Below are 144179 nucleotides of genomic sequence, written 5' to 3'. Positions count from 1 at the left end.
TGGTAGTGTGGTGGTGAACCAGCAGTGTATGGTGTGTTTCCTGCACTGTCTGCTAGTGCAGCAGTGAACCAGAAGGTGTGTGGTGTGGTTTCTGCACCGTTTGCTAGCTAGTGTGGCAGTGACACAGCAGTGTGTGGTATGGATCCTGCACTGTCTGCTAGTTAGCTGTGAATAGGCAGTGCATGGTGTGGTTTCTGTACTGTCTGGTAGTGGTGGTGAACCAGCAGTGTGTGGTGTAGTTTCTGCACTGTATGCTAGTGTGGTGGTGAACCAGCAGTGTGTGATGTGGTTTCTGCACTGTCTGATATTGGCTCAGTGAACCAGCAGTGCGTGTTGTGGTTTCTACACTGTTTGCTAGTATGGTGGTGAACCAGCAGTGTGTGATGTGGTGTCTGCACTGTCTGGCAATGTGGTGAACCAGCAATGTGTTGTGTGGTTCTTGTACTTTCTGGTAGTGGAGGTGAACCAGCAGTGCTTGGTCTGGTTTCTGCACTCTCTGGGAGCATGGTGATCCAGAAGCGTGTGGTGTGGTTTCTGAACTCTGTGGTAGTGTGGTGATCCAGAGGTGTATGGTGTGGTTTCTGAACTCGCTGGTAGTGGTGGTGACTCAACAGTGCATGGTTTGTTATCTGCACTGGCTCCTAGTGTGGCAGTGAACCAGCAGTGTATTATGTGATTTCTGGACTCTGGTAGTGTGTTGAACCAGAAGTGTGTGGTTTGGTTTCTGCACTGTCTGCTAGTGTGGCAGTGAACTAGCAGTGTGTGGTGTGGTTTCTACACTGTCTAGTAGTGGCAGTGAACTAGCGGTGTGTGGTGTGGTTTCCGCACTCTCTGGTAGTGTGTTCAACTAGAAGTGTGTGGTTTGGTTTCTGCACTCTCTGGTAGTGGTGGTGACTCAACAGTGCATGGTTTGTTTTCTGCACTGTTTGCTGGTGTGGCAGTGAACTGGCAGTGTGTGGTATGGTTTCTGCACTGTCTGCTAGTTGGCTGTGAATAGGCAGTGCATGGTGTGATTTCTGTACTGTCTGGTAGTGGTGGTGAACCAGCAGTATGTGGTGTAGTTTCTGCACTGTATGTAATGTGGTGGTGAACCGTCAGTGTGTGGTTTGGTTTCTGCACTGTCTGCTAGTGTGGTGGTGAACTAGCAATGTGTGGTGTGGTTTCTGCACTCTCTGGTAGTGGCAGTGAACTAGCAATGCATGGTGTGGTTTTTGCACTCTCTGCCTAGTGTGTTGAACCAGAAGTGTGTGGTTTGGTTTATGAACTGTCTGATAGTCTGGTGGTGAACCAGCAGTGTGTGGTGTGTTTTCTGCACTGCCTGCTAGTGCAGCAGTGAACCTGCAGGTGTGTGGTGTGGTTTCTGCACCATTTGTTAGCTAGTGTGGCAGTGACACAGCAGTGTGTGGTATGGTTTCTGCACTGTCTGCTAGTTAGTTGTGAATAGGCAGAGCATGGTATGGTTTCTGCAATGTCTGTGTGCCGGTGGACCGCCATTGTGTGATGTGGTTTCTGCACTGTCTGATATTGTCACAGTGAACCAGCAGTGCATGTTGTGGTTTCTGCACTGTTTGCTAGTATGGCGGCAAACCAGCACTGCATGATGTGATGTCTGCACTGTCTGGCAGTGTGGTAAACCAGCAACGTGTTGTGTGGTTCCTGTACTTTCTGGTAGTGGAGGTGAACCAGCAGTGCATGGTATGGTTTCTGCACTCTCTGGTAGCATGGTGAGCCAGAAGTGTGTGGTGTGGTTTCTGAACTCTGTGGTAGTGTGTTGATCCAGAGGTGTATGGTGTGGTTTCTGTACTCTCTGGTAGTGGTGGTGACTCAACAGTGCATGGTATGGTTTCTGCACTGTCTGGTAGTGGTGGTGAACCAGCAGTGTGTGGTGTACTTTCTGCACTGTATGTAATGTGGTGGTGAACCAGCAGTGTGTGATGTGGTTTCTGCACTGTCTGATAGTGTCGCAGTGAACCAGCAGTGGGTGTTGTGGTTTCTACACTGTTTGCTAGTATGGTGGCGAACCAGCACTGTGTGATGTGATGTCTGAACTGTCTGGCAGTGTGGTGAACCAGCAATGTGTTGTGTTGTTCCTGTACTTTCTGGTAGTGGAGGTGAACCAGCAGTGCATGGTCTGGTTTCTGCACTCTCTGGTAGCATGGTGATCCAGATGTGTGTTGTGGTTTCTGAACTCTGTGGTAGTGTGGTGATCTAGAGATATATGGTGTGGTTCTGCACTGTCTGCTAGTGTGGCAGTGAACCAGCAATGTACTGTGTGATTTCTGCACTCTCTGGTAGTGTGTTGAACCAGAAGTGTGTGGTTTGGTTTCTGCACTGTCTGCTAGTGTGGTGGTGAACCAGCAGTGTGTGGTGTGGTTTCTGCACTGTCTGGTAGTGTGTGGTGTGGTTTCTGCACTGTCTGGTAGTGGCAATGAACTAGCAATGTGTTGTGTGGTTTCTGCACTCTCTGGTAGTGTGTTGAACCAGAAGTGTGTGGTGTATGAACTGTCTGGTAGTGTGGTGGTGAACCAGCAGTGTATGGTGTGTTTCCTGCACTGTCTGCTAGTGCAGCAGTGAACCAGAAGGTGTGTGGTGTGGTTTCTGCACCGTTTGCTAGCTAGTGTGGCAGTGACACAGCAGTGTGTGGTATGGATCCTGCACTGTCTGCTAGTTAGCTGTGAATAGGCAGTGCATGGTGTGGTTTCTGTACTGTCTGGTAGTGGTGGTGAACCAGCAGTGTGTGGTGTAGTTTCTGCACTGTATGCTAGTGTGGTGGTGAACCAGCAGTGTGTGATGTGGTTTCTGCACTGTCTGATATTGGCTCAGTGAACCAGCAGTGCGTGTTGTGGTTTCTACACTGTTTGCTAGTATGGTGGTGAACCAGCAGTGTGTGATGTGGTGTCTGCACTGTCTGGCAATGTGGTGAACCAGCAATGTGTTGTGTGGTTCTTGTACTTTCTGGTAGTGGAGGTGAACCAGCAGTGCTTGGTCTGGTTTCTGCACTCTCTGGGAGCATGGTGATCCAGAAGCGTGTGGTGTGGTTTCTGAACTCTGTGGTAGTGTGGTGATCCAGAGGTGTATGGTGTGGTTTCTGAACTCGCTGGTAGTGGTGGTGACTCAACAGTGCATGGTTTGTTATCTGCACTGGCTCCTAGTGTGGCAGTGAACCAGCAGTGTATTATGTGATTTCTGGACTCTGGTAGTGTGTTGAACCAGAAGTGTGTGGTTTGGTTTCTGCACTGTCTGCTAGTGTGGCAGTGAACTAGCAGTGTGTGGTGTGGTTTCTACACTGTCTAGTAGTGGCAGTGAACTAGCGGTGTGTGGTGTGGTTTCCGCACTCTCTGGTAGTGTGTTCAACTAGAAGTGTGTGGTTTGGTTTCTGCACTCTCTGGTAGTGTATTGAGCCAGAAGCGTGTTTGGTTTGTGCACTGTCTGCTAGTGTTGCAGTGAACCAGCAGCGTGTGGTGTGGTTTCTGCACTGTATGCTAGTGTGGTGGTGAACCAGCATTGCACAATGTGTTTTATGCACTTTTTCCTAGTATGGTGGCGAACCAGGAGTGTGTGATGTGGTGTCTGCACTGTCTGGCAGTGTGGTGAACCAGCATTGTGTTGTGTGGTTCCTGTACTTTCTGGTAGTGGGGGTGAACCAGCAGTGCATGGTCAGGTTTCTGCACTCTCTGGTAGCATGGTAATCGAGAGGTGTATGGTGTGGTTTCTGCACTCTCTGGTCGTGGTGGTGACTCAACAGTGCATGGTTTGTTTTCTGCACTGGCTCCTAGTGTGGCAGTGAACCAGCAGTGTATTATGTGATTTCTGGACTCTCTGGTAGTGTGTTGAACCAGAAGTGTGTGGTTTGGTTTCTGCACTGTCTGCTAGTGTGGCAGTGAACTAGCAGTGTGTGGTGTGGTTTCTACACTGTCTAGTAGTGGCAGTGAACTAGCGGTGTGTGGTGTGGTTTCCGCACTCTCTGGTAGTGTGTTCAACTAGAAGTGTGTGGATGGTTTCTGCACTCTCTGGTAGTGTATTGAACCAGAAGCGTGTTTGGTTTGTGCGCTGTCTGCTAGTGTCGCAGTGAACCAGCAGCGTGTGGTGTGGTTTCTGCACTGTATGCTAGTGTGTTGGTGAACCAGCATTGCACAATGTGTTTTATGCACTTTTTCCTAGTATGGTGGCGAACCAGGAGTGTGTGATGTGGTGTCTGCACTGTCTGGCAGTGTGGTGAACCAGCAATGTGTTGTGTGGTTCCTGTACTTTCTGGTAGTGGAGGTGAACCAGCAGTGCATGGTCAGGTTTCTGCACTCTCTGGTAGCATGGTAATCGAGAGGTGTATGGTGTGGTTTCTGCACTCTCTGGTAGTGGTGGTGACTCAACAGTACATGGTTTGTTTTCTGCACTGTCTGCTAGTGTGGCAGTGAACCAGCAGTGTATGGTGTGATTTCTGCACTCTCTGCTGAACCAGAAGTGTGTGCTTTGGCTTCTGCACTGTCTGCTAGTGTGGTGGTGAACCGGCAGTGTGTGGTTTCTGCACTGTCTGGTAGTGGCAGTGAACTAGCGGTGTGTGGTGTGGTTTCTGGACTCTCTGGTAGTGTGTTGAACTAGAAGTGTGTGGTTTGGTTTCTGAACTCTCTGGTAGTGTGTTGAACCAGAAGTGTGGTTTGGTTTCTGCACTGTCTGCTAGTGTTGCAGTGAACCAGCAGCGTGTGGTGTGGTTTCTGAACTGTCTGCTAGTATGGCAGTGAATAAGCAGTGCATGTTGTGGTTTCTGCACTGTCTCATAGTATGGCAGTGAACCAGCAATTCATGGTGTAGTTTCTGCATTGTCTGCAAGTGGCAGTGAAACAGCAGTGCATGGTGGAGTTTTTGGACACTCTGGTAGTGTGGTGAACCAGAAATGTGTGGTATGATTTCTGCACTCTCTGACAGTGTAGCGGTGAACCAACAGTGTTTGGTGTGGTTTCTGCACTGCCTAGTGTGGTGGTGAACTAGCATTGTGTGGTGTGTTTTCTGCACTGTCTGCTAGTGTCGCCGTGAACAAGCAGGTGTGTGGGTGGTTTCTGGACAGTCTGTTAGTGTTGCAGTGAACCAGCAGTGCATGGTGTGTTTTCTGCAATGAATGCTAATGTGGGGTTGAATCAGCTATGCATGGTGTGGTTTCTGCACTGTCTGGTAGTGGCTGTAAACCAGCAGTGTGTGATGTGGTGTGGTTTCTGCACTCTCTCATAGTGTGTTGAATTAGAAGTGTGTGGTTTGGTTTCTGCACTCTCTGATAGTGTTGAACAAGAGGTGTGTGGTTTGGTTTCTCACTGTCTGCTAGTGTCACAGTGAACCAGCAGCATGTGGTGTGGTTTCTGCACTGTCTGCTGGTGTGGCGGTGAATTGGCAGTGCATTGTGTGGTTTCTGCACTGTCTGGTAGTATGGCAGTGAACCAGCAGCGTGTGGTGTGGTTTCTGCAATGTATGTTAGTGTGGTGGTGAACCAGCATTGTGCGATGTGGTTTCTGCACTGCCTGATAGTGTCGTAGTGAACCAGCAGTGCGTGTTGTGATTTCTACACTGTTTTCTAGTATGGTGGCGAACCAGGAGTGTGTGATGTGGTGTCTGCACTGTCTGGCAGTGTGGTGAACCAGCAATGGGTTGTGTGGTTCCTGTACTTACTGGTGGTGGAGGTGAACCAGCAGTGCTTGGTCTGGTTTCTGCACTATCTGGTAGTGGTTGTGACTCAACAGTGCATGATTTGTTATCTGCACTGTCTGCTAATGTGGCAGTGAACCAGCAGTGTATTATGTGACTTCTGCACTCTCTGGTAGTGTGTTGAACTAGAAGTGTGTGGTTTGGTTTCTGCCCTGTCTGCTAGTGTGGCAGTGAACTAGCAGTGTGTGGTGTGGTTTCTACACTGTCTAGTAGTGGCAGTGAACTAGCGGTGTGGGGTGTGGTTTCCGCACTCTCTGGTAGTGTGTTGAACTAGAAGTGTGTGGTTTGGTTTCTGCACTCTCTGGTAGTGTGTTGAACCAGAAGTGTGTTTGGTTTCTGCACTGTCTGCTAGGGTCGCAGTGAACCAGCAGCGTGTGGTGTGGTTTCTGCACTGTATGCTAGTGTGGTGGTGAACTAGCATTGCACGATGTGGTTTCTGCACTGTTTCCTAGTATGGTGGCGAACCAGGAGTGTGTGATGTGGTGTCTGCACTGTCTGGCAGTGTGGTGAACCAGCAATGTGTTGTGTGGTTCCTGTACTTTCTGGTAGTGGAGGTGAACCAGCAGTGCATGGTCTGGTTTCTGCACTCTCTGGTAGCATGGTGATCGAGAGGTGTATGGTGTGGTTTCTGCACTCTCTGGTAGTGGTGGTGACTCAACAGTGCATGGTTTGTTTTCTGCACTGTCTGCTAGTGTGGCAGTGAAACAGCAGTGTATGGTGTGATTTCTGCACTCTCTGGTAGTGTGTTGAACCAGAAGTGTGTGCTTTGGTTTCTGCACTGTCTGCTAGTGAGGTGGTGAACCAGCAGTGTGTGGTGTGGTTTCTGCACTGTCTGGTAGTGGCAGTGAACTAGCGGTGTGTGGTGTGGTTTCTGGACTCTCTGGTAGTGTGTTGAACTAGAAGTGTGTGGTTTGGTTTCTGCACTCTCTAGTAGTGTGTTGAACCAGAAGTGTGGTTTGGTTTCTGCACTGTCTGCTAGTGTTGCAGTGAACCAGCAGCGTGGGGTGTGGTTGCTGAGCTGACTGCTAGTATGGCAGTGAATTAGCAGTGCATGGTGTGGTTTCTGCACTGTCTCATAGTATGGCAGTGAACCAGCAATGCATGGTGTGATTTCTGCACTGTCTGCTAGTGGCAGTGAACCAACAGTGCATGGTGGAGTTTTCGGACACTCTGGTAGTGTGTTGAACCAGAAATGTGTGGTATGATTTCTGCACTCTCTGACAGTGTAGCGGTGAACCAACAGTGTTTGGTGTGGTTTCTGCACTGCCTAGTGTGGTGGTGAACTAGCATTGTGTGGTGTTTTTCTGCACTGTCTGCTAGTTTTGCAGTGAACAAGCAGGTGTGTGAAGTGGTTTCTGGACAGTCTGTTAGTGTTTCAGTGAACCAGCAGTGCATGGTGTGTTTTCTACAGTGAATACTAGTGTGGGGTTGAAACAGCTATGCATGGTGTGGTTTCTGCACTGCCTGGTAGTGGCTGTAAACCAGCAGTGTGTGCTCTGGTTTCTGCACTGTCTGGTAGTGGCAGTGAACTAGCAGTGTGTGATGTGGTGTGGTTTCTACACTCTGTGATAGTGTGTTGAACTAGAGGTGTGTGGTTTGGTTTCTGCACTCTCTGATAGTGTTGAGCAAGAAGTGTGTGGTTTGGTTTCTGTGCTGTCTGCTAGTGTCACAGTGAACCAGCAGCATGTGGTGTGGTTTCTGCACTGTCTGCTAGTGTGGTGGTGAATTGGCCGTGCATTGTGTGGTTTCTGCACTATCTGGTAGTATGGCAGTGAAGCAGCAGTGTGTGGTGTGGTTTCTGCAATGTATGCTAGTGTGGCGGTGAACCAGCATTGTGCGATGTGGTTTTTGCACTGTCTGATAGTGTCACAGTGAACCAGCAGTGCGTGTTGTGGTTTCTACACTGTTTCCGAGTATGGTGGCGAACCTGGAGTGTGTGATGTGGTGTCTGCACTGTCTGGCAGTGTGGTGAACCAGCAATGTGTTGTGTGGTTCCTGTACTTTCTGGTAGTGGAGGTGAACCAACAGTGCATGGTCCGGTTTCTGCACTCTCTGGTAGCATGGTGATCCGGAAGTGTATGGTGTGGTTTCTGCACTCTCTGGTAGTGGTTGTGACTCAACAGTGCATGGTTTGTTTTCTGCACTGTCTGCTAGTGTGGTAGTGAACCGGCAGTGTGATTTCTGCACTCTCTGGTAGTGTGTTGAACCAGAAGTGTGTGCTTTGGTTTCTGCACTGTCTGCTAGTGTGGTGGTGAACCAGCAGTGCGTGTTGTGGTTTCTACACTGTCTGCTAGTGTGGCGGTGAATTAACAGTGCATTGTGTGGTTTCTGAACTGTCTGGTAGTATGGCAGTGAACCAGCAGTGCATGGTGTGATTTCTGCACTGTCTGGTATTGGCAGTGAACCAGCAGTCCGTGGTGTGGTTTCTGGACTCTCTGATAGTGTGGTGAACCAGAAATGTGTGGTGTGATTTCTGCACTCTCTGATAATGTAGCTGTGAACCAACAGTGTTTGATATGATTTCTGTACTGCCTAGTGTGGTGGTGAACAAGCATTGTGTGGTGTGTTTTCTACACTGCATGCTAGTGTCGCAGTGAACAAGCAGGTTTGTGGTGTGGTTGCTGCACTGTATGCTAGTGTGGCGGTGAATTGGCAGTGCATTGTGTGGTTTATGCATTGTCTGGTAGTATTGCAGTGAACCAGCAGTGCATGGTGTGATTTCTGCACTCTCTGGTATTAGCAGTGACCCAGCAGTGCATGGTGTGGTTTCTGGACTCTTTGGTAGTGTGGTTAATCAGAAATGTGTGGTTTGGTTTCTGCACTGTCTACTAGTGTCACATTGAAGGGGCAGCATGTGGTGTGGTTTCTGCACTGTCGGTTAGTGTGGCGGTGAATTGGCAGTGCATTGTGTGGTTTCTGAACTGTCTGGTAGTATGGCAGTGAACCAGCAGTGCATGGTGTGATTTCTGCACTGTCTGGTATTGGCAGTGAACCAGCAGTGCGTGGTGTGGTTTCTGGACTCTCTGATAGTGTGGTGAACCAGAAATGTGTGGTGTGGTTTCTGCACTCTCTGATAGTGTAGCTGTGAACCAACAGAGTTTGATGTGATTTCTGCACTGCCTAGTGTGGTGATGAACGAGCATTGTGTGGTGTGTTTTCTACACTGCATTCTAGTGTTTCAGTGAACCAGCAGTTCATGGTGTGTTTTCTGCAATGAATGCTAGTGTGGGGTTGAATCAGCTGTGCATGGTGTGGTTTCTGCACTGTCTACTATTGTGGCAGCAAACCAGCAGTGCATGGTCTGGTTTCTGCACAGTCTGGTAGGGGCTGTGAACCAACAGTGCATTGTGTGGTGTCTGCACTGTCTGAAAGTGGCAGTGAACTAGTAGTGTGTGGTGTGGTTTCTGCACTGTCTGGTAGTATGGCAGTGAACCAGCAAAGCGTGGTGTGGTTTCTGCACTGTCTGCTAGTGGTGGTGAACCAGCAGTGCATGGTGTGGTTTCTGGACTCTCTGGTAGCCTGGTGAACTAGAAATGTGTGGTGTGATTTCTGCAGTCTCTGATAGTCTAACTGAACCAACAGTGTGTCATGTATCTTCTGCACTGTCTGCTAGAGTCATAGTGAATGAGCAGGTGTGTGGGGTGGTTTCTGGACTGTCGGCTAGTGTTCCAGTGAACCAGCAGTGTGTTGTGTGTTTTCTACAATGCCTGCTAGTGTGGCGGTCAATCAGCCAAGCATGGTGTGGTTTCTGCACTGCCTGGTAGTTCCAGTGAGCCAGCAGTGCATGATGTGGTTTCTGCACTGATTGCTAGTGTGCCGGTGTATCAGCAGTTCACAGAGTGGTTTCTGCACTGTCTGGTGGTGGCAGGGGACTAGCAGTGTGAGGTGTGGTTTCTGCACTCTCTGTTAGTGTGTTGAACCAGATGTGTGTGGTTTGGTTTCTGTATTGTCTGGTAGTATGATGGCAAACCAGCAGTGCGTGGTGTGGTTTCTGCACTGTCTGCTAGTGTGGCAGTGAACCAGCAGTGCATGTTGTGCTTTCGGCAGTCTCTGGTAGTGTGGTGAACCAGAAATGTGTGGTGTTGTTTCTGCACTGTCTTCTAGTGCGGCAGTGAACCAGCAGTGTGTTGTGTGGTTTCTGCACTGTCTGCTAGTGTGGCGGTGAACCAGCATTGCAAAGTGTGGTTTCTGCAGTGCCTGTTGTGGTGGTGAACTAGCAGTGTGTGCAGTGCTTTCTGCACTGGCTGCTAGTGTTGCAGTGAATGAGCAGGTGTGTGGGGGGTTTGTGGACTGTCTGCTAGTGTCACAGTGAACCAGCAGTGCCTGGTGTGTTTTCTGCAATGCCTGCTAGTGTGGCGGTCTATCAGCTGTGCCCCATGTGGTTTCTGCACTTTCTGGTAGTGGCAGTGAACTAGCAGTGCGTGGTGTGGTTTCTGCATTCTCTGGTAGTGTGTTGAACTAGAAGTGCATGGTTTGGTTTATGCACTGTCTGCTATTGTGGCAGTGAATCGACAGTGCATGATGTGTTTTCTGCACTGTCTGGCAGTGGTGGTGAACCAGTACTGTGTGGTGTGGTTTCAGCAGTGTGTGCTAGTGTGGCAGTAAACCAGCAGTGTATGGTGTGGTTTCTGCACCCTATGGTATTGTGGTGAAACAGAACCGTGTGGGGTGGTTTTTGCACTGTCTGATAGTGTTGGTGTGAACCAGCAGTGTGTGATGTGGTTTCTGCATTGCCTGCTAGTGTGGCGCTGAAACAGCAATGTGTGGTGTGGTTTCTGCACTGTCTGCTGGTGTGGCAGTGAACCAGCAGTGCATGCTGTGCTTTCGGCAGTCTCTAGTAGTGTGGAGAACCAGAAATGTGTGGTGTGGTTTCTGCACTGTCTGCTAGTGTAGCAGTGAACCAGCAGGTGTTGGTGTGGTTTCTGCACTGTCTTCTAGTGTGGTAGTGAACCAGTAGTTTACGGTGTGGTTTCTGCACTGTCTGCTAGTGGGGCGGTGAAACAGCAGTACAAAGTGTGTTTTCTACAGTGCCTGTTGTGGTGATGAACCAGCAGTGTGTGGGGTGTTTTCTGCACTGGCTGCTAGTGTCTCAGTGAATGAGCAGGTATGTAAGGTGGTTTCTGGATTGTCTGCTAGTGTCATAGTGAACCAGCAGTGTCTGGTTTGTTTTCTGCAATGCCTGCTAGTGTGGCAGTTATTCAGCTGTGCATCATGTGGTTTCTGCACTGCCTGGTAGTTGCAGTGAGCCAGCAGTGCATGTTGTGGTTTCTGCACTGTCTTCTAGTGTGGCAGTGAACCAGCAGTGTGTGGTGTGGTTTCTGCACTGTCTGCTATTGTAGCAGCGAACCAGCAGTGCAAAGTGTGGTTTCTGCAGTGCCTGTTGTGGTGGTGAACTAGCAGTGTGTGTGGTGTTTTCTACACTGGCTGCTAGTGTCGCAGTGAATGAGCAGGCGTGTTTGGTGGTTTGTGGACTGTCTGCTAGTGCCACAGTGAACCAGCAGTGCCTGGTGTGTTTTCTGCAATGCCTACTAGTGTGGCAGTCTATCAGCTGTGCCTCATGTGGTTTATGCACTGTCTGGTAGTGGCAGTGAACTAGCAGTGTGTGGTATGGTGTCTGCATTCTCTGGTAGTGTGTTGAACCAGAAGTGCGTGGTATGGTTTATGCACTGTCTGCTATTGTGGCAGTGAATCGACAGTGCATGATGTGTTTTCCCTACTCACTGTCTGGCAGTGGTGGTGAACCAGTAGTGTGGTTTCAACAGTGTGTGCTAGTGTGGCAGTAAACCAGCAGTGTATGGTGTAGTTTCTGCACCCTATATCAGTGTGGTGAAACAGAAATGCGTGGTATGGTTTTTGCACTGTCTGATAGTGTTGGTGTGAACCAGCAGTGTGTGGTGTGGTTTCTGCACTGTCTGCTAGTGTGGCGGTGAAACAGCAGTACAAAGTCTGTTTTCTAAAATGCCTGTTTTGGTGGTGAACTAGCAGTGTGTGGGGTGTTTTCTGCACTGGCTGCTAGTGTCGCAGTGAATGAGCAGGTATGTGGGGTGGTTTGTGGACTGTCTGCTAGTGTCACAGTGAACCAGCAGTGTTTGGTGTTTTTCTGCAATGCCTGCTAGTGTGGCGGTCAATCAGCCATGCATCGTGTGGTTTCTGCACTGTCTGGTAGTCACGGTGCGCCAGCAGTTCATGATGTGATTTCTGCACCGTCTGCTAGTGTCACAGTGAACTAGCAGTGTGTGGTGTTGTTTCTGCGCTCTCTGGTAGTGTGTTGAACCAGAAGTGTGTGGTTTGGTTTATGCACTGTCTGCTATTGTGGCAGTGAATCGACAGTGCATGATGTGTTTTCTGCACTGTCTGGTAGTGCTGGTGAACCAGTAGTGTGTGGTGGGATATCAGGAGTGTCTGCTAGCGTGGCAGTAAACCAGCAGTTTATGGTGTGGTTTCTGCACCCTGTGGTAGTGTGGTGAAACAGAAACTCGTGGTGTGGTTGTTGCACTGTCTGATAGTGTTGTGTGAACCAGCAGTGTGTGATGTGGTTTCTGCATTGCCTGCTAGAGTGGCACTGAACCAGCAGTGTGTGGTCTGGTTTCTGCACTGTCTGGTAGTATTTTGGCAAACCACCAGTGTGTGGTGTGGTTTCTGCACTGTCTGCTGGTGTGGCAGGGAACCAGCAGTATATGTTGTGGTTTCAGCAGTCTCTGGTATTGTGGTGAACCCGAAATGTGTGCTGTGGCTTCTGCACTGTCTGATAGTGTTGCTGTGAGCCAGAAGTGTGTTATCTGATTTCTGCATTGCCTGCTAGTGTTGTGCTGACCACCAGTGGATTGTTTTCTGCACTGTCTGCAAGTGTGGCAGTGAAACAGCAGTGCAAGGTGTGGTTTCTGCCGTGCCTGTTGTGGTGGTGAACTAGCAACGTGTGGGGTGTTTTCTGCACTGGCTGCTAGTTTTGCAGTGAATTAGCAGGTGTGTAGGGTGGTTTCTGGACTGTCTCCTAGTGTCACAGTGAACCAGCAGTGTGTGGTATGTTTGTTTTCTGCAATACCTGCTAGTGTGGCAGTTAATCAGCCATGCATCGTGTGGTTTCTGCACTGTCTGGCAGTCACGGTGAGCCATCAGTGCATGATGTGGTTTCTGCACTGTCTGCTAGTGTGGTGGTGTATCATCAGTGAAATGTGTGTTTTTTGCTCTGTCTGGTAGTGGCAGTGAACTAGCAGTGTGTGGTGTGGTTTCTGCACTCTCTGGTAGTGTGTTGAACCAGAGGTGTGTGGTTTGGTTTATGCACTGTCTGCTATTGTGGCAGTGAATTGACAGTGCATGTTGTGTTTTCTGCACTGTCTGGTTGTGGTGGTGAAACAGTAGTTTGTGGTGTGGTTTCTGCACTGTCTGCTAGTGTGGCAGTGAACCAGCCATGTATTGTGTGGTTTCTGCACCCTGTGGTAGTGTGGTGAACCAGAAACGTGTGGTGTGGTTTCTGCACTGTCTGATAGTGTTGCTGAGAGCCAGCAGTGTCTGATATGGTTTCTCCATTGCCTGCTAGTGTGGTGCTGAACCAGCAGTGTCTGGTTTGTTTTCTGCACTGCTGGTGTTGCAGTGAACCTGCAGGTGTTGGTGCGGTTTCTGCACTGTCTTCTATTGTGGAAATGAACAAGCAGTGTGTAGTTTGGTCTCTGCACTGTCTGCTAGTGTGGTAGTGAATCAGCAGTCCATGGTGTGGTTTCTGCACTCTCTGGTAGTGTGGTGAACCAGAAGTGTGTTGTGTGATTTCTGCACCGTCGAAGTGTGGTGGTGAACTAGCAGTGTATAATGTGTTTTCTCAAATGTCTGCTAGTGTAGCAGTAAGCAATTAGATTTGCGGGGTGGTTTCTGCACTGTCTGCTAGTGTGGTAGCGAACCAGCACTGCATGGTGTGGTTTCTGCACACTCTGTTAGTGTGTGAACCAGTAGTGTGTAGGTGGTTATTTTTCTTTTACCTTTGATTTTTCAAATGTGCTTTCGTCATTAATGTGAGAATGTACACTGTTTGATTTTCTTCTTTTCCATTTGCAACCTTCCTTCCAGACGTTGAATGCCCGGTATGTTGAAAAGCCTTGCCATTTGAAAAAACAAAGATAAAAGAAAAATAAAGTGCCCTTCGAAAGCCTGTGGGGAGCATTTGGAAGAGTTGTCCTCAAGCTCCTTGAAAGACTTAGGGGGTAATTCATAGAATTCGGCGCACAGGTGGCGCACGTGGCTGGCGCACAGTGTGCGCGTGCGGCAGTCTGCGCTATCCGCGTGCGCCAAAACCTATTTCAGCGCACAGCGTATTCATGGATTTCAACATCCATAACCAGCTGTGGCACAGAATGGCGCAGTGACCCTGCAGCAGCGCCAGTTACGCCCCCAACACCGCCCCATGCGCCATAAACATCGCACAAATCCAGTAAATGGTGCAAAGGCCAGTGGACCAACATGCAGACCCCCAAACACGAAAATGCATATAAAACTCCCCATGCACCCCTCTCGCGCTAGCGACAACACGTGTAAAACTCCCTGCGCACCCCTCAGAACACACGTACCCCTTTAGAGCTAGCGAAAATGCGTGTGAAACTCCCCGCGCACCCTTCAGAATACACGCACCCCTCTCACGCTAGCGAGAAAGTGTTTGAAAAGTCCCCCCTGTGGTGTGGGCTGCCTGTGGGGCATGCATTGGGGTGATGGGCTGCCTGTGGGGCATGAGGAGGGTGGATGGGCTGCATGTGTGCATTCGGAGGGTTTCGCGTGCAGTTTTACACGTGTTTTCGCTAGCGCGAGAGGGGTACTTGTGTTCTGAGGAGTGCGCGGGGAGTTACACATGCGATTTGGCAGTGTGGGCCCTCCCTGGTGTGTCCCTACCCTCCTCCCCATGTCCCGCAGGCAGCCCACACCACAGGGAAGCACCCTACACCCAACTACGAAGGCTTGTCCTTCCCTTAACATTTGTCAATCTTTTCGCCTAGCCAAATTCTTCTAATCTCTGTGGCAAAGACTTAACCGTTATATACCAGAACTGTGCTATCCTATCCAAGACACTGATCCATTGACTTTGGCCCGGGCCTATTTAGAAGAATTGCTGGTTGTATTTAACTGAAACCCTTTGCCCTGCCTATGAATGTATTTGGGCTGTCTATTCTTATAACCTTGTCTTTTCCTTCCTTTATTAAGTATCTCAAGTGCCATTTTGCTCCCACCTCATTTTGGAGAAAAACTTGTTCATTTACTTTCCGGTTGGATTTTTGTGGTTTATTAGTATGTGATATTGAGCTGCTTATGCTAGTGTAATGTTTCCTAACTGATAAATGTATATTGTTTTACCAAGAAACCTTGAGTAAGTGTTTACTTGAATCACTGTATTGGTTGGTCCTTTGTGTAACTTGTTCTACTGCTCACTTAAACTCTTGAGATAAGTCTGGCTGCTCAGCCATCACTACCACTTTACTGTGTAGTACAGGCTTGTACCAAAGGTGAAATTGTGCTTACACTTGTAGTCTTAATTGCCTGTAGTGTTCCCGAGGGGTACTGCAGGTGACTGCCTAACACACAGAGAAAGCTCTGCCTCCCGCACGAGCATGTCAGAAGCAGGGGACAGACAACAGAAACTGGTTGGATGAGCAGAGAGATCTCTTAGGATGGTAAAGAGAGATCTTGAAGGATTTCTGCTCCAGCAGAGTGAATTGTGCAGTGAACCGTGCATAAAATCTTAAAGTTCACCTGGCTCTTAACAGGAAGCCAATGCAGCCGCTCACCACCTAACACACTAACTCTGGTAGTGAGTGTGTTAAGTGGTTTCTACACTGCCTGGTGGTGTGGTGAACCAGCAGTGCATGGTGTGGTTTATGGACTCTCTGGTAGTGCAGGGAACCAGCAGTGCTTTATGTTGGTTCTACACTGTTTGGTAGTGTGTTGAATCAGCACTGCCTGGTGGGTTTTCTGGACTCTGGTAGTGTGGTGAACTGGCAATTTGTGATGTAGTCTCTGCACTCTCTGCCAGTGATGGGGAAACAGCAGTGTGTGGTGTGGTTTCCGCACTGTATGTAAGTGTGGTGGTGAACCAGCAGTGCGTGATGTGGTTTCTACACTGTCTGGTAGTGTGTAGTACCAGCAGTGTGTGGTGTGGTTTCTGCACACTCGTCTAGTGGTGGTAAACCAGCAGTGCATGGTGTGGATTCTGCACTGTCTGCTAGTGTGGTGGTGAACCAGCAGCCAGTGAGGTTGCTTCTGGGTGCTCTGGTTGTGTGGGGAACCAGATGTGTGTGGTGTGGTTTCTGCACTATCTGGTAGTGCGGGAACCAGCAGTGTCCACTGTAGTGTTTGCACTCTCTGCTAGTGGCAGTCAACCAGCAGTGCGTGGTGTCAAGACACTCTGGTAGTATGGTGAACCAGCAGTGCATAGTGTATCATCTACATTCTTTGCTAGTGATGGCGAACCAGCCATGTGTGGTGTGGATTCTGCACTGTCTGCTAGTCTGGGGAACCAGCAGTGTGTGGTGTGTTTTTAAAACTCTCTGGTAGTGTGGTGAACCATGTGTGCGTGGTGTGGTTTCTGCACTGTCTGCTAGTGTGGGGAACCAGCAGTGCATGGTGTCTTTTTTGCACACACTGGTAGGTTGGTAAACCAGCAGTCTGTGTTGTAGTTTCTGCACACTCTGGTAATGTGGCTTTGACCAGCAGTGCGTAGTGGAGTGTCTGCACTCTCTGCTAGTGGCGGTGAACTGGCAGTGTGTGGTGTGGATTCTGCACTGTCTGCTAATGTTGGGGTGAACCAACAGTGTGTGATGTGGTTTCTGGACTCTCTCATAGTATGGGGAACCAGCAGTGTGTGGTGTGGTTTCTCCACACTCTAATAGTGATGGTGCACCAGCAGTGCGTGGTGTGGATTCTGCACTGTCTGCTAGTGTGGCAGTGAACCAGCAGTGTGTGATGTGGTTTGTGGACTCTCTGGTAGTATGGGGAACCAGCAGTGTGTGGTGTGGTTTCTCCACACTCTAATAGTGATGGTGCACCAGCAGTGCGTGGTGTGGATTCTGCACTGTCTGCTAGTGTGGCAGTGAACCAACAGTGTGTGATGTGGTTTCTGGACTCTCTCATAGTATGGGGAACCAGCAGTGTGTGGTGTGGTTTCTCCACACTCTAATAGTGATGGTGCACCAGCAGTGCGTGGTGTGGATTCTGCACTGTCTGCTAGTGTGGCAGTGAACCAGCAGTGTGTGATGTGGTTTCTGGACTCTCTGGTAGTATGGGGAACCAGCAGTGTGTGGTGTGGTTTCTCCACACTCTAATAGTGATGGTGCACCAGCAGTGCGTGGTGTGGATTCTGCACTGTCTGCTAGTGTGGCAGTGAACCAACAGTGTGTGATGTGGTTTCTGGACTCTCTCATAGTATGGGGAACCAGCAGTGTGTGGTGTGGTTTCTCCACACTCTAATAGTGATGGTGCACCAGCAGTGCGTGGTGTGGATTCTGCACTGTCTGCTAGTGTGGCAGTGAACCAGCAGTGTGTGATGTGGTTTCTGGACTCTCTGGTAGTATGGGGAACCAGCAGTGTGTGGTGTGGTTTCTCCACACTCTAATAGTGATGGTGCACCAGCAGTGCGTGGTGTGGATTCTGCACTGTCTGCTAGTGTGGCAGTGAACCAACAGTGTGTGATGTGGTTTCTGGACTCTCTCATAGTATGGGGAACCAGCAGTGTGTGGTGTGGTTTCTCCACACTCTAATAGTGATGGTGCACCAGCAGTGCGTGGTGTGGATTCTGCACTGTCTGCTAGTGTGGCAGTGAACCAGCAGTGTGTGATGTGGTTTCTGGACTCTCTGGAAGTGTGGGGAACCAGCAGTGCATGGTGTTGTTTCTGCACACCCTGGTTTTGCGGTGAACCAGCATTGTGTGTGGTGTGGTGTGGTTTCTGCACACTCTGGTAGTGGGGCAGTGAACCAGCAGTGTCTGCAGTCTCTGCCAGTGGCGGTGAACCGGCAGTGCGTGGTTTGGATTCTGGAATCTCTCATAGTGCGGGAACCAGCAGTGAGTAGTGTGGTTTCTACACACTCTGGTGGTGTGGTGAACCAGCATTGCATGGTGTGGTTTCTGGACTCTCTGCTAGTGATAGTGAACCAGCAGTGCGTGGTGTGGATTCTGCACTATCTGCTAGTATGGTGGTTAACGAGCAGTTGGTGGTGTGGTTTCTGGATGCTCTGGTAGTGAGGCGAACTAGCAGTGCATAAGGTGGTTTCTACACTGTCTGGTCGTGTGGCAGACCAGCAGTGTGTGTTGTGGCTTCAACACTGTCTGGTAAAGTAGAGAACCAGCACTTCCTGGTGTGGTTTCTGGACTCTCTGGTAGTGTGGTGTACCAGCGGTGCATGGTGTAGTGCCTTCACTAGCAGCTACTGATGGTGAACCAGCAGGGTGTGGTGTGGCTTCTGCGCTGTCTGCTAGTATGGTAGTGAAGCAGCAGTGTTTGATGTGGTTTCTACACTGTCTGGTAATGTGGTTAACCAGCAGTGCATGATGTGGTTTCTAGACTCTCTTGTAGTGACCATGAGTGTGTGGTGTGATTTCTGACGTTCTTTTAGTGGTGGTGAACCAGCAGTGTGTGGTGTGGATTCTGGATGCTCTGGTAGTGTGGGGAAGCAGATATGTGTGCTGTGGTTTCTGCACTAACTGGTAGTGTGGACCAGCAGTCTATTGTGTAGTGTCTGCAGTCTTTGCTAGTGATGGTGAACCTGCAGTGTGTGGTGTGGATTCTGCACTGTCTGCTAGAGGGACAGTGAACCAGCAGTGTGTGTTGTGGTTTCTGGAGTCCTCTCTGGTAGTGTGGGGAACCAGCAGTGTGTGGTGTGGTTTTTTGACTCTCTGGTACTGTGGGGAACAAGCAGTGCGTGGCATGGTTTCTGCACTAACTGGTAGTGTGGTCCAGCAGTCTATTGTGTAGTGTCTGCAGCCTTTGCTAGTGATGGTGAACCTGCAGTGTGTGGTGTGGATTCTGCACTGTCTGCTAGAGGGGCAGTGAACCTGCAGTGCGTGGCATGGTTTCTGGACTCTCTGTTAGTGTGAGGAACCAGCAGTGCATGGTGTCGTTTCTGCATACTCTGGTAGTGTGGTGCTGAAACAGCAGTGCATAGTGTAGTGTCTCCACTCTCTGCTTTTGGCAGTGAACCGGCAGTGCGTGGTGTTGATTCTGCACTCTCTCATAGTATGGTGAACCAGCAGTGTCTGTGCGGTTTCTACATGTGTGGTAGTGTGGGGAGGCAGCGGTGCACTGTGTGGTTTCTGGACTCTCTGCGTGGTGAATGGCGGAAGGCTGTAGTGCAATGGTTGCTTGGTTCCTGCAAGTGGCGCCGCCCTCACGCCCCTCCTGTGGGTGGCTCCATCTTACCCCAGTTCACTCCAGGATCCCGGTTTCCGCTTTCAAAGGATCTATTTTGGGGTTCTTGTCGCCTAGCAACGGGTCAGGTGACAGGCAGCGGCTCCCGCATGAATATGCATCATTCTTGCCAGTGCTGGGACTCCTGGGGGGGGGGGGGGGCAGTGCCCAGTGCATTGCTGTGAGCCTCACAGTGGCGTGAACGCTGCACTGTGTGTCACACTGCAAAGGGTACACCTCATGGGGGAGGGTGGGTCACAATGCACATACACGTTTGAGGGAGGGTCTGACTCCACAGGCGGGGGGGGTCTTTACGCTCAGAATCTAGGGCACTTGGTGGTGGGGTGGCAGAGGATGGCACTGCCATGTGTGCCTTGTGTGAGTGCACGAAGCATGGTAGGGAGGCGCGGTGCTGTTCACAAAGCCTACCACACATGGCTGCTATACTGCCCAGCAGGCATTGTGAGGTGAGAGAGTGAAACCGTGAGGGCACCGGTGAAGAGTGCGGGTGGTCGTGAGGGAATAGGGTGGAGGCGCCGACACTCAGACTCACAATTCCCGTGCACTGCCGGGGGTTGCCACTGGCGAGGGCACTGCACAGGTGACGGCTGGAGGGGGGCTTGCAACCCTAGGGCACTGCCGACCCCATGACAAGGGATAGACAAGAGGGGGCACACTGCCAGGGCCCTGCATGGGTCTGGGGAGGGGAGGGGAGTTCCCACTTCCAGGACACTGCATAGGGCATGGGTGGAGGACAGGGATTCTTGGACACTGCATAGATGTGGTGAGGCGGCAGTGGGGGGGAATCACACTGTCCGGGCACAGCATGCAGTGAGGAGGGGGGTGTCATACAGTCAGGACACTGGATGGGGTGTAGGTAGGGATGCCTGTGCTCTGCATGGGCTGGGGAGAGGATGTTCATACTGCCAGGGCACTGCATGCAGTGAGGAGGGAGAATGGGGCCACACTGCCAGGGCACTGCATGCAGGGAGGAGGGAGTAAGGGGTCACACATTCCCGGGCCATGGCATGTATTGAGGAGGGGGTCACGCTGCCAAGTCACTGCATACTACAATGAGGGCGGTAGGGCTCACACTACAAAGACACTGCATGCAGTGATGCGGGAGTCACACTGCCAGGTCAACCACATGCAGCAAGGCGGGAGGTAGGGAACACACTGCCAGGGCACTGCATACAGTGAGGAGGGAGGAAGGGGTCACAATGCCAAGGCACTGCGTGTGGTGAGTTAGGAGGAGGGGGCCACACTGCGAGGGCACTACATGCAGCTAGGAGAGAGGGGGTGGTTACGCTGCCAGTCCATGGCATGTGGTGAGGAGTGGGTCACACTGCCAGGTCACTGCATGCAGTGAGGACACTGGATGGGGTGTAGAGAGAGATGCCAGGGCACTGCATGCACCAGGGGGGACAAGGGGGTCACACAGCCAGGCTCGGGCATGCAGCGAGGAGGGAGGGGAACACACTGCCAGAGCACGGGATGCAGTGAGACGGGGGTAAGGGGTCACCTTGCCAGGGCACTGCATGCAGTAAAGAGGGAGGGGAGGTCACACAGCCAGGCTCGGGCATGCAGTGAGGAATGGGTCACACCGCCAGGGCACGGCATGCAGCGAGGAGGGAGACACACTGCCAGGTCACTGCATGCAGCAAGGAGGGAGGGAGGTCACACACTGCCAGGGCACTGCATGCAGTGAGGAGTGCGGGGTCATACGGTCAGGACACTAGATGGGGTGTCGTGAGGGATGCCTCGCACTGCATGGACTGGGCAGAGGGTGTTCATGCTGCCAGGAGACGGCATGCAGTGAAGAGGGAGGGGGGGGGGTCACACAGCCAGGCTCGGGCATGCAGTGAGGAATGGGTCACACTGCCAGGGCACGGCATGCAGCGAGGAGGGAGGAGGTCGGCACACTGCCAGGGCACTGCACGCGGTGGTCACGCTGCCTTCCACTGCCGCTCTGGCCAGAGGTCTCCTCAGTGTACTTCCAGGACACGTCAGCAATGGTTGGCAGAGGTCGATGTGGGTCATTCACTGCATGTCTTCTGTAGGGACACTGCTATGGTATGCTGCTCTGCTTTGCTATTGCGTCAAAGCAAGCACCGCCAACCTGCTAGTTTCAGAGCGCTTTTCATGATTGCAGCTCCTCGATTCAGGAAGTAGGCGCTGGAACTAGATAGCTCACGAGGTATGCACTCCCCACAGACATGGGACTAGAGTGTCAGGCTGGAATCAGGCCTTCGACTGTCGATCAATCGGATCACATTACAGTGTCCAATAACAACACTTGTTATTTACAGGTCGGAGAAGCTGGGGAAATCCCCAACACCACACTCGACCACTGACCTTTAACCCCGATCCATGAAATTCTAACCCACTTCCACCTCCCGTCCTACAGGCATGGCTGGGCTAGCCGGCGGTAGCTCAGCCTCGCCCTTAAAAGCCAGCCCTTCCATTGACACTGCGCTGCATTCTGGGAGCTGTAGTCCAGTATTGTCCCTTCCGAGGACGTTCTTCAGTCTGAGGTCCTGGTGCTTCTGTCCAGGACCCCGTCCCCGCGACCCCCGAGTGAGAGCGCTCGTTGGTAACCCCCCCCCCACACACACACACAGAAGCAGCACGGGGAAGAGGATGGCGAGGAGAGCGTGAGGACGAGGCCGGGAGGCGGTCCTTAGGACCTGCCAGCGCACCTGCTGCCTCTGCGCTCCCCATCACTGCAGACGCTCAGTGGATGCCCAGCCTGTAGCAACACAGAGAGGTACCCAGGGCCCGGCGGGCACCCCAGCATCCGAGAGTGGTACCCGGAACCCCCAGAACCCGACCTCAGCATCACAGAGCGGTGCCCAGGGCCCAGCAGCCGAGAGCGGTAACCAGGGCCCGGCGGGCACCCCAGCATCCGAGAGTGGTACCAGAACCCCCAAAACTCGACCTCAGCATCACAGAGCGGTGCCCAGGGCCCAGCAGCCGAGAGCGGTACCCAGGGCCCGGCGGGCACCCCAGCTTCCGAGAGTGGTACCCGGAACCCCCAGAACCCGACCTCAGCATCACAGAGCGGTGCCCAGGGCCCAGCAGCCGAGAGCGGTACCCAGGGCCCGGCGGGCACCCCAGCTTCCGAGAGTGGTACCCAGAACCCGACCTCAGCATCACATAGCGGTGCCCAGGGCCCAGCAGCCGAGAGCGGTACCCAGGGCCCGGCGGGCACCCCAGCTTCCAAGAGTGGTACCCGGAACCCCCAGAACCCGACCTCAGCATCACAGAGCGGTGCCCAGGGCCCAGCAGCCGAGAGCGGTACCCAGGGCCGGCGGGCACCCTAGCTTCCGAGAGTGGTACCCAGAACCTGACCTCAGCATCACAGAGCGGTGCCCAGGGCCCAGCAGCCGAGAGCGGTACCCAGGGCCCGGCGGGCACCCCAGCTTTCGAGAGTGGTACCCGGAACCTCCAGAACCCGACCTCAGCATCACAGAGCGGTGCCCAGGGCCCAGCAGCCGAGAGCGGTACCCAGGGCCGGCGGGCACCCCAGCATCCGAGAGTGGTACCCGGAACCCCAGAACCCGACCTCAGCATCACAGAGCGGTGCCCAGGGCCCAGCAGCCGAGAGCGGTACCCAGGGCCCGGCGGGCACCCCAGCTTCCGAGAGTGGTACCCGGAACCCCCAGAACCCGACCTCAGCATCACAGAGCGGTGCCCAGGGCCCAGCAGCCGAGAGCGGTACCCAGGGCCGGCGGGCACCCCAGCTTCCGAGAGTGGTACCCAGAACCCGACCTCAGCATCACAGAGCGGTGCCCAGGGTCCAGCAGCCTAGAGTGGCACCCAGGGCCCGACGGGCACCCCAGCATCCGAGAGTGGTACCCAGAACACGACCTCAGCATCACATAGCGGTGCCCGGGCCCAGCAGCCGAGAGCGGTACCCAGGGCCCGGCGGGCACCCCAGCTTCCGAGAGTGGTACCCAGAACCCGACCTCAGCATCACATAGCGGTGCCCGGGCCCAGCAGCCGAGAGCGGTACCCAGGGCCCGGCGGGCACCCCAGCTTCCGAGAGTGGTACCCAGAACCCGACCTCAGCATCACATAGCGGTGCCCGGGCCCAGCAGCCGAGAGCGGTACCCAGGGCCGAGAGTGCTACCCAGAACCCCCAGAACCCGACCTCAGCATCACAGAGCGGTGCCCAGGGCCCAGCAGCCGAGAGCGGTAACCAGGGCCCAGCGAGCATGGCAGCACCCGAGAGTGGTACCCAGGACCCGGTATTTGAGGGCGGTAACCAGGGTCCAGAAACGATTACAGAATCCAGGTAACAGTTAATCTCAGTATCCTATAGAGCTTCCCCAGCCATCCCCGCATCCAGGTACCCAGCCATCCCCGCATCCAGGTACCCAGCCATCCCCGCATCCAGGTACCCAGCCAACCCAGCATCCAGGTACCCAGGCATTCTGCAGCCCAGCATCAAGGTACCCAGCCACCCCTACTGTCCAGCATCCAAGTACCCAGGCATCCCTGCAGCCCAACATCCAGGTACCCAGCCATCCCAGCAGCCCAGCATCCAGGTACCCAGGCATCCCTGCAACCCAGCATCCAGGTACCCAGCCAACCCAGCATTCAGGTACCCAGGCATTCCTGCAGCCCAGCATCAAGGTACCCAACCATCCCTACTGTCCAGCATCCAAGTACCCTGGCATCCCTGCAACCCAGCATCCAGGTACCCAGCCAACCCAGCATGCAGGTACCCAGGCATTCCTGCAGCCCAGCATCAAGGTACCCAGCCATCCCTACTGTCCAGCACCCAAGTACCCAGGCATCCCTGCAGACCTGCATCCAGGTACCCAGCCATCCCTGCAACCCAGCACCCAGGCACCCAGCCACCACCCCAGCATCCAGGTACCCAGACATCCCTGCAGCCCAGCATCCAGCTACCCAGGGATCCCTGCATCTCAGCATCCAGGTACCCACGCATCCCTGCATCCACGTACCCAGCCATCCTGCAGCTCAGCATCCAGCAACCCAGGAATTCCTGCATCCAGGTATTCAGCCATCTCTGCAGCCCAGCATCCAGGTACCCAGACATTCCGGCAGCCCAGCATCCAGGTACCCAGACATCCCTGCATCTCAGCATCCAGGTACCCACGCATCCCTGCAACCAGCTACCCAGGCATCCCTGCATCTCAGCATCCCCCTAGTGCTTCCCCAGCCGCACCTTCCACACACAGGGACCAGGCACAGGGCCCAGCACCCACACCACGGCTCAGCGTCTGCGAGCATAACCTGGGGTCCAGCAAACACCCAGGCCAGGTGCCCAGCCATCCCTGCAACCCAGCATCCATGTACCCAGCCAACCCAACATCCAAGTACCACGCCATTCCTGCAGCCCAGCATTCAGCTACCCAGGCATCCCTGCATCCAGGTACCCAGGCATTCCTGCAGCCCAGCATCAAGGTAACCAGCCATCCCTGCAGTCCAGCATCCAAGTACCCAGGCATCCATGCAGCCCAGCATTGAAGTACCCAGGCATCCCTGCAGCCCAGCATCCAGGTACCCAGACATCCCTGCAGCCCAGCATCCAGGTACCCAAGCATCCCTGCAAACCAGTATCCAGGTACCCAGCCATCCCTGCATCTCAGCATCCCCCTAGTGCTTCCCCAGCCGCACCTTCCACACGCAGGGACCGGGCACAGGACCCAGCACCCACACCACGGCTCAGCGTCTGCGAGCATAACCTGGGGTCCAGCAAACATCCAGGCCAGGTGCCAGGCCATCCCTGCAACCCAGCATCCAGGTACCCAGCCAACCCAGCATCCAGGTACACAGGCATCCCTGCAGCCCAGAATCTAGGTACCCAGACATCCCTGCAGCCCAGCATCCAAGTACCCAGGTATCCCTGCAGCCCAGCATCCAGGTACCCAGCCATCACGGCAGCCCAGCATCCAAGTACCATAGCATCCCAGCCAACCCAGCATCCAGGTACCCAGGCATCCCGGCAGCCCAGCATCCAGGTACCCAGGCATCTCTGCATCTCAGCATCCAGGTACCCAGGCATCCCTGCAACCAGGTACCCAGGCATCCCTGCATCTCAGCATCCCCCTAGTGCTTCCCCAGCCGCACCTTCCACACACAGGGACCAGGCACAGGGCCCAGCACCCACACCACGTCTCAGCATCTGCAAGCATAACCTGGGGTCCAGCAAACATCCAGGCTAGGTGCCAAGCCATCCCTGCAACCCAGGATCCATGTACCCAGCCAACCCAGCATCCAAGTACCCAGCCATTCCTGCAGCCCAGCATTCAGATACCCAGGCATCCCTGCATCCAGGTACCCAGGCATTCCTGCAGCCCATCATCAAGGTACCCAGCCATCCCTACAGTCCAGCATCCAAGTACCCAGGCATCCATGCAGCCCATCATTCACATACCAAGCCATCCCTATAGTCCATCTTCCAGGTACCCAGACATCCCTGCAGCCCTGCATCCAGGTACCCAGGCATCCCTGCAACCCAGCATCCAGGTACCCAGCCATCCCTGCATCTCAGCATCCCCCTAGTGCTTCCCCAGCCGCACCTTCCACACGCAGGGACCGGGCACAGGACCCAGCACCCACACCACGGCTCAGCGTCTGCGAGCATAACCTGGGGTCCAGCAAACATCCAGGCCAGGTGCCCAGCCATCCCTGCAACCCAGCATCCAGGTACCCAGGCATCCCTGCAGCCCAGCATCTAGGTACCCAGCCTTCCCCATAGTCCAGCATCCAAGTACCCATTCATTCCTGCAGCCCAGCACCCAGGTACCCAGCCATCCCTGCAGCCCAGCATCCAGCAACCCAGGCATCCCTTCATCCAGGTACCCAGCCATCCTGGCAGCCCAGCATTCAAGTACTATAGCATCGCAGCAGCCCAGCAGCCAGGTACAAAGCCATTCCTGCAGGCCAGCATTCAGGCATCCAGCCACCCCTGCAGCCCAGCATCCAGGTACCCAGCCATCCCTGCAGCCCAGCATCCAAGTACCCAGACATCCCTGCAGCCCAGCACCCAGCTACCCAGGCATCTCTCCATCCAGGTGCCCAGGCAACCCTGCAGCCCTTCATCCAGGTAGCCAGCCATCCCTACAGTCCAGCTTCCAAGTACCCAGGCACACCTGCAGCCCAGCATCCAAGTACCCAGCCATCCCTGCAGCCCAGCACCTAGGTACCCAGGCATCCCTGCAACCCAGCATCAAGGTACCCAGCCATCCCTGCATCTCAGCATCCCCCTAGTGCTTCCCCAGCCACACCTTCCACACACAGGGACCGGGCACAAGACCCAGCACCCACACCGCGGCTCAGCATCTGCGAGCATAACCTGGGGTCCAGCAAACATCCAGGCCAGGTGCCCAGCCATCCCTGCAACCCAGCATCCAGGTACCCATCCAACCCAGCATCCAGGTACCCAGGCATCCCTGCAGCCCAGCATCTAGGTACCCAGCCTTCCCTACAGTCCAGCATCCAAGTACCCAGGCATCCCTGCAGCCCAGCATCCAGGTACCCAGCCATCCCTGCAGCCCAGCATCCAGCTACCCAGGCATCCCGGCATCCCAGCATCCAGCAACCCAGGCATCCCTGCATCCAGGTACCCAGCCTTCCCTGAAGCCCAGCATCCAGGTACCCAGCCCTCCCAGCAGCCCAGCATCCAAGTACCATAGCATTCCAGAAGCCCTGCATCCAGGTACCCAGCCATCCCTGCAGCCCAGCATCCAGCTACCCAGGCATCCCTGCATCCCAGCATCCAGCAACCCAGGCATCCCTGCATCCAGGTACCCAGCCATCCTGGCAGCCCAGCATCCAAGTACCATAGCATCGCAGCAGCCCAGCAGCCAGGTACAAAGCCATTCCTGCAGGCCAGCATTCAGGCATCCAGCCACCCCTGCAGCCCAGCATTCAGGTACCCAGCCATCCCTGCAGCCCAGTATCCAAGTACCCAGACATCCCTGCAGCCCAGCATCCAGCTACCCAGGCATCTCTCCATCCAGGTACCCAGGCAACCCTGCAGCCCAGCATCCAGGTAGCCAGCCATCCCTACAGTCCAGCTTCCAAGTACCCAGGCACCCCTGCAGCCCAGCATCCAGGTACCCAGCCATCCCTGCAGCCCAGCATCCAAGTACCCAGCCATCCCTGCAGCCTAGCACCCAGCTACCCAGGCATCTCTCCATCCAGGTACCCAGGCAACCCTGCAGCCCAGCATCCAGGTAGCCAGCCATCCCTACAGTCCAGCTTCCAAGTACCCAGGCATCCCTGCAGCCCAACATCCAGATACCTTGCCACCCATGCTGCCCAGCATCCAGGCACCCAGCCACCCCTGTAGCCCAGCATCCAAGTACCATAGCATCCCTGCAGCCCAGTATCCAGGTACCCAGCCATCCTGGCAGCCAGCATCCAAGAACCATAACATCCCTGCAACCCAGCATCCAGGTGCCCAGGCATCCCTGCAGCCCGGCATCCAGGTACCCAGGCATCCCTGCATCCAGGTACCCAAGCATCCCTGCAGCCCAGCATCCAGCTACCCAGCCATTCCTACAGTCCAGCATCCAACTACCCAGCCATCCCTACAGTCCAGCATGCAAGTACCCAGGCATCCCTGCAGTTGAGCATCCCGGTACCCAGACAGCACAGCAGCCCAGCATCCAAGTACCATAGCATCCCTACTGCCCAGGAGCCAGGTACAAAGCCATTCCTGCAGGCCAGCATCTAGCTACCCAGGCATCCCTGCATCCCAGCATCCAGCAACCAAGGCATCCCTGCATCCAGGTACCCAGCCATCCCGGCAGCCCAGCATCCAAGTACCATAGCATCACAGCAGCCCAGCAGCCAGGTACAAAGCCATGCCTGCAGGCCAGCATCCAGGCACCCAGCCATCCCTGCAGCCCAGCATCCAAGTACCCAGCCATCCCTGCAGCCCAGTACACAGCTACCCAGCCATCTCTCCATCCAGGTACCAAGGCAACCCTGCAGCCCAGCATCCAGGTACCCAGCCATCCCTACAGTCCAGCATCCAAGTACCCAGGCATCCCTGCAGCCCAGCATCCAGATACCCTGCCATCCATGCTGCCCAGCATCCAGGCACCCAGCCACCCCTGCAGCCCAGCATCCAAGTACCATAGCATCCCTGCAGCCCAGCATCCAGGTACCCAGCCATCCTGGCAGCCCAGCATCCAAGTACCATAACATCCCTGCAACCCAGCATCCAGGTACCCAGGCATCGCTGCAGCTCAGCATCCAGGTACCCAGGCATCCCTGCATCCAGGTACCCAGGCATCCCTGTAGCCCAGCATCCAGGTACCCAGCCATCCCTACAGTCCAGCATCCAACTACCCAGCCATCCCTACAGTCCAGCATCCAAGTACCCAGGCATCCCTGCAGTTCAGAATCCTGGTACCCAGACATCACGGCAGCCCAGCATCCAAGTACCATAGCATCCCTGCTGCCCAGCAGCCAGGTACAAAGCCATTCCTGCAGGCCAGCATCCAGGCACACATCCACCCCTGCAGTCCAGCATCCCGGTACCCAGACATCTCGGCAGCCCAGCATCCAAGTACCATAGCATCCCTGCTGCCCAGCAGCCAGGTACAAAGCCATTCCTGCAGGCCAGCATCCAGGCACCCAGCCACCCCTACAGCCGAACATCCAGGTACCCAGCATACCCAGCATCCAGGTACCCAGCCAACCCAGCATTCAGCTACCCCGGCATCCCTGCATCCAGGTACCCAGGCATCCCTGCAGCCCAGCATCTAGGTACACAGCCATCCCTACAGTCCAGCATCCAAGTACCCAGGCATCCCTGCAGCCCAGCATTCAAGTACCCAGCCATCCCGGCAGCCCAGCATCCAAGTACCATAGCATCGCAGCAGCCCAGCAGCCAGGTACAAAGCTATTCCTGCAGGCCAGCATCCAGGCACCCAGCCACCCCTGCAGCCCAACATCCAGGTACCCAGCCATCCCTGCAGCCCAGCATCCAAGTACCCAGCCATCCCTGTAGCCCAGCATCCAGCTACCCAGGCATCTCTCCATCCAGGTACCCAGGCAACCCTGCAGCCCAGCATCCGGGTACCCAGCCATCCCTACAGTCCAGCATCCAAGTACCCAGCCATCCCTGCATCCCAACATCCAGATACCCTGCCATCCATGCTGCCCAGCATCCAGGCACCCAGCTACCCCTGCAGCCCAGCATCCAAGTACCATAGCATCCCTGCAGCCCAGCATCCAGGTACCTAGACATCCTGGCAGCCCAGCATCCAAGTACGATAACATCCCTGCAACCCAGCATCCAGGTACCCATGCAACCCTGCATCCAGGCACCCAGCCACCCCTGCAGCCCAACATCCAGGTACCCAGCCATCCCTGCAGCCCAGCATCCAAGTACCCAGCCATCCCTGTAGCCCAGCATCCAGCTACCCAGGCATCTCTCCATCCAGGTACCCAGGCAACCCTGCAGCCCAGCATCCGGGTACCCAGCCATCCCTACAGTCCAGCATCCAAGTACCCAGCCATCCCTGCAGCCCAACATCCAGATACCCTGCCATCCATGCTGCCCAGCATCCAGGCACCCAGCTACCCCTGCAGCCCAGCATCCAAGTACCATAGCATCCCTGCAGCCCAGCATCCAGGTACCTAGACATCCTGGCAGCCCAGCATCCAAGTACGATAACATCCCTGCAACCCAGCATCCAGGTACCCATGCAACCCTGCATCCAGGTACCCAGGCATCCCTGCAGCCCAGCATCCAGGTACCCAGCCATCTCTACAGTCCAGCATCCAACTACCCAGCCATCCCTACAGTCCAGCATCCAAGTACCCAGACATCACGGCAGCCCAGCATCCAAGTACCATAGCATCCCTGCTGCCCAGCAGCCAGGTACCCAAGCATTCCTGTAGCCCAGCATACAGGTACCCAGCCAATTTTGCATCCCAGCTTCCAGCCAGATACCCTGCCATCCATGCTGCCCAGCACCCAGGTGCCCAGACTTCCATGCAGCCCAGCACCCAGGTACCCAAGCATCTGTAACAGTTTATTGAGAAGCCGCCCTCAACACAGGGAGTTCCTTCCCTCCCCACTCAAGTGGTGACACAACAAACAAACAGATCCTTTTTTTAGCCCTATCTCACATATCATGCCCTTTGGATCCCTCTCCCCTGAGCTAACAATGAGCCAAGAACCAGGCTGGTGTACGGGAAATATATTGGTATTTATTTAAATTAACAGTAATAGAAATTAGCACAAAAATATCAAAAACCACTTTATCCGTGGCATAACACAATCGACTTCTCTCAGCATATATACATCACAAAAGTGAGTTAAAAAGATCACAATCACAATTCTTAACTTTCTGCAAATTTCACTTCATGAAATAATTACACTGATCAATAACAAAGGCTCTTATGTAATGTGCGATTTTGATTTTCCTGCAGGCTTAAAAGGGTAAAAGGGTGCTCTTTTATGGGGGAAACTTTTTTCAATTATATGCAACAAATAAAAGGGTAGCAGTTGGATTTCATATGGCAATCATCATTTCGCCCACGCTTTTAGTTTAAAATAAACACAGGGTTTTTTAGCTGTTTGTATTTCAGATACCCCCCCTTGCTTTGGTCTATGTTGGGATGTCAGACAGAAAAATCGAATGCTTTGGGGAATTTTGGATTTCAGACCCCCCTCACTGAAAGGCCTGTGTTGGGGAAGCTGGATAAAAAGGTTGGACTGATTTAAGAACAAAGACACCACTCTTCCTTAAAGAAGTCAAGGTCAGCTGGACAACAAGGATTACCCAATTTATTTATAGGCTATAGTTATCAGCACACACTGGGAAGTGAGCTTTGTTAATTTAGAATTTTAACAAAATTCATCCTGTTGTGTTCTGCCAAATGGGGAACTAATTAAATTAATATTTTTGGTTAAATACACTAAGGACCTACACAGTTTTGCCCCCCCCCACTATAAAGGGAAAGTATTTACAGCAAGCAGACTCCCCCCCTACCTTTTGGTTTCCCAGGGTTCAGTTCTACTTACATAGCAAGCCTCTGTTTAAGGTTCAGGGAAGCCAGATGCATTTCAGGACACTCTGGCAAGAGAGGGCAGTGGTCTGGTCACTCCACTCTCAAAGATGGCCTCCCGCTCTCCACCACAGGACCCAGTGAGCTTTGAGGCCTTCCCAGGAATAGACATCTCCATCCAAATGCACTCTCAGTAATCTCCTCTGTTGTCTCCTTACAGCTGTCAGATGGTAAATTAGTTTCAGCAGCCGTCCTAATGGTCTCTTGTCTGTCTGTTCCTCTCCTTCTCCTTTTTCCTTTCTGTCAGTCCTAGTGCAGTCCCGCTTATATAGCAGCTATGACACCACCAATTTTACAATCTTGGGGAAGTACCCTGAAATAATCCATGCCACTAGGATTGGATAGTTACCCTTCTCTCTCCTCCCAAACCCAGCCTCCAAGTCAGGATTGGCTTAGGGGTCTGGAGCAACATATGGCAATTCCCATTTGTCATGATCCTTTGTTTTCCTTTCAACTTTTCGGCAAAAACTAGTTCTGTATCACAACTTCATAGTTTTAATAGCAGTTGCCAGACTAAACATATTTTCTGTGTCCACTAATCATGGGGAGTTATATAAGCCGATCACCAAATCTGTATCATGTAGCATGGCCATGTGGCACATTTCCTACATTTAAATAAAAAGCTAAACAGTTATGAATATGTAAGTTATTAAGCATATCCCTAATTTCAATTTACACCCGCTCACCAACTCTCACATTTGGAACATGTTCAGATCAGCCAGAAACCTAGTTTAACTGGCCCTTATAGTTTCCAGACTCACCGGAAGATGAATTTGATATTCCCAAATACCTCCCCTCTCGAGCTCTTCGCTCCTCTACCTCCAACTCACTCAGGGTCAGTCATTTTTCTAAGAAACGAGCTGGGGGTAGATCTCTGTCTTCGGCTGGGGCCTCCCTCTGGAACAGCCTCCCTGCCACTCTAAAACTTGAGGAGAACTATCTCCGGTTCCGGAAGCACCTCAAGACCTTCCTCTTTTCTTCTGCCTTCGCTCCCCCTCTCCCCTGCTGATCTGTTCCCTCTTGGCACTGTGCACCTGGCCATCCTCTGTCTTTTGGGCCCAGGTACCTGCTCATCCTGTCACCCTCCCGCACTGACTCCGGGCCACCCCTTGCACTGGAGTCTGTATCTGTACCCATACAGCCCCCCTTTTTCTTCTTGCACTTATCAGACCTACCCTGTCTGCTGCCTTAAATCTAGCACTTGCAAATTGCTGCCTGCATTACCACTGTTTGTTGCCTTTATTATTTATTTATTGTTATTTATCTGTTTCTCCTCTGCTTCGCACTTTCCACCTCTCCCCCCTTCCATGCACTTTTCCCCTCCCCTCTCTCCCATGCACTTGCCCTTTCTCAATGTCACTGGACCTAGTAAGATCGCTGTTTTGTTCTCCCCTGTTCCCCTCCCTTGCCTTGTCGCGCTCTGAAACACTTGTGTACGAGCGCGATAGAAATAAAATATCAATCAATCAATGAAACCTGGAAATTACATAAAAAATGTTACATAGATGAAATCCATCCGCCTTATGATGGCTGAGAAAAAGGCCTAAAGGTTAATTAATAGTCCTTTTAAATAAATTGTGAATCTTCATGTGGGACAAATGGTCCTGCTCCTGCTTCCGGCCGTTTGTTTTCACTGGGTCAGCCTGTACCTTTATCAGTCTCCCTTGTGTTGAAGCTTGCTCTTTCAAGTGGGTGCCCCCATTTACACACATATTAGTCATGCTCCAGCCAAGGGTGACTTTTATTGAAGTCCATGCTTTCAGAGTCAGCAGGTCTGGAGAACACTGAATTTCGATGCCTTTAGCAGGACATTTTTATTGCGGTTGATCATTAGATGGGAGATGTGACATCCAGGTTGGGAGTGGGAGTTTTCCATGTGAAGTTTTGCCCACAGCCAGTAAAAGGGTGTGCCTTGGGCTGACATTTCTTTCATGAAGACAAAATGGCTCTTGAAATGTCACTGGAGTTTTGTGGGTGAGACATAATATACATTGCTCTTTGTCAACCCACACATCATGTTTTGTTTTCCTGACATTTTTCTGTGAGCAGTGATATTTTTTTCACTTTTACTTCTGCAACCCGTTTTTATTTGCAAATCCTGTTTTCCATATCACAGGAATTCAGTTTCCTGCTACTTTTGTAAATTAAAATGCTGCTTGTCCATTGGTACCCAGTCATACCTGCAGCCCAGCATGCAGGTCCCCAGCCATCCATGCAGCCCAGCATCCAGGCATCTAACCATCCCATCAGCTCAACATCCAGGTACCCAGCCATCCCAGCATCCCAGCACCCAGGTACCCCGACCGCCCTGCAGCCCAGCATCCAGGTACCGAGCCACCCTGGCAGCCCAGCATCCAGGTACCGAGCCACCCTGGCAGCCCAACATTCAGGTACCTAGCCATCCCTGCAGCCCAGCATTCAGGTACCTCGACATCCCTGCAGCCCAGCATCCAGGTAGCCAGCCATCCCTGCAGCCCAGCATCCAGCCAGATACACAGCCATGCCTGCAGGCCAGAATCCAGAATCCAGGTACTAAGCCATCCCTGCAGCCCAGCATCCAGGCACCCAGCCATTCCTGCAGCCCAGCACCCAGTTACCCAGCCATTCCTGCTGCCCAGCATCCTGGTACAAGCATGGGATCTGCACAGAATCCATGTTCCCAGCCATCCCATCAGCCCAGCATCCAGGTACTCAGGCATTCCTGCAGCCCAGCAACCAGGTACCCAGCTGTCCCTGCAGGCCAGCATCCAGGTTCCCAGCCTTCCCTGCAGCCCAGCATCCAGGTACCCAGCCATCCCTGCAGCCCAGCATCCAGGTACCCAAGCATCCAATCAGCCCAGCATCCAGGACCCCAGCAGTCCCTGAATCTCAGCATCACTGCAGGTACCCAGCCATCCCTGCAGCCCAGCATCCAGGTACCCAAGCATCCAATCAGCCCAGCATCCAGGACCCCAGCAGTCCCTGCATCTCAGCATCCCTGCAGGTCCCCAGCAATCCCTGCAGCCCAGCATCCAGGTACCCAGCCATCCCTGCAGCGCAGCATTCCTGCAGGTACCCAGACATTCCTGTAGGCCAGGTACCCGGCCATCCCTGCAGCCCAGGTACCCGCCCATCCCTGCAGCCCAGCTTCCAGCATCCCTGCAGGTACCCAATGTTAAGTGGAAAACCTGTGCAGTTCCCTCTGGGACCACTGCAAAAGATTTAGGCTTACAGGTGTTGGCAGTAAACCCACTTGGTAGCTGTCTGTACCACACAGATTCACCTGGTAGCTGTGGCTGAGCAGTCAGACCTCTCACAAGAAAAGTTAGGCTGGATGTGGAGTATACAAAATAGGGCAATTTACACAGTAGAACAAGGAAACGCGGAACAGAGCTTGGGTGTAAAGATATATAGGTATTTATTTATAACAACACATCTATGAAAACACACTGGCACTAATACAGCAAACAACTTCAATTACAATTACTATAAGTAAATCAATCCCTCTAACAATAGTTCGACAAGTCTAGGTTCAACGGCACCGCTTATTTACAGACAGAGGTGAATGCTTTAACCTAGATGGCACTCTAATATTCGGTAGGATGGGAGAGAAAAGGCAGGGTATGAAATCAACTCGGTACCAACACTTTTACGAACAAATGCAAGGCAAGTAAGGCAGGGTCTACTGTAGATCGCAAAGTTCAGAGGCCAGGCCCACTCGGAGAGAGGCAAGGCGATATGTCCCAAAAAGTATCACAGTGGAAATGCACTTCTAGTCTTTGGCGCAAATTGTCACAGAAAGATTGGACCAGTTCAGAACAGAAAGTTAAGAAAGCTTGGAGGCAACCCAATGGAGAGGCGAGGATTAAGACACCTCACGCTAACCGCCACGAGGGAAGCCAGGCGGACACTGTACCTTGTATGTGGAGAGACAGCTTCGCGAGGGCAGTTGTTCCTGGTGGTGGACGCAAGTCGGGGCTTTGCCAAGAGAAGAGATGCTCTCGTCGTCGAAGGAAAGTTGAAGATCGTTGCACCACCAGGGAAGAGACCAGCCGCGGAGTGCTCCGGCACAAGGCACCACCTTTTGGTCGCGGTATGGGCTAGTGGCTATCCGGTTGCCGGGGTGCTCAGCACGGGCAATTCGACCACTAGGCCCTGGAAGCGAAGAAAAAGCAAAGGGGACTGGTTGTTCCCACCAGTCAGGGGAAGAAGACTCTCCAGCGGGGAGATCTCCTCTGTCGTCGGGAAGTGGTGAGTCAGTTCAGCAGGGCTCCACCGGAGGTGTCATCGTTGCAGGTCGGCTCAGCTTTACCCTCGTCAGATTCTTAGGTCCTGTGGCGACTTCTCAAGATCCAGTCCCAAAAGCCCTGCTTTTATGCAGAAACCCCCATTCATTCAGCCTAGCTGTCAATCAAAACATGCTAAGTGGTGAGCGGGGTGGCTCACCACTTGGGCCAATCACACCAGAGTGCGACTTGAGTTGGCAAGGCAACTCAGTCCAGGGTGCCTAAACCCCCTCCCACACCCCCTGTGGTACCCAGACAGAATGGCACCACTTTGGAGGGCCTCTGTGCAGAAGCCCGCCAAAAGTGGAACAAAGGGCTAAACCTTTGATTTAGGAGTCACAGAGACGAACACAGACGCCATTTTAAAAACCGAGTTCTGGCAGAAAATACCAACCGATAGATTTATTTAAGATAAATAAACCGGTGGTAGGTTAGAGATTAACAAGAAAGTGTATTAACCTCCAACAATAGGAAGAATCCCATAGAGTTATATTCGGGGTTAAATATAACGAGTAGTTTCCACTGCCACCAGCCAAAACTCGATGAGGGGGGACGGGACAGTGCCCCCCTCGAATAACAGACCCAGGAGTAATCGAATTACCCCTACTAGTACGTCCACAATAGGATGGTTTGTACTAGTTCTGTTAGTAAATTTAGGTCTAGTAAAGCCAATGGTGACTTTACATGCCCCGGGAGACAGTAGTCAGTCCCCGGGTATGGAGTCTATGACGGAGGTCCGCTAGGATGCCCCAGTGTTACGGCACGGAGGGTGCGGTGTAACACACATAGAAAAACATATGAGACCCTATGGAGTAAAAGACCCCATAGCCCATAGAACACATTGACATTCAAAGGAATTAACCACATTCATGTCCAAGAGTGGGAGAAAAGAGTCTCACTCTTGGCAGGATGGAAAAAACAAGCTCCAGAAATCCAGCAAAGCTGCTGGGAGACTCACTAGGTTAGGAAATTCAGCCTAAACAGAGAATTCTCCCTAACACTCGCCCCCCCCCCAGACTAAGGGACAGGAGGATTTAATCCACTCCTGGATGAATCTCATACCTCTAGTTGATGACATACATCCTAGAGAGACCATCAGCATTTTGGTGGTGACACCCTGACCTGTGCTCAATGGTGAAATCAAACCCTTGCAGGCAGATCAACAATCTCAGTAGTTTTGGGTTTTCCCCTTTCATTTGCATTAACCATCTCAAGGGTTGGTGGTCAGTCTGAATGACAAAAGTAGAACCATACAAGTATGGCCTAAACTTCTTCAGAGCCCACACGATAGCAAAGCATTCTCTTTCGCTTGTTGCCCACCTTGTTTCAGGATCCTTCAGCTTGCGGCTGATGAAGCAAACGGGGTGCTCCCTACCTTTCCCATCCAGTTGACTGAGTACCGCACCTATTCCTACATTTGAAGCATCTGTCTGCACAATGAAAGTTTGGTGGTAATCAGGAGCTCTGAGTACTGGGGCTTGGCAAAGAGCCTTTTCAGGTTTTCAAAAGCCTGATTGCACTCCTCGTTCCATCTAACCTTTTTAGGAAATTTGGGAGAGGAGATGACATTCAGAGGAGAAGCTATGGTCCCATAGTTCTCAATGAAATTCCTGTAATACCCAGTGAGGCCTAGGAAGGCTCTCACTTGGGTCTGAGTAGTAGGTGTTGTCCAATTTTGCACAGCTTCAATCTTACTGAGCAAAGGCCTTATTTCTCCACCTCCTACCTCATGTCCAAGATAGACTACCTTACTCTGTCCAATTTGGCCTTTACTCGCCTTTATGGTCAGATTGGCTCGTCCAAGAGCCTGCAAAACATCTCTTAGGTGGGTTACATGTTCTTCCCAGGAATTTGCATACACTGCTATTTTATCCAAGTATGCCATGCAGAAGGCCTCCATCCCATTCAGAACCTGGTTTACCATCCGTTGAAATGTAGCAGGTGCATTTTTCAATCTGAAGGGCATTACCTTAAACTGGTATAAGCCAACGGGGATAGAAAGTGCAGTTTTCTCCTTGGCATGGTCTGTCAGGGCTATTTGCCAATAGCCTGACGTCAAGTCAAATGTGCTGAGGAACTTGGCTGCGCCAAGTTTATCCACCAACTCATCTGTTCTTGGTAAAGGGTGGGCATCAGTCTTGGTGACTGCATTAAGAGCTCTATAATCCAGGCAGAATCTAAGTTCTTTAGATCCGGCCTTTGGTACTAACACAACTGGGCTAGACCATGGACTAGTAGAGGGCTCTATTACCCCGAGATCAAGAATCTTGCTGACCTCACCTTTGATGTGGGTTTGTACGTTTTCTGACATGCGTTATCCTCTGCTTTTGACTGGCAGACAGTCACCAGTGAGTATGTCATGCTGGCCCCAAGGGGTCAAGCCTGGTGAAAGCGAGAACAGAGAGGCAAACTGATTCAACATAGATTTGCACTCTTCTTGTTGCTCAGGTGTCAGATTTGAAGAGAGATTTACTCCTTCAATTTTTTCGTCTAAAGTTAAGCCTCTGAGGAGATCTGGAAGAGCTTCACTCTCTTCTTCTTCCTCTGATGATGCTAGAAGCAACGCTCCTACATCAGGTCTTGAGACATACGCTTTGAGTCGGTTGGTGTGAAAGACTGTCGGAGCCTCCTTGGGATTGCCCAAGTCCACCAGATAGTTGACCTCTCCGAGTTTACCCACAACTCTGAAGGGTCCCATCCATTTGTCTTGCAAGGCCCTCTGCTTTGTTGGGATCATAACGAGAACGAGCTGGTCTTGAGCGAACTCAACCATGTTAACCTTTTGATCATGCCAGTGCTTGACCAATGCTTGTCCAGCTTTCAAGTTATCGCTTGCTTCTGTCATCATGTGCGACATTCTCTTCCGGAGACCTATCACGTAGTCAGTCACTCTGACTGGCTTGGGGGAAGGAGGACTCTCCAACCCCTCCTTAATCAGGGCCAATGGACCTCTGACGGGATGACCATAGAGAAGCTCAAAGGGAGAATAACCTACTCCCTCCTGAGGGACTTCTCTATAAGCAAAGAGAAGGCATGGCAGTAGAAGGTCCCACTTACGCTTAAGGGGTTCCTCTAAAGCACCTATCATGCTCTTCATGGTTCGGCTGAACCGTTCTACCAGCCCATTGGTTTGGGGGTGGTAAGCTGTTGAGAACTTGTAAGTAACTCCACAGGTTTTCCACATGGCTTTCATGTAGTGGGACATAAAGTTTGACCCCCTGTCAGAGATTACTTCCTTAGGAAACCCAACCCTGGTAAAAATACCAAGGAGGGCCTTAGCCACAGTTGGAGCTGTAACAGTCCTCATAGGAATTGCCTCAGGATACCTAGTAGCATGGTCTACTACAACAAGTATAAACCTGTTGCCTGAGGAGGTTGGAGGATCAAGGGGACCAACAATGTCAATCCCTACTCTCTCAAATGGGACTCCCACAACTGGGAGAGGCACTAAAGGTGCCACATTCTTGGCGCCAACCTTACCAGAGGTCTGGCAGGTGTGGCAGCTCCTGCAGTGTTTTTCTACTTTGGCCCCCATCTTTGGCCAATAAAAGTAGAGAGAGAGCCTTTCCTTAGTCTTCTTGAAACTCAAGTGTCCAGCCAAAGGAATCTCGTGGGCTAACTGCAAGAACTGTGGTCTGTTCTCTTGGGGTACTACAAGCCGTTTGTAGTCTCCAGGTGCAGACTCGGTCGGTTCACTGTAGAAGAGGCCATCTTCCCAGTGCAACCTGTATTTCCCAGGCTCTTGCCCTTCAGCCTGAGCTTCTGCCTTGTGGCAAAGACCTTCCAGAGTTGGACATTCCCTCTGTCCCTTACTGAAGTCTGCCCTGTTGGGTCCACCTTCTGCCAGTAAAGACTGCAGCTCAGGATGGTCAACAGGATCCAGATCTCCAATGAGTTCCTGGCCTTCCATTAGCTCTTCTTCAGAGTCTAATTCTACCACACAGGGTTGTACCTCCCTCTCAGTCGCAACTGGAGGTGGACTGAAATGCTGGCTGCTGGTTTCGGTATCGAAGTCTTAGGTTTCCCTTTCGCTTCTGATTTCTTTGAGACAGCAGCTGACAATTCCAGTGGAGCAGGAGTAATTTCTTTCTTCATCATCTCCTGGAGAGTACCTCGCATGGTTCTCTCCCTGGCAGGTCTGGTTAGCTCCTGTAACCGTTTACTAGGAGGTCTGGGGGTATGCGACACAACTCCGAGAGTTTTCAAATCGTTACCCAACAGAACGTGTCCTGGTACCTCACTCTGTATGCTGACAGGTATCTTCACAGTCATGTTGTTACACTGGATGAGAACTGGTAATTGGGGAAGCATCTGCACAGGCCCTCCAGCTAACTTGGTGAGGCGTTTGGGTGCCTTAGCAACATCCTCAGCCTGAAAAAACGATTTATCCACCACAGTTATGCTGGCCCCAGTGTCCCTAATGGCAGGAGTCTCCTGACCATTCACCTGGACACTGTCCTTATAATACTCTTTAGTATTATCGGGGATATAATTATAGACGTCTACATTCTGTTGTTCCCACAACCCCAGAGACACTAAAGAAACACTGGCTGAGACTCCAATGGGTTCATCAGCCAGCAGTAGAAAGTTTCCACTTGCCATTTGGACTTCCTCCTCTGGAGCGAAGGCTAAGGAGACAAGCTGGACCCCTGAAGGTTTACCCTTACATCTGGGATCTCCTTTCACGTGGTCAGTCGAGCCACAAACAAAGCATTTACCGAATGCTTTCTGGAATGGTGGCTTGTTCTGGCCTCCTTCCGGTTTGGCACCAGAAGGCACACTATTCTGCTGCGGTTTTCCTTGTGGCTTACCCTTCTGGTTTTGTTTGGGGCCCTCTTTGGAATTTGAGTTATTCAAATTCTCTTTTGAGTCTTTCTTAGGCTGTTTTCCCTCATCCTTTTTCTGAGTTGCCCCAGAATCCTTATGCGTAGCCCTGTTGGCAACCCACAAGTCAGCAGCCTTAGCTAGCTTCCTGGAATCCAATTCCTTTGAATCAGCCAAGTGCTGTCTGAGCTCAGGAGAACAGGCATCATAAATAGACTCCAACATAAAAAGATTCTTCATACCCTCATAAGTGTTCACTTTGTAACCCTTAATCCATCCCTCTAAGTTTTTCAACCCTTCACTCACCCAGGTAGCCCAAGGGGTACCATCATGCTTTTTGAGGGTTCTAAACCTCTTAAGATACTGGGAAGGGGTCTTCCCGAATCTAGCTATCAAGGCTAGTTTCACACTTTCGTAATCCTTTTTATCCACCTCCCCCAACTCCATTACCACATCAGTCGCAACAGGGGGAAGCCTAGAGAACAACCAGGGAAGTAAATCATTCCCGGTGATGTCCTGGAGCCCATGATTGTACTCAAACAGTTTTAACCAATCCAAAACATCCAATCTCGGTTCATACATACCCACTAGTTCCTTCGGCATCCGGGGTCTTTTGGGACTGGAGCTTCTAGAGGAACCCGAGGAGAGAGAAGCATTTTCCACAGACAACTTTTTCATCTCTAACTCGTGATTAAGTTCTATTTCTCTGAGCCTTAACTCAGCTTGCTTCTGCTCAGCCTGGGCATTCATCCGTCTGAACTCTAGCTCTTGGTTTCTTTCAGATTGAGCCAAAAACCGTTTGTATTCTAATTTGAGCTTCATTTTTTCAAGTTCAAAATAAGCAGGGTTACTTGTGGGACCTGGTATGGGCCCCGTAGGTACAGCTGGCAAGGCAGGTAGAGGAGCAGGGGAGACAGTTTCGTTAGCCTCTCCTTCCTCTTCAGCCTCTTCATCACTATCATCAGAACTTTGATTTAGATCAACACCATTACTGTTATCTACATTTGCTGGAGAAGTTGGTTCCTCTGAACCAGTACCCAGACTTTGGTTTTCCAGCAATCTCGCTATCAGTTCTACTTTCTTGCCTCTTACAGAAAGATTCTCTTGTCTACAGAGAGCTCTCAAACTCTCAGTATTTTCACCTGACAAGGACTCTTGACTGTAAACTTCCATAGTAGACATGTTTTTGAAAGTTGCTTTTTAGTGCTAAGCTCTGTGGTTAGTTATCCTAAAGTGCTGAAAAGCACTCTAAACTGTATACTCGATACAAATCCCACCGCTGTACACCAGTGTTAAGCGGAAAACCTGTGCAGTTCCCTCTGGGACCACAGCAAAAGATTTAGGCTTACAGGTGTTGGCAGTAAACCCACTTGGTAGCTGTCTGTACCACACAGATTCACCTGGTAGCTGTGGCTGAGCAGTCAGACCTCTCTCAAGAAAAGTTAGGCAGTATGTGGAGTATACAAAATAGGGCAATCTACACCGTAGAACAAGCAAACACGGAACAGAGCTTGGGTGTAAAGATATATAGGTATTTATTTATAACAACACATATATGAAAACACTCTGGCACTAATACGGCAAACAACTTCAATTACAATTACTATAAGTAAATCAATCCCTCTAACAATAGTTCGACAAGTCTAGGTTCAACAGCACCACTTATATGCAGACAGAAGTGAATGCTTTAACCTAGATGGCACTCTAATATTTGTTAGGATGGGAGAGAAAAGGCAGGGTATGAAATCAACTCGGTACCAACACTTTTACGAACAAATGCAAGGCAAGTAAGGCAGGGTCTACTGTAGATCGCAAAGTTCAGAGGCCAGGCCCACTCGGAGAGAGGCAAGGCGATATGTCCCAAAAAGTATCACAGTGGAAATGCACTTCTAGTCTTTGGCCCAAATTGTCACAGAAAGATTGGACCAGTTCAGAACAGAAACTTAAGAAAGCTTGGAGGCGACCCAATGGAGAGGCGAGGATTAAGACACCTCACGCTAACTGTCACGAGGGAAGCCAGGTGTACACGGTACCTTGTATGTGGAGAGACAGCTCCGGCGAGGGCAGTTGTTCCTGGTGGTGGATGCAAGTCGGCGCTTTGCCAAGAGAAGAGATGGTCTCGTCGTCGAAGGAAAGTTGAAGATCGTTGCACCACCAGGGAAGAGACCAGCCGCGGAGTGCTCCGGCACAAGGCACCACCTTTTGGTCGCGGTATGGGCTAGTGGATATCCGGTTGCCGGGGTGCTCAGCATGGGCAATTCGACCACTACGCCCTGGAAGCGAAGAAAAAGCAAAGGGGACTGGTTGTTCAAACCAGTCAGGGGAAGAAGACTCTCCAGTGGGAAGATCTCCTCTGTCGTCGGGAAGTGGTGAGTCGGTTCAGCAGGGCTCCACCGGAGGTGTCGTCGTTGCAGGTCGGCTCAGCTTTTCCCTCGTCGGATTCTTAGGTCCTGTGGCGACTTCTCAAGATCCAGTCCCAAAAGCCCTGCTTTTATGCAGAAACCCCCATTCATTCAGCCTAGCTGTCAATCAAAACATGCTAAGTGGTGAGCGGGGTGGCTCACCACTTGGGCCAATCACACCAGAGTGTGACTTGAGTTGGCAAGGCAACTCAGTCCAGGGTGCCTAAACCCCCTCCCATACCCCCTGTGGTACCCAGACAGAATGGCACCACTTTGGAGGGCCTCTGTGCAGAAGCCCGCCAAAAGTGGAACAAAGGGCTCAACCTTTGGTTTAGGAGTCACAGAGACGAACACAGACGCCATTTTAAAAACCGAGTTCTGGCAGAAAATACCAACCGATAGATTTATTTAAGATAAATAAACCGGTGGTAGGTTAGAGATTAACAAGAAAGTGTATTAATCTCCAACAATGGGAAGAATCCCATAGAGTTATATTCGGGGTTAAATATAACGAGTAGTTTCCACTGTCACCAGCCAAAACTCGACGAGGGGGGACGGGACAGTGCCCTCTCAAATAACAGACCTAGGAGTAATCGAATTACCCCTACTAGTACGTCCACAATAGGATGGTTTGTACTAGTTCTGTTAGTAAATTTAGGTCTAGTAAAGCCAATGGTGACTTTACATGCCCTGGGAGACAGTAGTCAGTCCCCGGGTATGGAGTCTATGGTGGGGATCCTCTAGGACGCCCCAGTGTTACGGCACGGAGGGTGCGTTGTAACACACATAGCAAAACATATGAGACCCTATGGAGTAAAAGACCCCATAGCCCATAGAACACATTGACATTCAAAGGAATTAACCACATTCATGTCCAAGAGTGGGAGAAAAAGAGTCTCACTCTTGGCAGGATGGAAAAAACAAACTCCAGAAGTCCAGCAAAGCTACTGGGGGACTCACTAGGTTAGGAAATTCAGCCTAAACAGAGAATTCTCCCTAACACCCAACCATACCTGCCGCCCAAAATCCCTGCAGGTCCCCAGGATTCCCTGCGGCCCAGCATCCAGGTGCCCAGTCATCCCTGCAGCCCAACATTCCTGCAGGTTCCCAGCCATTCCTGCAGGCCAGGTACTCAGCCATCCCTGCAGCCCAGGTACCCAGCCATCCCTGCAGCCCAGCATTCAGCATTCCTGCAGGTACCCAAACATCCCTGCATGCCAGGTACCCAGTCATCCCTGCATAGCAGCATCCAGGTACCCAGACATCCTGGCAGGCCAGAATCCAGGTACCCAGCCATCCCTGCAGTCCAGCATTCAGGTATCCTAGCATCTCTGAAGCCCAGCATGCAGGTACTCTAGCATCCCTGCAGCCCAGCATCCAGGTACCTGCCCATCCCTGCATCCCAGCATCCAGCATTCCTGCAGGAACCCAGACATCCTTGCACACCAGGTACTCAGCCATCCCTGCAGCCAAAGTACCCAGCCGTCCCTGCAGCCCAGCAACCAGCATTCCTGCAGTTACCCAGACATCCCTGCCTGCCAGATACCCAGCCATCCCTGTAGCCCAGTACCCAGGTACCTAGACATCCCTGAATGCCAGGTACCCAGCCATCCCTGCAGCCCACCATCCAGGTACCCAGCCATCCATGCATAACAGCATCCAGGTACGCAGCCATCCGAGCAGCCCAAAATCCTTGCAGGTCCCCAGGATTCCCTGCAGCCCAGCATCCAGGTACCCAGCCATCCATGCATAACAGCATCCAGGTACGCAGCCATCCGAGCAGCCCAAAATCCTTGCAGGTCCCCAGGATTCCCTGCAGCCCAGCATCCAGGTACCCAGCCATCACTGCAGCCCAGAATTCCTGCAGGTACCCAGCCAACCCTGCAGGCCAGGTACTCAGCCATCCCTGCAGCCCAGGTACCCAGCCATCCCTGATGCTCAGCATCCAGCATTTCTGCAGGTACCAAGACATCCTTGCATGCCAGGTACCCAGCCAACCCTGCAGCCCAGCACCCAGTGAGGCTGGGAGAGTGGGATTGGCCATTAAATACCTTATCCCAAACAGGCCCACCACATTAGAAGCGAGTACACGGTTTTACATAAAGCAAGTGTATTGTACAAAGCTCTGGGGAGTGGTTAGATGGTGTTGCGGGACCAAACGTACCCAAGTATCAACAATACAACATTAGTTGGCATCTTATATACTTTTTGCAACAATGAAAACACTCCCAAATACTCTATTCCAATCCACCCGCCAAAAATGATTGGGCAACTACCTCTCCAAAGAAATCCCATCTTTTCCCAATTCTTCCATTTTCATTGGCCAGTTTTATCTTGATTGTCATCTATAGATTATATTCAGACCACACCTCTACTTAGGATTCGTCCGTAGTAGGCCATGACGTCAGTACATGGTTAAATATTGGTATTGAAAACATAATACATTGCTAGCAGTAACTTGCCTAAGGCCTTTAACCCTAAGTGTGATTGTGCATGGTCTGCTTACATATTTTAGCAAATAGAGGAAGGTCTGCATAAACAGGATCTTCTTTGAACTTCTGATTGCGATCTCAATCCCCCAGACTCCTGGTGCTTCTGAAGACCTCCTAATTTATGTGACCACAACTCTAGAACATACAGCCTCTGGTGACTTGTTAAAACAATTAACAGCTGGATACCTTGGCCTCTGGAATTATTTTTATTACCACCAAACAAATGACCAACCCACTCTAGCGACTTCAATACAATTAGCAAGAAAACATCTGTCCCCTTGCAGAACTGTTAAATCATAAACCGTGTCCGATTCATACACTGACCTTCTTACTAGGTGACTCATTCTTCTTTCCATCAAGAATGTCCCTGCTACTTAAAATGTATGTGCAGCAGCTAACCACAGAGAAAAAAATACTGATTTGCTCATTTTTCTGCCATCTGAAAACCTGAGAAAGTCAGTTTAAAAGTCCGACATGCATTTTGCAAGAGAGTCCCATGTTTATTGCAAAGCACCCCATTGTGGAGTGCGTTCATGTTGCATTTGCAGTTTTAATATTGTATCTTTCTACGTGCGTGAAGATCTAATATGTATACATTCTAATCAACTGTAACACTGAATGTAACATATCCCATCCATAATTAACTGCACTTGATACATATGGATTTCCAACATTGCACCCAGTTGGCTGCCATCCCCCTGTCATCAATATGGTGCATGAAACATGAATCCCTCATAATAATGGGGACCCTTCCTGAACACCCCAACATTCCCCTCTTTAGTTAATACTTTAACAAATCATAATAATCTCCCTGGGAACCATCCCTACAACCATCTCTCACCACAGTCTAAATATTGGCCTACTCCTTTACTGAATCAACCCAACTCGTCCCCCCATAATTTATACAATCTACCCGCTGATCCAGACAAGCATGCCAATTTGGTGGAGGAAACAAAACAGCTTCAGTTTGAGTACCCGTATGAAATGAAGTAGTGGTGGCCCTAGCCTTGGACAGGGTTACAGTCATCATGGCAGTAACTGCTGGTACCTGGGCAGAACAACAGCGTAGGATCAGTTGGCAGGAACACCAAAAATAAGTAAAAAGCAGAAAATAGGCATCAGAATCTTCACACCAAGGCTCAACCAGGGAGGTGCACATGAGAATACAGAATCAATCCATGAGGCGTTGGTGATCTCAGCCTTAGTTTTCATGATCACTTGTAGTTTATGCAGGTGAGCAATAGTTCTGCTGAGTGCCATTTTCAGTATGAGCCTTCCTTAATGGCAGTAAACACTAACTCGGGAGCATTCATGAAGAGCAATAGCTCATACCTGCTCGCCTGAGGCCATTTGGCATTAGACCCTGCTTGGACGCCAGGTGCCAGGAGGCAGGCAAAGAAGGTCTTGTAGGGCTAAACAGCCGATATTGATCAGGAATGACTTGGACCTGTGATGGTGCTGCTGAGAGGTATTTGGACCTTTTCCTACATTGTAATTTTCCAAGATTTCCGTCATCAAACAAAGTCTCTGATTGTCTACATACAGTGATGAAGCAGATACAAGGGGCGTGGGACAAAGGGTGCGCAGATGTAATTTCAGGCATTGGAAGGGCCAAAATCGGGTGCTCTTCAGCGATCATGAGGACGGCGACATGAACGGTAGAGAGGCTGCACACACCTCACCAAGCTGGAGGCAACTGCATGTGCGCATTCTGTCCACAGGTCCAAAAGTTGTCGCAAAGAGCAACAGTACCTTCTGGTAAATCTGTAATGCATGGCATGTGAGTGCAGTTCCCATTCGTGCCAACGGGCACGGTACCATCGCCCTTGAAACATAGAGAAAAATGGGTAAGTGTCTGTATCTTAACAGGTTTTTCTGGCTCGTTGAGCCATGTCAGGTACTGCAAATGATTTCTCCATACTTTCCCACACTCTTTGTTTATTTTTGCCACACCGTCTTCTGAAAATCCCCTCATTCCTCCAGCTGTGCAACTCTTCACCCTTTGCTCCCATCAATTATTAGAGAAAATAGCTCCTTCCAAGATCAATTTTACTCTTTGAATACGCCTAATATTTTTGTGTTCTGCACGCTCGGCCATTGAACTATCATTGTCACTTGGTATTATTGATGCTATAATTGACTGCCCTTTAAACTGCCCTTGAATCCTGCACAAGGCTACGTGCACTACACATAGTGCATCTGTAAACTTCTACCTCAGTCAATATAAATACCCTAGGAATTCCAGAAGCATGGGGGATGAGACAGCAGATGTAGCAAGATCCTACAGATCTCGCTCTCTCCACCTTCCTCATATGGCTACACCATACGTTGTCAGCTTCAAACCATGTGCATTCATTATGGGATTTAATGTATCATGGCCTCTGCCTCAACGTTGAGCAGACCAAACTTCTCCTTGTCGGGCCCTCATCTGTGCTAAAAGAACTTGACTCAGAATACTCAGCCTTCAACATCGATGGCACCTTGATCTCAGTCTCAACAGCGGTGAACACCTTAGGGGTCTACCTTGATGCAACACCTTCGTTGACCTATCAAGTAAATGCAATCTCCTCAGCGGCATACTCAACCAAATTGCTAAACGCTGCCAGACCCTTGCTCTCCACAGACAGCTGCCTAACAATCACAAGAGCAGTGGTAGCCGCTAGGTTGGACTGCTCTAATGCGCTCTTAGCCAATACCTCTGCTCACAACATACACAAACCCCAGACCATCAGAAATAACGGCTTGCATGCTGCCCTGAACATTCTTACATCTGAACACATCTTGGCCACCAGAAGAGCAACGCACTTGCTCCCCATCCAAGAAAGAATCACATTCATGACACTCACAATCACTCATAGGTGCATTTTCAAATCTCTCCTGCCCAATCTGTCCCAAAAAATCACTCAGAACAACTCGTCCAACCCTACCAGAACTCCATACACCCAGAGACTGGAGCAACCCAAGTTTAAACGCGCCAAAGCGGGAGGGACAAGTTTTCCAGTCATTGCTGCTAAACAATGGAATTTTCTTACACATACGCTAAGGGTGGAGGAATCCTTCTGGGCCTTTTACAGAGCCCTCAAAATCTGGCTGTTTGCCTAAACTTTGCTCTCCATGTCATTTGTCCCTTCGGGGTTTAATGTTTTGTACATTCTGTAGGTAACTGTCTATGCACTTGATTATACTGCACACTTCCTCCCGGCTACTTGTAACTGGTTTACCTCTAACAGTGCCTAGATGCCTTTGAGTTTGTGTGCGCTATCCAAATGAAAAAATAAATAAATACATTATCAATATTGAAAAATTGTTATCAACATTTATTCTCCCTCTTAACATTTTCTCCTCAGACTTCATTAGATTAGACAATGTTGAGTTGCTTATATTCATAATGCTTGTCATCCTCAGACATGATGACCCAAGGACCAAAGAAAACAAAAAACATTCATTTTTTCATAACTGACAATCTTAAACATTCCTTTTCCTATACAACAATTATTTAAACTCCAGATCTCCATTCGCACCCCCTTTGCACTAAAATGAACGGTGAATCCTTCGGGCGTACTTAACTTCTTTGCTTGCTCCTGCTCCTGTGCAGGTGGAGGGCTGCCAGTATCCCTTCACGTGTCTTTCAGGTGGATCCAACTCTTGTTCTCCTCCACCTTCGCGTTAGTCAGAGTCACATAGATCACCATATTCAGCCTATGGAAATGCTGCTCATTCCAGCAATGCACGAAGGTGCAAATGTAGACTCTGTTCCTGAGGAAAGGCTGTGTTTTGTGCTGATCATCTGTAGTCTATACGCTTTCTCCTGTCGTCTGTTGGTGAGAACACACAACCTGTGATGATATAATCTTACCATTTTTCCTAATGCTAAAAGGTATTCCTTAAATAACTCTCCTAAAATCGCTGTGGTCTTGTGTGCATCTTATATCATACGTGTAGGTGAGATAGGTGTATGTAGCCTACGCCCAGTCATAATTTCATGAGGGCTCAAACGGTGGTCCTTCCCTGGCTGGTTTTATATTTAAAAGAAAGCCAGTGGAAGGCAAACAAACCATGATTTATTTAACTATGAACACAATTTGGCCAACCAGGCCTTAAAGACAACATTAAGCCTCTCTACAATCACATTGGCCTGCGGGTGGTAAACCGAGCACTACCAATGCTTTATCCTTAGCAGCATAGAGATTTCTGCGAACAAGGCATTAAAGAAGTGTGTTCTGCTGTCGGATTTTAGAATTTCCAAAATTCCCCACCTTGGAAATACCTCTCTCACCAGAAATATTACTGCAAATTTAGCATCAGGATGTACACAGGGACCAACCTTAAGCCTCCAGGAGAATGGACAAGCCACAACAATAATATTTCTGAATTTACTGTTCACAAAATCGATGTGGAGATCCTTTAATGGACCAGAGGGCCTGGGCAAGTCCTCCCTCACTGACCTCATGGCATTTCCGGGATTGAACTCCTTGCACACTACACAATTCCCTACAAATCGACTTACCTGTTCTTGCAAGTTAGGGATAAACCAGTCCTCCTGGAGCTCTGCTGTGATTTGTCATTGAGAAGTATGTGACAAGTAATGTAGTTGCTCTAGAGCCAAAAAAAAGCAGCTCTACAGGAATTACTGCCTTCCCTGTCACTTCCTGTTTCTAAAGCAACTCTGTGAGTGAGAGAACACATCCTCAATTTTTCTAGAACTCCCGTTCTTCTCTATTCGGCTTTCCATTGTAATTCTATTATCTGAAGCACCGGGACTGCAGTTCTATGGGTCTGGTAACTGTACCTGTTGGGACACGGTTTCCTTTTTCTGAGAATCTGTTAAAGGAAAATACACCACTTCCTTCACTGCCTTGTCTGCGGTGTCATTTCCAATAGCTATTGAATTAGTGCAGTTAGTATGGGTAGCACACTTCACTAGACCTATCTCTGCTGGCAAGGTTAACACTTCAATTAGCTGGGATAGCAGCACAGCATGCTGGACAGGGGACCTGTCGGACCACCCAAATCCTCTTCTCTGCCATCTTGATAACCCAGAATGGACAGTGGAAGTGATGTACATGGAGTCAGAATAAACAGTGACTGCCTTCCCCTTACACATTGCTAGCACCTCTACAAGTGCCACCGGTTTCGCTGCTTGTACAGAGTAATGAGAAGGCAATCTTCTCTTTAGTATGGCTCAGTACTCCCCATCCACAAGACCCATGACAGCTGCACCCCTATACCTGTCACTCATCTCTTGGTTGATGGAACCCCTCCACGGCATCCTTTTTCATATTCACCCTCTCTTCCTCTTCTCCCTCCTACATGGAAGAATCGTGAACAATATCCTCAGGCTGTACTAGCTTGGCTACAAATTTACTAGGTTACATCACACAGGATGAATTGATGAATTTGATAAAATGACCTCGTACCCTGACATTCTCTGAGTCATCAATGTGAATTTAGATTTTTCTAGAATCGCAAAGACTACATGCTTTACATACAATGTGACCGGGCAAACCATAGTAATGGTTGAAGACTTTTGAATTGCAAAATCCGCTGCCGCCAGAGCTTGTTCACAGGGGAACTGTCTCTGCATTACTGGGTCAGGAGTCCACTGTAATATACTAAAGGATTATGGCTTAGCGAAGTTTGCTGGGTCAGGACCGCTGCCATCACCTGCCCATTTGAATGGGAAACAGAATGGCCTTGTGTAATTTGGGGCTGCTAGGACCAGAGCATTGCTGATCGCACTCTTGAGTTCCCAAAAGCAAGTCCCCATTTCCTCAGAACACTCTATCAGACCATTCGCCTTCTGTGCTTCCTTTAGTCCCTGCAATAAGGGATTCACATAATTAGAGTAATCAAAAATCCATGATCTACAATAGTTACAGAGCCCCAAACACTGCAGCAGTTTCTCACTGTGACTGGTTGAGGTGTATTTTGAACTGCAGCTGCTCACACTGACATTGCCTTCTTCATCCGGGCAATATTACTTGCCCCAATTAAACTACCTCTGACAGTATTGCAATTTCTCTTTGTCCACTTTGTACCCATTCTCCCCAAGCAGGGTGAGGCGCGTTATTGAGTCTCTGAGACACTGCTCCTCTGAAGTGCTGCAGACTAATAAATCATCCACGTACTGAATTACGGTACTGGAAACATGTAAATTCCCCAAATCCATCTGAACCATGCTGTTAAAAACCAGTGATTCGCAGTACCCCTGGGTCAACCTCATGTGTTAGAATCTCTGACCACGATATATAAATGCTGTGAGGTACTGAGAATCGGGGTGTAAGGAACAGAGATTTTTTTTTTTAAAATCAATTAGCATTAAGTAGGTTGACCCAGTAGGGCTGTTACAGAGAATGGTGGCATGATTTGGTATTACTGGAAATTCTGCCTCAACAATATTATTGAGGGGGCACATATCCTGGACCATTCTCCAACTAGGCCCCTTCACTTTCTACACAGGGTAGATGGCCGTATTGCATGGGGACACAGAGGATTGTATTGTCCCCTGCTTCAATAATGCAATAATGATCTCATAAATCCCTTCATCTGCTTCTTTGGACATGAGGTACTGCTTAACCAGTGGTAATATTGCACGGGGTTCCAATTTTATCCTCACTGCTTCAACACTCTTTAGCAGCCGCACATCATGAGGATTGCTGGTCCACAATTGCCCAGCACTTTTCCCAAATCCTCCTTCCAAAATGATGGTGTATTCTTAACAATGAGCATAGTCTGTGATACTTCCCATTGCTCTATTGTTATTTGGCAATGCAGCGCAATTTCAAAGACCATCTCACCTGTGTCTTCAAACAATTGCTTGTCAGACACGTCCCTTAGCGATATGGTTGGATTGATGCACAGCGCTGTGCGACACTCTCTGCCTTCCTCATCTGTGCCTGAAAGAACTACCTTGTTCTTCTTAATCACTACAGCCTCTAAGAGGCCTGATTTCTGATCCTTGGGACTCAACACTACAAAACCATCACCCCATAGAGAAACAATACTGTATGCAGGGGAACCCCCCCTAATTATGCTGTCGCTACAATAGATCTGAAAATGTGCTGCTTCCCTTACCAGATACAACCCTGGGATCGAGCATAGAATACCTTCCTCTGTCAAGGCAATTGACATCCGCAACTTGCTCAGGATGTCCCTTCCCAAAATATTTGCTGGGGTATCCGTACAATACAAAAAAGTGGTTGATACATTTTGATTATCCACCTTGATATGAAGATCTTCAGTATAAGGATCCAACAGGACAGCCCCAGAGAATCCCTGTGTGTCCATCATTTTGCCTGACATGGGGAACTCACCTTCCTTGATACAAGACTTGGTATCTCCTGTGTCAATCATGAATAAAATGTTTGGTCACCTACCTGCACACCTATCCAGTGTTCCTCTTCTGGATCGATGGTAATGGACAGGACTGGATATATCAGAGATCACTGTGGGCTGTTCTACTCCTGGTACATATTAGCACCTGGGAGAGAAAAGGGATTCCTCCCTCTTGCTCCAGTGTAGTGTGCAACTGTTCCTTGGGGTAAAGGATTCTTGTCCCATGTCTGCACTGATGCTTGTGCTGGCATGGTCGGTGGGATCCCAATGGTCTGTGCCTCCCCAGTTGCTGGGTTCTGTTCAATCCGTGCCCGCTGCAATTGCACAGAACCTGGGGTATATGGCAGGGTCAGGGTCTGCATGTGTTGAGTTCCCATGTTAAAGTACTGTGGCCATTTACGACAATCCTGTGACACGTGTCCCAACCTTCCATGCGACCAACACTGAATCCCATGAAATCCTACATAATTATTTCCTGTTGGCCCATTAAACCGGGGACCTATTCCTCCGACCCTGCCAAAAACCCTGGAAATCATCCTCTGCCCCTCAAAAACCCTCTCATTGGCCTCGGACCAGGAACATACCCGTCCACCCAACCTTGCATCATGCCCGGTTCACTGTGTCCCTGTTGTCCCGGTTGCCCCTGCTGTCCCTCCATAGAATGTGTAATTACTGCCCCTTCTAGACAAATCTTTGTCAATTTCTCTTGAACAAGCTTAGCCTCTACTTTTTGTGCCTGCTCTACATTCACCCTCTATTTGTCCTGTCTTCTCTTGCAAAAATGCACAATGTGTGCCTGAATTTCTGGCCAACTCTTGGACTACATCCCCACTACTTTATCTAAATTGTGCTGGAATTCTTTCAGAAGTCCCTTCTTCAGCATGTGGTAAAAAAGTGCCACATTCTTGTGCCATGATTCTCCCGTTTCTGCCCTCCACATCTCCTGAATTAACTGTATGTATGCAGCAGGATTCTTATCCAATGTCATCGTTTTAGCTAAAATTGAATTGATATCAGGCGTATCAGAATACATGATCCGCACGGCCCCCCATACCCGTGGCCTAAGATTATTAAAAGCGGCTCCATCATGGGTATCTGTATCCAACTGGACTCCTGGATACTGAAATCTCCTCCAAAGCTCATCTTACTGCTCCCCCATTAGGGCAGCAAATAAGCTCTTCATGTCCCCTATGGCCAACATGACACCGGCAGTGTGCTTCTCTAATGCATACATCCACTTCTCCACCCCGGCAGTGAGTAAAGTGAGTGTCTTTATCAAGTTATTCCAGTCCATGTATGACCATGGGACATAAAACCCTTCCCAGACCCGTCTGAAGCTACGGAAACTGAGTTATACCTGTTTTTACTGGGGCTTCCCCCATCTCTCCCCTCCCACTTACTACAGCCATGCGAGTACCCTGGCGCTTCCTATTGCTCAATGATGTGCTCTCTATCCCTGCTACTGGAGCAGAAGGTAGGGTGGCTACGCCCTGCTCTCCCTGCTCAACATCCAATTCCTCTCCTTCTTCGTCATCTACTCTGGCTACACATCCCCTAACCCTTGTACAGGCATGGAAGCATAACCAGCACTACCATAGGGTGCCATCTCCCATCCCCCCTGCTTGGCCCCTGTAACCATGGCAGCATCCCATGTTCTCTATGATCTCTCTAATTTTCAATCCTTCTCCTGCCATTCTAACTATTGGCCTCACTCTTTCTGGCTCCCCCACACTTAATCTATCTGCTAACCTAGCCGTCGGGGGATTTATCCCCTTCCCACTCTCTGTTTTCAACCTCTCTGTAGTCCTAACCATTGAGGGAGTTACCCTTCCACTTTCCTCAAAATTCAAGTTCTTAGAAATCGTAATTGATGGAGGCGTTAACTGTGTCTGTCTTGCAACCACTGGAGTAGCTGCTGGGAAAAATGGTGGTACGAACTCAGGGTCTGTGTACCCCTATGTGGGCGATAAAGATAGCACCAATATGGGGGTGGTGCAGAAGAAATTACTGCACCCTCCTTTTTCGACCTTCCCTCCACAATTTCAGCATTATGGCCCTTCCTGCTGTTTTCATACATCCTCCAAAATTCCAAGATGTTTAACCACTTCTCCAACTTCGAGCCCTTGTGCTTTGTAGTTAAAAAGGTATGCAGGTTCCCCAATAACCTGTATCATAGAATCCCTCAATAGGCCAAGAATGTATCATTTTCCCCTTACTCTCCCACAACCATTCTCTATATTTTAAAATGTTCACCTTATAGCCGGGCAACACATGGCACAAATGATTCAACAGAGTATCCATACTCCAACCCAAGTTATCAAAAAGTAGTTTCACAAAAATACAATTCCGAGCCGAACCAAGTTATCAAAAAGTAGTTTCACAAAAATACAATACCGAGCCGAACTTGCTGCATGAAATAATGTTCACCCAAGAGCTCCCTTTTTACCCTTAACTAATATCTTAGTCGCACTTCACACTCATTCACTATTCTCGTCTATACTGCAATTACCTAACTTCACTATTTACTCAAATTCTACTTCTCAGTCATACACAGAAGACAGCATATTATCAAACACCCTCGCCAGCCAATATTTGGGAGATCTCCCCACCACTTCAGCCTAGGAGGGGGGGGCAATGCGTTCCACTGCAGCCCCGATGCTCTCGCAGTCTTCACCACTAGTACGATTTTCTCTACTACAAACTGTCTTTTCCCTTCACTAATTCACTTAACCAAGAAAATCGAGGCGAGTGGCTCTGCCCGCACAGAAAATACAAAAGAATGTCAAGGCTTGCTTTAGAAAGGTATCTATGGTTGGACTTACCCTAAGATACCACCCCACCTTCAGGTGAGGGCTCCAGGCAAGCAAACTAAAGGGTACCAGGACAAGCTTCACACTGGGCATGCAGGATAAGGTACACCCGCACACCTCTAAAACACCCAACTAGGTAAAAAATATATACAAAGGACTTACAACACAAAACAGTCCAACCACTATCAAAACTCATCCACTTTTCCAAACCCTGCAACCTCAACTACTTTCACACCCACACTCCAAGTCTATCCTTACTCCAAAGAATGACTCTTAAATCAAAGAAGCAACTAATTTTAAACCTCTATTTGCTCCTTGCTTTACAACCCCAAACGTGTACTCACGTGAAAATGAGGTGCTCCGATTCGGTGCTTCTTCAAATCGCTCCACTCAGCTAGGCCACAGCACCGCACATCCAGGGAACAGACAGACCTTTAACCAATATGGAGTCCGCCGGCCTCCTTTTCACTGTGCATGGAAGACTGGTCCCCGTCATGAGATGCCACAGCTGAAAGGTGTGGACAGAAGACCCCCATCATCTCGGAATGCCTGGACTCCTACCGGGCTCACCAAATGAGCAGATGGGCCTTTAAATACCTTAACCCAAACAGGCCCACCCCTTAGGTAGCAAGTCCACGGTTGTACATAAAGCTAGTTTATAGTACAAAGCGCCAGGGAGCGGTTAGATCAGTGGTCTTCAAACTTTTTTGGCCGGGGCGCCCCTGAGCAAAATTTGGGCAGGTTGGGACCCCCCAGAAATGCCAAATGGACAGTATATATTGTGCACCGTCACCTGCTCCCATCACAGTCACTGGGCTCCCTCATCCCACTCCTACCCAGTCCCTGGTCTCTCCCCACCCCATCACACACCCCGGACTCTCCCCACTCTGATCCCACCACTATCCCATGGTTCCCGCCCATTGTGCTCCCACCATAGTCCCTGGGTTCCCTCCATCCCGTTCCCAACACAGTCTGAGGGCCAGTGGCGGCTGGTGATTTTTTTAAGTGGAGGGGCATAACTATTTTCCCCAAAAATGCTATAGCGACCGAGCATAGTGAGGGAGCCCGAACCAATAAAAGGGGTTTCGGGGGGGTTTCCCCTGTGATTATTTTTTAATAATGGGTTCAAATGTTGCATTGTAGAGCATACATTTAACAAAAAAATGGGTAAATAGCCAAACAGTTTGCAATATGTGCTGGGGGGCCCAGGGGGCAGGCATGACATTTTCTACTGGACATCTATGATAGATGTCCAGTAAAAAGATACCATCCCTGTCCCCTGGGCCCCACTGGGCCCCACTGGGCCTAACACAATCTACATGATTATGTGTGTATGCAAGGTGCTGCACATTCATACAGCAATCACTCTATCATTCACACGAGCATCCATCACCATACACTCACTCATAACATAAGCATGCACGCATCCATACACATGTTTAAATAAAAACAATGAACATAAACGTACCTTCTGCATTGGCCTGAGTGTGGGTGCTGAAACGCCCTGCTCCAGGCTGCTCTGTCCATATGCACGAGGAGGCGCAGGAGCTCCCCCTCAGACATACAGACATGCAGTGCCCCATGCTGTATTTCCAATGAGCTATGCAAGGCTGGCGAAGCAAAACATCCCACCACTTGCATGGCTAAGTGAGCATGTGCGGCTGGGGAACTAAACTGAACTGTCAAAGGGAAACAGTGTTTCCCTTTGACAGTTCAGCCAGCCCAGGAGCACTCCATCAGCTAGAAAAAGCAGCTGAGGGAGTGCTCATTGTTTTACTGGGCTGGCGCCTTACCACCTCCATAATGGGGGAGGGGCAACTGGGTGGGCGCCCCCTCGCCATTATGGATGAGCCACCAGGTTCGGACTGGCCTATGGGGCAATGCATGTACAAAAATGTAAAATGCTAGTGTGGGCCAGTCAAAATGGGCCACCATTTTGGCCAACGTGGACCAGTTTGATGAGTTACTCAACTATGCAGTTAGTAATTTTGATCATTGTTGCTGAATATATCACAATTTACTTAAATTTTAACACAAAGCACCCCTCATTACAACCCTGGCGTGGGCCTCATTACAACCCTGGCGTTAGCTGTGCCGGTAAAACCGGCACGGCTGCTGCCGGAGTTGCATCCGGGTCTGGCACCCAAGAATGGGCAATTACCAGGTCATGCCGAGTTAGGCGGACCTGATAATTGGCCTTTCGCGGGTGCCGGTACCGGTAGATCCCCAGTCCCATTTGAGCCCCGTAGGGCTCAATGGGAATGGGGAGCTCGGATGCACCGGCACCGTTAATAATGATGCAGGTGCATCCGACGAACTGTGCTCGCGGATGCCGCATGGCCTGCCAGGTCAGACCTGGCGGGCTGTCAGGCACCCGCAAGCACAACTCTTACTATGGCGGTACGGTATCAACGGTGCCGGTAGCTTACCGGCACCGTTGTTACCGTACCGCCATAGTTGTAATGAGGCCCAGTCTGTGACTAAAGGAATGAATATCCATTGACAACTGTGGGCCACTTTTTCATTGTTGCCTGAGACAGTTTCATGCTTCAGCCCAACCATGTGAGCCACCCCTGGCCATTTCTTCCAATCTAAAAAAAAAAAAAATCTTTTATTTTTTTTTATATTTCATGCTGAGCTCTCAGGGCCCCCAGGGATGCACCCACTGACCCCTGGGGGATTGCGCCCCACAGTTTGAATACCACTGGGTTTGATGGTATTGCAGGACCAAACCAACCCAAGTCTCAACAATACATCAGTTGGCATTTTATATACTTTTTGCAACAATTAAAACACTCCCAAATACTCTATTCCAATCCACACCCCAAATATGATTGGACAAAAACCTCTTGAAAGAAATCTCATCTTTTCCCAATACTTCCATTTCCATTGGCCAGTCTTATCTTGATTGTCCTCTTCTGATAATTTTCAGAGCACACCTCTTCTTATTGCTAAGAATAACTGGCCTAAGGACTTTAACTTTAAGTGTGATTGCACATGGTCCGCTTTCTTATTCTAGCCAAGAGAGGAAGGCCTGAATAAACAGGATCTTCTTTGAACTACTGATTGCCATCTCAATCGCCCAGACTCCTGGTGCTTCTGAAGACCTACTAATTCATGCGACAGCAACTGCAGAGCATACAGCCTCTGATGACCTGTAAAAACAAATAACCGCTGGATACCCAGGCCGCAGGCCTCATTTGTAATTCCACCAAACAAATGACCAAACCCCTCCAGTGACTTCAATGAGCAAGAGAACATTGGTTCCCTTGCAGGACTGGTAAATCATGAACTGTGTCCTTTTCGTACGCTGACCTTCATACTGCGTTGCTCATTCTTCTTTCCATCAAGAATGTCCGAACCACGGAGATTACAATGACTCATTTACTCATTTTTCTGCCGTCTGAAAACCTGAGAAAGTCAGTTTAAAAGTCAAACATGCCTTTTACAATAGAACCCCAACTCCCATGTTTTTTGTAAAGCCCCCCATTGTGTGGATGTGTTCATGTTGCATTTGCAGTTTTAATATTGCATCTTTCTACATGCGTGAAGATAAGTAACATCCCATCCATAATTAACTGCACTCGATACATATGAATTTGCAACCTTGCGCCCAGTTCCCTGCCCCCCCCCCGCCAGCCATCATCAATACGGCACATGACATGAATCCCTGGTAATAATGGGGACCCTTCCTGACCACCCGCCAGGGGTCATGTGCGTCTGCAGGAAGTCCCAGAGTGGCCTGGAAGGAAGCAGCAGATCACAGCTGAGATCGCAGTGGCTGATGTGTCCGGCGTAAACATAATCCTGGTAGGCGATTCAAATTCTGATCGCTCAGGGAAATCCAGCATTTGTGCTGGTAACTTGGGCTAATGATATGATAGGTTATTTATAACACGCTTAATACCCAGAGGTTTCTAAGCGTGGACCCAGGGATCGAACCTGTGTTGCTACGGTGTCGTCTTGCTTCCAAGGCGAGCACGTTGCCCCTGAGCTATCCTCCCAAGACAATGGAATGACATGGTTGGAATGATTTAAAGTGGGGACTAATCACTGCAAATGGCAACATTGAAGGCGATGTGCCTGGTAAACCCACGTGGGAACGCCATCATTCTCCCTCTCACCTTGACCACTTGGTTCTTTCTAGAGCCCTCTTTGACCTTCGCTTAACCTTTGATGCCAGGGACCACAGCACACTGTGGACCTCTTCTGCCACATCAATAGTTACCCCATGTCAAGGGCCTTGCACTGACCTTACCCAGAGCATTGCACACACTCCTGGCAGCAAGGCCCGCTTCGTGGGCAGGGAGCATCGCCGCCACGGAAGTAAAGTACACAGTGCGTGCGTGCTCTGTCAGCGCCGGATGCCCGCGCTCATCACATTAATAAGCGCAGGCGTGATTCCACGCGCGACGTCTGGCCGATGCTGAATGAGAAATGCGCATCGAAGCTGCTACATCAAGGAGCGGCGCCGGAAGCCCAGGGCCCTCTGCATTGGAGTCCCGGGTGAGGCGCTCGGCTCTGCCGCCCCTGCCCGCAGTGCCCTCCATTACGAGACGCGGAAACCCAGCCCGGAGATTGCGCACGGGCGTCTGATGCGCGCTTTTCAGGAATGTTCTGGACAGAGCGGTGCCTGCTCCTGTGTATGGAAGAGGGGCCCGCGCAGATCCGCTCAGCTGTCGCCCGATAGCTGGACTGCACCCGGACAGCAAAGTCCTGGCACCACTCATCCTTCGCAAGGGCACGGTCTCGGGTGGAGGTGCCAGGACCCGCGGGTCACAGGGGTCGACGCTGGGGTCTTGCCACTGGGGGGTCAGCACTTCACTAGGGTGGAGCTTAGAGGCCCCGGAACTCCCCGGCAGCTCAGTGAGTGCAGGCGCATGGGTGATAAGGAGCGACAGTGCTTTCCAGGCGCCTTTGGTCATCTTGCTGGCGGGAGGGGGCAAGGGGTAGAGTTACTTTATAATTCAGCCACACTAGTAAAAGGCGCACACAGGCTCTGTCTACAAAACAGCACATGATACAAACATAAGCAGGGCTGGCAATGGGACCCTGAGACGATGTCGCGCCTGGAAACCACGACATTAGAAAATAAAAAAGCGCCCCTGATCAGCAGTGACGGGGTTAATGTAACCTATCTGGGCGGGCAACGCTGTAAATGGGGTTTCATCGGACTCTGGTGCAGGGCAGCTTCTAGGCAATGTTGCGCTCAGGGTGAAACCCCAATCCACCTGCCCCCCATGCCCACAGGGCTCTCCTCTACTAGTACCCCCCTCCCCCCCAAATACACAAATGTTACAAACAGGACTTCATTTCCCTCACCCGTCCATCAGCTACAAAAGTATAAATAACACTATCAGAACGACGAGGGAGGGAGGGAGCCCCCGGAGGGACCCCCCCCCTTCTGCACTGGAATTCAGTCTAGGGGAGAATTCTGGGAAGAGTATCACGCCCGGAAAGTTGCCCGGAGAATGAGAAGATGAGAAGGTGTTTATCAACACGGAAGGTGGGCAGCATCACGAGCAAGTGGCGCCTAATTAGGGGGCGGGGGGGGGGTGACGGGAGGGGTATTATACATACAACAGCACCATTGCTCTAATGGCTCGTGTTTGCATTCTTTTTAATTTGATCTGTTGAAATAATGTGGTATTGTTTGTAAGGTGATTTTATGATGCTTGGTCATCAGAAGAAAACGGTTCCACGGAAAGACCACTCTTCTTGCCTTGAGCATAGAGGTGAATTTATAAAGCGAGCCACCAGAGGGTGGCGAAACACGTTGTGTGGCTTCCATTTCCGCGAGGAATGTGTTCTCATTGAAGGCTGTGTGTACTATCATTGGGGGGAGCAAGAGTGTGTGTGGCCTGTGCCATTGCTGCGCTGTTTGAAAGATGTAGCGCAGACCCTGTAATATCTGCATTAAAGCGTCAGCAATAGAGGCTTGATACAGAGGGTGGAGTTGGCTTTTCCAATAGGAAGACTATTTTTTTCATTGGCTTGTAACTTTGCCATCCTAGGTGATTTCAACATATGGTTCGACTCCCCGTCAAACACTATGATCAGGTCACTCACAGAGACTCTAGAACCACTCAACCTGAAACACCACACTTCCACGGCCACCCACACAAGTGGTCACACCCTCGACGCAATATTCTGCACCACAAACAGATCTACTATGCCCCCGCACCCCTGCCATGGACCGATCACTCAGCACTGTGTTTCTCCATACCTCTGAGCACTGAGGTCAGCGGTCAAAGTCCCACACGACCATCACCAAGCCACCCGTCTTTTTCCCACTATTGAACCAATAGAGGTAATCTCCCCAGATCTTGAACTCTCACTCCGCAACTCCCTCAACTCACTTTTCCTCCAGGAAGGACCGCCAGCAATAGAATCCTTTGACCGCTGGCTTACAAATGCCCTCACGCCCCTCACCCCATCAAAACGTACCTCACTGAGATCTGGGCCAATGCCTAGGTGGTTCACCCCAATCTCAAACCACTAAAAACTCTCAAGCACCGTCTGGAACGGGCTTGTAGAGCCAACCCGTCAGCCCAGAACAAAACCACTCTAGTAAGGACAACCAGAATTTACAGATCGGAAATTAAAAAAAGCAAGAAATCGTTCTACGGGAACCAAATCCAAAATTCACGCCACCCGAGTAAGGAACTGCATAGAATCATAGTAGAATTCAAATTCCCCTCATGCTCGCGTTTGCACACTCCCAGCTCCCAAGCCTTATGCGACACCGTCTCGCTCCACTTCCACAATGCCACCAAAGAAAGACACTCGGCCATCCTCGCTAAACTAAAATACTGCTACCTCCCAAGACACTCGGCCATCCTCGCTAAACTAAAATACTGCCGCCTCCCCTCAGACCTCCGCCCAAAACCCCCCACAGACACATTCTCTTGACTCTTTCCCTCCCATCACACACCAAGAATTCCTCTCGCTTGTAGCAATCAGCCACCCGTCGGGCTCCTCTGAAGACCCGTGCCCACCCTCAATGCAAATACTAACGTCCACCTAGGCAGGTAACGTTGCATGCACAATCCTTAATCACTCACTCACATCAGGATCTTTCCCGAAAACCCTAAAAACAACCCACATCAAACCCATTCCCAAAAAAATGACTCTCGACCTACTCCTCCCCCAAAGCTACCGCCCTTTCTCCAACACGCGTTTCATCGCCAAACGAATGGACTGCGGGGCATACAAACCCCTTGGCCAATTTGCCGAAGCCAAGAACCTCCTAGACCCAGCGCAATCAGACTTCAGGCCACTTGGGGGAACATAATCTTCAATAGTCTCTATCTGGGACGACCTAAAAAGAACAGCCGACCCAGACGGCTGCACGGTTCCTATCCTGCTAGACCTCTCCACAGCCTTCGATACCATTGATCACTCGATTCTCCTAGACAGACTACAAACACTAGTAATCATAATCACAGCCCTTTCGTGGATCTCCTCCTTTATCTCTAACCGGTCGCAAATTATGCACCTTGACCAGTTTCGCATCCACATCACGACCAGTATGTAAAGGAGCATCCACATCACCCTTAATTTTCAACTTCTACACACAACCCATTCCCGCAATCATCAGCTCGTACAACCTTACCTGCTATAAGTATGCAGATGATACCCAGATCATCCTCAAAATCTCTAATTTGGAAGGCTCTGGCAGCCCGGACCTGTCATCGTGCCTCTCTGAAATTGACCACAGAATAACGGCTAACCAACTCATCCTCAACCCTGGGAAAACTGAAATCCTAGTCTGGGGGAAAACAGCCCTCCTCCCCCAACCAATCCTGTGGCCCAAATCACTAGGACAAACACTGGCTACCTCATCTATTCCCACCGTTTCTCAGCCATCAATTCCATCATCCTGTCCCGCCGAGACTACGCAAACTGCCTCTACCTCGGAACCCGGCATCCCAACTAAGGAAACACCATAGAATCCAAAACGCAGCAGCACGCCTGCTCATTAACCTGCCCGCCAGAGAACACACCAGCCCTACCCTAAGAGTCTTCCACTGGCTCCACTGGCTCCCGAGAGCTCGATGCACCACTTTCAAAGTCATGTGTATCACCCACCGCGCAGTCCACAACACAGGCCCGGAATTCCTCCGAGACTAAATTGTCCCCTATCAACCTTCCAGGAACCTCAAATCTGGCACAACATTTTGCCTAGTGATCCCACCCCACAGCTCCACATGGCTTGGCGGTTCCTCCCTCTCCGTCCAATCCCCAATCATCTGGAATTCCCTACCTCTGCACATTCACAACAGTGAAAACCACGCAAAATTCAGGAAGGCTCTTAAAACCTGGCTCTTCCCAACACTCTCGTGATCCACTGCTCCCCTTGAATACACCACTATCAACCCCCCCCACATCAGTCACAACACAGGGGACGGCAGCTCTTGCAGCGGTTTCTCCTGACACGCCACCACCAATTGTTCAGCAGCGCTCCTACCTGACAAGTACTCCAGGTCAGCCAGCAGCTTTTGCTGTGGCACACCCGCAACATTCTCACCACGTCCCCCGCTCGCCGGTCCACATGAGAGGTCACGAACAATGATATTAGTAGCCCAGGGTAGCACACACCCATCACTAAGGAATCACTACGATTGTTAACCTGCATCGCTCACTCAGAGAATTCTCAATACTAGCAATCTCCCACTACAAATGTACTCCCAAATCTGGGTATAATAAACCATTGATGACTGTTATATTACGGAAACCCACGGTACTATATGCTGAAACCTATGACCTTGTGAAGCCTAGACCTCTCTCCCACCATACAGGATTCTCAAATCTAGGCGTAGCCTCCTTTCTTTGTTTACTGTATGATGAAGCCTTCTGCACTGTGAAACCTAGGTCCATTGGTATAGGGCTCTCATTTCTAGACCTGGACATATATTGCCCCAGCCGAACAATCTCGCAGCCTACGGTACGTATATCTCACACCTCTAGTGTGGACACAGGCCGCAGGCACGGCCAAGCATCCATGCACGATAGAATACGGCTATGGCCAAGCACATCCGGGCTAGGACACACATAGCCGTCCAGACTGAAACACCTGACGTACCTCAACACCTCTGCCACTAGCATACAGCGACCACCACCCGAAAGGAACCCGATACAGCTGCCTCACCTAGACTCTCTCAACAATAGGAATCTATCTCCAACCCTCAACAGCACCCACCCACGTGTCTGACCTCTCTTGGGGCTGCTTAGTCGAGCCTTGCCAGCCGCCCGAGTCTTAAAACGGCAACATGCACACATGAAACTCCCTAGAATGTCCCACCACATCGACTACGCTCACCAAGGGTTTTCCAATCGAGAAAAAAGAGCATTGAGGCCACAAAAGTGGGGAAAGAGCGCTAAATAAATGACCAAATACAATACAATAGAATACCCCAGGTGTATGTTCTGTGTCTAAATGAAGGGCTCTGCCACACATGCATGCATTGCTGTTGCGGGATACAGCAAGAGCCAAAAGATCTATTCAGCTGGTGAACACAGCGCTTAGAGGCCGTTCCAAAAGTGCCAGCGGAAGAATGGAAGATGTGTGTGAAATAAAGGCAAAGAGTTAGGTGGTGGTGAAAGGGAGGTGGTTCCCAGCTATATTAATTCAACTTAGGCTATCAATAGTTCCTTGAAGCTACTACAAAGCACTATAGAAGACCAGAAATGTAGCTATGCTATTAGTTGAAGCAGACATGTTGCCATATGATCTGAGAACTCAGATAAAGTGTAGCTATACTTGCCAATTGGTGTGAGTACATGAACATTTCATGGAGAAACCTGGTGTTTGGGAGAGTACCTGAGTATAGGATGAGAGTACCTGAGTATAGGATGAGAGTTCCTGAGTATATGATGTGAGTACCTGATGAGAGTACCCGAGGACAGGATGTGAGTACCTGAGTATAGGATGAGAGTGCCTGATGAGAGTACCCGTGTATAGGATGCGAGTGCCTCAGTATAAAATGAGAGTGCCTGATGAGAGTACCTGAGTATAGGATGAGAGTACCTGAGTATAGGATGAGAGTGCCTGGGTACAGGATGAGAGTGCCTGAGTATAGGATAAGAGTGGCTGAGTATAGGATGATAGTGCCTGACTATAGGATGAGAGTGCCTGAGTATAGGATGAGAGTGCCTGATGAGAGTATCTGAGTATAGGGTGAGAGTGGCTGAGTATAGGATGAGAGTGCCTGAGTATAGGATGAGAGTGCCTGATGAGAGTACCTGAGTATGGGATGAGAGTGCCCGAGTATAGGATGAGAGTACATGAGTATAGGATGTGTATAGGATGAGAGTGCCTGAGTATAGGATGAGAGTGCATGATTATAGGGTGAGAGTACATGAGTAAAGGATGAGAGTGCCTGAGTATAAGATGAGAGTGCCTGAGTATATGATGAGAGTACCTGATGAGAGTACCTGAGTATGGGATGAGAGTGCCTGAGTATAGGATAAGAGTCCCTGAGTATAGAATGAGAGTACATGATTATAGGATGAGAGTGCCAGAGTATAGGATGAGTGTGCCTGGGTATAGGATGAGAGTGCCTGAGTATAGGATGAGAGTGTCTGAGTATAGGATAAGAGTGCCTGTGTAGAGGATGATAGTGCCTGATGAGAGTACCTGAGTATAGAATGAGAGTACCTGAGTATAGTATGAGAGTACCTGAGTATAGGATGAGAGTACCTGAGTATAGGATGAGAGCGCCTGGGTATAGGAGGAGAGTGCCTGTTTATAGGATAAGAGTGCCTGAATATAGGATGAGAGTGCCTGATGAGAGTACATGAGTATAGGGTGAGAGTGTCTGAGTATAGGATGAGAGTGCCTAAGTATAGGATGAGATTACCTGATGAGAGTACCTGAGTATATGATGAGAGTGCGTGAGTATAGGATGAGAGCGCCTAAGTATAGGATGAGAGTATCTGAGTATAGGATGAGAGTGCCTGAATATAGGATAAGACTGCCTGAATATAGGATGATAGTGCCTGATGAGAGTACCTGAGTATAGTATGAGAGTACCTGAGTATAGGATGAGAGTACCTGAGTATAGGATGAGAGTACCTGAGTATAGGATGAGAGTTCCTGAGTATATGATGTGAGTACCTGATGAGAGTACCCGAGGACAGGATGTGAGTACCTGAGTATAGGATGAGAGTGCCTGATGAGAGTACCCGTGTATAGGATGCGAGTGCCTCAGTATAAAATGAGAGTGCCTGATGAGAGTACCTGAGTATAGGATGAGAGTACCTGAGTATAGGATGAGAGTGCCTGGGTACAGGATGAGAGTGCCTGAGTATAGGATAAGAGTGGCTGAGTATAGGATGATAGTGCCTGACTATAGGATGAGAGTGCCTGAGTATAGGATGAGAGTGCCTGATGAGAGTATCTGAGTATAGGGTGAGAGTGGCTGAGTATAGGATGAGAGTGCCTGAGTATAGGATGAGAGTGCCTGATGAGAGTACCTGAGTATGGGATGAGAGTGCCCGAGTATAGGATGAGAGTACATGAGTATAGGATGTGTATAGGATGAGAGTGCCTGAGTATAGGATGAGAGTGCATGATTATAGGGTGAGAGTACATGAGTAAAGGATGAGAGTGCCTGAGTATAAGATGAGAGTGCCTGAGTATATGATGAGAGTACCTGATGAGAGTACCTGAGTATGGGATGAGAGTGCCTGAGTATAGGATAAGAGTCCCTGAGTATAGAATGAGAGTACATGATTATAGGATGAGAGTGCCAGAGTATAGGATGAGTGTGCCTGGGTATAGGATGAGAGTGCCTGAGTATAGGATGAGAGTGTCTGAGTATAGGATAAGAGTGCCTGTGTAGAGGATGATAGTGCCTGATGAGAGTACCTGAGTATAGAATGAGAGTACCTGAGTATAGTATGAGAGTACCTGAGTATAGGATGAGAGTACCTGAGTATAGGATGAGAGCGCCTGGGTATAGGAGGAGAGTGCCTGTTTATAGGATAAGAGTGCCTGAATATAGGATGAGAGTGCCTGATGAGAGTACATGAGTATAGGGTGAGAGTGTCTGAGTATAGGATGAGAGTGCCTAAGTATAGGATGAGATTACCTGATGAGAGTACCTGAGTATATGATGAGAGTGCGTGAGTATAGGATGAGAGCGCCTAAGTATAGGATGAGAGTATCTGAGTATAGGATGAGAGTGCCTGAATATAGGATAAGACTGCCTGAATATAGGATGATAGTGCCTGATGAGAGTACCTGAGTATAGTATGAGAGTACCTGAGTATAGGATGAGAGTACCTGAGTATAGGATGAGAGTGCCTGGGTATAGGATGAGAGTGCCTGAATATAGGATAAGACTGCCTGAATATAGGATGATAGTGCCTGATGAGAGTACCTGAGTATAGAATGAGAGTACCTGAGTATAGTATGAGAGTACCTGAGTATAGGATGAGAGTACCTGAGTATAGGATGAGAGCGCCTGGGTATAGGAGGAGAGTGCCTGTTTATAGGATAAGAGTGCCTGAATATAGGATGAGAGTGCCTGATGAGAGTACCTGAGTATGGAATGAGAGTACCTGAGTATAGTATGAGAGTACCTGAGTATAGGATGAGAGTTCCTGGGTATAGAATGAGTGTGCTTGGGTATAGGATGAGCGTGCCTGAGTATAGGATGAGAGTGTCTGAGTATAGGATAAGAGTGCCTGTGTAGAGGATGATAGTGCCTGAGTATAGGATGAGAGTGCCTGATGAGAGTACATGAGTATAGGGTGAGAGTGTCTGAGTATAGGATGAGAGTGCCTAAGTATAGGATGAGATTACTTGATGAGAGTACCTGAGTATAGGATGAGAGTGCGTGAGTATAGGATGAGAGCGCCTGGGTATAGGAGGAGAGTGCCTGTTTATAGGATAAGAGTGCCTGAATATAGGATGATAGTGCCTGATGAGAGTACCTGAGTATGGAATGAGAGTACCTGAGTATAGTATGAGAGTACCTGAGCATAGGATGAGAGTGCCTGGGTATAGGATGAGAGTGCCTGAATATAGAATATGACTACATGAGTATAGGATGATAGAGCCTGATGAGTGTACATGAGTATGGAATGAGAGTGCCTGAGTAAAGGATGAGAGTACCTGAGTATAGGATGAGAGTGTCTGAGTATATGATGCGAGTGCCTGAGTAAAGGATGAGAGTGTCTGATGAGAGTGCCTGAGTATAGGATGAGAGTACCTCAGTATAGGATGAGAGTGCCTGAGTAAAGGATGAGAGTAGTGCCTGAGTATAGGATGAGAGTACCTTAGTATAGGATGAGAGTGCCTGAGTAAAGGATGAGAGTAGTGCCTGAGTATAGGATGAGATTGCCTGATGAGAGTACCTGAGTAAAGGATGAGAGTACCTGAGTATAGGATGATAGTGCCTAAGTATAGGATGAGAGTACCTGAGTATAGGATGAGAGTGCCTGAGTTTAGGATGAGAGTGCCCGAGTATAAGATGGCTTTAGCTAGAACATATCATGAGTACCTGGGCATGTGATGACAGTAGCTACCCAATGGGGGGAGCTTCAGGGCATATAATGTTAACTTCTGGCACATAGTTGCATGTCGGATGGATAGCTCATGTGCGCTTGCTTGGGAATGGGGCAATGCCATGCCACAGGTTTGAACCCTGGTTGCGCCGAGTGGGCTCTTCCTTCATCATTCTGAAAGCGAAGAATCGAGTGCCATCCATGGGTAATAATAACACTGATTAATACAGAGCTTCAAAGTGGTCCATCTACATGAAGCTCTATACAAAATCATGAGATTATGACTATAAGATACCAAGTTCAATGCCAACATGTTGAAATGCCCGATAAATGCAGCTACTGGCGTCAGATGGCAAAAGCTGGCAGTTCTGCAATGATGCCTGGCAATGATGCCAGTGTCTTACTGTGTGATGACAATACCCGTAATATATAGAAAAGTCCTGGGTACCTTGCAGTTAGAGTGTGCCAATATGACCCTTCTTTGGACAAGAGACCACGAACAGGCAACAGCCTATGACATAATCAATGTTGGAAGACACATCATCAACTGGACATTATGAACCCACAGGACGGGGGGCGTGGCCAGCGCCGATGGTGTAAAGACGTGTCTGTGAGGAGCTCCCGTCTCGATCCTGGCCTAGATCCTTAATTCGATCGATATTTTTGACCTGAACAAGATCCAAGCCCATACTCCGGTGGGGGAAGCGATTCTGGCCCTGCTCGGCGCAGGAACGAAGAGAAACGGAGCCGGCGTCCCTGAAAACGCAGCATCCGAACTGATACCCCCGGGAGAAACAAGATGGCGGACGGCGCCGAGGCCTGACGGAAGAGCAGTTTAAGCCGGCAGCGAGGCAGCGGGGAGAAGGTCCAACGGGCGCTGCCTCCTTCGTCGCGTCGAAGGAGTCCCTGTGAGTAGAGCGGAAAGACCCCAGTGGAAACCAAGCGCAGGACCGGCCGCCCTTGGATCTCCCTCCCCCCCAGAAGCCCCCGAGCGCACAGGAGAGCCTCCGCATTACCCAGGGGAGCGAACAGAACTACATCCGAGGCCCTGGGACCGCTGCAGAGGAGACACAGGGGGTGAGCGGACTGCTGCCATTTCGAGGGAGACCCGTCGGTGAACTGCCAGCCGCGAGTACGGTGGTGCTCCGTGAACCGGAGAGGCAGCAGAGTTAGCGGACCCTTGCCGCTGTCGTTACAGCGTACTGCACGGGGCCCTCCTCCCTCCCTGAACAGGCAACCGCGCGGTTGAAGAGGGAACGGTCCACGCTCAGACGAACCGGAAGACTTGTAGACCCTCACCCAACACCGGGGAGCAGGAACGCGCCCGTGCCGCAGACAGCAGGGCCTAGCAGGGTTACAGGACAGTGGCCCAGCGTGCTGAGAGATCGCAGAGCACTCCATTGCCCAACCGGGAGAATACCCTGCGCAGGAGCGTATACGTAATTGCACCCCCCTGTGTTCTCCGGTGCCATCACTGACTATCGCTGTGCATCACTGCATAACGCTCGCCTTGTTACTCACTGTCTAGGGGCTCATATCTGCCTCCACAACACTAGGAGGGACTAATGTCTACTTTACGAAACAAAAACAGGGGTGCAACAATCATGGACTCGTTCTCAGGGGCTAAACCTAAACAGCCCAGCCAATATGAGATCCCCACACAGACGGAACCCCCTGCAACAGTTGATGACCCCAGCAACGCCCAAGTGCTGCAGGCCATTGCTACACTCCAAACGTGCATGGAGACCAGGATAGATGAACTTAAGGTGGACATGCAGCTCATCCGCCAAGATGCCCGCAACCTAGCTGAAAGAATAAACACGGTGGAAATAAAACTGCAGGACACCACAGACACTGCCAAGGACTTAAAGCACAAAGTTATCGCACTTGAGAAACAAGTGGCTCATCTCGAGGCGAGGTCTGAGGAAGCAGAGGGAAGGGCCCGCCGCAGTAACATCCGAGTCCTTGGCGTTCCGGAAGGGATGGAAGGTACTGACCCCACGGAATTTATTGAGTCCCTATTAATGCAAGAGGTTGGAGCTGGCAAGCTTACACAGGGATTCTCCGTCGAGAGAGCCCACCGCTCCCTACAGAAACGACCCCCACCGGGATCACACCCACGCCCGATGATAGCCAAGATCTTAAACTTTCGCGATAGAGAGACGATCCTCAAATTCTCGAGGGACGGAGGCGAGATCAGACGCAATGGCTCCAAGATCGTTATCTACCCAGATTATACCCCGCAAGTGCAGCACGCCAGGAACTCATTTATACCTATCAAAGCCCAACTGCGGAAGCTGGATCTTAAATACATGCTCCTGTACCCCTCGCGCCTTAAGATACTATACAAAGGCAAAGCTGTCTTCATGGAGACTCCGGCAGCAGCCACTATGTGGATGGAGCACAATAATTTGGCTGAGGGAGAAGATCACGCCCTGACGCCCAACGGCTGATCACAAACAGATCTCTTTGCTGTAATGATCAATTAGTTCTTTCAAGGACGGGAGCTATATGGACTACCCACGGACATTGTCACAACCCACCCCACCCCAAGCATGGCTGGCCTATGGCCAACACCACATCCGCACCTCACGACCCGGATCGGCCAATGGGTAGCGGAAGCCCCCGAGCGTTGTCCTCCCAGAACGACTGCTGGGGGCAACACACAGTTATCTTTCATATTCGATCCACCTGTTCGAGTGGAAGTTAAATTTGTTCATAAGTCTCCGTTTAATATATCAACACAACAATCATGGGCAACAGGAAGATTACAATGCGCATTGCTGACGGCCGACCCAGGGGGCATTTGTTCAGCACACGAAGCCGGCTTGAAGACGGACGAGACTGCCATGAGTTCAGCGCTCCAACTCCTCTGCCACCATCATGTCTACACGCCTTAAGATCGCCACTTGGAATGTGAGGGGTTTGGGTACCTACTTACGCCGCAACAGAGTTAAATCCTATCTACACAGGAAGAAGATAGGGCTGGCCCTATTACAAGAAACCCACTTAACCAAGGAATCCACCGCGACGCTCCAATCATACTGGGGTGGACAGGGGTTCGGGTCCGCCTATTCTAAATTCGCAAGAGGGGTGTTCACTTGGATCAGCCCTCACATCCCCTTCCAGCTTAAAAAAGCCGAACAGGACCCGGAAGGAAGGTACGTGATACTCTGGGGCCACATCGAACAAACAGAGATATGCATTGTCAATTCATACCTCCCCAACAACAATATCCCTGCGCACCTCGCTATGTTGTACACAAAGATTACACTGTATAGAGACACATTCTTTATCTGGGGAGGCGATTTTAATTGCGTCAGCGACTCAGTGCTTGACAGATCTGCTCCTCCCTTGGGGGGCCCGTCGACCGCTATCACCGCTATGAATGTCATGCTAAACCGCCTAGACCTGGTAGACATCTGGCGGGAGCAACACCCAGGGGATCGAGGCTATTCCTTCTACTCCTCGCCACATAATCTTCACACCAGAATTGACTACCTCTTTACCGGCAGAGAAAGCTTTCCCCAGATTGCTTCTTCCAATTATTTGGGCCGCACCATCTCTGATCACTCTCCCCTGGTAATTGAATGGAACATCACTGGCCCCAGACCTCCTATACCTACATGGAGGATGCCCACCGAGGCACTTAAAGATTCGGAGTTCAGGGAAGATCTCAGGGAATCCCTAGAGAACTACATTCGTGAGAATAAAGACAGTGTTGACCACCTAAGCACAGTCTGGGATGCTCTCAAAGTGGTTGTAAGGGGAGAGGTCATAGCAAAGGCTGGAGGAATGAGGAAACGCCTAAGAACTGAACTTGAATTACTAGAAACTGAAATAGAACAGCTAGAATCCAACACCCTGGACCCCCAACCGCAGGAAGACAGGCTTGCCAGTACTAGGGCCACCTGCAAGGAAGCTTGGGACAGACTGGCCAAATTTGATTACATCACCAGAACCAATAAAGCACACGCCCACGCTGATAAACCTGGTAGACTGCTCGCCTGGCTGTGTAGGAAAGAACACCCTAAACATTCGACTACAGCCTTAAGAGATGCTGATGGCACGCTACATCGGACCCAACATGGGATTAACGACACTTTCGGGCAGTTTTATGCCCAACTATACTCCCATAATGACGTGGTGCCCCCTGAGGAAATTTCAAACACCTTGGATGAAATTGGCCTGCCCCTACTCCCGCTGTCACATAAGGAGGCTTTGGATGCTGATATCACCATAGATGATATAACCGATGCCATCAAGTCTCTGGCCACTTGTAAGGCCCCGGGCAGTGATGGGCTACCTGCCGAATTTTACAAAACCTACGAGCCGGAATTGACTCCGCTGCTGCACGAGGTGTTCCTAGAAGCCTATGAGTCGGGTATCCTGCCTGGGAGCATGCGTGAGACTTTTGTGGTTCCGCTCCTCAAGCCAGGTAAACCTGCAGATGACTGTGACTCCTATCGCCCTCTCGCGATGCTCAATTATGACGTCAAAATTCTTACAACCATTCTGGCTAAGCGGCTGTCCAGGGTGATCGGAGGAGTGGTGCACCCTGACCAGAGTGGCTTTGTGCCGGGCCGCAACACCACTGCCAATCTTCGTAGGCTACAACATGTATTATCACATTCCACTCATGTAGGGGAATCTTATGCTTTGCTCTCTTTGGACGCCATCAAGGCGTTCGATTCTATTTTCTGGGAATGGCTAATTGCGGTGCTTCGGGAGTTTGGCTTTGGAGAACGATTCGTTAGATGGATCACAGTTCTCTACACTAAACCACGAGCACGAGTAAAATCTGGCCGGCTCATCTCCACTGTATGGGACATACAAAGGGGCACGAGGCAGGGCTGCCCGCTCTCCCCTATGTTATATATACTTGGGCTTGAACCCATCGCCATTTTTTTTAGGAAACAGTTCTTCGATGCTGGTATAAGGCTAGACGGGGTGGACCACATAATTTCCCTGTATGCAGATGATGTCCTCCTTTATGTGAGGGACCCGCAGTTGAATGTCCCGACCATGCTGGAGGTCCTCGGCAACTTTGCCAAGGTATCAGGCATACACTTCAGCAGACATAAGTCTTGTCTGTTCCCGTTGGGTGCCCTCCAAAACACACACGTTGATGACCTCCCCTTGCTGGGTATAAGTTGGCGCCCCATCACGTTCCGCTATCTGGGCATTAATATCTATCACACGCCCGAACTTATGCACGTCAATAACACGGCAGCGGCGCTGCCTCCCTTGCGCAAGTCGATTAGGTTTTGGGCTCGCCTCCCCCTATCCATGATGGGCAGGGCTTCCATCATCAAGATGATTGTTCTCCCCAGATTTCTTTATGGTTTCCAAAACATTTTTTATTATATTAGGACACCCTTCTTTCGCCTTTTGGGGAAGATACTTAAAGACTTCCTGTGGGGAATTAGTAGGCACAAATTTGCATTATCCACGCTGACCCTACCCTATGAGCAGGGAGGCATTCGGCTCCCTGATCTGGAACGATACTACCTGGCTGCCCAACTAAGCTTCGTGGCTAAATGGCTAGCCGATGATGACACCCCCGAAACAATGCTCTTACAACGCTCAATTGCTCCGATCCGGCTAAACGAACTCATCTGGGCCCCTCAATGTCTTGTGAATGGGATCCCATATCTAGCTACCCTGGGTCGTCAGATATGGCAAAGGGTTAAAATCCTTCTCCACTTGAAACATAGATATACTCCGGACACACCGCTCCTTGCCGACCTGTGTCAGAACTCTGTAGACCTTGCTTCCATTAGATACTGGGAAAAGCTGGGAGTGTACACTTGGGGGGATCTATATAACGAGGGCTCCTTCCGGGATTTCTCCTCCTTGTAGTCAGTCGATGGTGTCCCGGCTGGCCAATTCCTTTGGTACTTAAAGATCCGTAAATTTGCTCGGACCAAATGGGACGCATGGCCAGATGAACCTGAAACTGACCCCTTCATAACACTCCTATATAGTTTGGGAGATGGATGGAGGCCTGTGTCCCGTATATACAGCCACCTAATCGATAGGCCCAATCCCCGCAGTCAGGATCTCAAACTCAAATGGGAAGGAGACTTGGGGCATGAATTGTCTGAAGCAGAATGGGGCAGAGCACTAGCGTTTCCCAACGTGGTATCTAGAAACTCTAGATTTAAATTGATTCAGCTCAATATGTTATATCGCTCGTACCTGACACCACTTAAAATAGCCAAAATATATGAGCTACCCCAACATAACTGCCCTTGGTGCGGCAGAGATGAAGCAAATCTTTTACACATGTTCTGGGGATGCGTCCAGGTCCGGTAACTCTGGGCGAGAGTGGAACTCCTCTGTAGCGAGGCAGGCATGACCAGATATGAGTGGACCCCAAAGGAGTGCCTTCTCGGAACGTATCCCATACTGGCCAAGTTCAAACACTCAGTTAAGCTCATGGACCTAGTATGCATTCTGGTCAAAAGGACCATTGCTATGGCCTGGAGGCGACCCGGAGGCCCACGATACCAGGTATGGCGTAACGAACTGGAGCGCTGGATAGGGGCAGAAACCTCTGCTTGGGAGGATGGTGTTACCACATCCCCCGAAGACACGAGCTTGGCACTTTCTGCCTGGAAAACTCTCACCTGGGCCTTACTTAACCCCCCCAATGACGATAAACCCCCTTGAGTAACTTGCCCCTATTGATACATGCTATCTGACACGGAATATTTGCGCAGTCCCTAACCTGAACTTATTTGTTGACTGATCTCCCCACGTTGCCTACGCCACTGACCATACGGAGACTTGTTAATGTTGTTTACGTTTTGTTGTTCCTGTTTAATTGTTAATTTCTATTTGGCCTATTTTGTTTAATCCTGACTTATACCAATGTGATCGCACAATGTTACGATGCAACTGTCTCTTATATAAATGCCAATAAAGAAATTTGAAAATAAAATGAACCCACAGGAAAGTGTTCCCATGAACCTTACCATTTTGCCTTGATAAAGACCCTCCGGGGTAGAAACACGTGTCGGCTGACCACCTTCCACAGACAATGTGTCTGGACCATGTTCCAATAAAATAACACTTGTGAAAACCACTGCAAAACGCGTAAGACCCTTTCAGGCAAAGAAGGGTCATATTGACATACTCTGACTGCAAGGTAACCAGGACTTTTCAATATATTCTCTACATAAGAGGTATTGGGTTTACCTCTTCCAACCTGTGACCCTGCAAAACTAATTAGAATTCAAGATAACCATTCGCAGAGCTCAGCACAGGAGTGTTCGCAATCTAGAACCCAACCCTTTCCCCCCTATAGTAATACCTGTAATAGGTTATATTTAAACATATCCTGGCACAACCTTTGCAAATGATGCTAACTTGGATGGGCAATGCCAACAGTAGCAACAAGGAAAACCTTTTCAGTGCACCCATGTAAAAACTGTCGGCTTTGTAAATGCTTGCTTTCACCCTTTGCACATGCAACTCTTATACACACTCAGAAACAAACACACATGCACACTATGTTGTGTCTGAACGCATAGGCCACCAAACAAAGGTGGTAGTCTCCTTAAGTACAATCTCCTCAGCCTTCAAACCTCCTATTTTCAAAATCCTGGCTCCTTCGCTAAAATGTAAAGGGCAGCAACAAACATATTGGGTAACACTATCCCCCCCGCCCCCCACTTGCGTCCCAGTAAACTGCATAGTTTTTCCAGGTGACCTGTCCTTGTCACCTGAACACGTGTTATCCGGTCCTGGGCTGTCATGTAAAATGTTAATGCATTCTGGCAGTGGTAGTCATTTCTGTTTCTACTGGATTAACATAGCAAAACAATGATTTTTAAAACAAACACCAACGGTATCCAGTTGACATGGAGTCAAACATTTGACCCCCCCGCCCTAAATGTCACACATACAAAAGCAAAGCCATCTGCTACTGGACCATACATTAATGACAATTAGTTCCTCCCTCATACATTAAGCTTTCCTTTGCCCATTTACTTCTGTTCTTGATACCTGCCCACACAATGTCCTAGTCCCGCAGGCAGAGTCTGGCCCTTTAGAGTAAGCTCACAAAAAAGCCCTTTTACTCCAGCATAAGGGCCCAAGCCTCCACGTTGGCATGCCAGTGCTATCCAGCAATGACAACACTGTCCAAGGTCGTGGGACTGTTGAATGATGTTTAGTTTTACACAGAGATGTACACAAGTGTGGGAGTCCCCCTACTGAGGGCCAACATGGTTCAAATCACCTGCTCTCTGAAGGTTCTACAGCCACGTTTCGCTCACTGCGCCCTCAACAGAGGGGAAATACCCATTTGCATATCAGTCTGGTCCCACTCACTTCGGCAGTCCAGCACCAAAATGCTCTGCAATTATCATCTGAACAAGAGTACCAGCAGCAACCCCATACACGAATGTGTGGGACCAAACTGGCTGCCCATGTAGGTGGGACCAGACTGGTATGCAAATGCGTATTTCTCCTCTGTGAACGGTGCAGTGACCTAACTCATGGTTGTAGACCCTCCTGAGTGGAGTGTGCCCCAAACAGCTGGTTAATTGAGCCATGTACTTCCTCAGTAGAGGGGCTCCATTGTTTACATTTCACAAAGAGATGCTAATTGGGGAGATGGGAACATTCTTACTGTGGGTTTCCATAGAGGTGGCATGACTGTGTGCATTAAGGGCTTCCATAGAGCGGGCATGACTGCGTATTGAGGGGTTCCATAGAGCTGGCATGACCGCGTGTATTGAGGGTTTCCATAGAGGTGGCATGGCTGTGGGTATTGAGGGCTTCCATAGAGGTAGCATGACTGCGTATTGGGGGGTTCCATAGAGGTGACATGACTGTGTGTTGATGGGTACTTTAGAGGTGACATGACTGTGGGTATTGAGGGCTTCCATAGAGATGGCATGACTGTGTGTTGAGGAGTTCTTTACAGGTGGCATGACTGTGTGCATTGAGGGCTTCCAGAGAGGTGGCATGGCTGCGTATTGAGGGGTTCTATAGAACTGGCATGACTGCGTGTATTGAGGGCTTCCATAGAGGTGGCATGGCAGTGGGTATTGATGGCTTCCATAGAGGTGGCATGACTGCATATTGAGGGGGTTCCATAAGGGCGGCATAACTTTGTGTATTGATGGCTTCCATAGAGGTGCCTTGACTGTGTGTTGAGGGGTTCCAGAGAGGTGGCATAACTGTGTATTTTTTAGATGTGGCATGACTGTGTGCATTGAGGGCTTCTAGAGAGGTGGCATGGCTGTGTATTGAGAAGTTCCATAGAGCAGGCATGACTGCGTGTATTGAGGGCTTCCATAGAGGTGGCATGACTGCATATTGAGGGGGTTCCATAAGGGCGGCATAACTTTGTGTATTGATGGCTTCCATAGAGGTGCCTTGACTGTGTGTTGAGGGGTTCCAGAGAGGTGGCATGACTGCGTATATTGAGGGCCTTAATAGAGGTGGCATGACTGCATGTTGAGGGGTTCCATAGAGGTGGCATGACTGCATGTATTGAGGGCTTTAATAGAGGTGGCATGACTGTATGTTGAGGGGTTCCATTGAGGTGGCATGACTGCATGTATTGGAGCTTCCATAAAGGTGACATGACTGCATGTTGAGGGGTTCCATAAAGGTGGCATGACTGCGTGTATTGGAGGCTTCCATAGATGTGGCATGACTGTGTGTTGAGGGGATCCAAAGAGCTGGCATGCCTGCGTGTTGAGGGGTTCTTTAGAGGTGGCATGACTGTGTGTATTGAGGGCTTCCATGGAGGTGGCATTACTGCATGTTGAGGGCTTCCATAGAGGTGGCATGACTGCATGTTGAAGGGTTCCATAGAGGTGGCATGACTGTGTATTGGGGTCTTCCATAGAGGTGACATGACTGCATGTTGAAGGGTTCCATAGAGGTGGCATGACTGTGTGTATTGGGGGCTTCCATAGAGGTGGCGTGACTGCATGTTGAGGGGTTCCATAGAGGTGGCATGACTGCGTGTATTGGGGGCTTATATAGATGTGGCATGACTGCTTGTTGAGGGGATCCATAGAGCTGGCATGACTGCGTGTTGAGGGGTTCTTTAGAGGTGGCATGACTGTCTGCATTGAGCGCTTCTATAGAGGTGGCATGACTGCATGTTGAGGGCTTCCATAGACGTGGCATGACTGCGTGTTAAGGGGTTCTTTAGAGGTGGCATGACTGTGTGTATTGAGGGCTTCCATAGAGGTGGCATGACTGCATGTTGAGGGGATCCATACAGCTGGCATGACTATGTGTTGAGGGGTTCTTTGGAGGTGGCATGACTGTCTGCATTGAGCACTTCCATAGAGGTGACATGACTGCATGTTGAGGGGATCCATAAAGCTGGCATGACTGCGTGTTGAGGGGTTCTTTAGAGGTGGCATGACTGTCTGCATTGAGCGCTTCCATAGAGGTGGCATGACTGCATGTTGAGGGCTTCCATAGACGTGGCATGACTGCGTGTTAAGGGGTTCTTTAGAGGTGGCATGACTGTGTGTATTGAGGGCTTCCATAGAGGTGGCATGACTGCATGTTGAGGGCTTCCATAGTGGTGGCATGACTGCGTGTATTGGGGGCTTCCATAGAGGTGACATGACTGCATGTTGAGGGGATCCATAAAGCTGGCATGACTGCGTGTTGAGGGGTTCTTTAGAGGTGGCATGACTGTCTGCATTGAGCGCTTCCATAGAGGTGGCATGACTGCATGTTGAGGGCTTCCATAGACGTGGCATGACTGCGTGTTAAGGGGTTCTTTAGAGGTGGCATGACTGTGTGTATTGAGGGCTTCCATAGAGGTGGCATGACTGCATGTTGAGGGGATCCATACAGCTGGCATGCCTATGTGTTGAGGGGTTCTTTGGAGGTGGCAGGACTGTGTGTATTGAGGGTTTCCATAGAGGTTGCATGACTGCGTGTATTAGGGGCTTCCATAGAGGTGGCATGACTGTGTGTATTGGGGGATTCCTTAGATGTGGCATGACTGCATGTTGAGGGGATCCATAGAGCTGGCATGACTGCGTGTTGAGGGGTTCTTTAGAGGTGGCATGACTGTCTGCATTGAGCGCTTCCATAGAGGTGGCATGACTGCATGTTGAGGGCTTCCATAGACGTGGCATGACTGCGTGTTAAGGGGTTCTTTAGAGGTGGCATGACTGTGTGTATTGAGGTCTTCCATAGAGGTGGCATGACTGCATTTTGAGGGCTTCCATAGTGGTGGCATGACTGCGTGTATTGGGGGCTTCCATAGAGGTGACATGACTGCATGTTGAGGGGTTTCATAGAGGTGGCATGACTGGTATTGAGGGGGCTTCCATAGATGTGGCATGACTGCGTGTTGAGGGGTTCTTTAGAGGTGGCATGACTGTGTATTGCGGGCTTCCATAGAGGTGGCATGGCTGCATGTTGAGGGGATCCTTACAGCTGGCATGACTGCATGTTGAGGGGTTCTTTAGAGGTGGCATGACTGTGTGTATTCAGGGCTTCCATAGAGGTGGCATGACTGTGTGTTGAGGGGTTCTTTAGAGGTGGCATGACTGTGTATTGCGGGCTTCCATAGAGGTGGCATGGCTGCATGTTGAGGGGATCCTTACAGCTGGCATGACTGCATGTTGAGGGGTTCTTTAGAGGTGGCATGACTGTGTGTTGAGGGGTTCTTTAGAAGTGGCATGACTGTGTGTATTGAGGGCTTCCATAGAGGTGCCTTGACTGTGTGTTGAGGGGTTCCATAGAGGTGGCATGACTGCATATATGGAGGCCTTTAATAGAGGTGGCATGACTGCATGTTGAGGGGTTCCATAGAGGTGGCATGACTGCGTGTATTGAGGGCTTTAATAGAGGTGGCATGACTGCATGTTGAGGGGTTCCATTGAGGTGGCATGACTGCGTGTATTGGGGCTTCCATAGAGGTGACATGACTGCATGTTGAGGGGTTCCATAGAGGTGGCATGACTGCGTGTATTGGGGGCTTCCATAGATGTGGCATGAGTGCATGTTGATGGGATCCAAAGAGCTGGCATGCCTGCGTGTTGAGGGGTTCTTTAGAGGTGGCATGACTGTGTGTATTGAGGGCTTCCATGTAGGTGGCATTACTGCATGTTGAGGGCTTCCATAGAGGTGGCATGACTGCATGTTGAAGGGTTCCATAGAGGTGGCATGACTGCGTGTATTGGGGGCTTCCATAGAGGTGACATGACTGCATGTTGAAGGGTTCCATAGAGGTGGCATGACTGCATGTACTGGGGGCTTTCATAGAGGTGGCATGACTGCATGTTGAGGGGTTTCATAGAGGTGGCATGACTGCGTGTTGAGGGGGCTTCCATAGATGTGGCATGACTGTGTGTTGAGAGGTTCTTTAGAGGTGGCATGACTGTGTATTGCGGGCTTCCATAGACGTGGCATGACTGCATGTTGAGGAGATCCATACAGCTGGCATGACTGCATGTTGAGGGGTTCTTTAGAGGTGGCATCACTGTGTGTATTGAGGGCTTCCATAGAGGTGGCATGACTGTGTGTTGAGGGGTTCTTTAGAAGTGGCATGACTGTGTGTATTGAGGGCTTCCATAGAGGTGCCTTGACTGTGTGTTGAGGGGCTCCATAGAGGTGGCATGACTGTGTATATGGAGGGCTTTAATAGAGGTGGCATGACTGCGTGTTGAGGGGTTCCATAGAGGTGGCATGACTGTGTGTATTGAGGGCTTTAATAGAGGTGAAATGACTGCATGTTGAGGGGTTCCATTGAGGTGGCATGACTGCGTGTATTGGTGCTTCCATAGAGGTGACATGGCTGCATGTTGAGGGGTTCCATAGAGGTGGCATGACTGCGTGTATTGGGGGCTTCCATAGATGTGGCATGACTGCATGTTGAGGGGATCCAAAGAGCTGGCATGCCTGCGTGTTGAAGGGTTCTTTAGAGGTGGCATGACTGTGTGTATTGAGGGCTTCCATGGAGGTGGCATTACTGCATGTTGAGGGCGTCCATAGAGGTGGCATGACTGCATGTTGAAGGGCTCCATAGAGGTGGCATGACTGTGTGTATTGAGGGCTTCCATAGGTGTGACATGACTACATATTGAAGGGTTCCATAGAGGTGGCATGACTGTGTGTATTAGGGGCTTCCATAGAGGTGGCATGACTGCATGTTGAGGGGTTCTTTAGAGGTGACATGACTGCGTGTATTTGGGGCTTCCATAGATGTGGCATGACTGCATGTTGAGGAGATCCATAGAGCTGGCATGACTGCGTGTTGAGGGGTTCTTTAAAGGTGGCATGACTGTGTATTGAGGGCTTCCATAGAGGTGGCATGACTGCGTGTATTTGGGGCTTCCATAGATGTGGCATGACTGCATGTTGAGGGGATCCATACAGCTGGCATGACTGCGTGTTGAGGGGTTCTTTGGAGGTGGCATGACTGTGTGTATTTTGGGTTTCCATAGAAGTGGCATGACTGTGTGTATTGGGGGCTTCCATAGAGGTGGCATGACTGCATGTTGAGGGGTTCCATAGAGGCGGCATCACTGCATTTTGAGGGGTTCTTTAGAGGTGGCATGACTGTGTGTATTGAGGGCTTCCACAGAGGTGGCATGACTGCATGTTGAGAGCTTCCATAGAGGTGGCATGACTGCGTGTATTGGGGGCTTCCATTGAGGTGACATGACTGCATGTTGAGGGGTTTCATAGAGATGGCATGACTGCATGTTGAGGGGGCTTCCATAGATGTGGCATGACTGTGTGTTGAGGGGTTCTTTAGAGGTGTCATGACTGTGTATTGCGGGCTTCCATAGAGGTTGCATGACTGCATGTTGAGGGGATCCATACAGCTGGCATGACTGCGTGTTGAGGGGTTCCATAGAGGTGACATGACTGTGTGTATTTGGGGCTTCCATAGATGTGGCATGACTGCATGTTTAGGAGATCCATAGAGCTGGCATGACTGCGTGTTGAGGGGTTCTTTAAAGGTGGCATGACTGTGTATTGAGGGCTTCCATAGAGGTGGCATGACTGCATGTTGAGGGGATCCATACAGCTGGCATGACTGCGTCTTGAGGGGTTCTTTGGAGGTGGCATGACTGTGTGTATTTTGGGTTTCCATAGAAGTGGCATGACTGTGTGTATTGGGGGCTTCCATAGAGGTGGCATGACTGCATGTTGAGGGGTTCCATAGAGGTGGCATCACTGCATTTTGAGGGGTTCTTTAGAGGTGGCATGACTGTGTGTATTGAGGGCTTCCACAGAGGTGGCATGACTGCATGTTGAGAGCTTCCATAGAGGTGGCATGACTGCGTGTTGAGGGGTTTCATAGAGATGGCATGACTGCGTGTTGAGGGGGCTTCCATAGATGTGGCATGACTGTGTGTTGAGGGGTTCTTTAGAGGTGTCATGACTGTGTATTGCGGGCTTCCATAGAGGTGGCATGACTGCATGTTGAGGGGATCCATACAGCTGGCATGACTGCGTGTTGAGAGGTTCTTTAGAGTTGGCATGACTGTGTGTATTGAGGGCTTTCATAGAGGTGGCATGACTGTGTGTTGAGGGGTTCTTTAGAGGTGGCATGACTGTGTGTATTGGGCGATTCTTTAGAGGTGGTGCATCTGTGTGTATTGTGGGCCTTCTATAGAGGTGGCATGACTGTGTGTATTGAAGGCTGCCTAGAGGTGGTATGACTGTGTGTATTGATGGGCTCTTTAGAGTTAGCATGTCTTCGTATGTTTGGGGCTTCTATAGAGGTGGGGTGTCTTTCTGTATGTTGAGTGGTACACAGAGATAGCATGACTGCGTATTGAGGATTCTTTAGAGGTGGTGTGTCTGTATGTACTAAGGCCTCTTTAGAGGTGATATACCTGTACATATTGAGATTGTTTGTAGAGTGGTGTGTTTGTGTGTATTGGTTTATAGATGGCTTATCTAGTGGTGGTGTGTCTGTGTGAGTATGTAGATCTTCCTTAGAGGTGGTGCATCTTTGTGTGTATTGGGGGCTTCAATTGAGGTACAGTGACTTTGTGCATTGGGGTGATTCCGTAGAAGTGGTGCCTGTGCACATTGAGGGTTTCTGAAAAAGTGTTGTTCCTGTGTATATTGAGGGCATCTGTGGGGGTGGCAGGTCTGCTCATATTGAAGTCTTCTGTAGAGGTGGTGTGTCTGTGTGTATTGGCAGCTTTTTCTGTAGATGTGGTGTGTATTTGTTAAAGTCTTCTGTAGAAGTGGTGTGGCTATGTGCATTAGGGTCTTTAACAGATGTGGTGTGGCTCTGTCTATTGGGGTCTTCATTAGATGTGGTGTGGCTGTGTGCATTCAGGCCTTCAGTAGATGTAGTGTAGCTCTGTGCATTGGGGTCTTCTGTAGTTTTGGTGTAGCTCTGTGCATTGCGGTCTTCAGTAGATATGTCCTTGTGTATTGAAGTCTTCCATAGATGTGGTGTGCCACTGTGCATTGGGGTCTTCAATAGATTTGGTGTGTCACTGTGTATTGGGGTCTTCAGTAGATGTGGTGTGGCTCTGTGCATTGGGGTCTTCTGTAGATGTGGTGTGCCTGTGTGCATTAGGGTCGTCAATAGATGTGGCGTGGCTCTGTTCATTCGGTCTTCAATAGATGTGTTGTGGCTTTTTTGCATTGGAGTCTTCAATGGATGTGGTGTGCCTGTGTGCATTGGGGTCTTCTTTATAATTGGTGTGGCTCTGTGAATTGGGGTCTTCAGTAGATGTGTCTTTGTGTATTGACGTCTTCCATAGATGTGGTGTGGCTGTGTGCATGAGGGTCTTTAGTAGATGTGGTGTGGCTCTGTGTATTGGGGTCTTCAGTAGATGTGGTGTGGCTCTGTGCATTAGGGTCTTCTGTAGATGTGGTGTGGCTGTGTGCATTACGGTCTTTAATAGATGTGGTGTGGCTCTGTGCATTGGGGTCTTCCATAGATGTGGTGTGTCTGTGTGCATTGGGGTCTTCAGTATATGTGGTGTGGATCAGTGCATTGGGGTCTTCTGTAGATGTGGTGTGCCTGTGTGCATTGGGGTCTTCAGTAGATGCGGTGTTGCTGTGCGCATGTCTTCTGTAGATGGGGCGTGGCTCTGTGTATTGGGGTCTTCTATAGATGTGTGGCTGTGTGCATTGGGGTCTTCTGTAGATGTGGTGTGGCTCTGTGTATTGGGGTCTTTAATAGATGTGGTGTGCATGTATGCACTGAGGTCTTCTGTAGATTTGGTGCAGCTCTGTGCATTAGGGTCTTCAGTAGATGTGGTGTTGCTGTGTGCATTTGAGTCTTCTGTAGATGTGGCATGGCTCTGCTTAGTGGGGTCTTCTGTAGAAGTGTATCTGTGTGCATTGGGGTCTTCTGTAGATGTGGTGTGGCTCTGTGTATTGGGATCTTTAATTGATGTGGCGTGGCTCTGTGTTTTGGGGTCTTCCACAGATGTGTTGTGTCTTTGGCTATTGAAGTTTTCCATAGATGTGATGTGCCTGTGTGCATTGGGGTCTTCAGTGTGATGTGGTTCCATGTATTGGAGTCTTCTGTAGATGTGGTGTTGTTGTGGGCATTGATGTCATCAGTAGATGTGGTGTGGCTCTGTGCATTGGGGTCTTCAGTAGATTTGGTGTGGCTCTGTGCATTGGGGTCCACAGTAGATGTGTGGCTCTGTGGATTGGGGTCTTCGGTAGATGTGGCGAGGCTCTGTGCATTGGGATCTTCTGTAGATGTGGTGAGGTTCTGTGTATTGGGGTCTTTTGTAGATGTGGTGTAGCTGTGTCCATTCGGGTCTTTAATAGATGTGGCGTGGCTCTGTGTATTGTGGTCTTCCGTAGATGTGTTGTGTATTTGTGTATTGAAGTCTTCCCTAGATGTGGTGTGCCTGTGTGCATTGGGGTCTTCTGTAGATGTGGTGTGGCTCTGTGCATTGCGGTGTTCAGTAGATGTGGCTTTGTGTATTGAAGTCTTCCATAGATGTGGTGTGGCTCTGTGTATTGTGGTCTACTGTAGATGTGGCGTGGCTCTGTAGATTGGGGTCTTCTGTAGATGTGTTGTTACTGTGTGCATTAGGGTCTTTTATAGATGTGGTGTGCCTGTGTGCATTGGGGTCTTCAGAAGATTTGGTGTTGCTGTGTGCGTTGGGGTCTTCTGTAGATCTGGTGTGGCTATGTGCATTGGGGTGTTCAGTAGATGAGTATGTGTATTGTGGTCTTCCCTAGATGTGGTGTGCCTGCGTGCATTGGGGTCTTCAATAGATGTGGTGTGCCTTTGTGCATTGGTGTCTTTTGTAGAGTTGGTGTGGCTCTGTGCATTGTGGTCGTCCCTTGATGTGAGGATTGGGGTCTTCTGTAGACGTGGTGTTGCAGTGTGCATTAGGGTGTTTAATATATGTGGTGTGTCTATGTGTATTGGGGTGTTCCATAGATGTGGTCTGCCTGTGTGCATTGGGGTCTTCAGAAGATTTGGTGTTGCTGTGTGAATTGGGGTGTTCAGTAGATGTGTCTTTGTGTATTATGGTCTTCCCTATATGTGGTGTGTGCCTGTTTGCATTGGGGTCTTCAGTAGATCTAGTGTTGATGTGGGGTTTATGGTCTTCTGTAGATGTGGTGTACCTGTGTGCATTGGGGTCTTCAGTAGATATGGAGATTTGGTGTTGCTGTGTGGATTGGGGTCTTCTGTAGATGTGGTGTGGCTCTGTGCATTGGGGTGTTCAGTAGATTTGTCTTTGTGTATTGTGGTCTTCCCTAGATGTGGTCTGCCTGCGTGCATTGGGGTCTTCAGTAGATGTGCTGTGCCGGTGTGCATTGGGGTCTTTTGTAGATTTGGTGTGGCTCTGTGCATTGTGGTCTTCCCTAGATGTGGTGTGCCTGTGTGCATTGGGGTCTTCAGTAGATGTGGTGTTGCTGTGTGCATTGGGGTCTTCTGTAGATGTGGTGTGGTACTGTGCATTGGGGTGTGCAGTAGATGTGTCTTTGTGTATTGTGGTCTTCCCTAGATGTGGTGTGCCTGCGTGCATTGGGGTCTTCAATAGATGTGGTGTGCCTTTGTGCATTGGTGTCTTTTGTAGAGTTGGTGTGGCTCTGTGCATTGTGTTCTTCCCTTGATGTGATGTGCCTGTGTGCATTGGGGTCTTCAGTAGATTTGGAGATTTGGTGCTGCTGTGTGCATTTGGGTCTTCTGTAGATGTGTTGTGGCTCTGTGCATTGGGGTGCGCAGTAGATGTGTCTTCGTGTATTGTGGTCATCCCTAGATGTGGTGTGCCTGTGTGCGTTGGGGTCTTCAGTAGATGTGGTGTGCCTGTATGCATTGGTGTCTTTTGTAGATTTGGTGTGGCTTTGTGCATTGTGGTCTTCCCTTGATGTGGTGTGTCTGTGTGCATTGTGATCTTCAGCAGATATGGTGTTGCTGTGGGAATTTGGGGTCTTCTCTAGACGTGGTGTGGCTCTGTGCATTGGGGTGTTCAGCAGATGTGTCTTTGTGTATTGTGGTCTTCCCTAGATGTGGTGTGTGCCTTTGTGCTTTGAAGTCTTCAGTAGATGTGGTGTTGCTGTGGGGATTTAGGGTCTTATGTAGATGTGGTGTACCTATGTGCATTGGGGTCTTCAGTAGATTTAGAGATTTGGTATTGCTGTGTGCATTTGGGTCTTCTGTAGATGTGGTGTGGCTCTGTGCATTGGGGTGTTCAGTAGATTTGTCTTTGTGTATTGTGGTCTTCCCTAGATGTGGTTTGCCTGCATGCATTGGGATCTTTAGTAGATGTGGTGTACCTGTGTGCATTGGGGTCTTCAGTAGATATGGAGATTTGGTGTTGCTGTGTGCATTGGGGTCTTCTGTAGATGTGGTGTGGCTCTGTGCATTGGGGTGTTCAGTAGATTTGTCTTTGTGTATTGTGGTCTTCCCTAGATGTGGTCTGCCTGTGTGCATTGGGGTCTTCAGTAGATGTGGTGTTGCTGTGTGCATTGGGGTCTTCTGTAGACGTGGTGTGCCTATGTGCAATGGCAGTGGCGTCGCCAGGAGTCAAATTTAGGAGGGGCACAGAGGGGGCCAAAGACAAAAGTAGGCGGAGAACATGGTCACTGCTAGTCTTAGGTAGGGTGGGCACAAGGCGGGTGCACAGGGTTTCACAGGGGGGGCCCTGGCCCCGCAGGCCCCTCCCCCTAGCGACGCCACTGTGCAATGGGGCATATAGCAGTCTCCTAGTATAACAGTGTGCAGTGAGGTGGAGAGCCAATGCTGCTGCCTCGTGAGGTCCTATGAAGCTGGCCCTTGTGCAGGGAGCTCTGCTGCATGGATGCCGGTGAGCTGTTTCTTAGAATGAGGCTGGAGGGAGGGGGTTGGTATTGTGGAGGTTATGCATGACAGGCTGCTTCACACTGCATGTTACAGAGCATGCACTTGCAGCTTCGTGTAATACAGGAGTGGGGAAGGAGTTGTTTTGTGAGGGCTATTCATTTGTAATAGGAATGTTGGTCCCAATTCCTTCAGGGGGACATCCGTGCCTTGATCACGTGGGGATTTTCACGTCGACGGATTAAGACTGAAGCTCCACATGAATTCAGCAGCTCTTGGAATGTGTGGGGACCATAAATGAAGGTGTTTGCTGATGTTAGGCCCTGCAAAGGCAGCCCGACTGTCCAGATTGTCGTGTCAAAGCTTGCCATGTTAGTAATATTTTATTTCAGGAGTATAGATCTTGATCGATATGGTGGGGAGTTATAGCTTCCAGGGGAGGCCTGCAGTGCAGAGGTTTGCATTTGGTTCAGGGACGGTTCAATACGGGGCCTGGCCTCCTTGTGGGAGATGCTGCAGGGAATCTGGCCCAGTAGCCACATTCTCTTGACATCATTCACATAACTTTGAGGGTGTTTTCAGGGAGCCTCACATGGTGGCTATATATGGGTTATGTTGGGCTTATGGTTGGGTCAGTGGAGGTCAGGCAATCGATGGTAACACCTATTAGTATTGTCCTTAAGTGCAGAAGCTTTCTGAGACTTTGGATTTGTGTCGATTAACGGTTCATGTTCTTTATCTCTTTCTAGGGCTCTGGTGTGGAAATAGCTGGACACATTACATCAATCAGCTTCTATCACAAAACAGACCACTGCACCAAGACCTTGCTTTGACCAATCAATTTACAAAAGAAACACAAGTCGCTCTGCAGCACATTGTCTGTCTTTTTAAGCACTTCAAACTCAAGAAGCAACCGCAGCATACACTATGGCATTGCTGCCCCAGTTCCTGGTGAAAAGTAACTGGCACTGTAGGGCTGGATAACAGATAGCCCTGTGCATGTGATCTCAGTGAGCGACTCTTCTAGCTCCTGGTCCGCCCCATAGATTGTACGATTCTCCCAGAGTTTCCTCTGTGATCCGGAATAGGATGGGTGATGGGCCTGTGAGGAGACGAGCTGTGGGGTTCCCAATCAAGCTTCTATGGAGCCCTCACCTCCCACCCAAGGGATGTGGAACTCCTCCAGACCTGCTAGGTCCTACCAAAAGTCTCCAAGTTCTATGCACTCCAACTCCACCCTGGGACCTGGTGGCCGGGACGTGGCCTCTGAGTTTGTTGGGCTTTTCTTCATGCTGCTGGTTGATCTGGTGGCCATTGCTGGCAACGTAGCAGTCATGGCGGTCATCATTAGGGCTCCGGCGCTGAGAAAGTTTGTCTTTGTTTTCCACCTCTGCCTAGTGGACCTCCTGGCCGCTCTAACGCTCATGCCACTCGCCATGCTGTCCGCCTGCAACCTTTTTGACAACACCATCTTTGGGGACGCCATGTGCCGGGTTTACCTCTTCCTGAGCGTCTGTTTCATCAGCATGTCCATCCTCTCCATCTCTGCCATCAACATTGAGCGCTACTACTACGTGGTCCATCCCATGAGGTATGAGGTCAAGATGACAGTGGGGCTCGTGGTGTCCGTCTTAGTCGGCGTGTGGATTAAATCGGTCATCATGTCTCTGATCCCCATTCTGACTTTAAGTTCCCAGGAACTGCTCATGGCCTCCACTGGGCACCTGGGCGCCCACCACTGCTCGCTGCAGTGGAGCAGCAGCATCTCGCGAAAGGGTTTTGTCATTTTCTTCTCCGTCTTCTACTTCCTCCTTCCTATCCTGATCATACTGGTGGTCTACTGCAACATGTTCAAAGTGGCCCGAGTAGCCGCCCTGCACCACGGGCCACTCCCCACGTGGATGGACACTCCACGTCGAAGGTCGGAGTCCACGAGCAGCAGGTCCACGATGGTCACCAGCTCAGGGGCCCCGAGAACTACTCCCCAGAGGATGTTCGGTGGTGGGAAGGCAGCCGTCATCCTCATCGCTGTTGGTGGACAGTTCCTTTTCTGCTGGATGCCATATTTCTCGTTCCATCTGTACTCAGCACTGAGCTCCCAGCCCTTCCCTGGGGGACAGCTAGAGGTGGTGGTCACGTGGATCGGGTACCTGTGCTTTACTTCCAACCCCTTCTTCTATGGGTGCCTGAACCGCCAGATCCGTGGAGAGCTCAGCAAACACCTCAGCTGCTTCTTCAAGCGAACCCCGGAGGAGGACCTGGGGCTGCCCAGCCGGGATGGCTCCATTGAGGAGAACTTTCTACAGTTCCTTCAGGGGACCGGCTGCGACACCGACCCCAGAAATGCCCAGTCCAACCCTAGCCCGAAGAGGGACCCCCCCACCATTGACTTCCGAATCCCTGGCCAGATTGCAGAGGAGACCTCAGAGTTCCTGGACCAGCAAATGAACAGCAACGTGACAGCCTCCCAGAACTTTGTCCGGACAGTGCGCTCCCCCAAAGCGGAACGGTGACAATCCTTGCACTTGACAATCTCCTAGAATGATATGTGTGTGTTAATGCAGAGGACAGCAGTGATGCTGTCCAGCTCTTTCCATAGGAAACTCTTCCCTGAATACAATACCGTATTTGGCCCAGGCATGGGCATACAACTGTCTCCATTTTGGTGTCTGCTTTATTTATCGCATCTTCCCCAAATGCTTACCTGAGATCAAGGCTAGTGTGGGAATCCTTCCGGATGTAGGCGGGCAGGATCCCCCTGTAGATCCAGGGTCATGGAGGAGGCCAGGAAGGGTGCCAATGAGGGTTCATCATGTGTGGGAAGTGCGCAGGCTCTGGTGAGGGCCGGCGACCTGGGAGGGCACAGGAAGGCCCTTTCTGGAAGCTGCTCACTCCCAGTGGTTGGCAAGAGTATCAATGAGGGCCATCAACATCTGAAAGGCTCTTGCGCAGGATCAGTTTTCTGGGATGCCATCACAGCCCTTTGGTGATGGTCAACCTCCTTAGGGATGCTTGAAAAAGCACTTTCTCATGAAATGTCCTGTTGGAGGCATGGAAGGAAAGGTTTCTTCTTTTGGGCCGGGGTCATGCAAGGGGCATGAAAGATAACCATTGGAGTCAGTGTGCTGGGAGCGGAGTGGAACCCTTGTGCTGTGATGAGGGAAGCTTTCAGTGTTCTGGCAGAGGTGGCAAATGTCATGGGTGAAGACTGCACCTTTAAGACAGTCATTGAGGGCATCAGGCAGAGCCAGCACCTGGTAGAGGTGGCATTAGATTGGTAAAACCAGTGCCCAGCTAGAGGAACTGGAGACTTGAGGAGAAGGCCAGAATCCTAGCAGAGATGTGCAAGGCCCCTTTGGGGGTGGGCAGACGGGGTGATGCCAAGGGTGGTGTAGGGGAAGCAGTACTTGGCACATGTAGATGTAGATGCCAGTGCCTGGAACTCCCAGGGCACAGCAGTGACGATCTTGGCCAATGGGCACAGGAGGGAAAACCTTTTCCTGGGACTAGGAATGTAATAGACAAATAGCGAAAAATCAAGGATGCTCCCGTTATTAATAAAAACATATATCTTGATTTTGCAACAACAAAAAAACAATAATTCCAGGTGTAACTTTTACACCATGGACTTGTGTTTGATACACACCCTGTATTTAAAGCGGATCATACAGACACATGTGCAAGTGTTCTGTTATTTTCAGTGCTTGAAGTTGTGCCTCGCCACTGGACAAAACTTCTAAGATAAGGCACTGGTGTCACTTTAGCACCGGGTGTGATCAGAATTGTTCTTTTATAACGCTTTCTAAGCGCGGGATCGGGATGTGTTGCCCCACGTGGTCTTGCCTCCCTGAGCTATCCTTTCTCCACAAGACTGCAAAACCCAAAGGTTTCCCCTCACCCTGCTCTCATCCAGACCTGGAATCCATGAAAAGCAGGGGAGCCCTCTGAGGGCCAGTGTGTACCCCTTTTGGTTTTACCACCTCCCACAATACAGCCCCTTTCACTCGAATTCCCGCCCCGACCATGAAGATCCGTGGGGGAGGGCAGGGGGGTAGCGAAAGGATCCAAGAGGTCGATTTGAAAGCTTCCCCCCAAATCGCCCCATTTGAAAGTCCCATGCTCTTGAGATTAGCGCCCCCACCGTGCAGCTGAGTTACTGCCCTTGCACGCTGAAGGAACCTGTGCTGTCCCAGCTGGTCTCTCGCTTAAGACTCTCCTATCTGACAGCTGGGCACCCGAGAGGGTTGGCAGGCCCACAGGTGGGTAAGGGGTGAAATAAAGTAAGGACTCACGAAGAGAGACTCTCAGGTTAGAAAGGCCCTCTATTGAAATCTCACCTCAATGTAATGCAGCTTCCACAAAGATGCGTCTTCGTGTCCAGTTTTGGCATGGAGTGGAGTGTGCACTCACGCTCCCACACACACTTCCTGAACCTGTCCTTCTCCAGAAGTTATCAGCTTTCCCAGTCTCAGCGCCCCTTCTCTGATGACCCCTTGCCTTTCTGTAGCCCCTTATATCACCTTGGACAGTTCATCCTGGAGTGGGTCTTCCTCGTGATTATTCCCCTCACTTTGGGTTGTACTCTCTTCATCCTCATCTCAGACAAACTATTGTGTGCCATGGTTACCTCTTCCTCATTGCTGTTTCAACCACTTCCTGCCGCACTATCGCCGGCTCAACCTCATCACTACCGCTAACACAGCATCCACCTCCTGTTGCTGTTGGAAGCACATGAGTCTTCTCACCGACAGTACTCCACCTGGTTGACACCACATTATTCAACTAAAACTATCTCTGTGCTTCATTACGAGCGTGGCGGTTAGGAAACAAGGGTGCCGGTAGCAACGTACCAACGCCCTTTCCGGACTGCCATAGTCCAGCAATACCAGTAGGGGCCACGGACGATCCACCGGGAATTCTAGCACCTACGGCATTGTCTTCACCGAAGCACCGGCACTTCAGTGTCCCCATTGTCGTGGAATCCAATGGGACTCCACGAGAATGGGGACTTACCTTTTTCCCGCCTGACATCCTGGTGCGCCACCACCTGTAATATCCTGGTGGCACCAGGATACCATGCGGCAGAAACGTTGTTACAAGGTCAGCGCCAACTCGCCAGTAGCACCAGCGTGTTAACGCCAACCTTGAAATGAGGCCCAACCTTCTTATACCACCTTGAGCTGTTCTCGATGAGACCGCCAAGTATCTTTTGCCTCGGGTTCCTGTCTCCACCATCTCACTGCTATCCCCTTGGGTTGCTCTTGACACCACAACTTCCTCTCTACCACCTTCTGCTCTTCTTTTCTCCACCACTTCCTCTCTACCACCTTCTTCTCCTCTTTTATCCACCATGCCCTCTCTACCCCCTTCTGTTCTTCTTTTCTCCACCACTTCCTCTTTACCACCTTCTCCTCTTTTCTCCACCATGCCCTCTCTACCCCCTTCTGTTCTTATTTTCTCCACTACTTCCTCTTTACCACCTTCTCCTCTTTTCTCCACCATGCCCTCTCTACCCCCTTCTGTTCTTATTTTCTCCTGGCTCTGAGGACAGGTGGGATGGAGGTCCTGGGGGCAAGGTGCTTCCCCGAGCCAGTGGATGATGGGCCAAAGAACGCTGGAATGGGGACCATCCCTGGGCACATGCTAGCATACCCCATACCCAATCCAGGCAAACCCACACTGGCCCCCTCCACAGTCCAACTAGACCCATTCCTGGCCCTACGGAAAGTACATGGGGCCTAGCCATGGCCTAGGATCCCAGAACAACACAGTAAACACACCATGTGTTGCAGGAGGCACGTGAACACCCCCCTAACCTCCTCCAAGGCCCACTGACCCACCCGCAAGGCTAGCCAACCTGCTAGGATTCACAGATCCCGGGCGGGGAAAAGTCTGTGACTCTGCAAATGACGTGTTAACCACACAACAAACCCACGAATATTCTAGGAAACATCGCTTGTCTTCTCAAAGCGAACTTACCTCTCTATAGCTCCAATGCAGGCGTTTCACAGAAAACGCACCTCCCTTGACTCGCCAGACATGCAAAAGAATGCCCAAATGCCCTCCACGGTCTGGCCCCTGAAACCTCATTCAGAGTGACAGCAAGTCAGGGGCCACAAACAATAACAGCCTGCAGCCCATTATCACTCACAGCTGCAGGGCCTCAAGGACGTCGCACCCAGTGGGAGGAGGGAGAGAGCCTGAACCTGGTCCATGGTATTCCTCAGGTAGAGCCTGTACCTGGTCCATGGTATTCCTCAGGTAGAGCCTGTACCTGGTCAATGGTATTCCTCAGGTAGAGCCTGTACCTGGTGCATGATATTCCTCACGTAGAACCTGTACCTGGTCCATGGTATCCTCAGGTAGGGCCTGTACATGATCCATAGTATTCCTCAGGTAGAGCCTGTACCTGGTCCATGATATTCCTCATGAAGAACCTGTACCTGGTCCATGGTATTCCTCATGTAGAGGCTGTACCTGGTCCATGGTATTCCTCATATAGGGCCTGTACCTGGTCCATGGTATTCCTCAGGTAGAGCCTGTACCTGGTCCATGGTATTCCTCATGTGGATCCTGTGCCTGGTCCATGGTATTCCTCATGTAGAGCCTGTACCTGGTCCATTGTATTCCTCAGGTAGAGCCTGTACCTGGTCCATGGTATTCCTCATGTAGAGCCTGTACCTGGTTCATGGTATTCCTCATGTAAAGCCTGTACCTGGTCCACTGTATTCCTCAGGTAGGGCCTGTTCCTGGTCCATGCTATTCCTCAGGTAGAGCCTGTACCTGGTCCATAATATTCCTCAGGTAGAGCCTGTACCTGGTCCATGGTATTCCTCAGGTAGAGCCTGTACCTGGTCCATCGTATTCGTCATGTAGAACCTGTACCTGGTCCATGGTATTCCTCATGTAGGGCCTGTACCTGGTCCATGATATTCTCATGTAGTGCCTGTACCTGGTCCATGATATTACTCATGTAGAACCTGTACCTGGTCCATGGTATTCCTCATGTAGAACCTGTACCTGGTCCATGGTATTCCTCATGTAGGGGCTGTACCTGGTCCAATGTATTCCTCATGTAGAGCCTGTACCTGGTCCATGATATTCCTTAGGTAGAACCTGTACCTGGTCCATGATATTCCCCAGGTAGAGACTGTACCTGCTCCATGGTATTGCTCCATGACATTTGTCATGTAGAGCCTGTAACTGGTCCATGATATTCCTTAGGAAGAACCTGTACCTGCTCCATGGTATTCCTCATGTAGACCCTGTACCTGGTCCATGATATTCCTCAGGTAGGGCCTGTACCTGGTCCATGGTATTCCTCATGTACACCCTGTACCTGGTCCATGGTATTCCTCAGGTACAACCTGTACCTGGTCCATGCTATTCCTCAGGTAGAGCCTGTACCTGGTCCATGGTATTCCTCATGTAGAGCCTGTACCTGGTCCATGATATTCCTCATGTAGAACCTGTACCTGGTCCAGTATGTTCCCCATGTAGAGCCTGTACCTGGTCCATGATATTCCTCAGGTAGAGCCTGTACCTGGTCCATGGCATTCCTCATGTAGGGCCTGTACCTGGTCCATGGTATTCCTCATATAGAGCCCGTACCTGGTCCATGGTATTCCTCATGTAGAGCCTTACCTGGCCCATGGTATTCCTCAGGTAGAGCCTGTACCTGGTCCATGGTATTCCTCAGGTAGAGCCTGTACCTGGTCCATGGTATTCCTCATGTAAAGCCTGTACCTGGTCCACTGTATTCCTCAGGTAGGGCCTGTATCTGGTCCATGGTATTCCCCAGGTAGAGCCTGTACCTGGTCCATGATATTCCTCAGGTAGAGCCTGTACCTGGTCCATGGTATTCCTCAGGTAGAGCCTGTACCTGGTCCATGGTATGCGTCATGTAGAACCTGTACCTGGTCCATGGTATTCCTCATGTAGACCCTGTACCTGGTCCATGGTATTCCTCAGGTACAACCTGTACCTGGTCCACTGTATTCCTCAGGTAGGGCCTGTACCTGGTCCATGGTATTCTTCAGGTAGAGCCGGTACCTGGTCCATGATATTCCTCAGGTAGAGCCTGTACCTGGTCCATGGTATTCCTCAGGTAGAGCCTGTACCTGGTCCATGGTATTCGTCATGTAGAACCTGTACCTGGTCCATGGTATTCCTCATGTAGGGCCTGTACCTGGTCCATGATATTCTCATGTATAGCCTGTACCTGGTCCATGATATTACTCATGTAGAACCTGTACCTGGTCCATGGTATTCCTCATGTAGAACCTGTACCTGGTCCATGGTATTCCTCATGTAGAGGCTGTACCTGGTCCAATGTATTCCTCATGTAGAGCCTGTACCTGGTCCATGATATTCCTTAGGTACAACCTGTACCTGGTCCATGATATTCCTCAGGTAGAGAAGTACCTGGTCCATGGTATTGCTCCATGGCATTTGTCATGTAGAGCCTGTAACTGGTCCATGATATTCCTTAGGAAGAACCTGTACCTGCTCCATGGTATACCTCATGTAGACCCTGTACCTGGTCCATGATATTCCTCAGGTAGGGCCTGTACCTGGTCCATAGTATTCCTCAGGTAGAGCCTGTACGTGGTCCATGGTATTCCTCATGTAGATCCTGTACCTGGTCCATGGTATTCCTCATATAGAGCCTGTACCTGGTCCATGGTATTCCTCATGTAGACCTTGTACCTGGTGCATGATATTCCTCAGGTACAACCTGTACCTGGTCCATGCTATTCCTCAGGTAGAGCCTGTACCTGGTCCATGATATTCCTCATGTAGAACCTGTACCTGGTCCATGGTATTCCTCATGTAGAGCCTGTACCTGGTCCATGATATTCCTCAAGTAGAGCCTGTACCTGGTCCATGGTATTCCTCATGTAGAGCCTGTACCTGGTCCATGGTATTCCTCATATAGAGCTTGTACCTAGTCCATGGTATTCCTCATGTAGAGCCTTACCTGGCCCATGGTATTCCTCGGGTAGAGCCTGTACCTGGTCCATGCTATTCCTCAGGTAGAGCCTGTACCTGGTCCATGGTATTCCTCATGTAGAGCCTGTACCTGGTCCATGATATTCCTCATGTAGAACCTGTACCTGGTCCAGTATATTCCTCATGTAGAGCCTGTACCTGGTCCATGATATTCCTCAGGTAGAGCCTGTACCTGGTCCATGGTATTCCTCATGTAGGGCCTGTACCTGGTCCATGGTATTCCTCATATAGAGCCCGTACCTGGTCCATGGTATTCCTCATGTAGAGCCTTACCTGGCCCATGGTATTCCTCAGGTAGAGCCTGTACCTGGTCCATGGTATTCCTCAGGTAGAGCCTGTACCTGGTCCATGGTATTCCTCATGTAAAGCCTGTACCTGGTCCACTGTATTCCTCAGGTAGGGCCTGTACCTGGTCCATGGTATTCCCCAGGTAGAGCCTGTACCTGGTCCATGATATTCCTCAGGTAGAGCCTGTACCTGGTCCATGGTATTCCTCAGGTAGAGCCTGTACCTGGTCCACGGTATGCGTCATGTAGAACCTGTACCTGGTCCATGGTATTCCGCATGTAGACCCTGTACCTGGTCCATGGTATTCCTCAGGTACAACCTGTACCTGGTCCACTGTATTCCTCAGGTAGGGCCTGTACCTGGTCCATGGTATTCTTCAGGTAGAGCCGGTACCTGGTCCATGATATTCCTCAGGTAGAGCCTGTACCTGGTCCATGGTATTCCTCAGGTAGAGCCTGTACCTGGTCCATGGTATTCGTCATGTAGAACCTGTGCCTGGTCCATGGTATTCCTCATGTAGGGCCTGTACCTGGTCCATGATATTCTCATGTATAGCCTGTACCTGGTCCATGATATTACTCATGTAGAACCTGTACCTGGTCCATGGTATTCCTCATGTAGAACCTGTACCTGGTCCATGGTATTCCTCATGTAGAGGCTGTACCTGGTCCAATGTATTCCTCATGTAGAGCCTGTACCTGCTCCATGATATTCCTTAGGTACAACCTGTACCTGGTCCATGATATTCCTCAGGTAGAGAAGTACCTGGTCCATGGTATTGCTCCATGGCATTTGTCATGTAGAGCCTGTAACTGGTCCATGATATTCCTTAGGAAGAACCTGTACCTGCTCCATGGTATACCTCATGTAGACCCTGTACCTGGTCCATGATATTCCTCAGGTAGGGCCTGTACCTGGTCCATAGTATTCCTCAGGTAGAGCCTGTACGTGGTCCATGGTATTCCTCATGTAGATCCTGTACCTGGTCCATGGTATTCCTCATATAGAGCCTGTACCTGGTCCATGGTATTCCTCATGTAGACCCTGTACCTGGTGCATGGTATTCCTCAGGTACAACCTGTACCTGGTCCATGCTATTCCTCAGGTAGAGCCTGTACCTGGTCCATGATATTCCTCATGTAGAACCTGTACCTGGTCCATGGTATTCATCATGTAGAGCCTGTACCTGGTCCATGATATTCCTCAAGTAGAGCCTGTACCTGGTCCATGGTATTCCTCATGTAGGGCCTGTACCTGGTCCATGGTATTCCTCATATAGAGCTTGTACCTAGTCCATGGTATTCCTCATGTAGAGCCTTACCTGGCCCATGGTATTCCTCAGGTAGAGCCTGTACCTGGTCCATGGTATTCCTCAGGTAGAGCCTGTACCTGGTCCATGGTATTCCTCATGTAAAGCCTGTACCTGGTCCACTGTATTCCTCAGGTAGGGCCTGTACCTGGTCCATGGTATTCCTCAGGTAGAGCCTGTACCTGGTCCATGATATTCCTCAGGTAGAGCCTGTACCTGGTAGATGGTATTCCTCAGGTAGAGCCTGTACCTGGTCCATGGTATTCATCATGTAGAACCTGTACCTGGTCCATGGTATTCCTCATGTAGGGCCAGTACCTGGTCCATGGTATTCCTTAGCTAGACCCTGTACCTGATCCATGGTATTCCTCATGTAGAGCCTGTACCTGGTCCATGGTATTTCTCATGTACAGCCTGTACCTGGTCCATGGTACTCCTCATGTAGAGACTGTACCTGGTCCACGATATTCCTCATGTAGGGCCTTACCTGGTCCATGGTATTCCTCAGGTAGAGCCTGTACCTGGTCCATAGTATTCATCAAGTAGAGCCTGTACCTGGTCCATGGTATTCCTCAGATAGAGCCTGTACCTGGTCCATGGTATTCCTCAGGTAGAGACTGTACCTCGTCCATGGTATTCCTCAAGGAGAGCCTGTACCAGGTCGATGGTATTGCTCATGTAGAGCCTGTACCTGGTCCATGATATTACTCATGTAGAACCAGTACCTGGTCCATGGTATTCCTCATGTAGAACCTGTACCTGGTCCATGGTATTCCTCATGTAGAGGCTGTACCTGGCCCAATGTATTCCTCATGTAGACCCTGTACCTGGTCCATGGTATTCCTCAGGTACAACCTGTACCTGGTCCACTGTATTCCTCAGGTAGGGCCTGTACCTGGTCCATGGTATTCTTCAGGTAGAGCCGGTTCCTGGTCCATGATATTCCTCAGGTAGAGCCTGTACCTGGTCCATGGTATTCCTCAGGTAGAGCCTGTACCTGGTCCATGGTGTTCGTCATGTAGAACCTGTACCTGGTCCATGGTATTCCTCATGTAGGGCCTGTACCTGGTCCATGATATTCTCATGTATAGCCTGTACCTGGTCCATGATATTCCTCATGTAGAACCAGTACCTGGTCCATGGTATTCCTCATGTAGAACCTGTACCTGGTCCATGGTATTCCTCATGTAGAGGCTGTACCTGGTCCAATGTATTCCTCATGTAGAGCCTGTACCTGGTCCATGATATTCCTTAGGTACAACCTGTACCTGGTCCATGATATTCCTCAGGTAGAGAAGTACCTGGTCCATGGTATTGCTCCATGGCATTTGTCATGTAGAGCCTGTAACTGGTCCATGATATTCCTTAGGAAGAACCTGTACCTGCTCCATGGTATACCTCATGTAGACCCTGTACCTGGTCCATGATATTCCTCAGGTAGGGCCTGTACCTGGTCCATAGTATTCCTCAGGTAGAGCCTGTACGTGGTCCATGGTATTCCTCATGTAGATCCTGTACCTGGTCCATGGTATTCCTCATATAGAGCCTGTACCTGGTCCATGGTATTCCTCATGTAGACCTTGTACCTGGTGCATGGTATTCCTCAGGTACAACCTGTACCTGGTCCATGCTATTCCTCAGGTAGAGCCTGTACCTGGTCCATGATATTCCTCATGTAGAACCTGTACCTGGTCCATGGTATTCCTCATGTAGAGCCTGTACCTGGTCCATGATATTCCTCAAGTAGAGCCTGTACCTGGTCCATGGTATTCCTCATGTAGAGCCTGTACCTGGTCCATGGTATTCCTCATATAGAGCTTGTACCTAGTCCATGGTATTCCTGATGTAGAGCCTTACCTGGCCCATGGTATTCCTCTTGTAGAGCCTGTACCTGGTCCATGCTATTCCTCAGGTAGAGCCTGTACCTGGTCCATGGTATTCCTCATGTAGAGCCTGTACCTGGTCCATGATATTCCTCATGTAGAACCTGTACATGGTCCAGTATATTCCTCATGTAGAGCCTGTACCTGGTCCATGATATTCCTCAGGTAGAGCCTGTACCTGGTCCATGGTATTCCTCATGTAGGGCCTGTACCTGGTCCATGGTATTCCTCATATAGAGCCCGTACCTGGTCCATGGTATTCCTCATGTAGAGCCTTACCTGGCCCATGGTATTCCTCAGGTAGAGCCTGTACCTGGTCCATGGTATTCCTCAGGTAGAGCCTGTACCTGGTCCATGGTATTCCTCATGTAAAGCCTGTACCTGGTCCACTCTATTCCTCAGGTAGGGCCTGTACCTGGTCCATGGTATTCCCCAGGTAGAGCCTGTACCTGTTCCATGATATTCCTCAGGTAGAGCCTGTACCTGGTCCATGGTATTCCTCAGGTAGAGCCTGTACCTGGTCCATGGTATGCGTCATGTAGAACCTGTACCTGGTCCATGGTATTCCTCATGTAGACCCTGTACCTGGTCCATGGTATTCCTCAGGTACAACCTGTACCTGGTCCACTGTATTCCTCAGGTAGGGCCTGTACCTGGTCCATGGTATTCTTCAGGTAGAGCCGGTACCTGGTCCATGATATTCCTCAGGTAGAGCCTGTACCTGGTCCATGGTATTCCTCAGGTAGAGCCTGTACCTGGTCCATGGTATTCGTCATGTAGTACCTGTACCTGGTCCATGGTATTCCTCATGTAGGGCCTGTACCTGGTCCATGATATTCTCATGTATAGCCTGTACCTGGTCCATGATATTACTCATGTAGAACCTGTACCTGGTCCATGGTATTCCTCATGTAGAACCTGTACCTGGTCCATGGTATTCCTCATGTAGAGGCTGTACCTGGTCCAATGTATTCCTCATGTAGAGCCTGTACCTGGTCCATGATATTCCTTAGGTACAACCTGTACCTGGTCCATGATATTCCTCAGGTAGAGAAGTACCTGGTCCATGGTATTGCTCCATGGCATTTGTCATGTAGAGCCTGTAACTGGTCCATGATATTCCTTAGGAAGAACCTGTACCTGCTCCATGGTATACCTCATGTAGACCCTGTACCTGGTCCATGATATTCCTCAGGTAGGGCCTGTACCTGGTCCATAGTATTCCTCAGGTAGAGCCTGTACGTGGTCCATGGTATTCCTCATGTAGATCCTGTACCTGGTCCATGGAATTCCTCATATAGAGCCTGTACCTGGTCCATGGTATTCCTCATGTAGACCCTGTACCTGGTGCATGGTATTCCTCAGGTACAACCTGTACCTGGTCCATGCTATTCCTCAGGTAGAGCCTGTACCTGGTCCATGATATTCCTCATGTAGAACCTGTACCTGGTCCATGGTATTCATCATGTAGAGCCTGTACCTGGTCCATGATATTCCTCAAGTAGAGCCTGTACCTGGTCCATGGTATTCCTCATGTAGGGCCTGTACCTGGTCCATGGTATTCCTCATATAGAGCTTGTACCTAGTCCATGGTATTGATCATTTAGACCCTTACCTGGCCCATGGTATTCCTCAGGTAGAGCCTGTACCTGGTCCATGGTATTCCTCAGGTAGAGCCTGTACCTGGTCCATGGTATTCCTCATGTAAAGCCTGTACCTGGTCCACTGTATTCCTCAGGTAGGGCCTGTACCTGGTCCATGGTATTCCTCAGGTAGAGCCTGTACCTGGTCCATGATATTCCTCAGGTAGAGCCTGTACCTGGTCCATGGTATTCCTCAGGTAGAGCCTGTACCTGGTCCATGGTATTCATCATGTAGAACCTGTACCTGGTCCATGGTATTCCTCATGTAGGGCCAGTACCTGGTCCATGGTATTCCTTAGCTAGACCCTGTACCTGATCCATGGTATTCCTCATGTAGAGCCTGTACCTGGTCCATGGTATTTCTCATGTACAGCCTGTACCTGGTCCATGGTACTCCTCATGTAGAGACTGTACCTGGTCCACGATATTCCTCATGTAGGGCCTTACCTGGTCCATGGTATTTCTCAGGTAGAGCCTGTACCTGGTCGATGGTATTCATCAAGTAGAGCCTGTACCTGGTCCATGGTATTCCTCAGATAGAGCCTGTACCTGGTCCATGGTATTCCTCAGGTAGAGACTGTACCTGGTCCATGGTATTCCTCAAGTAGAGCCTGTACCAGGTCCATGGTATTGCTCATGTAGAGCCTGAACCTGGTCCATGATATTACTCATGTAGAACCAGTACCTATTCCATGGTATTCCTCATGTAGAACCTGTACCTGGTCCATGGTATTCCTCATGTAGAGGCTGTACCTGGCCCAATGTATTCCTCATGTAGAGCCTGTACCTGGTCCATGATATTCCTTAGGTAGAACCTGTACCTGGTCCATGATATTCCTCAGGTAGAGACTGTACCTGGTCCATTGTATTGCTCCATGGCATTTGTCATGTAGAGCCTGTACCTGGTCCATGATATTCCTTGGGAAGAACCTGTACCTGCTCCATGGTATTCCTCATGTAGACCCTGTACCTGGTCCATAGTATTCCTAGTGTAGAGCCAGTACCTGGTCCATGATATTCCTCGGGTAGAGCCTGTACCTGGTCCATGGTATTCCTTGTGTAGGGCCTGTACCTGGTCCATGGTATTCCTCATATAGAGCTTGTACCTAGTCCATGGTATTCCTCGTGTAGAGCCTTACCTGGCCCATGGTATTCCTCTGGTAGAGCCTGTACCTGGTCCATGGTATTCCTCAGGTAGCGCCTGTACCTGGTCCATGGTATTCCTCCTGTAAAGCCTGTACCTGGTCCACTGTATTCCTCAGGTAGGGCCTGTACCTGGTCCATGGTATTCCTCAGGTAGAGCCTGTACCTGGTCCATGATATTCCTCAGGTAGAGCCTGTACCTGGTCCATGGTATTCCTCAGGTAGAGCCTGTACCTGGTCCATGGTATTCATCATGTAGAACCTGTACCTGGTCCATGGTATTCCTCATGTAGGGCCAGTACCTGGTCCATGGTATTCCTTAGCTAGACCCTGTACCTGATCCATGGTATTCCTCATGTACAGCCTGTACCTGGTCCATGGTATTTCTCATGTACAGCCTGTACCTGGTCCATGGTATTCCTCATGTAGAGACTGTACCTGGTCCATGATATTCCTCATGTAGGGCCTTACCTGGTCCATGGTATTCCTCAGATAGAGCCTGTACCTGGTCCATGGTATTCATCAAGTAGAGCATGTACCTGGTCCATGGTATTCCTCAGATAGAGCCTGTACCTGGTCCATGGTATTCCTCAGGTAGAGACTGTACCTGGTCCATAGTATTCCTCGTGTAGAGCCTGTACCTGGTCCATGATATTCCTCAGGTAGAGCCTGTACCTGGTCCATGGTATTCCTCGTATAGGGCCTGTACCTGGTCCATGGTATTCTTCATATAGAGCATGTACCTAGTCCATGGTATTCCTCATGTAGAGCCTTACCTGGCCCATGGTATTCCTCAGGTAGAGCCTGTACCTGGTCAATGGTATTCCTCATGTAAAGCCTGTACCTGGTCCACTGTATTCCTCAGGTAGGGCCTGTACCTTGTCCATGGTATTCCTCAAGTAGAGCCTGTACCTGGTCCATGATATTCCTCAGTTAGAGCCTGTACCTGGTCCATGGTATTCCTCAGGTAGAGCCTGTACCTGGTCCATGGTATTCATCATGTAGAACCTGTACCTGGTCCATGGTATTCCTCATGTAGGGCCAGTACCTGGTCCATGGTATTCCTTAGCTAGACCCTGTACCTGATCCATGGTATTCCTCATGTACAGCCTGTACCTGGTCCATGGTATTTCTCATGTACAGCCTGTACCTGGTCCATGGTATTCCTCATGTAGAGACTGTACCTGGTCCATGATATTCCTCATGTAGGGCCTTACCTGGTCCATGGTATTCCTCAGATAGAGCCTGTACCTGGTCCATGGTATTCATCAAGTAGAGCCTGTACCTGGTCCATGGTATTCCTCAGATAGAGCATGTACCTGGTCCATGGTATTCCTCAGGTAGAGACTGTACCTGGTCCATGGTATTCCTCATGTAGAGCCTGTACCAGGTCCATGGTATTCCTCATGTAGAGCCTGTACCTGGTCCGTGATATTACTCATGTAGAACCTGTACCTGGTCCATGGTATTCCTCATGTAGAACCTGTACCTGGTCCATGGTATTCCTCATGTAGAGGCTGTACCTGGCCCAATGTATTCCTCATGTAGAGCCTGTACCTGGTCCATGGTATTCCTCATGTAGGGCCAGTACCTGGTCCAGGGTATTCCTTAGCTAGACCCTGTACCTGATCCATGGTATTCCTCATGTACAGCCTGTACCTGGTCCATGGTATTTCTCATGTACAGCCTGTACCTGGTCCATGGTATTCCTCATGTAGAGACTGTACCTGGTCCATGATATTCCTCATGTAGGGCCTTACCTGGTCCATGGTATTCCTCAGATAGAGCCTGTACCTGGTCCATGGTATTCATCAAGTAGAGCCTGTACCTGGTCCATGGTATTCCTCAGATAGAGCCTGTACCTGGTCCATGGTATTCCTCAGGTAGAGACTGTACCTGGTCCATGGTATTCCTCATGTAGAGCCTGTACCAGGTCCATGGTATTCCTCATGTAGAGCCTGTACCTGGTCCATGATATTACTCATGCAGAACCTGTACCTGGTCCATGGTATTCCTCATGTAGAACCTGTACCTGGTCCATGGTATTCCTCATGTAGAGGCTGTACCTGGCCCAATGTATTCCTCATGTAGAGCCTGTACCTGGTCCATGATATTCCTTAGGTAGAACCTGTACCTGGTCCATGATATTCCTCAGGTAGAGAATGTACGTGGTCCATTGTATTGCTCCATGGCATTTGTCATGTAGAGCCTGTACCTGGTCCATGATATTCCTTAGGAAGAACCTGTACCTGCTCCATGGTATTCCTCATGTAGACCCTGTACCTGGTCCATGGTATTCCTCGTGTAGAGCCTGTACCTGGTCCATGATATTCCTTAGGTAGAACCGGTACCTTGTCCATGATATTCCTCATGTAGACCCTGTACCTGGTCCATGGTATTCCTCATGTAGAGCCTGTACCTGGTCCACTGTATTCCTCAGGTAGGGACTGTACCTGGTCCATGGTATTCCTCATGTAGAGCCTGTACCTGGTCCATGATATTCCTCAGGTAGAGCCTGTACCTGGTCCATGATATTCCTCATATAGAGCCCGTACCTGGTCCATGGTATTCCTCATGTAGAGCCTTACCTGGCCCATGGTATTCCTCAGGTAGAGCCTGTACCTGGTCCATGGTATTCCTCAGGTAGAGCCTGTACCTGGTCCATGGTATTCCTCATGTAAAGCCTGTACCTGGTCCACTGTATTCCTCAGGTAGGGCCTGTACCTGGTCCATGGTATTCCTCAGGTAGAGCCTGTACCTGGTCCATAATATTCCTCAGGTAGAGCCTGTACCTGGTCCATGTTATTCCTCAAGTAGAGCCTGTACCTGGTCCATGGTATGCGTCATGTAGAACCTGTACCTGGTCCATGGTATTCCTCATGTAGACCCTGTACCTGGTCCATGGTATTCCTCAGGTACAACCTGTACATGGTCCACTGTATTCCTCAAGTAGGGCCTGTACCAGGTCCATGGTATTCCTCAAGTAGAGCCTGTACCTGGTCCATGATATTCCTCAGGTAGAGCCTGTACCTGGTCCATGGTATTCCTCAGGTAGAGCCTGTACCTGGTCCATGGTATTCGTCATGTAGAACCTGTACCTGGTCCATGGTATCCCTCATGTAGGGCCTGTACCTGGTCCATGATATTTTCATGTATAGCCTGTACCTGGTCCATGATATTACTCATGTAGAACCTGTACCTGGTCCATGGTATTCCTCATGTAGAACCTGTACCTGGTCCATGGTATTCCACATGTAGAGGCTATACCTGGTCCAATGTATTCCTCATGTAGAACCTGTACCTGGTCCATGATATTCCTTAAGTACAACCTGCACCTGGTCCATGATATTTCACAGGTAGAGACTGTACCTGGTCCATGGTATTGCTCCATTGCATTTGTCATGTAGAGCCTGTAACTGGTCCATGATATTCCTTAGGAAGAACCTGTACCTGCTCCATGGTATACCTCATGTAGACCCTGTACCTGGTCCATGATATTCCTCAGGTAGGGCCTGTACTTGGTCCATAGTATTCCTCAGGTAGAGCCTGTACGTGGTCCATGGTATTCCTCATGTAGATCCTGTACCTGGCCCATGGTATTCCTCATATAGAGCCTGTACCTGGTCCATGGTATTCCTCATGTAGACCCTGTACCTGGTCCATGGCATTCCTCATGTAGAGCCTGTACCTGGTCCATGATATTCCTCAGGTAGAGCCTGTACCTGGTCCATGGTATTCCTCAGGTAGGGCCTGTACCGGGTCCATGGTATTCCTCAGGTAGAGCCTGTACCTGGTCCATGATATTCCCCAGGTAGAGCCTGTACGTGGTCCATGGTATTCCTCATGTAGATCCTGTACCTGGCCCATGGTATTCCTCATATAGAGCCTGTACCTGGTCCATGGTATTCCTCATGTAGACCCTGTACCTGGTCCATGGCATTCCTCATGTAGAGCCTGTACCTGGTCCATGATATTCCTCAGGTAGAGCCTGTACCTGGTCCATGGTATTCCTCAGGTAGGGCCTGTACCGGGTCCATGGTATTCCTCAGGTAGAACCTGTACCTGGTCCATGGTATTCCTCATGTAGGGCCAGTACCTTGTCCATGGTATTCCTTAGCTAGACCCTGTACCTGATCCATGGTATTCCTCATCTACAGCCTGTACCTGGTCCTTGGTATTTCTCATGTACAGCCTGTACCTGGTCCATGGTATTCCTCATGTAGAGACTGTACCTGGTCCATGATATTCCTCATGTAGGGCCTTACCTGGTCCATGGTATTCCTCAGATAGAGCCTGTACCTGGTCCATGGTATTCATCAAGTAGAGCCTGCACCTGGTCCATGGTATTCCCCAGATAGAGCCTGTACCTGGTCCATGGTATTCCTCAGGTAGAGACTGTACCTGGTCCATGTTATTCCTCATTTAGAGCCTGTACCAGGTCCATGGTATTCCTCATGTAGAGCCTGTACCTGGTCCATAATATTACTCATGTAGAACCTGTACCTGGTCCATGGTATTCCTAATGTAGAACCTGTACCTGGTCCATGGTATTCCTCATGTAGAGGCTGTACCTGGCCCAATGTATTCCTCATGTAGAGCCTGTACCTGGTCCATGATATTCCTTAGGTAGAACCTGTACCTGGTCCATGATATTCCTCAGGTAGAGAATGTACCTGGTCCATTGTATTGCTCCATGGCATTTGTCATGTAGAGCCTGTACCTGGTCCATGATATTCCTTAGGAAGAACCTGTACCTGCTCCATGGTATTCCTCATGTAGACCCTGTACCTGGTCCATGGTATTCCTCGTGTAGAGCCTGTACCTGGTCCATGATATTCCTTAGGTAGAACCGGTACCTTGTCCATGATATTCCTCATGTAGACCCTGTACCTGGTCCATGGTATTCCTCATGTAGAGCCTGTACCTGGTCCACTGTATTCCTCAGGTAGGGACTGTACCTGGTCCATGGTATTCCTCATGTAGAGCCTGTACCTGGTCCATGATATTCCTCAGGTAGAGCCTGTACCTGGTCCATGATATTCCTCATATAGAGCCCGTACCTGGTCCATGGTATTCCTCATATAGAGCCTTACCTGGCCCATGGTATTCCTCAGGTAGAGCCTGTACCTGGTCCATGGTATTCCTCAGGTAGAGCCTGTACCTGGTCCATGGTATTCCTCATGTAAAGCCTGTACCTGGTCCACTGTATTCCTCAGGTAGGGCCTGTACCTGGTCCATGGTATGCGTCATGTAGAACCTGTACCTGGTCCATGGTATTCCTCATGTAGACCCTGTACCTGGTCCATGGTATTCCTCAGGTACAGCCTGTACATGGTCCACTGTATTCCTCAGGTAGGGCCTGTACCAGGTCCATGGTATTCCTCAGGTAGAGCCTGCACCTGGTCCATGATATTCCTCAGGTAGAGCCTGTACCTGGTCCATGTTATTCCTCAGGTAGAGCCTGTACCTGGTCCATGGTATTCGTCATGTAGAACCTGTACCTGGTCCATGGTATCCCTCATGTAGGGCCTGAACCTGGTCCATGATATTCTCATGTATAGCCTGTACCTGGTCCATGATATTACTCATGTAGAACCTGTACCTGGTCCATGGTATTCCTCATGTAGAACCTGTACCTGGTCCATGGTATTCCACATGTAGAGGCTATACCTGGTCCAATGTATTCCTCATGTAGAACCTGTACCTGGTCCATGATATTCCTTAAGTACAACCTGCACCTGGTCCATGATATTCCACAGGTAGAGACTGTACCTGGTCCATGGTATTGCTCCATTGCATTTGTCATGTAGAGCCTGTAACTGGCCCATGATATTCCTTAGGAAGAACCTGTACGTGCTCCATGGTATACCTCATGTAGACCCTGTACCTGGTCCATGATATTCCTCAGGTAGGGCCTGTACCTGGTCCATAGTATTCCTCAGGTAGAGCCTGTACGTGGTCCATGGTATTCCTCATGTAGATCCTGTACCTGGCCCATGGTATTCCTCATATAGAGCCTGTACCTGGTCCATGGTATTCCTCATGTAGACCCTGTACCTGGTCCATGGCATTCCTCATGTAGAGCCTGTACCTGGTCCATGATATTCCTCAGGTAGAGCCTGTACCTGGTCCATGGTATTCCTCATGTAGGGCCTGTACCTGGTCCATGGTATTCCTCATATATAGCCTGTACCTAGTCCATGGTATTCCTCGTGTGGAGCCTTACCTGGCCCATGGTATTCCTCAGGTAGAGCCTGTACCTGGTCCATGGTATTCCTCAGGTAGAGCCTCTACCTGGTCCATGGTATTCCTCATGTAAACCCTGTACCTGGTCCACTGTATTCCTCAGGTAGAGCCTGTACCTGGTCCATGGTATTCATCATGTAGAACCTGTACCTGGTCCATGGTATTCCTCATGTAGGGCCAGTACCTGGTCCATGGTATTCATTAGCTAGACCCTGTACCTGGTCCATGGTGTTCCTCAGATAGAGCCTGTACCTGGTCCATTGTATTCCTCATGTAGAGCCTGTACCAGGTCCATGGTATCCCTCATGTAGAGCCTGTGCCTGTTCCATGATATTACTCATGTTGAACCTTTACCTGGTCCATGGTATTCCTCATGTAGAGGCTGTACCTGGTCCAATGTATTCCTCAGGTAGAGCCTGTACCTGGTCCAATGTATTCCTCAGGTAGAGCCTGTACCTTGTCCATGGTATTCATCCTGTAGAACCTGTACCTGGTCCATGGTATTCCTCATGTAGGGCCAGTACCTGGTCCATGGTATTCCTTAGCTAGACCCTGTACCTGATCCATGGTATTTCTCATGTACAGCCTGTACCTGGTCCATGGTATTCCTCATGTAGAGACTGTACCTGGTCCATGATATTCCTCATGTAGGGCCTTTCCTGGTCCATGGTATTCCTCAGGTAGAGCCTGTACCTGGTCCATGGTATTCATCAAGTAGAGCCTGTAGCTGCTCCATGGTATTCCTCAGATAGAGCCCGTACCTGGTCCATGGTATTCCTCAGGTAGAGACTGTACCTGGTCCATGGTATTCCTCATGTAGAACCTGTACCTGGTCCATGGTATTCCTCATGTAGAACCTGTACCTGGTCCCTGGTATTCCTCATGTAGAGGCTGTACCTGGTCCAATGTATTCCTCGTGTAGAGCCTGTACCTGGTCCATGATATTCCTTAGGTAGAACCTGTACCTGGTCCATGATATTCCTCATGTAGAGCCTGTACCTGGTCCATGGTATTCCTCTTGTAGAGCCTGTACCTGGTCCATGATATTCCTGATGTAGAACCTGTACCTGGTCCATGGTATTCCTCAAGTAGAGCCTGTACCTGGTCCATGGTATTACTCAGGTAGAGCCTGTACCTGGTCCATGGTATTCCTCAGGTAGAGCCTGTACCTGGTCCATTATATTCCTCATGTAGAACCTGTACCTGGTCCATGGTATTCCTCAGGTAGAGCCTGTACCTGGTCCATGGTATTCCTCAAGTATAGCCTGTACCTGGTCCATGATATTCCTCATGTAGAACCTGTACCTGGTCCATGGTATTCCTCAAGTAGAGCCTGTACCTGGTCCATGGTATTCCTCAGGTAGAGCCTGTACCAGGTCCATGGTATTCCTCATGTAGAGCCTGTACCTGGTCCATGATATTCCTTAGGAAGAACCTGTACCTGCTCCATGGTATTCCTCATGTAGACCCTGTACCTGGTCCATGATATTCCTCAGGTAGGGCCTGTACCTGGTCCATACTATTCCTCAGGTAGAGCCTGTACCTGGTCCATGGTATTCCTCATATGGATCCGGTACCTGGCCCATGGTATTCCTCAAATAGAGCCTGTACCTGGTCCATGGTATTCCTCATGTACACCCTGTTCCTGGTCCATGGTATTCCTCAGGTACAACCTGTACCTGGTCCATGATATTCCTCAGGTAGAGCCTATACCTGGTCCATGGTATTCCTCATGTGGAGCCTGTACCTGGTGCATGATATTCCTCATGTGGAACCTGTACCTGGTCCATTATATTCCTCATGTAGAGCCTATACCTGGTCCATGATATTCCTCAGGTAGAGCCTGTACCTGGTCCATGGTATTCCTCATGTAGGGCCTGTACCTGGTCCATGGTATTCCTCATATAGAGTCCGTACCTGGTCCATGGTATTCCTCATGTAGAGCCTTACCTGGCCCATGGTATTCCTCAGGTAGAGCCTGTACCTGGTCCATGATATTCCTCATATAGAGCCCGTACCTGGTCCATGGTATTCCTCATGTAGAGCCTTACCTGGCCCATGGTATTCCTCAGGTAGAGCCTGTACCTGGTCCATGGTATTCCTCAGGTAGAGTCTGTACCTGGTCCATGGTATTCCTCATGTAAAGCCTGTACCTGGTCCACTGTATTCCTCAGGTAGTGCCTGTACCTGGTCCATGGTATTCCTCAGGTAGAGCCTGTACCTGGTCCATAATATTCCTCAGGTAGAGCCTGTACCTGGTCCGTGTTATTCCTCAAGTAGAGCCTGTACCTGGTCCATGGTATGCGTCATGTAGAACCTGTACCTGGTCCATGGTATTCCTCATGTAGACCCTGTACCTGGTCCATGGTATTCCTCAGGTACAACCTGTACGTGGTCCACTGTATTCCTCAGGTAGGGCCTGTACCAGGTCCATGGTATTCCTCAGGTAGAGCCTGTACCTGGTCCACAATATTCCTCAGGTAGAGCCTGTACCTGGTCCATGGTATTCCTCAGGTAGAGTCTGTACCTGGTCCATGGTATTCGTCATGTAGAACCTGTACCTGGTCCATGGTATCCCTCATGTAGGGCCTGTACCTGGTCCATGATATTCTCATGTATAGCCTGTACCTGGTCCATGATATTACTCATGTAGAACCTGTACCTGGTCCATGGTATTCCTCATGTAGAACCTGTACCTGGTCCATGGTATTCCACAAGTAGAGGCTATACCTGGTCCAATGTATTCCTCATGTAGAACCTGTACCTGGTCCATGATATTCCTTAAGTACAACCTGTACCTGGTCCATGATATTCCACAGGTAGAGACTGTACCTGGTCATTGGTATTGCTCCATTGCATTTGTCATGTAGAGTCTGTAACTGGTCCATGATATTCCTTAGGAAGAACCTGTACCTGCTCCATGGTATACCTCATGTAGACCCTGTACCTGGTCCATGATATTCCTCAGGTAGGGCCTGTACCTGGTCCATAGAATTCCTCAGGTAGAGCCTGTACGTGGTCCATGGTATTCCTCATGTAGATCCTGTACCTGGCCCATGGTATTCCTCATATAGAGCCTGTACCTGGTCCATGGTATTCCTCATGTAGACCCTGTACCTGGTCCATGGCATTCCTCATGTAGAGCCTGTATCTGGTACATGATATTCCTCAGGTAGAGCCTGTACCTGGTCCATGGTATCCCTCATGTAGGGCCTGTACCTGGTCCATGGTATTCCTCATATATAGCCTGTACCTAGTCCATGGTATTCCTCGTGTGGAGCCTTACCTGGTCCATGGTATTCCTCATGTAGAGACTGTACCTGGTCCATGATATTCCTCATGTAGGGCCTTTCCTGGTCCATGGTATTCCTCAGGTAGAGCCTGTACCTGGTCCATGGTATTCATCAAGTAGAGCCTGTAGCTGGTCCATGGTATTCCTCAGATAGAGCCCGTACCTGGTCCATGGTATTCCTCAGGTAGAGACTGTACCTGGTCCATGGTATTCCTCATGTAGAACCTGTACCTGGTCCATGGTATTCCTCATGTAGAACCTGTACCTGGTCCCTGGTATTCCTCATGTAGAGGCTGTACCTGGTCCAATGTATTCCTCGTGTAGAGCCTGTACCTGGTCCATGATATTCCTTAGGTAGAACCTGTACCTGGTCCATGATATTCCTCATGTAGAGCCTGTACCTGGTCCATGGTATTCCTCTTGTAGAGCCTGTACCTGGTCCATGATATTCCTGATGTAGAACCTGTACCTGGTCCATGGTATTCCTCAAGTAGAGCCTGTACCTGGTCCATGGTATTACTCAGGTAGAGCCTGTACCTGGTCCATGGTATTCCTCAGGTAGAGCCTGTACCTGGTCCATTATATTCCTCATGTAGAACCTGTACCTGGTCCATGGTATTCCTCAGGTAGAGCCTGTACCTGGTCCATGGTATTCCTCAAGTATAGCCTGTACCTGGTCCATGATATTCCTCATGTAGAACCTGTACCTGGTCCATGGTATTCCTCAAGTGGAGCCTGTACCTGGTCCATGGTATTCCTCAGGTAGAGCCTGTACCAGGTCCATGGTATTCCTCATGTAGAGCCTGTACCTGGTCCATGATATTCCTTACGAAGAACCTGTACCTGCTCCATGGTATTCCTCATGTAGACCCTGTACCTGGTCCATGATATTCCTCAGGTAGGGCCTGTACCTGGTCCATACTATTCCTCAGGTAGAGCCTCTACCTGGTCCATGGTATTCCTCATATGGATCCGGTACCTGGCCCATGGTATTCCTCAAATAGAGCCTGTACCTGGTCCATGGTATTCCTCATGTACACCCTGTGCCTGGTCCATGGTATTCCTCAGGTACAACCTGTACCTGGTCCATGGTATTCCTCATGTAGACCCTGTACCTGGTCCATGGTATTCCTCAGGTACAGCCTGTACATGGTCCACTGTATTCCTCAGGTAGGGCCTGTACCAGGTCCATGGTATTCCTCAGGTAGAGCCTGCACCTGGTCCATGATATTCCTCAGGTAGAGCCTGTACCTGGTCCATGTTATTCCTCAGGTAGAGCCTGTACCTGGTCCATGGTATTCGTCATGTAGAACCTGTACCTGGTCCATGGTATCCCTCATGTAGGGCCTGAACCTGGTCCATGATATTCTCATGTATAGCCTGTACCTGGTCCATGATATTACTCATGTAGAACCTGTACCTGGTCCATGGTATTCCTCATGTAGAACCTGTACCTGGTCCATGGTATTCCACATGTAGAGGCTATACCTGGTCCAATGTATTCCTCATGTAGAACCTGTACCTGGTCCATGATATTCCTTAAGTACAACCTGCACCTGGTCCATGATATTCCACAGGTAGAGACTGTACCTGGTCCATGGTATTGCTCCATTGCATTTGTCATGTAGAGCCTGTAACTGGCCCATGATATTCCTTAGGAAGAACCTGTACGTGCTCCATGGTATACCTCATGTAGACCCTGTACCTGGTCCATGATATTCCTCAGGTAGGGCCTGTACCTGGTCCATAGTATTCCTCAGGTAGAGCCTGTACGTGGTCCATGGTATTCCTCATGTAGATCCTGTACCTGGCCCATGGTATTCCTCATATAGAGCCTGTACCTGGTCCATGGTATTCCTCATGTAGACCCTGTACCTGGTCCATGGCATTCCTCATGTAGAGCCTGTACCTGGTCCATGATATTCCTCAGGTAGAGCCTGTACCTGGTCCATGGTATTCCTCATGTAGGGCCTGTACCTGGTCCATGGTATTCCTCATATATAGCCTGTACCTAGTCCATGGTATTCCTCGTGTGGAGCCTTACCTGGCCCATGGTATTCCTCAGGTAGAGCCTGTACCTGGTCCATGGTATTCCTCAGGTAGAGCCTCTACCTGGTCCATGGTATTCCTCATGTAAACCCTGTACCTGGTCCACTGTATTCCTCAGGTAGAGCCTGTACCTGGTCCATGGTATTCATCATGTAGAACCTGTACCTGGTCCATGGTATTCCTCATGTAGGGCCAGTACCTGGTCCATGGTATTCCTTAGCTAGACCCTGTACCTGGTCCATGGTGTTCCTCAGATAGAGCCTGTACCTGGTCCATTGTATTCCTCATGTAGAGCCTGTACCAGGTCCATGGTATCCCTCATGTAGAGCCTGTGCCTGTTCCATGATATTACTCATGTTGAACCTTTACCTGGTCCATGGTATTCCTCATGTAGAGGCTGTACCTGGTCCAATGTATTCCTCAGGTAGAGCCTGTACCTGGTCCAATGTATTCCTCAGGTAGAGCCTGTACCTTGTCCATGGTATTCATCCTGTAGAACCTGTACCTGGTCCATGGTATTCCTCATGTAGGGCCAGTACCTGGTCCATGGTATTCCTTAGCTAGACCCTGTACCTGATCCATGGTATTTCTCATGTACAGCCTGTACCTGGTCCATGGTATTCCTCATGTAGAGACTGTACCTGGTCCATGATATTCCTCATGTAGGGCCTTTCCTGGTCCATGGTATTCCTCAGGTAGAGCCTGTACCTGGTCCATGGTATTCATCAAGTAGAGCCTGTAGCTGCTCCATGGTATTCCTCAGATAGAGCCCGTACCTGGTCCATGGTATTCCTCAGGTAGAGACTGTACCTGGTCCATGGTATTCCTCATGTAGAACCTGTACCTGGTCCATGGTATTCCTCATGTAGAACCGGTACCTGGTCCCTGGTATTCCTCATGTAGAGGCTGTACCTGGTCCAATGTATTCCTCGTGTAGAGCCTGTACCTGGTCCATGATATTCCTTAGGTAGAACCTGTACCTGGTCCATGATATTCCTCATGTAGAGCCTGTACCTGGTCCATGGTATTCCTCTTGTAGAGCCTGTACCTGGTCCATGATATTCCTGATGTAGAACCTGTACCTGGTCCATGGTATTCCTCAAGTAGAGCCTGTACCTGGTCCATGGTATTACTCAGGTAGAGCCTGTACCTGGTCCATGGTATTCCTCAGGTAGAGCCTGTACCTGGTCCATTATATTCCTCATGTAGAACCTGTACCTGGTCCATGGTATTCCTCAGGTAGAGCCTGTACCTGGTCCATGGTATTCCTCAAGTATAGCCTGTACCTGGTCCATGATATTCCTCATGTAGAACCTGTACCTGGTCCATGGTATTCCTCAAGTAGAGCCTGTACCTGGTCCATGGTATTCCTCAGGTAGAGCCTGTACCAGGTCCATGGTATTCCTCATGTAGAGCCTGTACCTGGTCCATGATATTCCTTAGGAAGAACCTGTACCTGCTCCATGGTATTCCTCATGTAGACCCTGTACCTGGTCCATGATATTCCTCAGGTAGGGCCTGTACCTGGTCCATACTATTCCTCAGGTAGAGCCTGTACCTGGTCCATGGTATTCCTCATATGGATCCGGTACCTGGCCCATGGTATTCCTCAAATAGAGCCTGTACCTGGTCCATGGTATTCCTCATGTACACCCTGTTCCTGGTCCATGGTATTCCTCAGGTACAACCTGTACCTGGTCCATGATATTCCTCAGGTAGAGCCTATACCTGGTCCATGGTATTCCTCATGTGGAGCCTGTACCTGGTGCATGATATTCCTCATGTGGAACCTGTACCTGGTCCATTATATTCCTCATGTAGAGCCTATACCTGGTCCATGATATTCCTCAGGTAGAGCCTGTACCTGGTCCATGGTATTCCTCATGTAGGGCCTATACCTGGTCCATGGTATTCCTCATATAGAGTCCGTACCTGGTCCATGGTATTCCTCATGTAGAGCCTTACCTGGCCCATGGTATTCCTCAGGTAGAGCCTGTACCTGGTCCATGATATTCCTCATATAGAGCCCGTACCTGGTCCATGGTATTCCTCATGTAGAGCCTTACCTGGCCCATGGTATTCCTCAGGTAGAGCCTGTACCTGGTCCATGGTATTCCTCAGGTAGAGTCTGTACCTGGTCCATGGTATTCCTCATGTAAAGCCTGTACCTGGTCCACTGTATTCCTCAGGTAGTGCCTGTACCTGGTCCATGGTATTCCTCAGGTAGAGCCTGTACCTGGTCCATAATATTCCTCAGGTAGAGCCTGTACCTGGTCCGTGTTATTCCTCAAGTAGAGCCTGTACCTGGTCCATGGTATGCGTCATGTAGAACCTGTACCTGGTCCATGGTATTCCTCATGTAGACCCTGTACCTGGTCCATGGTATTCCTCAGGTACAACCTGTACGTGGTCCACTGTATTCCTCAGGTAGGGCCTGTACCAGGTCCATGGTATTCCTCAGGTAGAGCCTGTACCTGGTCCACAATATTCCTCAGGTAGAGCCTGTACCTGGTCCATGGTATTCCTCAGGTAGAGTCTGTACCTGGTCCATGGTATTCGTCATGTAGAACCTGTACCTGGTCCATGGTATCCCTCATGTAGGGCCTGTACCTGGTCCATGATATTCTCATGTATAGCCTGTACCTGGTCCATGATATTACTCATGTAGAACCTGTACCTGGTCCATGGTATTCCTCATGTAGAACCTGTACCTGGTCCATGGTATTCCACAAGTAGAGGCTATACCTGGTCCAATGTATTCCTCATGTAGAACCTGTACCTGGTCCATGATATTCCTTAAGTACAACCTGTACCTGGTCCATGATATTCCACAGGTAGAGACTGTACCTGGTCATTGGTATTGCTCCATTGCATTTGTCATGTAGAGTCTGTAACTGGTCCATGATATTCCTTAGGAAGAACCTGTACCTGCTCCATGGTATACCTCATGTAGACCCTGTACCTGGTCCATGATATTCCTCAGGTAGGGCCTGTACCTGGTCCATAGAATTCCTCAGGTAGAGCCTGTACGTGGTCCATGGTATTCCTCATGTAGATCCTGTACCTGGCCCATGGTATTCCTCATATAGAGCCTGTACCTGGTCCATGGTATTCCTCATGTAGACCCTGTACCTGGTCCATGGCATTCCTCATGTAGAGCCTGTATCTGGTACATGATATTCCTCAGGTAGAGCCTGTACCTGGTCCATGGTATCCCTCATGTAGGGCCTGTACCTGGTCCATGGTATTCCTCATATATAGCCTGTACCTAGTCCATGGTATTCCTCGTGTGGAGCCTTACCTGGTCCATGGTATTCCTCATGTAGAGACTGTACCTGGTCCATGATATTCCTCATGTAGGGCCTTTCCTGGTCCATGGTATTCCTCAGGTAGAGCCTGTACCTGGTCCATGGTATTCATCAAGTAGAGCCTGTAGCTGGTCCATGGTATTCCTCAGATAGAGCCCGTACCTGGTCCATGGTATTCCTCAGGTAGAGACTGTACCTGGTCCATGGTATTCCTCATGTAGAACCTGTACCTGGTCCATGGTATTCCTCATGTAGAACCTGTACCTGGTCCCTGGTATTCCTCATGTAGAGGCTGTACCTGGTCCAATGTATTCCTCGTGTAGAGCCTGTACCTGGTCCATGATATTCCTTAGGTAGAACCTGTACCTGGTCCATGATATTCCTCATGTAGAGCCTGTACCTGGTCCATGGTATTCCTCTTGTAGAGCCTGTACCTGGTCCATGATATTCCTGATGTAGAACCTGTACCTGGTCCATGGTATTCCTCAAGTAGAGCCTGTACCTGGTCCATGGTATTACTCAGGTAGAGCCTGTACCTGGTCCATGGTATTCCTCAGGTAGAGCCTGTACCTGGTCCATTATATTCCTCATGTAGAACCTGTACCTGGTCCATGGTATTCCTCAGGTAGAGCCTGTACCTGGTCCATGGTATTCCTCAAGTATAGCCTGTACCTGGTCCATGATATTCCTCATGTAGAACCTGTACCTGGTCCATGGTATTCCTCAAGTGGAGCCTGTACCTGGTCCATGGTATTCCTCAGGTAGAGCCTGTACCAGGTCCATGGTATTCCTCATGTAGAGCCTGTACCTGGTCCATGATATTCCTTACGAAGAACCTGTACCTGCTCCATGGTATTCCTCATGTAGACCCTGTACCTGGTCCATGATATTCCTCAGGTAGGGCCTGTACCTGGTCCATACTATTCCTCAGGTAGAGCCTCTACCTGGTCCATGGTATTCCTCATATGGATCCGGTACCTGGCCCATGGTATTCCTCAAATAGAGCCTGTACCTGGTCCATGGTATTCCTCATGTACACCCTGTGCCTGGTCCATGGTATTCCTCAGGTACAACCTGTACCTGGTCCATGATATTCCTCAGGTAGAGCCTATACCTGGTCCATGGTATTCCTCATGTGGAGCCTGTACCTGGTGCATGATATTCCTCATGTGGAACCTGTACCTGGTCCATTATATTCCTCATGTAGAGCCTATACCTGGTCCATGATATTCCTCAGGTAGAGCCTGTACCTGGTCCATGGTATTCCTCATGTAGGGCCTGTACCTGGTCCATGGTATTCCTCATATAGAGTCCGTACCTGGTCCATGGTATTCCTCATGTAGAGCCTTACCTGGCCCATGGTATTCCTCAGGTAGAGCCTGTACCTGGTCCATGATATTCCTCATATAGAGCCCGTACCTGGTCCATGGTATTCCTCATGTAGAGCCTTACCTGGCCCATGGTATTCCTCAGGTAGAGCCTGTACCTGGTCCATGGTATTCCTCAGGTAGAGCCTGTACCTGGTCCATGGTATTCCTCATGTAAAGCCTGTACCCGGTCCACTGTATTCCTCAGGTAGAGTCTGTACCTGGTCCATGGTATTCGTCATGTAGAACCTGTACCTGGTCCATGGTATCCCTCATGTAGGGCCTGTACCTGGTCCATGATATTCTCATGTATAGCCTGTACCTGGTCCATGATATTACTCATGTAGAACCTGACCTGGTCCATGGTATTCCTCATGTAGAACCTGTACCTGGTCCATGGTATTCCACAAGTAGAGGCTATACCTGGTCCAATGTATTCCTCATGTAGAACCTGTACCTGGTCCATGATATTCCTTAAGTACAACCTGTACCTGGTCCATGATATTCCACAGGTAGAGACTGTACCTGGTCATTGGTATTGCTCCATTGCATTTGTCATGCAGAGCCTGTAACTGGTCCATGATATTCCTTAGGAAGAACCTGTACCTGCTCCATGGTATACCTCATGTAGACCCTGTACCTGGTCCATGATATTCCTCAGGTAGGGCCTGTACCTGGTCCATAGAATTCCTCAGGTAGAGCCTGTACGTGGTCCATGGTATTCCTCATGTAGATCCTGTACCTGGCCCATGGTATTCCTCATATAGAGCCTGTACCTGGTCCATGGTATTCCTCATGTAGACCCTGTACCTGGTCCATGGCATTCCTCATGTAGAGCCTGTACCTGGTACATGATATTCCTCAGGTAGAGCCTGTACCTGGTCCATGGTATCCCTCATGTAGGGCCTGTACCTGGTCCATGGTATTCCTCATATATAGCCTGTACCTAGTCCATGGTATTCCTCGTGTGGAGCCTTACCTGGCCCATGGTATTCCTCAGGTAGAGCCTGTACCTGGTCCATGGTATTCCTCAGGTAGAGCCTGTACCTGGTCCATGGTATTCCTCATGTAAACCCTGTACCTGGTCCACTGTATTCCTCAGGTAGAGCCTGTACCTGGTCCATGGTATTCATCATGTAGAACCTGTACCTGGTCCATGGTATTCCTCATGTAGGGCCAGTACCTGGTCCATGGTATTCCTTAGCTAGACCCTGTACCTGATCCATGGTATTCCTCATGTACAGCCTGTACCTGGTCCATGGTATTCCTCATGTAGAGACTGTACCTGGTCCATGATATTCCTCATGTAGGGCCTTACCTGGTCCATGGTATTCCTCAGGTAGAGCCTGTACCTGGTCCATGGTATTCATCAAGTAGAGCCTGTACCTGGTCCATGGTATTCCTCAGATAGAGCCTGTACCTGGTCCATGGTATTCCTCACTTAGAGCCTGTACCAGGTCCATGGTATCCCTCATGTAGAGCCTGTACCTGGTCCATGATATTACTCATGTAGAACCTTTACCTGGTCCATGGTAATCCTCATGTAGAGGCTGTACCTGGTCCAATGTATTCCTCAGGTAGAGCCTGTACCTGGTCCAATGTATTCCTCAGGTAGAGCCTGTACCTTGTCCATGGTATTCATCATGTAGAACCTGTACCTGGTCCATGGTATTCCTCATGTAGGGCCAGTACCTGGTCCATGGTATTCCTTAGCTAGACCCTGTACCTGATCCATGGTATTTCTCATGTACAGCCTGTGCCTGGTCCATGGTATTCCTCATGTAGAGACTGTACCTGGTCCATGATATTCCTCATGTAGGGCCTTTCCTGGTCCATGGTATTCCTCAGGTAGAGCCTGTACCTGGTCCATGGTATTCATCAAGTAGAGCCTGTAGCTGGTCCATGGTATTCCTCAGATAGAGCCCGTACCTGGTCCATGGTATTCCTCAGGTAGAGACTGTACCTGGTCCATGGTATTCCTCATGTAGAGCCTGTACCAGGTCCATGGTATTCCTCATGTAGAGCCTGTACCCGGTCCATGATATTACTCATGTAGAACCTGTACCTGGTCCATGGTATTCCTCATGTAGAACCTGTACCTGGTCCATGGTATTCCTCATGTAGAGGCTGTACCTGGTCCAATGTATTCCTCATGTAGAGCCTGTACCTGGTCCATGATATTCCTTAGGTAGAACCTGTACCTGGTCCATGATATTCCTCAGGTAGAGACTGTACCTGGTCCATTGTATTGCTCCATGGCATTTGTCATGTAGAGCCTGTACCGGGTCCATGATATTCCTTAGGAAGAACCTGTACCTGGTCCATGGTATTCCTCGTGTAGAGCCTGTACCTGGTCCATGATATTCCTTAGGTAGAACCTGTACCTGGTCCATGATATTCCTCATGTAGAGCCTGTACCTGGTCCATGGTATTCCTCTTGTAGAGCCTGTACCTGGTCCATGATATTCCTCATGTAGAACCTGTACCTGGTCCATGGTATTCCTCAAGTAGAGCCTGTACCTGGTCCATGGTATTACTCAGGTAGAGCTTGTACCTGGTCCATGGTATTCCTCAAGTATAGCCTGTACCTGGTCCATGGTATTCCTCAGGTAGAGCCTGTACCAGGTCCATGGTATACCTCATGTAGAGCCTGTACCTGGTCCATGATATTACTCATGTACAACCTGTACCTGCTCCATGGTATTCCTCATGTAGAGGCTGTACCTGGTCCAATGTATTCCTCATGTAGAGCCTGTACCTGGTCCATGGTATTCCTTAAGTAGAACCTGTACCTGGTCCATGATATTCCTCAGGTAGAGACTGTACCTGCTCCATGGTATTGCTCCATGACATTTGTCATGTAGAGCCTGTAACTGGTCCATGATATTCCTTAGGAAGAACCTGTAACTGCTCCATGGTATTCCTCATGTAGACCCTGTACCTGGTCCATGATATTCCTCAGGTAGGGCCTGTACCTGGTCCATACTATTCCTCAGGTAGAGCCTGTACCTGGTCCATGGTATTCCTCATGTACACCCTGTACCTGGTCCATGGTATTCCTCAGGTACAACCTGTACCTGGTCCATGCTATTCCTCAGGTAGAGCCTATACCTGGTCCATGGTATTCCTCATGTGGAGCCTGTACCTGGTGCATGATATTCCTCATGTGGAACCTGTACCTGGTCCATTATATTCCTCATGTAGAGCCTATACCTGGTCCATGATATTCCTCAGGTAGAGCCTGTACCTGGTCCATGGTATTCCTCATGTAGGGCCTGTACCTGGTCCATGGTATTCCTCATATAGAGTCCGTACCTGGTCCATGGTATTCCTCATGAAGAGCCTTACCTGGCCCATGGTATTCCTCAGGTAGAGCCTGTACCTCGTCCATGGTATTCCTCAGGTAGAGCCTGTACCTGGTCCATGGTATTCCTCATGTAAAGCCTTTACCTGGTCCATGGTATTCCTCAGGTAGAGCCTGCACCTGGTCCATGGTATGCGTCATGTAGAACCTGTACCTGGTCCATGGTATTCCTCATGTAGAACATGTACCTGGTCCATGGTATTCCTCAGGTACAACCTGTACCTGGTCCACTGTATTCCTCAGGTAGGGCCTGTACCTGGTCCGAGGTATTCCTCAGGTAGAGTCTGTACCTGGTCCATGGTATTCCTCAGGTAGAGCCTGTACCTGGTCCATGGTATTCCTCATGTAGAACCTGTACCTGGTCCATGGTATTCCTCATGTAGAGGCTGTACCTGGTCCAATGTATTCCTCATGTAGAGCCTGTACCTGGTCCATGATATTCCTTAGGTGCAACCTGTACCTGGTCCATGATATTCCTCAGGTAGAGACTGTACCTGGTCCATGGTATTGCTCCATGGCATTTGTCATGTAGAGCCTGTAACTGGTCCATGATATTCCTTAGGAAGAACCTGTACCTGCTCCATGGTATACCTCATGTAGACCCTGTACCTGGTCCATGATATTCCTCAGGTAGGGCCTGTACCTGGTCCATAGTATTCCTCAGGTAGAGCCTGTACGTAGTCCATGGTATTCCTCATGTAGATCCTGTACCTGGTCCATGGTATTCCTCATACAGAGCCTGTACCTGGTCCATGGTATTCCTCATGTAGACCCTGTACCTGGTCCATGGTATTCCTCAGCTACAACCTGTACCTGGTCCATGCTATTCCTCAGGTAGAGCCTGTACCTGGTCCATGATATTACTTATGTAGAACCTGTACCTGGTCCATGGTATTCCTAATGTAGAGCCTGTACCTGGTCCATGATATTCCTCAGGTAGAGCCTCTACCTGGTCCATGGTATTCCTCATGTAGGGCCTGTACCTGGTCCATGGTATTCCTCATATAGAGCCTGTACCTAGTCCATGGTATTCCTCATGTAGAGCCTTACCTGGCCCATGGTATTCCTCAGGTAGAGCCTGTACCTGGTCCATGGTATTCCTCATGTAAAGCCTGTACCTGGTCCACTGTATTCCTCAGGTAGGGCCTGTACCTGGTCCATGGTATTCCTCAGGTAGAGCCTGTACCTGGTCCATGATATTCCTCAGGTAGAGCCTGTACCTGGTCCATGGTATTCCTCAGGTAGAGCCTGTACCTGGTCCATGGTATTCATCATGTAGAACCTGTACCTGGTCCATGGTATTCCTCATGTAGGGCCAGTACCTGGTCCATGGTATTCCTTAGCTAGACCCTGTACCTGATCCATGGTATTCCTCATGTACAGCCTGTACCTGGTCCATGGTATTCCTCAAGTAGAGACTGTACCTGGTCCATGATATTCCTCATGTAGGGCCTTACCTGGTCCATGGTATTCCTCAGGTAGAGCCTGTACCTGGTCCATAGTATTCATCAAGTAGAGCCTGTACCTGGTCCATGGTATTCCTCAGATAGAGCCTGTACCTGGTCCATGGTATTCCTCAGCTAGAGACTGTACCTGGTCCGAGGTATTCCTCAGTTAGAGCCTGTACCTGGTCCATGGTATTCCTCAGGTAGAGCCTGTACCTGGTCCATGGTATTCGTCATGTAGAACCTGTACCTGGTCCATGGTATTCCTCATGTAGGGCCTGTACCTGGTCCATGATATTCTCATGTATAGCCTCTACCTGGTCCATGATATTACTCATGTAGAACCTGTACCTGGTCCATGGTATTCCTCATGTAGAGCCTTACCTGGCCCATGGTATTCCTCAGGTAGAGCCTGTACCTGGTCCATGGTATTCCTCAGGTAGAGCCTGTACCTGGTCCATGGTATTCCTCATGTAAAGCCTGTACCTGGTCCACTGTATTCCTCAGGTAGTGCCTGTACCTGGTCCATGGTATTCCTCAGGTAGAGCCTGTACCTGGTCCATAATATTCCTCAGGTAGAGCCTGTACCTGGTCCGTGTTATTCCTCAAGTAGAGCCTGTACCTGGTCCATGGTATGCGTCATGTAGAACCTGTACCTGGTCCATGGTATTCCTCATGTAGACCCTGTACCTGGTCCATGGTATTCCTCAGGTACAACCTGTACGTGGTCCACTGTATTCCTCAGGTAGGGCCTGTACCAGGTCCATGGTATTCCTCAGGTAGAGCCTGTACCTGGTCCACAATATTCCTCAGGTAGAGCCTGTACCTGGTCCATGGTATTCCTCAGGTAGAGTCTGTACCTGGTCCATGGTATTCGTCATGTAGAACCTGTACCTGGTCCATGGTATCCCTCATGTAGGGCCTGTACCTGGTCCATGATATTCTCATGTATAGCCTGTACCTGGTCCATGATATTACTCATGTAGAACCTGTACCTGGTCCATGGTATTCCTCATGTAGAACCTGTACCTGGTCCATGGTATTCCACAAGTAGAGGCTATACCTGGTCCAATGTATTCCTCATGTAGAACCTGTACCTGGTCCATGATATTCCTTAAGTACAACCTGTACCTGGTCCATGATATTCCACAGGTAGAGACTGTACCTGGTCATTGGTATTGCTCCATTGCATTTGTCATGTAGAGTCTGTAACTGGTCCATGATATTCCTTAGGAAGAACCTGTACCTGCTCCATGGTATACCTCATGTAGACCCTGTACCTGGTCCATGATATTCCTCAGGTAGGGCCTGTACCTGGTCCATAGAATTCCTCAGGTAGAGCCTGTACATGGTCCATGGTATTCCTCATGTAGATCCTGTACCTGGCCCATGGTATTCCTCATATAGAGCCTGTACCTGGTCCATGGTATTCCTCATGTAGACCCTGTACCTGGTCCATGGCATTCCTCATGTAGAGCCTGTACCTGGTACATGATATTCCTCAGGTAGAGCCTGTACCTGGTCCATGGTATCCCTCATGTAGGGCCTGTACCTGGTCCATGGTATTCCTCATATATAGCCTGTACCTAGTCCATGGTATTCCTCGTGTGGAGCCTTACCTGGTCCATGGTATTCCTCATGTAGAGACTGTACCTGGTCCATGATATTCCTCATGTAGGGCCTTTCCTGGTCCATGGTATTCCTCAGGTAGAGCCTGTACCTGGTCCATGGTATTCATCAAGTAGAGCCTGTAGCTGGTCCATGGTATTCCTCAGATAGAGCACGTACCTGGTCCATGGTATTCCTCAGGTAGAGACTGTACCTGGTCCATGGTATTCCTCATGTAGAACCTGTACCTGGTCCATGGTATTCCTCATGTAGAACCTGTACCTGGTCCCTGGTATTCCTCAAGTAGAGGCTGTACCTGGTCCAATGTATTCCTCGTGTAGAGCCTGTACCTGGTCCATGATATTCCTTAGGTAGAACCTGTACCTGGTCCATGATATTCCTCATGTAGAGCCTGTACCTGGTCCATGGTATTCCTCTTGTAGAGCCTGTACCTGGTCCATGATATTCCTGATGTAGAACCTGTACCTGGTCCATGGTATTCCTCAAGTAGAGCCTGTACCTGGTCCATGGTATTACTCAGGTAGAGCCTGTACCTGGTCCATGGTATTCCTCAGGTAGAGCCTGTACCTGGTCCATTATATTCCTCATGTAGAACCTGTACCTGGTCCATGGTATTCCTCAGGTAGAGCCTGTACCTGGTCCATGGTATTCCTCAAGTATAGCCTGTACCTGGTCCATGATATTCCTCATGTAGAACCTGTACCTGGTCCATGGTATTCCTCAAGTGGAGCCTGTACCTGGTCCATGGTATTCCTCAGGTAGAGCCTGTACCAGGTCCATGGTATTCCTCATGTAGAGCCTGTACCTGGTCCATGATATTCCTTACGAAGAACCTGTACCTGCTCCATGGTATTCCTCATGTAGACCCTGTACCTGGTCCATGATATTCCTCAGGTAGGGCCTGTACCTGGTCCATACTATTCCTCAGGTAGAGCCTGTACCTGGTCCATGGTATTCCTCATATGGATCCGGTACCTGGCCCATGGTATTCCTCAAATAGAGCCTGTACCTGGTCCATGGTATTCCTCATGTACACCCTGTGCCTGGTCCATGGTATTCCTCAGGTACAACCTGTACCTGGTCCATGATATTCCTCAGGTAGAGCCTATACCTGGTCCATGGTATTCCTCATGTGGAGCCTGTACCTGGTGCATGATATTCCTCATGTGGAACCTGTACCTGGTCCATTATATTCCTCATGTAGAGCCTATACCTGGTCCATGATATTCCTCAGGTAGAGCCTGTACCTGGTCCATGGTATTCCTCATGTAGGGCCTGTACCTGGTCCATGGTATTCCTCATATAGAGTCCGTACCTGGTCCATGGTATTCCTCATGTAGAGCCTTACCTGGCCCATGGTATTCCTCAGGTAGAGCCTGTACCTGGTCCATGATATTCCTCATATAGAGCCCGTACCTGGTCCATGGTATTCCTCATGTAGAGCCTTACCTGGCCCATGGTATTCCTCAGGTAGAGCCTGTACCTGGTCCATGGTATTCCTCAGGTAGAGCCTGTACCTGGTCCATGGTATTCCTCATGTAAAGCCTGTACCCGGTCCACTGTATTCCTCAGGTAGAGTCTGTACCTGGTCCATGGTATTCGTCATGTAGAACCTGTACCTGGTCCATGGTATCCCTCATGTAGGGCCTGTACCTGGTCCATGATATTCTCATGTATAGCCTGTACCTGGTCCATGATATTACTCATGTAGAACCTGTACCTGGTCCATGGTATTCCTCATGTAGAACCTGTACCTGGTCCATGGTATTCCACAAGTAGAGGCTATACCTGGTCCAATGTATTCCTCATGTAGAACCTGTACCTGGTCCATGATATTCCTTAAGTACAACCTGTACCTGGTCCATGATATTCCACAGGTAGAGACTGTACCTGGTCATTGGTATTGCTCCATTGCATTTGTCATGTAGAGCCTGTAACTGGTCCATGATATTCCTTAGGAAGAACCTGTACCTGCTCCATGGTATACCTCATGTAGACCCTGTACCTGGTCCATGATATTCCTCAGGTAGGGCCTGTACCTGGTCCATAGAATTCCTCAGGTAGAGCCTGTACGTGGTCCATGGTATTCCTCATGTAGATCCTGTACCTGGTCCATGGTATTCCTCAGGTAGGGCCTGTACCGGGTCCATGGTATTCCTCATGTGGAACCTGTACCTGGTCCATTATATTCCTCATGTAGAGCCTATACCTGGTCCATGATATTCCTCAGGTAGAGCCTGTACCTGGTCCATGGTATTCCTCATGTAGGGCCTGTACCTGGTCCATGGTATTCCTCATATAGAGTCCGTACCTGGTCCATGGTATTCCTCATGTAGAGCCTTACCTGGCCCATGGTATTCCTCAGGTAGAGCCTGTACCTGGTCCATGATATTCCTCATATAGAGCCCGTACCTGGTCCATGGTATTCCTCATGTAGAGCCTTACCTGGCCCATGGTATTCCTCAGGTAGAGCCTGTACCTGGTCCATGGTATTCCTCAGGTAGAGCCTGTACCTGGTCCATGGTATTCCTCATGTAAAGCCTGTACCCGGTCCACTGTATTCCTCAGGTAGAGTCTGTACCTGGTCCATGGTATTCGTCATGTAGAACCTGTACCTGGTCCATGGTATCCCTCATGTAGGGCCTGTACCTGGTCCATGATATTCTCATGTATAGCCTGTACCTGGTCCATGATATTACTCATGTAGAACCTGTACCCGGTCCATGGTATTCCTCATGTAGAACCTGTACCTGGTCCATGGTATTCCACAAGTAGAGGCTATACCTGGTCCAATGTATTCCTCATGTAGAACCTGTACCTGGTCCATGATATTCCTTAAGTACAACCTGTACCTGGTCCATGATATTCCACAGGTAGAGACTGTACCTGGTCATTGGTATTGCTCCATTGCATTTGTCATGTAGAGTCTGTAACTGGTCCATGATATTCCTTAGGAAGAACCTGTACCTGCTCCATGGTATACCTCATGTAGACCCTGTACCTGGTCCATGATATTCCTCAGGTAGGGCCTGTACCTGGTCCATAGAATTCCTCAGGTAGAGCCTGTACGTGGTCCATGGTATTCCTCATGTAGATCCTGTACCTGGCCCATGGTATTCCTCATATAGAGCCTGTACCTGGTCCATGGTATTCCTCATGTAGACCCTGTACCTGGTCCATGGCATTCCTCATGTAGAGCCTGTACCTGGTACATGATATTCCTCAGGTAGAGCCTGTACCTGGTCCATGGTATCCCTCATGTAGGGCCTGTACCTGGTCCATGGTATTCCTCATATATAGCCTGTACCTAGTCCATGGTATTCCTCGTGTGGAGCCTTACCTGGTCCATGGTATTCCTCATGTAGAGACTGTACCTGGTCCATGATATTCCTCATGTAGGGCCTTTCCTGGTCCATGGTATTCCTCAGGTAGAGCCTGTACCTGGTCCATGGTATTCATCAAGTAGAGCCTGTAGCTGGTCCATGGTATTCCTCAGATAGAGCACGTACCTGGTCCATGGTATTCCTCAGGTAGAGACTGTACCTGGTCCATGGTATTCTTCATGTAGAACCTGTACCTGGTCCATGGTATTCCTCATGTAGAACCTGTACCTGGTCCCTGGTATTCCTCAAGTAGAGGCTGTACCTGGTCCAATGTATTCCTCGTGTAGAGCCTGTACCTGGTCCATGATATTCCTTAGGTAGAACCTGTACCTGGTCCATGATATTCCTCATGTAGAGCCTGTACCTGGTCCATGGTATTCCTCTTGTAGAGCCTGTACCTGGTCCATGATATTCCTGATGTAGAACCTGTACCTGGTCCATGGTATTCCTCAAGTAGAGCCTGTACCTGGTCCATGGTATTACTCAGGTAGAGCCTGTACCTGGTCCATGGTATTCCTCAGGTAGAGCCTGTACCTGGTCCATTATATTCCTCATGTAGAACCTGTACCTGGTCCATGGTATTCCTCAGGTAGAGCCTGTACCTGGTCCATGGTATTCCTCAAGTATAGCCTGTACCTGGTCCATGATATTCCTCATGTAGAACCTGTACCTGGTCCATGGTATTCCTCAAGTGGAGCCTGTACCTGGTCCATGGTATTCCTCAGGTAGAGCCTGTACCAGGTCCATGGTATTCCTCATGTAGAGCCTGTACCTGGTCCATGATATTCCTTACGAAGAACCTGTACCTGCTCCATGGTATTCCTCATGTAGACCCTGTACCTGGTCCATGATATTCCTCAGGTAGGGCCTGTACCTGGTCCATACTATTCCTCAGGTAGAGCCTGTACCTGGTCCATGGTATTCCTCATATGGATCCGGTACCTGGCCCATGGTATTCCTCAAATAGAGCCTGTACCTGGTCCATGGTATTCCTCATGTACACCCTGTGCCTGGTCCATGGTATTCCTCAGGTACAACCTGTACCTGGTCCATGATATTCCTCAGGTAGAGCCTATACCTGGTCCATGGTATTCCTCATGTGGAGCCTGTACCTGGTGCATGATATTCCTCATGTGGAACCTGTACCTGGTCCATTATATTCCTCATGTAGAGCCTATACCTGGTCCATGATATTCCTCAGGTAGAGCCTGTACCTGGTCCATGGTATTCCTCATGTAGGGCCTGTACCTGGTCCATGGTATTCCTCATATAGAGTCCGTACCTGGTCCATGGTATTCCTCATGTAGAGCCTTACCTGGCCCATGGTATTCCTCAGGTAGAGCCTGTACCTGGTCCATGATATTCCTCATATAGAGCCCGTACCTGGTCCATGGTATTCCTCATGTAGAGCCTTACCTGGCCCATGGTATTCCTCAGGTAGAGCCTGTACCTGGTCCATGGTATTCCTCAGGTAGAGCCTGTACCTGGTCCATGGTATTCCTCATGTAAAGCCTGTACCCGGTCCACTGTATTCCTCAGGTAGAGTCTGTACCTGGTCCATGGTATTCGTCATGTAGAACCTGTACCTGGTCCATGGTATCCCTCATGTAGGGCCTGTACCTGGTCCATGATATTCTCATGTATAGCCTGTACCTGGTCCATGATATTACTCATGTAGAACCTGTACCTGGTCCATGGTATTCCTCATGTAGAACCTGTACCTGGTCCATGGTATTCCACAAGTAGAGGCTATACCTGGTCCAATGTATTCCTCATGTAGAACCTGTACCTGGTCCATGATATTCCTTAAGTACAACCTGTACCTGGTCCATGATATTCCACAGGTAGAGACTGTACCTGGTCATTGGTATTGCTCCATTGCATTTGTCATGTAGAGCCTGTAACTGGTCCATGATATTCCTTAGGAAGAACCTGTACCTGCTCCATGGTATACCTCATGTAGACCCTGTACCTGGTCCATGATATTCCTCAGGTAGGGCCTGTACCTGGTCCATAGAATTCCTCAGGTAGAGCCTGTACGTGGTCCATGGTATTCCTCATGTAGATCCTGTACCTGGTCCATGGTATTCCTCAGGTAGGGCCTGTACCGGGTCCATGGTATTCCTCAGGTAGAGCCTGTACCTGGTCCATGATATTCCCCAGGTAGAGCCTGTACGTGGTCCATGGTATTCCTCATGTAGATCCTGTACCTGGCCCATGGTATTCCTCATATAGAGCCTGTACCTGGTCCATGGTATTCCTCATGTAGACCCTGTACCTGGTCCATGGCATTCCTCATGTAGAGCCTGTACCTGGTCCATGATATTCCTCAGGTAGAGCCTGTACCTGGTCCATGGTATTCCTCAGGTAGGGCCTGTACCGGGTCCATGGTATTCCTCAGGTAGAACCTGTACCTGGTCCATGGTATTCCTCATGTAGGGCCAGTACCTTGTCCATGGTATTCCTTAGCTAGACCCTGTACCTGATCCATGGTATTCCTCATGTACAGCCTGTACCTGGTCCTTGGTATTTCTCATGTACAGCCTGTACCTGGTCCATGGTATTCCTCATGTAGAGACTGTACCTGGTCCATGATATTCCTCATGTAGGGCCTTACCTGGTCCATGGTATTCCTCAGATAGAGCCTGTACCTGGTCCATGGTATTCATCAAGTAGAGCCTGCACCTGGTCCATGGTATTCCCCAGATAGAGCCTGTACCTGGTCCATGGTATTCCTCAGGTAGAGACTGTACCTGGTCCATGTTATTCCTCATTTAGAGCCTGTACCAGGTCCATGGTATTCCTCATGTAGAGCCTGTACCTGGTCCATAATATTACTCATGTAGAACCTGTACCTGGTCCATGGTATTCCTAATGTAGAACCTGTACCTGGTCCATGGTATTCCTCATGTAGAGGCTGTACCTGGCCCAATGTATTCCTCATGTAGAGCCTGTACCTGGTCCATGATATTCCTTAGGTAGAACCTGTACCTGGTCCATGATATTCCTCAGGTAGAGAATGTACCTGGTCCATTGTATTGCTCCATGGCATTTGTCATGTAGAGCCTGTACCTGGTCCATGATATTCCTTAGGAAGAACCTGTACCTGCTCCATGGTATTCCTCATGTAGACCCTGTACCTGGTCCATGGTATTCCTCGTGTAGAGCCTGTACCTGGTCCATGATATTCCTTAGGTAGAACCAGTACCTTGTCCATGATATTCCTCATGTAGACCCTGTACCTGGTCCATGGTATTCCTCATGTAGAGCCTGTACCTGGTCCACTGTATTCCTCAGGTAGCGACTGTACCTGGTCCATGGTATTCCTCATGTAGAGCCTGTACCTGGTCCATGATATTCCTCAGGTAGAGCCTGTACCTGGTCCATGATATTCCTCATATAGAGCCCGTACCTGGTCCATGGTATTCCTCATATAGAGCCTTACCTGGCCCATGGTATTCCTCAGGTAGAGCCTGTACCTGGTCCATGGTATTCCTCAGGTAGAGCCTGTACCTGGTCCATGGTATTCCTCATGTAAAGCCTGTACCTGGTCCACTGTATTCCTCAGGTAGGGCCTGTACCTGGTCCATGGTATGCGTCATGTAGAACCTGTACCTGGTCCATGGTATTCCTCATGTAGACCCTGTACCTGGTCCATGGTATTCCTCAGGTACAGCCTGTACATGGTCCACTGTATTCCTCAGGTAGGGCCTGTACCAGGTCCATGGTATTCCTCAGGTAGAGCCTGCACCTGGTCCATGATATTCCTCAGGTAGAGCCTGTACCTGGTCCATGTTATTCCTCAGGTAGAGCCTGTACCTGGTCCATGGTATTCGTCATGTAGAACCTGTACCTGGTCCATGGTATCCCTCATGTAGGGCCTGAACCTGGTCCATGATATTCTCATGTATAGCCTGTACCTGGTCCATGATATTACTCATGTAGAACCTGTACCTGGTCCATGGTATTCCTCATGTAGAACCTGTACCTGGTCCATGGTATTCCACATGTAGAGGCTATACCTGGTACAATGTATTCCTCATGTAGAACCTGTACCTGGTCCATGATATTCCTTAAGTACAACCTGCACCTGGTCCATGATATTCCACAGGTAGAGACTGTACCTGGTCCATGGTATTGCTCCATTGCATTTGTCATGTAGAGCCTGTAACTGGCCCATGATATTCCTTAGGAAGAACCTGTACGTGCTCCATGGTATACCTCATGTAGACCCTGTACCTGGTCCATGATATTCCTCAGGTAGGGCCTGTACCTGGTCCATAGTATTCCTCAGGTAGAGCCTGTACGTGGTCCATGGTATTCCTCATGTAGATCCTGTACCTGGCCCATGGTATTCCTCATATAGAGCCTGTACCTGGTCCATGGTATTCCTCATGTAGACCCTGTACCTGGTCCATGGCATTCCTCATGTAGAGCCTGTACCTGGTCCATGATCATCCTCAGGTAGAGCCTGTACCTGGTCCATGGTATTCCTCATGTAGGGCCTGTACCTGGTCCATGGTATTCCTCATATATAGCCTGTACCTAGTCCATGGTATTCCTCGTGTGGAGCCTTACCTGGCCCATGGTATTCCTCAGGTAGAGCCTGTACCTGGTCCATGGTATTCCTCAGGTAGAGCCTCTACCTGGTCCATGGTATTCCTCATGTAAACCCTGTACCTGGTCCACTGTATTCCTCAGGTAGAGCCTGTACCTGGTCCATGGTATTCATCATGTAGAACCTGTACCTGGCCCATGGTATTCCTCAGGTAGAGCCTGTACCTGGTCCATGGTATTCCTTAGCTAGACCCTGTACCTGGTCCATGGTGTTCCTCAGATAGAGCCTGTACCTGGTCCATTGTATTCCTCATGTAGAGCCTGTACCAGGTCCATGGTATCCCTCATGTAGAGCCTGTGCCTGTTCCATGATATTACTCATGTTGAACCTTTACCTGGTCCATGGTATTCCTCATGTAGAGGCTGTACCTGGTCCAATGTATTCCTCAGGTAGAGTCTGTACCTGGTCCAATGTATTCCTCAGGTAGAGCCTGTACCTTGTCCATGGTATTCATCCTGTAGAACCTGTACCTGGTCCATGGTATTCCTCATGTAGGGCCAGTACCTGGTCCATGGTATTCCTTAGCTAGACCCTGTACCTGATCCATGGTATTTCTCATGTACAGCCTGTACCTGGTCCATGATATTCCTCATGTAGGGCCTTTCCTGGTCCATGGTATTCCTCAGGTAGAGCCTGTACCTGGTCCATGGTATTCATCAAGTAGAGCCTGTAGCTGCTCCATGGTATTCCTCAGATAGAGCCCGTACCTGGTCCATGGTATTCCTCAGGTAGAGACTGTACCTGGTCCATGGTATTCCTCATGTAGAACCTGTACCTGGTCCATGGTATTCCTCATGTAGAACCTGTACCTGGTCCCTGGTATTCCTCATGTAGAGGCTGTACCTGGTCCAATGTATTCCTCGTGTAGAGCCTGTACCTGGTCCATGATATTCCTTAGGTAGAACCTGTACCTGGTCCATGATATTCCTCATGTAGAGCCTGTACCTGGTCCATGGTATTCCTCTTGTAGAGCCTGTACCTGGTCCATGATATTCCTGATGTAGAACCTGTACCTGGTCCATGGTATTCCTCAAGTAGAGCCTGTACCTGGTCCATGGTATTACTCAGGTAGAGCCTGTACCTGGTCCATGGTATTCCTCAGGTAGAGCCTGTACCTGGTCCATTATATTCCTCATGTAGAACCTGTACCTGGTCCATGGTATTCCTCAGGTAGAGCCTGTACCTGGTCCATGGTATTCCTCAAGTATAGCCTGTACCTGGTCCATGATATTCCTCATGTAGAACCTGTACCTGGTCCATGGTATTCCTCAAGTAGAGCCTGTACCTGGTCCATGGTATTCCTCAGGTAGAGCCTGTACCAGGTCCATGGTATTCCTCATGTAGAGCCTGTACCTGGTCCATGATATTCCTTAGGAAGAACCTGTACCTGCTCCATGGTATTCCTCATGTAGACCCTGTACCTGGTCCATGATATTCCTCAGGTAGGGCCTGTACCTGGTCCATACTATTCCTCAGGTAGAGCCTGTACCTGGTCCATGGTATTCCTCATATGGATCCGGTACCTGGCCCATGGTATTCCTCAAATAGAGCCTGTACCTGGTCCATGGTATTCCTCATGTACACCCTGTACCTGGTCCATGGTATTCCTCAGGTACAACCTGTACCTGGTCCATGATATTCCTCAGGTAGAGCCTATACCTGGTCCATGGTATTCCTCATGTGGAGCCTGTACCTGGTGCATGATATTCCTCATGTGGAACCTGTACCTGGTCCATTATATTCCTCATGTAGAGCCTATACCTGGTCCATGATATTCCTCAGGTAGAGCCTGTACCTGGTCCATGGTATTCCTCATGTAGGGCCTGTACCTGGTCCATGGTATTCCTCATATAGAGTCCGTACCTGGTCCATGGTATTCCTCATGTAGAGCCTTACCTGGCCCATGGTATTCCTCAGGTAGAGCCTGTACCTGGTCCATGATATTCCTCATATAGAGCCCGTACCTGGTCCATGGTATTCCTCATGTAGAGCCTTACCTGGCCCATGGTATTCCTCAGGTAGAGCCTGTACCTGGTCCATGGTATTCCTCAGGTAGAGCCTGTACCTGGTCCATGGTATTCCTCATGTAAAGCCTGTACCTGGTCCACTGTATTCCTCAGGTAGTGCCTGTACCTGGTCCATGGTATTCCTCAGGTAGAGCCTGTACCTGGTCCATAATATTCCTCAGGTAGAGCCTGTACCTGGTCCGTGTTATTCCTCAAGTAGAGCCTGTACCTGGTCCATGGTATGCGTCATGTAGAACCTGTACTTGGTCCATGGTATTCCTCATGTAGACCCTGTACCTGGTCCATGGTATTCCTCAGGTACAACCTGTACGTGGTCCACTGTATTCCTCAGGTAGGGCCTGTACCAGGTCCATGGTATTCCTCAGGTAGAGCCTGTACCTGGTCCACAATATTCCTCAGGTAGAGCCTGTACCTGGTCCATGGTATTCCTCAGGTAGAGTCTGTACCTGGTCCATGGTATTCGTCATGTAGAACCTGTACCTGGTCCATGGTATCCCTCATGTAGGGCCTGTACCTGGTCCATGATATTCTCATGTATAGCCTGTACCTGGTCCATGATATTACTCATGTAGAACCTGTACCTGGTCCATGGTATTCCTCATGTAGAACCTGTACCTGGTCCATGGTATTCCACAAGTAGAGGCTATACCTGGTCCAATGTATTCCTCATGTAGAACCTGTACCTGGTCCATGATATTCCTTAAGTACAACCTGTACCTGGTCCATGATATTCCACAGGTAGAGACTGTACCTGGTCATTGGTATTGCTCCATTGCATTTGTCATGTAGAGTCTGTAACTGGTCCATGATATTCCTTAGGAAGAACCTGTACCTGCTCCATGGTATACCTCATGTAGACCCTGTACCTGGTCCATGATATTCCTCAGGTAGGGCCTGTACCTGGTCCATAGAATTCCTCAGGTAGAGCCTGTACGTGGTCCATGGTATTCCTCATGTAGATCCTGTACCTGGCCCATGGTATTCCTCATATAGAGCCTGTACCTGGTCCATGGTATTCCTCATGTAGACCCTGTACCTGGTCCATGGCATTCCTCATGTAGAGCCTGTACCTGGTACATGATATTCCTCAGGTAGAGCCTGTACCTGGTCCATGGTATCCCTCATGTAGGGCCTGTACCTGGTCCATGGTATTCCTCATATATAGCCTGTACCTAGTCCATGGTATTCCTCGTGTGGAGCCTTACCTGGTCCATGGTATTCCTCATGTAGAGACTGTACCTGGTCCATGATATTCCTCATGTAGGGCCTTTCCTGGTCCATGGTATTCCTCAGGTAGAGCCTGTACCTGGTCCATGGTATTCATCAAGTAGAGCCTGTAGCTGGTCCATGGTATTCCTCAGATAGAGCCCGTACCTGGTCCATGGTATTCCTCAGGTAGAGACTGTACCTGGTCCATGGTATTCCTCATGTAGAACCTGTACCTGGTCCATGGTATTCCTCATGTAGAACCTGTACCTGGTCCCTGGTATTCCTCATGTAGAGGCTGTACCTGGTCCAATGTATTCCTCGTGTAGAGCCTGTACCTGGTCCATGATATTCCTTAGGTAGAACCTGTACCTGGTCCATGATATTCCTCATGTAGAGCCTGTACCTGGTCCATGGTATTCCTCTTGTAGAGCCTGTACCTGGTCCATGATATTCCTGATGTAGAACCTGTACCTGGTCCATGGTATTCCTCAAGTAGAGCCTGTACCTGGTCCATGGTATTACTCAGGTAGAGCCTGTACCTGGTCCATGGTATTCCTCAGGTAGAGCCTGTACCTGGTCCATTATATTCCTCATGTAGAACCTGTACCTGGTCCATGGTATTCCTCAGGTAGAGCCTGTACCTGGTCCATGGTATTCCTCAAGTATAGCCTGTACCTGGTCCATGATATTCCTCATGTAGAACCTGTACCTGGTCCATGGTATTCCTCAAGTGGAGCCTGTACCTGGTCCATGGTATTCCTCAGGTAGAGCCTGTACCAGGTCCATGGTATTCCTCATGTAGAGCCTGTACCTGGTCCATGATATTCCTTACGAAGAACCTGTACCTGCTCCATGGTATTCCTCATGTAGACCCTGTACCTGGTCCATGATATTCCTCAGGTAGGGCCTGTACCTGGTCCATACTATTCCTCAGGTAGAGCCTGTACCTGGTCCATGGTATTCCTCATATGGATCCGGTACCTGGCCCATGGTATTCCTCAAATAGAGCCTGTACCTGGTCCATGGTATTCCTCATGTACACCCTGTGCCTGGTCCATGGTATTCCTCAGGTACAACCTGTACCTGGTCCATGATATTCCTCAGGTAGAGCCTATACCTGGTCCATGGTATTCCTCATGTGGAGCCTGTACCTGGTGCATGATATTCCTCATGTGGAACCTGTACCTGGTCCATTATATTCCTCATGTAGAGCCTATACCTGGTCCATGATATTCCTCAGGTAGAGCCTGTACCTGGTCCATGGTATTCCTCATGTAGGGCCTGTACCTGGTCCATGGTATTCCTCATATAGAGTCCGTACCTGGTCCATGGTATTCCTCATGTAGAGCCTTACCTGGCCCATGGTATTCCTCAGGTAGAGCCTGTACCTGGTCCATGATATTCCTCATATAGAGCCCGTACCTGGTCCATGGTATTCCTCATGTAGAGCCTTACCTGGCCCATGGTATTCCTCAGGTAGAGCCTGTACCTGGTCCATGGTATTCCTCAGGTAGAGCCTGTACCTGGTCCATGGTATTCCTCATGTAAAGCCTGTACCCGGTCCACTGTATTCCTCAGGTAGAGTCTGTACCTGGTCCATGGTATTCGTCATGTAGAACCTGTACCTGGTCCATGGTATCCCTCATGTAGGGCCTGTACTTGGTCCATGATATTCTCATGTATAGCCTGTACCTGGTCCATGATATTACTCATGTAGAACCTGTACCTGGTCCATGGTATTCCTCATGTAGAACCTGTACCTGGTCCATGGTATTCCACAAGTAGAGGCTATACCTGGTCCAATGTATTCCTCATGTAGAACCTGTACCTGGTCCATGATATTCCTTAAGTACAACCTGTACCTGGTCCATGATATTCCACAGGTAGAGACTGTACCTGGTCATTGGTATTGCTCCATTGCATTTGTCATGTAGAGCCTGTAACTGGTCCATGATATTCCTTAGGAAGAACCTGTACCTGCTCCATGGTATACCTCATGTAGACCCTGTACCTGGTCCATGATATTCCTCAGGTAGGGCCTGTACCTGGTCCATAGAATTCCTCAGGTAGAGCCTGTACGTGGTCCATGGTATTCCTCATGTAGATCCTGTACCTGGCCCATGGTATTCCTCATATAGAGCCTGTACCTGGTCCATGGTATTCCTCATGTAGACCCTGTACCTGGTCCATGGCATTCCTCATGTAGAGCCTGTACCTGGTACATGATATTCCTCAGGTAGAGCCTGTACCTGGTCCATGGTATCCCTCATGTAGGGCCTGTACCTGGTCCATGGTATTCCTCATATATAGCCTGTACCTAGTCCATGGTATTCCTCGTGTGGAGCCTTACCTGGCCCATGGTATTCCTCAGGTAGAGCCTGTACCTGGTCCATGGTATTCCTCAGGTAGAGCCTGTACCTGGTCCATGGTATTCCTCATGTAAACCCTGTACCTGGTCCACTGTATTCCTCAGGTAGAGCCTGTACCTGGTCCATGGTATTCATCATGTAGAACCTGTACCTGGTCCATGGTATTCCTCATGTAGAGCCTTACCTGGCCCATGGTATTCCTCAGGTAGAGCCTGTACCTGGTCCATGGTATTCCTCAGGTAGAGCCTGTACCTGGTCCATGGTATTCCTCATGTAAAGCCTGTACCTGGTCCACTGTATTCCTCAGGTAGTGCCTGTACCTGGTCCATGGTATTCCTCAGGTAGAGCCTGTACCTGGTCCATAATATTCCTCAGGTAGAGCCTGTACCTGGTCCGTGTTATTCCTCAAGTAGAGCCTGTAGCTGGTCCATGGTATGCGTCATGTAGAACCTGTACTTGGTCCATGGTATTCCTCATGTAGACCCTGTACCTGGTCCATGGTATTCCTCAGGTACAACCTGTACGTGGTCCACTGTATTCCTCAGGTAGGGCCTGTACCAGGTCCATGGTATTCCTCAGGTAGAGCCTGTACCTGGTCCACAATATTCCTCAGGTAGAGCCTGTACCTGGTCCATGGTATTCCTCAGGTAGAGTCTGTACCTGGTCCATGGTATTCGTCATGTAGAACCTGTACCTGGTCCATGGTATCCCTCATGTAGGGCCTGTACCTGGTCCATGATATTCTCATGTATAGCCTGTACCTGGTCCATGATATTACTCATGTAGAACCTGTACCTGGTCCATGGTATTCCTCATGTAGAACCTGTACCTGGTCCATGGTATTCCACAAGTAGAGGCTATACCTGGTCCAATGTATTCCTCATGTAGAACCTGTACCTGGTCCATGATATTCCTTAAGTACAACCTGTACCTGGTCCATGATATTCCACAGGTAGAGACTGTACCTGGTCATTGGTATTGCTCCATTGCATTTGTCATGTAGAGTCTGTAACTGGTCCATGATATTCCTTAGGAAGAACCTGTACCTGCTCCATGGTATACCTCATGTAGACCCTGTACCTGGTCCATGATATTCCTCAGGTAGGGCCTGTACCTGGTCCATAGAATTCCTCAGGTAGAGCCTGTACGTGGTCCATGGTATTCCTCATGTAGATCCTGTACCTGGCCCATGGTATTCCTCATATAGAGCCTGTACCTGGTCCATGGTATTCCTCATGTAGACCCTGTACCTGGTCCATGGCATTCCTCATGTAGAGCCTGTACCTGGTACATGATATTCCTCAGGTAGAGCCTGTACCTGGTCCATGGTATCCCTCATGTAGGGCCTGTACCTGGTCCATGGTATTCCTCATATATAGCCTGTACCTAGTCCATGGTATTCCTCGTGTGGAGCCTTACCTGGTCCATGGTATTCCTCATGTAGAGACTGTACCTGGTCCATGATATTCCTCATGTAGGGCCTTTCCTGGTCCATGGTATTCCTCAGGTAGAGCCTGTACCTGGTCCATGGTATTCATCAAGTAGAGCCTGTAGCTGGTCCATGGTATTCCTCAGATAGAGCCCGTACCTGGTCCATGGTATTCCTCAGGTAGAGACTGTACCTGGTCCATGGTATTCCTCATGTAGAACCTGTACCTGGTCCATGGTATTCCTCATGTAGAACCTGTACCTGGTCCCTGGTATTCCTCATGTAGAGGCTGTACCTGGTCCAATGTATTCCTCGTGTAGAGCCTGTACCTGGTCCATGATATTCCTTAGGTAGAACCTGTACCTGGTCCATGATATTCCTCATGTAGAGCCTGTACCTGGTCCATGGTATTCCTCTTGTAGAGCCTGTACCTGGTCCATGATATTCCTGATGTAGAACCTGTACCTGGTCCATGGTATTCCTCAAGTAGAGCCTGTACCTGGTCCATGGTATTACTCAGGTAGAGCCTGTACCTGGTCCATGGTATTCCTCAGGTAGAGCCTGTACCTGGTCCATTATATTCCTCATGTAGAACCTGTACCTGGTCCATGGTATTCCTCAGGTAGAGCCTGTACCTGGTCCATGGTATTCCTCAAGTATAGCCTGTACCTGGTCCATGATATTCCTCATGTAGAACCTGTACCTGGTCCATGGTATTCCTCAAGTGGAGCCTGTACCTGGTCCATGGTATTCCTCAGGTAGAGCCTGTACCAGGTCCATGGTATTCCTCATGTAGAGCCTGTACCTGGTCCATGATATTCCTTACGAAGAACCTGTACCTGCTCCATGGTATTCCTCATGTAGACCCTGTACCTGGTCCATGATATTCCTCAGGTAGGGCCTGTACCTGGTCCATACTATTCCTCAGGTAGAGCCTGTACCTGGTCCATGGTATTCCTCATATGGATCCGGTACCTGGCCCATGGTATTCCTCAAATAGAGCCTGTACCTGGTCCATGGTATTCCTCATGTACACCCTGTGCCTGGTCCATGGTATTCCTCAGGTACAACCTGTACCTGGTCCATGATATTCCTCAGGTAGAGCCTATACCTGGTCCATGGTATTCCTCATGTGGAGCCTGTACCTGGTGCATGATATTCCTCATGTGGAACCTGTACCTGGTCCATTATATTCCTCATGTAGAGCCTATACCTGGTCCATGATATTCCTCAGGTAGAGCCTGTACCTGGTCCATGGTATTCCTCATGTAGGGCCTGTACCTGGTCCATGGTATTCCTCATATAGAGTCCGTACCTGGTCCATGGTATTCCTCATGTAGAGCCTTACCTGGCCCATGGTATTCCTCAGGTAGAGCCTGTACCTGGTCCATGATATTCCTCATATAGAGCCCGTACCTGGTCCATGGTATTCCTCATGTAGAGCCTTACCTGGCCCATGTTATTCCTCAGGTAGAGCCTGTACCTGGTCCATGGTATTCCTCAGGTAGAGCCTGTACCTGGTCCATGGTATTCCTCATGTAAAGCCTGTACCCGATCCACTGTATTCCTCAGGTAGAGTCTGTACCTGGTCCATGGTATTCGTCATGTAGAACCTGTACCTGGTCCATGGTATCCCTCATGTAGGGCCTGTACTTGGTCCATGATATTCTCATGTATAGCCTGTACCTGGTCCATGATATTACTCATGTAGAACCTGTACCTGGTCCATGGTATTCCTCATGTAGAACCTGTACCTGGTCCATGGTATTCCACAAGTAGAGGCTATACCTGGTCCAATGTATTCCTCATGTAGAACCTGTACCTAGTCCATGATATTCCTTAAGTACAACCTGTACCTGGTCCATGATATTCCACAGGTAGAGACTGTACCTGGTCATTGGTATTGCTCCATTGCATTTGTCATGTAGAGCCTGTAACTGGTCCATGATATTCCTTAGGAAGAACCTGTACCTGCTCCATGGTATACCTCATGTAGACCCTGTACCTGGTCCATGATATTCCTCAGGTAGGGCCTGTACCTGGTCCATAGAATTCCTCAGGTAGAGCCTGTACGTGGTCCATGGTATTCCTCATGTAGATCCTGTACCTGGCCCATGGTATTCCTCATATAGAGCCTGTACCTGGTCCATGGTATTCCTCATGTAGACCCTGTACCTGGTCCATGGCATTCCTCATGTAGAGCCTGTACCTGGTACATGATATTCCTCAGGTAGAGCCTGTACCTGGTCCATGGTATCCCTCATGTAGGGCCTGTACCTGGTCCATGGTATTCCTCATATATAGCCTGTACCTAGTCCATGGTATTCCTCGTGTGGAGCCTTACCTGGCCCATGGTATTCCTCAGGTAGAGCCTGTACCTGGTCCATGGTATTCCTCAGGTAGAGCCTGTACCTGGTCCATGGTATTCCTCATGTAAACCCTGTACCTGGTCCACTGTATTCCTCAGGTAGAGCCTGTACCTGGTCCATGGTATTCATCATGTAGAACCTGTACCTGGTCCATGGTATTCCTCATGTAGGGCCAGTACCTGGTCCATGGTATTCCTTAGCTAGACCCTGTACCTGATCCATGGTATTCCTCATGTACAGCCTGTACCTGGTCCATGGTATTCCTCATGTAGAGACTGTACCTGGTCCATGATATTCCTCATGTAGGGCCTTACCTGGTCCATGGTATTCCTCAGGTAGAGCCTGTACCTGGTCCATGGTATTCATCAAGTAGAGCCTGTACCTGGTCCATGGTATTCCTCAGATAGAGCCTGTACCTGGTCCATGGTATTCCTCACTTAGAGCCTGTACCAGGTCCATGGTATCCCTCATGTAGAGCCTGTACCTGGTCCATGATATTACTCATGTAGAACCTTTACCTGGTCCATGGTAATCCTCATGTAGAGGCTGTACCTGGTCCAATGTATTCCTCAGGTAGAGCCTGTACCTGGTCCAATGTATTCCTCAGGTAGAGCCTGTACCTTGTCCATGGTATTCATCATGTAGAACCTGTACCTGGTCCATGGTATTCCTCATGTAGGGCCAGTACCTGGTCCATGGTATTCCTTAGCTAGACCCTGTACCTGATCCATGGTATTTCTCATGTACAGCCTGTACCTGGTCCATGG

At 49.9% G+C, this 144179-nt stretch overlaps 1 protein-coding gene across 1 annotated transcript; it reads left to right on the top strand.

Annotated features, from left to right (window-relative positions):
• Window positions 1-23119: 23119 nt before the first annotated feature.
• GPR61 (G protein-coupled receptor 61) lies at window positions 23120-90700 on the top strand. Its single transcript, XM_069632999.1, has 2 exons — window positions 23120-23357; window positions 88780-90700. Exon 2 carries the CDS (start codon window positions 89173-89175, stop codon window positions 90541-90543), a length of 1371 nt encoding a protein of 456 aa, XP_069489100.1. The 5' UTR covers window positions 23120-23357; window positions 88780-89172; the 3' UTR covers window positions 90544-90700.
• Window positions 90701-144179: the final 53479 nt, after the last annotated feature.

This window comes from Ambystoma mexicanum, chromosome 13 (genome assembly GCF_040938575.1).
Source record: "Ambystoma mexicanum isolate Mex_15411 chromosome 13, UKY_AmexF1_1, whole genome shotgun sequence".
In the NCBI taxonomy this organism is placed as follows: Eukaryota; Metazoa; Chordata; class Amphibia; order Caudata; family Ambystomatidae; genus Ambystoma; species Ambystoma mexicanum.
The sequence above is the reverse complement of the archived record's forward strand: the minus strand, read 5'-3'. Positions and strand labels throughout refer to the sequence as shown.

Excerpts from the sequence above, each read along its gene's own strand:
- GPR61 (XM_069632999.1), top strand. The coding sequence starts at position 89,173 with ATGGAGCCCTCACCTCCCACCCAAGGGATGTGGAACTCCTCCAGACCT.